Raw genomic sequence first — 144,179 nt, 5'->3', positions numbered from 1 at the left:
TCTCAGGAAAACCCCCTACTACTCCCTACCTTCCCTCTACTTCTGATGGGACCTCGAGGGGAAGCCCATTCCCTCGTCCTGGAAGGACAACTGGCGCTAGTGGCCTGGACGATTTCAGGGGATCCTGGTCAGTCCACGGCCTATCACAATCAACTAAAGACCTCCTATGGGACTCATGGGCTCCCGGCACCAGGAAATGCTATATTTCCGCCTGGTCGACCTGGAGTGATTGGTGTGTGGAAAGGGATTCCGATCCCTTTACTGCCCCTGTCTCACTGATCCTTAACTACCTATCTCATCTGTTCTCGCTGGGACGATTATATCGATCTCTCAATGTGATCAGATCTGCCATATCGGCGGCACACGTTCCGGTACAAGGCAGACCAGTAGGTCAAGATCCACTGGTTTGTCGGCTACTGAGGGGTGCCAAATTAACGAGACCCCCAGCACCCAAGTATTCACGCCTCTGGCAGGTGGATGTGGTGCTGAAATTCCTTAGGGAATGGCCGGACAACCCCTATCTGTCGCTGAAACAACTCTCAGCCAAACTGGCCCTCTGGTTATGCCTCGTCTCATTTCGACGGGTGGCAGACGTTAGAGCGTTCGATGTGGACGGTTTCTCTCTCACACCGGAAGGAGTTACCTTTTCCATATCGAGACGAACTAAGTCAGATTCATCTTCAGTGTCATACCCGTATTTTGGGTCAGACCCCAAACTATGTGTTGTCAGGACACTAATGAGGTATACAGAAATCACAGCTCCCCTTCGAACTAATTCGACGGGTCAACTCCTGATTTTTTACACAAGGCCTCACGGACCGGTGTCTACGACAACACTGGCTAGATGGGTCCGCTGGCTATTATCGTTAGCGGGCGTTGAACCTCGCTTCGGAGCGCACTCGGTCAGAGGGGCGGCAGCCTCCCAAGCCTTAACGGCAGGCGCCTCCCTAACCGACATTATGTGCTGCGCGGATTGGACGCGAGAGAATACATTTAGGACGTTTTACTTTCGGCAAACATCTCATGCTTCCTTCACATTAGTCAATTTGAAGCTTTAAAAATGCAACTATGAAGCCTCCTGTCATGTGGTAAAATTGAAGATTATATTAGCTTTAGTGTACTAATAATCTTAATTTTGGTAATGACAGGGGGCGAATATATCCCGCCCTATGGGATCCCTCCCATGTCTTACTCAAGTTGAACAGAATACGTCTTTTATGTTCAGGAAGACACGTACGATATATGGTTGTATGTTTAACCCCTTAAGGACCAAACTTCTGGAATAAAAGGGAATCATGACATGTCACACATGTCATGTGTCCTTAAGGGGTTAAAGGGAAACTCCAGTGCCAGAAAAACAATCCGTTTTTCTGGCACTGGAGGGTCCCTCTCCCTCCCACCCACCAATCCCCGGTTACTGAAGGGGTGAAAACCCCTTCAGTGACTTACCTGGGACAGCGGCGATGTCCCTCGCCGCTGTCTCCGCCTCCGCGACGCTCCTCCTTGTGATTACGTCGGCCGGTGGGCGAGACTAATCTCGCCCACCAGCCGAGGAGACCTTTCACCTTTTTCTTTTCTTGCAGTGTGAACATCTTCTCAACAAGACAAAGATTCACCTTCCATACCTGTACATCACGGAACTACTGGAGTTGGATATTCTATTATGTTATTGAACTGTTGGCGTTTAACCCCTTAAGACCGCAGCCAAATGTACAAGTTGTGATCCAAAAAAAATGTAAACAAACCACAGAATTTTACTATATGTCTGTTCAACAATAATTTACCTCTTTCATACTAAGTGCACCCACACTTATTATATATCATTTTGTTCAGGGGAAACAGGGCTTTCATTTAATATCAAACATTCATGTATGGAACTCCATTTTATATGAATAAAATCTAAAAAACTTGAAAAAATTATGAAATCTTGTTATTTTTCAATTTCAGCATGGCAATTTAACTGTTAATGTCAGAATACTATTCGTTTTTCCTGCAATAAAACATACATATTTGTATTCAGAAATGTCTCACGAGTAAAACAGTACCCCCCATGTATAGGTTTTATGGGGTTTTGGAAAGTTACAGGGTCAAATATACAACTTGTCCATTATTTTATTTTCTGCATAGAAATTTGACAGATTGGTTTGAGTGACCTAGGTTGCCTTTTAGACCGTATGGCAGCCCAGAAATGAAAATTACCCCCATCATGGCATACCATTTGAAAAAGTAGACATCCCAGGGTATTCAAAATGGGGTATGGCCAGTCTTTTGTAGTAGCCACTTGGGCACAAACCCTAGCCAAAGTTAGCGGTTTTTTTTGTGTTTTCTTTTTTTTACATAAAATCTGTACTTTCACTGATAATATTATTGTTAGTATATAGTTTACTGCCCTGAAACACACCTAGTTCTGCTCAGTGATGTCTCACGAGCGCCATGGTACCCCCCATGTATAGGTTTTATGGGGTTTTGGAAAGTTTCAGGGTCATATATGGCTTATCCATTTATGCTTTTTCACCTTGAAATTTGTCAGATTAGTTTGCAGTGTCCAGGCTGCCTTTGAGACCGTATGGCAGCCAAGAAATGAAAATTACCCCCATCATGGCATACCATTTGAAAAAGTAGACATCCCAGGGTATTCAAAATGGGGTATGCCCAGTCTTTTCTAGTAGCCACTTGGGCACAAACCCTAGCCAAATTTAGTGTTTGTTTGTGTTTTCTTTTTTTTACATAAAATCTGTACTTTCACTGATAATATTATTGTTAGTATATAGTTTACTGCCCTGAAACACTCCTAGTTCTGCTCAGTGAGGTCTCACGAGCGCCATGGTACCCCCCATGTATAGGTTTTATGGGGTTTTGGAAAGTTTCAGGGTCATATATACGGCTTATCCATTTATGCTTTTTCACCTTGAAATTTGTCAGATTAGTTTGCAGTGTCCAGGCTGCCTTTGAGACCGTATGGCAGCCAAGAAATGAAAATTACCCCCATCATGGCATACCATTTGAAAAAGTAGACATCCCAGGGTATTCAAAATGGGGTATGCCCAGTCTTTTCTAGTAGCCACTTGGGCACAAACCCTAGCCAAATTTAGTGTTTTTATTTTTTTTTTGCATTTTTCACATAAAATCTGTACTTTCACTGATAATATTATTGTTCGTATATAGTTTACTGCCCTGAAACACTCCTAGTTCTGCTCAGTGAGGTCTCACGAGCGCCATGGTACCCCCCATGTATAGGTTTTATGGGGTTTTGGAAAGTTTCAGGGTCATATATACGGCTTATCCATTTATGCTTTTTCACCTTGAAATTTGTCAGATTAGTTTGCAGTGTCCAGGCTGCCTTTGAGACCGTATGGCAGCCAAGAAATGAAAATTACCCCCATCATGGCATTCCATTTGAAAAAGTAGACATCCCAGGGTATTCAAAATGGGGTATGCCCAGTCTTTTCTAGTAGCCACTTGGGCACAAACCCTAGCCAAATTTAGTGTTTTTATTTTTTTTTTGCATTTTTCACATAAAATCTGTACTTTCACTGATAATATTATTGTTAGTATATAGTTTACTGCCCTGAAACACTCCTAGTTCTGCTCAGTGAGGTCTCACGAGCGCCATGGTACCCCCCATGTATAGGTTTTATGGGGTTTTGGAAAGTTTCAGGGTCATATATACGGCTTATCCATTTATGCTTTTTCACCTTGAAATTTGTCAGATTAGTTTGCAGTGTCCAGGCTGCCTTTGAGACCGTATGGCAGCCAAGAAATGAAAATTACCACCATCATGGCATTCCATTTGAAAAAGTAGACATCCCAGGGTATTCAAAATGGGGTATGCCCAGTCTTTTCTAGTAGCCACTTGGGCACAAACCCTAGCCAAATTTAGTGTTTTTTTTGTTGTTGCATTTTTCACATAAAATCTGTACTTTCACTGATAATATTATTGTTAGTATATAGTTTACTGCCCTGAAACACTCCTAGTTCTGCTCAGTGAGGTCTCACGAGCGCCATGGTACCCCCCATGTATAGGTTTTATGGGGTTTTGGAAAGTTTCAGGGTCATATATACGGCTTATCCATTTATGCTTTTTCACCTTGAAATTTGTCAGATTAGTTTGCAGTGTCCAGGCTGCCTTTGAGACCGTATGGCAGCCAAGAAATGAAAATTACCCCCATCATGGCATACCATTTGAAAAAGTAGACATCCCAGGGTATTCAAAATGGGGTATGCCCAGTCTTTTCTAGTAGCCACTTGGGCACAAACCCTAGCCAAATTTAGTGTTTGTTTGTTTGTTTTTTTTTGCATTTTTCACATAAAATCTGTACTTTCACTGATAATATTATTGTTAGTATATAGTTTACTGCCCTGAAACACTCCTAGTTCTGCTCAGTGAGGTCTCACGAGCGCCATGGTACCCCCCATGTATAGGTTTTATGGTGTTTTGGAAAGTTACACAGTCATATATACGGCTTATCCATTTAGGCTTTATTACATTGAAATTTGGCAAAGTGATTTTCTGGGCCTATATCGCATTTGAGAGAGCATGGCAGCCTGGGTAATAACATTTCCACTATTATGGCATACCATTTTCAAAAGTAGGCAACCCAGAGTATAAGAAATGGTGCATTGCAAGATGTTTGGTCTAATCACTTTATCAGAAATGAAGGGCCCACATAGGGGTTATAGCTTTATTTGTGCTTTTTCACGCACATGAACTCCATTTTCACAGGACATTTCATATTCCTGATATGAGTTATTGCAACAAAGCCTCACTATTTGTATTTAACATTGTCTCCTGAATGTAACAGTACCCCCATGTACTAGATTCTCTGTTTTGGGGGGGAAGTCATGGGGACAAAAATATTAGATGTCCTTTTCAAAGTTGGCAATTTAACAAAGTGATTTTCTGGGTCTATCTCGCCTTTGAGAGAGCATGGCAGCCTGGGTAATAACATTTCAACTATTATGGCATACCATTTTCAAAAGAAGGCAACCCAGAGTATAACAAATGGCATAATTTGAGATGTTTGGTCTAGCCATTTTAACAGAAATGCTGGGCCCATGTAGCGATTTCTACTTTGATTTTTGTCTTTTTAATCAGATAAATAGCATTTTCACTGGAAATGTCATAATACAGATATTAGTTAGTGCACTAGAGACTTGGTATTTTGATTTAACACTGTCTTCTGAATATAACGGTACCCCCACGTACTATTATTTCAGATTTTACTGATAAGTCACAGGGCGAAATATATTAGATGCCCTTTCAGCTTGTAAGTTTGCGAATATTATTTTCTGGGCCTATGTAGCTTTTCAGAGAGTATGGCAGCCTGGGTAATAACATTCCCACCGTTATGGCAAACCATTTTCAAAAGTAGGCACCCCAGAGTATAACAAATGGCATAATTTGAGATGTTAGGTCTAGCCATTTTAACAGAAATGCTGGGCCCATGTAGCGATTTCTACTTTGATTTTTGTCTTTTTAATCAGATAAATAGCATTTTCACTGGAAATGTCATAATACAGATATTAGTTAGTGCACTAGAGACTTGGTATTTTGATTTAACACTGTCTTCTGAATATAACGGTACCCCCACGTACTATTATTTCAGATTTTACTGATAAGTCACAGGGCGAAATATATTAGATGCCCTTTCAGCTTGTAAGTTTGCGAATATTATTTTCTGGGCCTATGTAGCTTTTCAGAGAGTATGGTGATGTGGGATTATTAAAAATCTTTACTGTACTTGTATTGAATTATTGTACTAACTCCATTTTAACCTTATATTGTGACAATCCTCCATTTTGTCCTCATAACCTGACTTCTTCAATCCTCCATTTTGTCCTCATAACCTGACTTCTTCAATCCTCCATTTTGTCCTCATGACTTAACTTGTTCATTTTAAAACTACCTTACGTGACTGAACTTCTCAACCCAATTAGTATAGTAGACAAAGACTGTATTTCCTGCAAAGACACAGGAGTTGCTGACTACTCCCTAAACTTGTAAGATAGTATAGTTTGAAGGCCACGAGAACACAGTAGTAATGAAATGTTCTATTCATAAGAGACCTTGCACCTGGACATGAGGCCTGATATCACTGACCGTGTAAAATGACGCTCAAGACCCCCTTATCCCCACCCGTGTCCGGAATAATCCCACCTCTGGTGGGTGGGCACGGGACTAACCTCTTAATTTTTTGAACCAATAAGTAAGACACTAACCCCGACACTTAACAATTAATCCAATTGATGATGTTTATTTGCTGATATTCTAATAATCAATGATGACGCAAAATGCCTCTTAAAAGGGCCTGCGCGCCCGCTTTTTCTTCACTTGCCAATAAACTTTCTCGAAGTTATTTTAACCTGAACCTTGTGTGTCAGACTTAATTACTTCAGCGTATATACGCAATTCAATTTTATTAATTTGGACAGGAACAGATAGACATTTAAACATTTTGGTTTACTTTTAAAAAGTACCATAACAACTTGGCGCCCAACATGGGGCACCGGGCTATGTCCGGCCGGTGAGCCGTCCTAAGGAAGACAAGGGTGGACGGAGGAATCCAGGGGGAAGGAAAGGAGATTGATCACCTCCAGGTACACGGTAGAGACTTCTGCAGAGCCACCGGTATGTTCCGGCCCCTTTGATTGACCCGTCCACGTGTCTGTGACTGCTTCCCGGGAGGACATCAAAGACAGGTAATATCTTGCCCGGTGTCTCGTTACTCACTTGTTTACCTGCATTTTAGTCTATCTGTTGCCTGGGTGTGTTTGAATTGTTTGCCTGTTTCCCCATTTTGAGATAAAGGGGGGGTGGACCTGCAGGGGATTTGCCTGGGGTTCTGTCTTGCTTGTTTTCCCCTTTTTGGGATAAAGGGGGGTGGACCTGAGGGGACTTGCCTGGGTCTTCAGTTTGTCTGTTTATCTGTTTGTATTTTACCCCTTTTGGGATAAAGGGGGGTGGACCTGTGGATGCGTTCCTGGGGGTCTTCTGTTACCTGTTTTACTCCTTTTAGGAACCACGGTGCTGTGGTTGTAGGGAAAAAGGGGGGTTGACCTGTGGATGCGTTCCTGGGGGTCTTCTTTGCCTGTTTACCTCTTTTAGGAGCCTCGTGGCTGTGGCTGTAAGGAAAAAGAGGATTGTTGGAACTGTGGATTTTGTGTAGACTCATAATTTCCTGTGATCCTTCTTGTGACACTTTGAGAGCCCAGCTAGCCTCATTGTGCACGTGGTAACCCACAGTTTCGAGTACTGGGGCTAGTGGAATTCCAAGTTTGGTAACCACTGCCCCGAGTGCTGAGGCTGGGGGGATTCCAGTTTTGGTAAACCTCAGCTTCGGCTGGGGGGATTCCAGTTTTGGTAAACCTCAGCTTAGGCTGGGGGGATTCCAGTTTTCTTTTGGTAACCACAACCCTGAGCGCTGGGGCTGGTGGAATTCCAGTTTTCTGTTTATTTGTGGTAGGGGACTTAGTCTTGTGGCAGGGGACTCTGTTTCCTGGGGGGATTCAAGTAGGCATTGCTTGTTTTCCGCACCACGTGGTAGTGAGACTTATAAGTGGGTTTTATAGGGGCACTACGGGAGTGAGGATAGAGGTGGCCACATTCTTGTGGGCTACTGTGCAGAGGGAGGCTGACGGAACTCGGACCGGTGTCAGTTGTTTTCCGTGGCCGCTGGTAGTGAGACTTACGAAAGTCGTTCTCCGAGCGGAGACACTACGGGGTTGAGGGAGGTGACTTTGGAGTAAGCACACGAGTAAAGGAAAGGGATTACTGTTGATTTCATTTGAACTGTGATGCATGCACTGTATTTCAATTGTATTGTTGTCTTGTTTGCCTAATTAGGAGTCTCATGCACTCCTGTGTCTGTCTCTAAGGATTTTCCTTGCCTTTCATCTTTTCTACACTTCCTATATTATTATACTATCCACTCCTATTTCTCTTAAAAGAGAAGTGATTGGTCACACACTTCTCACCTCGCTCCAATCCGTGTCTACCACCCCGGGTAGGCGGATTCAGTGACTAGTCTACGTTTTGGGAAGACGCACCAGAGAAAGTCCTACGGTTCTCAGGTGGCAGTCGAGCATTGTAGACGTTCTTGTTCAGTTTTCCTTCTCTCTCCCTATATCTAGGACGCTGGTATAGGGGGAAAGGGATTATGGGGCAGGATTTGAGCAAGCCCAGTAAGGGCTGGTTAGCATGTGATTTAGTTGAGGACAGAGAGGGCGAGGAGATGGTTAAAGGTGTTGAAAAGATTGCAAAAGTATGTAAAATCGCTGTACCAACAGGTGGAAGATTGCAACCAGAAAGTTGGCGTAGGTTACTGACAGAAAAGAAAGGCAAGCTTACAGATAATGATTTATTAAAGACTGCTGAAGCATGGTACAGAGTAGCGAAGGCTATTCAGCTAGAAGGTTGGGTTGAGGAAGAAATAAATCACAAAGGTGTGAAATTGTTTGTGTATCATAATAATTGTGTTACTGGGGTTTACCCTCAGCCAGCGCCCAAAAATGGCGCCCAGGGAATGTCTATCCCCAAGGTTCAGTCAGCAATAGGTGATAGCCAGCTGACTATGTTCCCCACTCCCAATCCTCCTAACGCCCATCCCATCACCTCCCCTGTCTGCCCGGTCCTGAATTCTGATGGATCTTTCTTTTCCCCTTCCCCGTCTCTAACATTCCCATCATCCTCATCCATCCCTACGCTACCTGCTGTACCTCCTCCTAACATCTCATCTGCCATTCCTTCCCTACATTCTCTCTCCGTTACTGATCCCCTCCCCTCTTCATCCGCTCAGCTAACCACCTTCTCCACCCTTGCTCCGGCTCCTCCCTCTACACCCACCTCTACCAATCCCTCTCCGTCCCCTCCCATCTCCACCCCAGTCCAATACCCCACCTCCTTCCCCTCCCCAGCCTGGCCCTACCCCTTCCCATATCCCATGGCCCTGCCCTATCCCGGGTATCCACTACCCCTTCCCCAAGCCACTCCCCAGGTTCCGGTCATGCCCAGTCCGGCACAGTCTGCCCCGGATGTGCCCACATCCAACATGGCCGCCACTTCTTCCCTTAATCCTAATGCAGTACCTTTTCCGGCCACCAATATGGCGGCCCCCAGTACAGCCCTGATGCCGGTAATTCCCGGTGACTACCTATCCCCAGGTTATGACTCGCTAGCCACCCCTGCATCTGGGACCCCCGCTCATCCTCCGGTCCTGTCACCTCACCCGGGCCCTGCACGCAAGAGAGCCCAGATCATAGAATTAGATGAGGAAGAGGAGGATAAGCTATCCCAGGACTCATTGGAGGCTGCAGGAGCCGCTGCAGGAACCTCAGCTCATCGTTCCATCGATGATCCCTTTGGACACAAGGGTCGGGGGGGAACGGACCCCTCCTAAATATGTTGCTTTTAACCCCACTCAAGCTAGTGCATTAATGAAATCGCTCCCTGACCCAGAAAAACAGCCTATGCCTTTTTACCGAGGGATAGTTCAAATTCAAAAGACTTATTCCGCCGCATGGCGTGATTTACTGAGCATTTGTGCTATTAAAGCAGGGGATGCATATTGGCCGAGCATGGCCCGTCACCTCAGTACAGATCTGCTTTCCAGTGATGTTGATTACCCCTCCGGGGTAACCTTTTGCACCCAATTAAGAGAATGGGCTAAGGACAAACTTGCAGATCAGGCTGCTGGCCTTACTGATGTTATTCAAGATAAAGGAGAATCAGTGGAAAGGTTTCATGCAAGACTGTATCAAATGTTTACAGATTTGGGATTTGATCTTACTGACAAAATTCATTCACAAATGCTGTCAGGTGCGTTTGTCCAAGGTGTTAAAGACTCTATACGCAAGGGAATCATTGCTGCACGCCCTGAATATAAGGTTGTTCCCCTGGATACCCTGCTTTTAGTTGCTAGAGGTTTGGAATCTGTTCAGACCCCAAGAAGACCCACTTCAGCTCCTCTCATGGTATCCCGCTCCACTCCAGTCCCAAGAGGTACCAGACCGGAGGAGGGGGGACATTGCTTTAATTGTGGAGCAAAGGGGCACTTTAGAAGTGACTGTCCAGAACCAAGAAAGGAGCAAAGGGAACCCAGAAAGCCACCCAAGCCTGCCCCGGCTCCCAAAGCCACCAAACAGGTTCCAATAGTTGAGGAACCCGATGACTAGGAGATTGGCAAGCCTGTGTCCGTAACCCCTGTCATGGCAGTGTCTACAGGGGATAAGGGGGGGGCCACTTGCCACAGTGACTTTACCCATTGAAGGCCACCCTACCACATTTCTAGTTGACACAGGTGCAGCCCGTAGTGTTCTGCAAGAACAAGACCTGCCAGACCCATCCTTCCTGTCCAATATTGATGTCTCTTGTGTTGGAGTGGATGGCCAGCCAAGACATAGCCCTTTAACAACTCCACTACGAGTTGGCTCTAGCCTGCTTGCTCGCTTTGTGGTATCCTCCACATGCCCAATTAACCTGCTAGGTGCTGATGTTCTCTCACGCCTGCAAGCATCCATCACCTTCACCCCAGACGGGCAGGTAGAAATGTTTACACCTCTATCTGTATCAGACACCTCAGCCCTGTGCTCCTTGCCTCTGATGCTGCATTTAGAAAAGCCCCGTGAGGAAGCAGCAGAATTAAGGTCCAATTTCCCAGAGGAATTAAAAACACAGGTGCCCGCCAAGTTATGGTCCTCAGGCCCAGAGGACATAGGTCACCTAAATGTTCCCCCTGTGGTGGTAAAGCTTATTCCAGGAGCTAAGCTACCAAGAAAGCCACAATATCCATTAAAACCAGCACAGGCTGCTGCCATTTCTATCCACATCAAGGCACTCTTGGAGAAGGGTGCCCTGGTAAAATGTAAATCTGAATGCAACACCCCATTATTCCCTGTGAAAAAGAAAACTCCAAAAGGTGAGCCAGAGAAGTACAGGATGGTTCAGGATCTCCGTGCTGTCAATGAAGCTACCGTTCTGGACACCCCTCTTGTACCAAACCCCCATACTCTGCTCTCTGGAGTCCCACCATCTGCAAAATTTTTCACAGTCATTGACCTAGCCAATGCCTTTTTCAGTGTCCCACTGGACCCCTCCTGTCAATACCTGTTTGCTTTCACTCATGAGATGCAACAGTATACCTGGACTGTCATGCCCCAGGGGGCACAAAATTCTCCAAGTCAATTTGCAAAGGCCATGGGTACCATCCTTGACCCATGGCAAGCTGAGCACCCAGAAGTTGTCTTGCTTCAGTATGTGGATGATCTACTGCTCTGTGGAGATGATATACCCACTACTGAAAGGTGTTCAATTAGTCTTCTTTCCTATTTGGCAGAACAGGGATGCAAAGCTTCACTCATCAAGCTGCAATTCTGCCAATCTTCAGTGATTTTCCTTGGACATTGCCTATCCCAAGGCACCAGACACCTTACTCGGGACCGGGTAAGAGCTGTACTAGACATTCCACCTCCAAGGACTTCAAAGTCTCTTCATGCCTTCCTAGGCCTCATTTCCTACTGCAGAGCATGGATCCCAGAAGCCTCCCTGCTTATGCAACCTCTCTATGATGCACTTAAGTCTGACCCATTCTGTCTGACCAATGAAGCTCTGGACAATTTCAATGCTCTCAAACGTGCCATTGCTTCTGCTCCTGCCTTGGGCCTACCTGACTACACCAAACCCTTCAAATTATTTGTCTCTGAAAGACAAGGCCATGCAACAGGAGTTCTCACCCAAACTAATGACTTAAGAGGCCGTCAGAGGCCTATTGGATATTTCTCATGCCAACTGGACATTGTGGCCAGAGGGACTCCTTCCTGTCTCAGGGCTGTTTTTGCTGCAAGAGAGCTCATAGAAAGAACCTCAGACCTGGTCCTTGGCCACCCTCTGGTTGTTTTGGCCCCTCATGACATTTCTGCCATCATCAACCAAGTCCAACTCAAGCACGTGTCTCCAGCCAGACACCTACGCCTGCAGTGTCATCTTCTTTTGCCTGACAACATTTCCATCCAGAGATGTCAGGTGCTTAATCCATCCACTCTTCTTCCACTCCCTGAGGGGGGTATCTATTATGGATTTATCACGGATGAAACCTACATTTACCTGCTCTGTGGATGTATCAAGAAAGTCATGCATCCACATTTGTCATTCTATGAAGATGAGACACCTCTTTGTGAAGGCCCGGATTACGCCTTCTGTACCATGTGGTACAAGCCGAACATTACTCCTGAACCTTGCTATGAAGATGAGCTTTACCACTGGACCGATGTAAAGCTCACTGCACAAGATTTCTATTGTGACTCTGAAGGCAATAGCATGGTCTTGGTCCAGCTACCTCAACAACTTAACTACCTTTACCGCCATTGGGATACCGCTATCCCACATATTCCTGTTACCAAGTTGAAGACAAGGTCATGGAATGATCTTGGGCCCATAGCGAAGCTATGGGCCACCATGGATGAAGAACAGCTACAGGAAAATGGTATTGTCAAATACCCAACAGCTGACCTTCTGGAAGCATGGCCACGCCACTTCCTAGAAAAAGAATTTCAAGATCTGGTCATAGTGAATGATTATGACCCCGAAACACCTCATGACTGTTTTGAACAGATGAAAATGGAAACAGTGCACCTACCAACTGTGCATGAGAATCCATTGCCAGATCCAGATTTCGCCCTATTTGTGGACGGTTCAAGATATGCTGATGAAGAAGGAAGATATCATACAGGATATGCCGTAACCACAACAGATGAAGTTATCAAATCATCATCCTTACCGCCAGCAATGTCCGCACAAGAAGCTGAATTACAGGCTCTGACTTCAGCATGCAAAATTTCCGAAGGAAAACGTGCCAACATCTATACAGATTCAAGATATGCTCTGGGCGTGGCACATGACTTCGGCCTAATTTGGAAGACAAGAGGATTTCTTACCACCGCCGGTACACCAGTCAAGCATAGTACTGCAATCAAGGAGCTAATGGATGCCCTCCTACTCCCTAAAGAAGTGGCCGTTTTGAAGGTAAAGGCCCATGGGAAATTGGATACAGATGAAGCAAAGGGCAACCATTTGGCTGATCAGGCTGCTAAGCTAGCAGCCAGGGATCTGCAGGAAGTGGATGAAGAAGTGTCCGGACAAGAAGAAGAAGAAGTCCCTATTTTTGCTCTGCAAACTCTTCCTACTGATTTGCGAATTTTGCGAGAACAGCAAGCTGCAGTCACTCCTGAAGAAATCCAGAAATGGAAAAAGAAAGGAGCTGTCCAAAAGGATGGAGTATACTACAACAACTTCAAATTTTGTCTTCCCAGAAATTTATATCCAGCAGTTGTCCAATGGGCCCATGGGCCTGCACACCTGTCAAAAGAATTGATGGCCGCCCTCATACAGAAGTATTATGAAGCACCTGGAATTACAACATTGATCAATAGCTTCTGCAAGGCCTGTGTCATTTGTGCAAAATGCAATCCAGGAAGACCAATCAAGGTGCCTGCAAAACACCTGGCAAAGCCCATGTACCCCTTCCAGCGAATTCAAATTGACCACATCCAAATGCCCAAGAGTGGGCCCCATGAATATGCACTAGTCATAGTGGACATGTTCTCAGGATGGCCAGAGGCCTACCCAGTGGCCAATATCACTGCAAAAACAACCGCAAAACGCCTACTTACAGAGATAGTATGTAGGTTCGGACTCCCAGAAGTCATTGAAAGTGATCAAGGCCCAGCTTTTACAGCAACAGTGACTAAAGAAATTTGGACTGCTCTGGGGGTGACTCTAGCCTTCCACACCCCTTACCACCAACAAAGTAGTGGTAAAGTAGAGCGCATGAATGGCACCTTAAAAGCCAGAATGTTAAAAATGTCACAAGAAACAAAAATGCCCTGGCCAGAAAGCCTGTCAATAGCTTTATTTAGTGTTAGGCACACACCTAGAGGGAAGCATTCACTGTCCCCATATGAGATTCTATTTGGGACAGCACCCAGACTAGGTTGTTATTATCCGCAGCAGTTACAGCTCCAATCAGATGTGTTAGTAGACTATGTAACTGAACTTGCAAATGCCTTAGACAAAATACATGCCCAAGTTTTCTCTTCAATTCCAGATCCCGATTTGGATACAGGTACCCACAACCTGCTTCCCGGAGATTGGGTTCTGGTCAAGAAGTTTGTGCGGAAAAATACCCTGGAACCAAGATTTGACGGTCCATTCCAAGTTCTCCTGATTACCGCAACCTCCGTCAAACTGGCCGGTAGGCCAAATTGGATCCACGCTTCCCACTGCAAGAAATCCCCTGCCCCGGAGGAAGCGAATACCGCACAAACATGTATCTCTGGTACACCTTCTCCCTAATTAGCCTTATAAAGGCCCAGCAAGTAGCCATTACCAAAGATATTAGTGGGTACACCTTCTGGTATAATTCATCGTGCACCCAGGTGGCTACTTATACCTTTGACTACTGTGATATTGTAGAATGCCCATTTCCCACACCACAAATCCAGAGCATCTATAGAGATATCCCTCATTCGAAAGACCCATATGTTTGTGTAGTTGACAAGCAATGGGGGCACAATTGTGACCATTGGGGGGCGGCGGGATGGAATGCCGGGCCTGCCTGGGGTTACAAACCAAAAAGTGCCGTATCTAAAGTAGATGATCATGGTAGATCCCTTCTCCAGAGAATGACTTTGAGAAAGCCTGGGGGGAGTACACCAATGAAACTAATCCTTAACATTGAGCATCCAAGCCCAACAGATGCAGACCAGTATGTGATGGGAATGTATTGGAAAAAGGGTTCCTACCGTAAATTAGGGCATTTCTACCTCAAAGATATGTGCAACTCTTCTTAGTGGCAAGGGGCCACCCATATGGTCCCTAACCCATTAAAACCTCATATCCAGACCTTTCAAGACATGATGGCCATTGCTAACCCCACCTTTGAAGATACCATGGCCGCTGAAACAGGTTTTAATGATGTAAATCTATGGTTAGAATGGATGAAATATAATGCTAATAAGCATAATAGGACTGCATGCTATGTGTGTGGCGGTGCCCGGCCTCACCTGGGTACTGTGCCTTTAATCCTGCCAGTAGATATAGAAGAATGTGTTTTAAGCCTTTTTGCCTATCACTATAATTTTAACAGGTCCATATGTATTGCATGGACAAAAGAGTATCCTCTCCTAACCCAGGATGTCAAACCCCCAGATGGTATTACCGTGTATAAAGGTAATTACACTTGTTATGCTAATTACGATGGAATAGGTAAATTCTTGGGTAACTTCTCTAAGGGGTATTGTGCTACCTACAGAAATGTCTCTATGGACTTGTTGCAGTTTCACACCAGGTCATTAGGGGATATTTACTGGTTGTGTGGGGATTTACAGCTAAGATCTAGAATGGACAAGCAGTGGTGGGGGGAGTGTACTCTGGCTAAAGCTATTATGCCTATACATATCATCTCTGACACACACCTCGTCACCCATGGGTCCAAACACACTAAGGTTAAGCGTGACGCCCCAGTGAAAGGAAGTTTTGATCCTCATGTGTATATTGATGCCATTGGAGTGCCTAGGGGGGTGCCCAATGAGTTTAAAGCAAGGGATGAAGTTGCTGCAGGATTTGAATCAATTTTTACCATAGTTACCGCAAACAAGAATTTAAATTGGATAAACTACATTTATTATAATCAACAACGTTTTGTTAATTATACCAGAGACGCCCTCCAGGGGTTGGCCGAACAGCTGCAGGCCACATCCCAAATGGCTTTCCAGAATAGAATGGCCCTAGATATGATCTTAGCCGAAAAAGGAGGGGTTTGTAAAATTTTGCCCGACACCATGACATGTTGTACCTATATCCCAGAAAACACAGGCCCTAATGGTAAAGTTACATTAGCCATAGAGAAATTAAATGACCTGTCTGAAGAATTAAAAAGGAATTCTGGGATAAAAGATCCCTGGGAAAGATGGTTTGGTTGGATGACAGGATGGCAAAAGGCTTTAATGCATATTGGTATGGCTATACTAATTTTCCTTTTTATCTTTGCTCTTCTCTTTTGTTGTGTCCTCCCATGTCTGAGAAAATCCCTCATGAAGACTGTTGACCAAGCGGCACCTACTTTCACCCATCTCGAAGTTGATGACCAAGAATTCCAAGACATCAACTCACCCTGTCTGCCGCTGCAAACTATCCCTTTTGTTGATAAAGTGCAGGAATTCTAGGAAGGGACTAGGTTAGGGACAGCATCTGTCAGTGAATGGTAGAGGCCCCGTGTGGAGAAGTGGTGGGTTAGCTGCCATGGGACACCCATGGGTGTGAAGTGTTCGAGAGCCATACTGACGGATGAGTTAGCCTATTAGGGTCAGCTCTAGGGACAGACTTGCACTTTGCATTAACACCTAGCTAGCGGCCACGGGGTTTCTGTGCCTTTGGGTTAACACGTCTTCTGATACTAACAAATAAAGTTTTATCTCTTAGAATCTAACATTTCATAGGGGGGACTGATGTGGGATTATTAAAAATCTTTACTGTACTTGTATTGAATTATTGTACTAACTCCATTTTAACCTTATATTGTGACAATCCTCCATTTTGTCCTCATAACCTGACTTCTTCAATCCTCCATTTTGTCCTCATAACCTGACTTCTTCAATCCTCCATTTTGTCCTCATGACTTAACTTGTTCATTTTAAAACTACCTTACGTGACTGAACTTCTCAACCCAATTAGTATAGTAGACAAAGACTGTATTTCCTGCAAAGACACAGGAGTTGCTGACTACTCCCTAAACTTGTAAGATAGTATAGTTTGAAGGCCACGAGAACACAGTAGTAATGAAATGTTCTATTCATAAGAGACCTTGCACCTGGACATGAGGCCTGATATCACTGACCGTGTAAAATGACGCTCAAGACCCCCTTATCCCCACCCGTGTCCGGAATAATCCCACCTCTGGTGGGTGGGCACGGGACTAACCTCTTAATTTTTTGAACCAATAAGTAAGACACTAACCCCGACACTTAACAATTAATCCAATTGATGATGTTTATTTGCTGATATTCTAATAATCAATGATAACGCAAAATGCCTCTTAAAAGGGCCTGCGCGCCCGCTTTTTCTTCACTTGCCAATAAACTTTCTCGAAGTTATTTTAACCTGAACCTTGTGTGTCAGACTTAATTACTTCAGCGTATATACGCAATTCAATTTTATTAATTTGGACAGGAACAGATAGACATTTAAACATTTTGGTTTACTTTTAAAAAGTACCATAACAACGGCAGCCTGGGTAATAACATTCCCACCGTTATGGCAAACCATTTTCAAAAGTAGGCACCCCAGAGTATAACAAATGGCATAATTTGAGATGTTAGGTCTAGCCATTTTAACAGAAATGCTGGGCCCATGTAGCGATTTCTACTTTGATTTTTGTCTTTTTAATCAGATAAATAGCATTTTCACTGGAAATGTCATAATCCTGATATTAGTTAGTGCACTAGAGACTTAGTATTTTGATTTAACACTGTATTTTGAATATAACAGTACCTACATGTACCATGTTTCCAGGTTTTTATTATATCACATGAATAGAACAGTACCCCACATACACTTTGATCTGAAGGCAGAGAGAGGCAGATAGATCTTTGATATCACATAGAGAGTCACTGTGTGAAAAGTTTGAGAAGTAAAAAAAACGAAAAAAAAAAACTATTTTTTGTAACCCTTTCAGTGCTAATCACAGCATTAACCCTGTGATCAGTTTTTTATTGGGAAGTCACATTTCAAGTACTACAAATGTAGTATTTTGAGTTGTTTGGTGTAGCCACTTTAGAATGGCTAGCGTAAACAGGGACAGGCCAAGGTCAGGGGAATCCAGAATTCAGAGTAGTCGGTAAAACAAGCCAATGGGTCGGTACAGGCAGCTAACAAAGCGTAGTCAGGACAAGCCGAGGTCAGAAATCCAGGTAAATCAAGCAAACAAACTGCCAAAGTCCCATACAGAGTGATTCAGAAATTCAGCTCTGTATGGTAGACTTTGAAACAGTCTGTTATGCAGAGGGCGGGTAGAGATGGGCAGGTTGGACAATAAAAACTGGAGTCCTTTCGGACTCCTTTCTTGTAGCAAACACGGCACTTTTTTGGGGGAGCTTTTTTACTAGGGGTGGATGGGATTCGGGAAGCCACAAAGTCTTTGGAGATCTCCTGATTCCAAAGTGGGATTGGGGGGCTGGGTAAATAACATCCGGGACAAAATGCTTAATGTGAATTCGAGGAAAGGGCAGGGCCTACCTATGACCTCTTTTGTATAGAGGACATAGGCATTGAAAATTGCAATCTGGCTCACGCAGATTGCAATTTTCTTGTACCAGGTCCTAGTTTTTCGGTTCACCATATAGGGCTGTATGCATTGGTCAGCCAAGTCTACTCCCCCCATAAACTTGCTGTAGTCTACAATGCACTTCGGCTTTTCCAGATGCTCAGTGCTACCTCTCACAGACACTGGCACTGTACTTTCATCATGCATCGTAGACAGCATGTATACATCTTTCCTATCTCTGAAGCGAAGAGCAAGCTGGCGGAGAGCTGAAGAGGAACCTCTACTGCTTCTGCCACTTGCCAGGGCTTGGGGGAAACCCCTGCGATTCTTCCTCACTGTGCCACAGGCTAGGGTTTCAAAACAATATAAATTTTTAAATAATTCTATACTGGTATAATAATTGTCAACCCATAGCCTATATCCCTTATTCAACAAGGGAAGGATTAGATCCCAAACAATCTTGCCACTTGTACCCACAGAATCAGGGCATCCTGGTGGGTCAAGATGGCTATCCTTCCCCTGGTAAATGCGAAACGCCCATGTGTAACCAGTACAGGATTCACATAATTTATAAAATTTAACTCCATATCGGGACCGCTTCGATGGAATATTTTGCTTAAATAGCAGTCGACCTTTAAATTTCATAAGGGACTCGTCAATTGAAATATCTTTATCGGGGACATAATTTTCAGAAAATTTGTCTGACAGGAGTTGAATAAAGGGCCGAATTTTATATAGCCTGTCAAACAGTGGGTCGTTTCTAGGGGGACACAGCGAGTTATCATTAAAATGAAGGAATCGCAGCAGTTGCAGGTAGCGATCCCTCAACATAACCTCAGGGAAAAGAGGTGTAGCCAGGATACGTTGCTTGCTCCAGTAGGACCTGATACTGGGCTTTTTTACAATACCCATCATTAGGGTTAAAGCCCAAAACCGCTTCATCTCTGCGACATCCGTGGGTCTCCACATATTCCTGCGACCATGATGGGACCCCGGATGTGCAGAGAGATACTGCATAGCAAACAAATTCGTTTGCTGAGCCATGAGCTCAAATATATCGTCTGACATAAAGAGCTCAAAAAAACGAATTGGCTCGCAGTCGTCCACTGTTACAGTGATGCCAGGTATAACAGTGAACGGCGGTATTTCTGGGGCCATCATATTTGGAGGCACCCAGTCTCTGCCTGGCATTGGGCTTGCTGAGCGTCCTCTTGTGAGTGGTGGTGGGGCACCATCACTTGAGGTCTCACTCAGAGGCTCAATGTCAGAGGCAGTGATAGTGTCACTGTCTTGCAGAGTGTCACTATCACTGCCTGCCAGAATGGCATACGCCTCCTCGGCTGAGTAGCGACGTGCCATTCTAGGGGGACAAATTAATTAATTTATATACTAAAGTGGGTAATTAATTATCTACCTGCCTAACACCTACTACCCGCCCTCAAAAAATAATATAAATGCACTGATCACAGTATAGGCAGCTGCAATCAGTACACTGAAAGGGTTATTTTCAGATCTATAAAAATAACCCTAAAAAAAGTCAGTCTGATCAGAGAGCCCTCTGATCACAGTGATCACTGATACAGTACTGTACAGCAGATAAACTGTACAGTTTAGTGATCACGGCAGCGGGGAAAGGGTTAAGGGAGATTTGGGTTGCTGCGACTGACACAAAGGGTAAAAAAAAATTAGAAATAATTTTTTTGACCCAAAAAAGTTTTTAAAACTGAAAGGGTTATTTTTTGATCTGTAAAAATAACCCTAAAAAAGGTCAGTCTGATCAGAGAGCCCTCTGATCACAGTGATCACTGATACAGTACTGTACAGCAGATATACTGTACAGTATAGTGATCACGGCAGCGGGGAAAGGGTAATGGAGATTTGGGTTGCAGCGACTGACACAAAGGGTAAAAAAAAATTAGAAATAATTTTTTTGACCCAAAAAAGTTTTTAAAACTGAAAGGGTTATTTTTTGATCTGTAAAAATAACCCTAAAAAAGGTCAGTCTGATCAGAGAGCCCTCTGATCACAGTGATCACTGATACAGTACTGTACAGCAGATATACTGTACAGTATAGTGATCACGGCAGCGGGGAAAGGGTAATGGAGATTTGGGTTGCTGCGACTGACACAAAGGGTAAAAAAAAATTAGAAATAATTTTTTTGACCCAAAAAAGTTTTTAAAACTGAAAGGGTTATTTTTTTATCTGTAAAAATAACCCTAAAAAAGGTCAGTCTGATCAGAGAGCCCTCTGATCACAGTGATCACTGATACAGTACTGTACAGCAGATATACTGTACAGTATAGTGATCACGGCAGCGGGGAAAGGGTAATGGAGATTTGGGTTGCTGCGACTGACACAAAGGGTCAAAAAAAATTAGAAATAATTTTTTTGACCCAAAAAAGTTTTTAAAACTGAAAGGGTTATTTTTTTATCTGTAAAAATAACCCTAAAAAAGGTCAGTCTGATCAGAGAGCCCTCTGATCACAGTGATCACTGATACAGTACTGTACAGCAGATATACTGTACAGTATAGTGATCACGGCAGCGGGGAAAGGGTAATGGAGATTTGGGTTGCTGCGACTGACACAAAGGATAAAAAAAATTAGAAATAATTTTTTTTTGATCCCAAAAAAAAATAATAAATAAATACCCTAATCAGGTTGATCACAGTAATATGCTGTGATCAGCACTGAAAGGGTTAAATAAAATATAAATTTTAAAACTTTAAAAAAAAATTTAAACTTTCTTTTTCCACAGGAGCTGCAAAAACCACGATCTCTCTGCCTCTCTCTCTCAGATCGAAGTGAGGTGAGGAGAGGGGCAGAGACAATGTGTCAGCCAGTGATCTGAGATCATTGGCTGACACATACTAACAGTGATCACAGTGACTGGCTGTCACTGTGATCACCTCCTACAGATCGCGGTAATTGGCCACAGGGGGAGTGCCTGGGAGGTACAGGCATGCCCCCCACCGCGATCTGTAGGGGGCTAATGGCTGCAGTTACATGTGTCAGCCAATAGGCTGACACATAGTAACACTGATCGCACTGACAGGCTATGGCAGCCTGTCAGTGTGATCTGATTGCAGCCTGACAGTGCAGATCGCGGTCACTGACCCCAGGGGGGCTGCCTGGGGGGCCAGGCATGTCTCCCGACCGCGATCTGCTGCAGGAGAATGCGGCAGGCTCCATCTGTCAGCCGATTTCAAATCGGCTGACACATGGTAAATACCGATCGCAGTGACAGCCTGTCACTGCGATCAGAAGCTGCAGACCGCGGTCCCCAGGCACAGGGGGGCTGCCTGGGGGGCCAGGCATGTCCCCCGACCGCGATCTGCAGCGGCCATGTGCCGCCGGCCACGTGGGGGGTAAGACCGCACAGGACGTACTATGCCGTCCTGCGGCGTTTAGAGCCGCCCAAATAAGGACGGCATAGTACGTCCTGCGGTCTTAAGGGGTTAATATGATTATGTTTTATAGTTATTTATGTATGTCATTTATGTTATTTGTTGTTTCACTTCAAAAAAAGAGGAAGTGATGTCATAGACAGGGCCTTTTATGGGCACCATAACTTTTTTCTGATTGGTTGTTATGTTTCTATGCTGCTGGAGTTTTCAGTAAAGAAAGATATACAAATATTTGCCTCCTGTCATTACTAAAATTAAGATTATTAGTACACTAAAACTAATATAATCTTCAATTGTGTATTACCAGCTTTCTGATAATTTGGTGTTAGCACACACACAGAGCATTAATGGTCACAATAATGTATAATACCAGAATACAAAACTTGTAACCAGCACAGGGCTTCTAACTGTGATAACTTAGTGAAGGCCGGGATATTTATGTCCAATTATATGATTAGTATCGGGGGCTGAAGCCTTGGCAGTGCTGCAGTGGTACAATGACTGGACAGGCCGTACACAGACGCCGGCCTAACGGTGACATAATGCGATGTCAGCTCGCTGTCACACCCAGGCCCAAGATGGCCGCCGGCTTCGTACCCACAACTGCAGAACGTTCCAGCCGTGCTGCCGCAGCGCAAAATGTAGGACTGCCCAGCCTTCCGTATAGTCCCGCCCCTCTCTGGCCTCGGCCATGCCCATACCGCAGCTTGGCATTCTGGGAGATGAAGTCTGTTTAGCGCTTCCCTTTGGAACTTTTCCGCCGCAGGACTACATTACCCGAAATGCCCTCCGCTTGGCCACACCCTCGGTCCTTGTGCGCAAGCCTAGTGCTGCTTTGCCCGGACTCCCCCGCTGCCCGGCTGCTTGTTTTTCTGAGTTGAAGAGCCGCAGTGGAAGAGATAGGAGCGGAGCCTGTCACAGCACCTATCCTCAGCCCCCTCATTGAAAACCATCCAGGTAATGGGGGCCCTGGCACACTGTGCTGGCTGTATGGAGGAATGACTGCCTCCATTGTAATACTGGACTTAGAGGTCATTCACCGCTTGTCACCCAGTGAGTGACACTCAGTCATGAAGAAAGCCTCTGAGTGGGGCCTCTGTCACCTCACATTGAGGGAGCAAGGATTGTGCTCATTATGGAGGTGGCTGTGTGCTGGTATTCGGTGCTGCAGGACCATCACTCTGGGGAGTATGAGTATCCTTGTCCTTTGTAAAGCTACCCCCCCCCAATCTCTTTGTAAAGCTAACCCCCCCCCCCCCCCAAATCTTTGTAAAGCTACCCCCCCAAATCTCTTTGTAAAGCTACCCCCCCAAATCTCTTTGTAAAGCTAACGCCCCCCAAATCTCTTTGTAAAGCTAACCCCCCCAAATCTTTGTAAAGCTAACCCCCCCAAATCTCTTTGTAAAGCTAACCCCCCCAAATCTCTTTGTAAAGCTAACCCCCCAAATCTCTTTGTAAAGCTAACCCCCCCAAATCTCTTTGTAAAGCTAACCCCCCCCAAATCTCTTTGTAAAGCTAACCCCCCCCAAATCTCTTTGTAAAGCTAACCCCCCCCAAATCTTTGTAAAGCTACCCCACAAATCTCTTTGTAAAGCTACCCCACAAATCTCTTTGTAAAGCTACCCCACCCAAATCTTTGTAAAGCTACCCCCCCAAATCTTTGTAAAGCTACCCCCCCAAATCTTTGTAAAGCTACCCCCCCAAATCTTTGTAAAGCTACCCCCCCAAATCTTTGTAAAGCTACCCCCCCAAATCTTTGTAAAGCTACCCCCCCAAATCTTTGTAAAGCTACCCCCCCAAATCTTTGTAAAGCTACCCCCCCCAAATCTTTGTAAAGCTACCCCCCCCAAATCTTTGTAAAGCTACCCCCCCAAATCTTTGTAAAGCTACCCCCCCAAATCTTTGTAAAGCTACCCCCCCAAATCTTTGTAAAGCTACCCCCCCAAATCTTTGTAAAGCTACCCCCCCAAATCTTTGTAAAGCTACCCCCCCCAAATCTTTGTAAAGCTACCCCCCCAAATCTTTGTAAAGCTACCCCCCCCAAATCTTTGTAAAGCTACCCCCCCCAAAGCTCTTTGTAAAGCTACCCCCCCAAATCTTTGTAAAGCTACCCCCCCCAAAGCTCTTTGTAAAGCTAACCCCCCCCAAATCTCTTTGTAAAGCTAACCCCCCAAATCTCTTTGTAAAGCTAACCCCCCAAATCTCTTTGTAAAGCTAACCCCCCCAAATCAATTTGTAAAGCTAACCCCCCAAATCTCTTTGTAAAGCTAACCCCCCCAAATCTCTTTGTAAAGCTAACCCCCCCAAATCTCTTTGTAAAGCTAACCCCCCCAAATCTCTTTGTAAAGCTAACCCCCCCAAATCTCTTTGTAAAGCTAACCCCCCCAAATCTCTTTGTAAAGCTAACCCCCCCAAATCTCTTTGTAAAGCTAACCCCCCCAAATCTCTTTGTAAAGCTAACCCCCCAAATCTCTTTGTAAAGCTAACCCCCCCAAATCTCTTTGTAAAGCTAACCCCCCCAAATCTCTTTGTAAAGCTAAACCCCCCCAAATCTCTTTGTAAAGCTAAACCCCCCCAAATCTCTTTGTAAAGCTAAACCCCCCCAAATCTCTTTGTAAAGCTAACCCCCCCAAATATCTTTGTAAAGCTAACCCCCCCAAATCTCTTTGTAAAGCTAACCCCCCCAAATCTCTTTGTAAAGCTAACCCCCCCAAATCTCTTTGTAAAGCTAACCCCCCCAAATATCTTTGTAAAGCTAACCCCCCCAAATATCTTTGTAAAGCTAACCCCCCAAATCTCTTTGTAAAGCTAACCCCCCAAATCTCTTTGTAAAGCTAACCCCCCAAATCTCTTTGTAAAGCTAACCCCCCAAATCTCTTTGTAAAGCTAACCCCCCAAATCTCTTTGTAAAGCTAACCCCCCAAATCTCTTTGTAAAGCTAACCCCCCAAATCTCTTTGTAAAGCTAACCCCCCAAATCTCTTTGTAAAGCTAACCCCCCAAATCTCTTTGTAAAGCTAACCCCCCAAATCTCTTTGTAAAGCTAACCCCCCAAATCTCTTTGTAAAGCTAACCCCCCAAATCTCTTTGTAAAGCTAACCCCCCAAATCTCTTTGTAAAGCTAACCCCCCAAATCTCTTTGTAAAGCTAACCCCCCAAATCTCTTTGTAAAGCTAACCCCCCAAATCTCTTTGTAAAGCTAACCCCCCAAATCTCTTTGTAAAGCTAACCCCCCAAATCTCTTTGTAAAGCTAACCCCCCAAATCTCTTTGTAAAGCTAACCCCCCAAATCTCTTTGTAAAGCTAACCCCCCAAATCTCTTTGTAAAGCTAACCCCCCAAATCTCTTTGTAAAGCTAACCCCCCAAATCTCTTTGTAAAGCTAACCCCCAAATCTCTTTGTAAAGCTAACCCCCCAAATCTCTTTGTAAAGCTAAACCCCCCAAATCTCTTTGTAAAGCTAAACCCCCCCAAATCTCTTTGTAAAGCTAACCCCCCCAAATCTCTTTGTAAAGCTACCCCCCCCAAATCTCTTTGTAAAGCTAACCCCCCCAAATCTCTTTGTAAAGCTAACCCCCCCAAATCTCTTTGTAAAGCTAACCCCCCCAAATCTCTTTGTAAAGCTAACCCCCCAAATCTCTTTGTAAAGCTAACCCCCCCAAATCTCTTTGTAAAGCTAACCCCCCCAAATCTTTGTAAAGCTAACCCCCCCAAATATCATTGTAAAGCTAACCCCCCCAAATCTCATTGTAAAGCTAACCCCCCCAAATCTCTTTGTAAAGCTAACCCCCCCAAATCTCTTTGTAAAGCTAACCCCCCCAAATCTCTTTGTAAAGCTAACCCCCCCAAATCTCTTTGTAAAGCTAACCCCCCCAAATCTCTTTGTAAAGCTAACCCCCCCAAATCTCTTTGTAAAGCTAACCCCCCCAAATCTCTTTGTAAAGCTAACCCCCCCAAATCTCTTTGTAAAGCTAACCCCCCCAAATCTCTTTGTAAAGCTAACCCCCCCAAATCTCTTTGTAAAGCTAACCCCCCCAAATCTCTTTGTAAAGCTAACCCCCCCAAATCTCTTTGTAAAGCTAACCCCCCAAATCTCTTTGTAAAGCTAACCCCCCAAATCTCTTTGTAAAGCTAACCCCCCAAATCTCTTTGTAAAGCTAACCCCCCAAATCTCTTTGTAAAGCTAACCCCCCAAATCTCTTTGTAAAGCTAACCCCCCAAATCTCTTTGTAAAGCTAAACCCCCCAAATCTCTTTGTAAAGCTAAACCCCCCCAAATCTCTTTGTAAAGCTAACCCCCCCAAATCTCTTTGTAAAGCTAACCCCCCCCAAATCTCTTTGTAAAGCTAACCCCCCCAAATCTCTTTGTAAAGCTAACCCCCCCAAATCTCTTTGTAAAGCTAACCCCCCCAAATCTCTTTGTAAAGCTAACCCCCCAAATCTCTTTGTAAAGCTAACCCCCCCAAATCTCTTTGTAAAGCTAACCCCCCCAAATCTTTGTAAAGCTAACCCCCCCAAATCTCATTGTAAAGCTAACCCCCCCAAATCTCATTGTAAAGCTAACCCCCCCAAATCTCATTGTAAAGCTAACCCCCCCAAATCTCTTTGTAAAGCTAACCCCCCCAAATCTCTTTGTAAAGCTAACCCCCCCAAATCTCTTTGTAAAGCTAACCCCCCCCAAACTCTTTGTAAAGCTACCCCCCCCAAATCTCTTTGTAAAGCTAACCCCCCCAAATCTCTTTGTAAAGCTAACCCCCCCAAATCTCTTTGTAAAGCTAACCCCCCCAAATCTCTTTGTAAAGCTAACCCCCCCAAATCTCTTTGTAAAGCTAACCCCCCCAAATCTCTTTGTAAAGCTAACCCCCCCAAATCTCTTTGTAAAGCTAACCCCCCCAAATCTCTTTGTAAAGCTAACCCCCCCAAATCTCTTTGTAAAGCTAACCCCCCCAAATCTCTTTGTAAAGCTAACCCCCCCAAATCTCTTTGTAAAGCTAACCCCCCCAAATCTCTTTGTAAAGCTAACCCCCCCAAATCTCTTTGTAAAGCTAACCCCCCCAAATCTCTTTGTAAAGCTAACCCCCCCAAATCTCTTTGTAAAGCTAACCCCCCAAATCTCTTTGTAAAGCTAACCCCCCCAAATCTCTTTGTAAAGCTAACCCCCCCAAATCTCTTTGTAAAGCTAAACCCCCCCAAATCTCTTTGTAAAGCTAAACCCCCCCAAATCTCTTTGTAAAGCTAAACCCCCCCAAATCTCTTTGTAAAGCTAACCCCCCCAAATATCTTTGTAAAGCTAACCCCCCCAAATATCTTTGTAAAGCTAACCCCCCCAAATCTCTTTGTAAAGCTAACCCCCCCAAATCTCTTTGTAAAGCTAACCCCCCCAAATCTCTTTGTAAAGCTAACCCCCCCAAATATCTTTGTAAAGCTAACCCCCCCAAATATCTTTGTAAAGCTAACCCCCCAAATCTCTTTGTAAAGCTAACCCCCCAAATCTCTTTGTAAAGCTAACCCCCCAAATCTCTTTGTAAAGCTAACCCCCCAAATCTCTTTGTAAAGCTAACCCCCCAAATCTCTTTGTAAAGCTAACCCCCCAAATCTCTTTGTAAAGCTAACCCCCCAAATCTCTTGGTAAAGCTAACCACCCAAATCTCTTTGTAAAGCTAACCCCCCAAATCTCTTTGTAAAGCTAACCCCCCAAATCTCTTGGTAAAGCTAACACCCAAATCTCTTTGTAAAGCTAACCCCCCAAATCTCTTTGTAAAGCTAACCCCCCAAATCTCTTTGTAAAGCTAACCCCCCAAATCTCTTTGTAAAGCTAACCCCCCAAATCTCTTTGTAAAGCTAACCCCCCAAATCTCTTTGTAAAGCTAACCCCCCAAATCTCTTTGTAAAGCTAACCCCCCAAATCTCTTTGTAAAGCTAACCCCCCAAATCTCTTTGTAAAGCTAACCCCCCAAATCTCTTTGTAAAGCTAACCCCCCAAATCTCTTTGTAAAGCTAAACCCCCCCAAATCTCTTTGTAAAGCTAAACCCCCCCAAATCTCTTTGTAAAGCTAACCCCCCAAATCTCTTTGTAAAGCTACCCCCCCCCAAATCTCTTTGTAAAGCTAACCCCCCCAAATCTCTTTGTAAAGCTAACCCCCCCAAATCTCTTTGTAAAGCTAACCCCCCCAAATCTCTTTGTAAAGCTAACCCCCCAAATCTCTTTGTAAAGCTAACCCCCCAAATCTCTTTGTAAAGCTAACCCCCCCAAATCTTTGTAAAGCTAACCCCCCCAAATCTCTTTGTAAAGCTAACCCCCCCAAATCTCTTTGTAAAGCTAACCCCCCCAAATCTCTTTGTAAAGCTAACCCCCCCAAATCTCTTTGTAAAGCTAACCCCCCCAAATCTCTTTGTAAAGCTAACCCCCCCAAATCTCTTTGTAAAGCTAACCCCCCCAAATCTCTTTGTAAAGCTAACCCCCCCAAATCTCTTTGTAAAGCTAACCCCCCAAATCTCTTTGTAAAGCTAACCCCCCCAAATCTCTTTGTAAAGCTAACCCCCCCAAATCTCTTTGTAAAGCTAACCCCCCCAAATCTCTTTGTAAAGCTAACCCCCCCAAATCTCTTTGTAAAGCTAACCCCCCCAAATCTCTTTGTAAAGCTAACCCCCCAAATCTCTTTGTAAAGCTAACCCCCCAAATCTCTTTGTAAAGCTAACCCCCCAAATCTCTTTGTAAAGCTAACCCCCCAAATCTCTTTGTAAAGCTAACCCCCCAAATCTCTTTGTAAAGCTAACCCCCCAAATCTCTTTGTAAAGCTAAACCCCCCAAATCTCTTTGTAAAGCTAAACCCCCCCAAATCTCTTTGTAAAGCTAACCCCCCCAAATCTCTTTGTAAAGCTAACCCCCCCAAATCTCTTTGTAAAGCTAACCCCCCCAAATCTCTTTGTAAAGCTAACCCCCCCAAATCTCTTTGTAAAGCTAACCCCCCCAAATCTCTTTGTAAAGCTAACCCCCCAAATCTCTTTGTAAAGCTAACCCCCCCAAATCTCTTTGTAAAGCTAACCCCCCCCAAATCTTTGTAAAGCTAACCCCCCCAAATCTCATTGTAAAGCTAACCCCCCCAAATCTCATTGTAAAGCTAACCCCCCCAAATCTCATTGTAAAGCTAACCCCCCCAAATCTCTTTGTAAAGCTAACCCCCCCAAATCTCTTTGTAAAGCTAACCCCCCCAAATCTCTTTGTAAAGCTAACCCCCCCAAATCTCTTTGTAAAGCTAACCCCCCCAAATCTCTTTGTAAAGCTAACCCCCCCAAATCTCTTTGTAAAGCTAACCCCCCCAAATCTCTTTGTAAAGCTAACCCCCCCAAATCTCTTTGTAAAGCTAACCCCCCCAAATCTCTTTGTAAAGCTAACCCCCCCAAATCTCTTTGTAAAGCTAACCCCCCCAAATCTCTTTGTAAAGCTAACCCCCCCAAATCTCTTTGTAAAGCTAACCCCCCCAAATCTCTTTGTAAAGCTAACCCCCCAAATCTCTTTGTAAAGCTAACCCCCCAAATCTCTTTGTAAAGCTAACCCCCCCAAATCTTTGTAAAGCTAACCCCCCCAAATATCATTGTAAAGCTAACCCCCCCAAATCTCATTGTAAAGCTAACCCCCCCAAATCTCTTTGTAAAGCTAACCCCCCCAAATCTCTTTGTAAAGCTAACCCCCCCAAATCTCTTTGTAAAGCTAACCCCCCCAAATCTCTTTGTAAAGCTAACCCCCCCAAATCTCTTTGTAAAGCTAACCCCCCCAAATCTCTTTGTAAAGCTAACCCCCCCAAATCTCTTTGTAAAGCTAACCCCCCCAAATCTCTTTGTAAAGCTAACCCCCCCAAATCTCTTTGTAAAGCTAACCCCCCCAAATCTCTTTGTAAAGCTAACCCCCCCAAATCTCTTTGTAAAGCTAACCCCCCCAAATCTCTTTGTAAAGCTAACCCCCCCAAATCTCTTTGTAAAGCTAACCCCCCCAAATCTCTTTGTAAAGCTAACCCCCCCAAATCTCTTTGTAAAGCTAACCCCCCCAAATCTCTTTGTAAAGCTAACCCCCCCAAATCTCTTTGTAAAGCTAACCCCCCCAAATCTCTTTGTAAAGCTAACCCCCCCAAATCTCTTTGTAAAGCTAACCCCCCCAAATCTCTTTGTAAAGCTAACCCCCCCAAATCTCTTTGTAAAGCTAACCCCCCCAAATCTCTTTGTAAAGCTAACCCCCCCAAATCTCTTTGTAAAGCTAACCCCCCCAAATCTCTTTGTAAAGCTAACCCCCCCAAATCTCTTTGTAAAGCTAACCCCCCCAAATCTCTTTGTAAAGCTAACCCCCCCAAATCTCTTTGTAAAGCTAACCCCCCCAAATCTCTTTGTAAAGCTAACCCCCCCAAATCTCTTTGTAAAGCTAACCCCCCCAAATCTCTTTGTAAAGCTAACCCCCCCAAATCTCATTGTAAAGCTAACCCCCCCAAATCTCTTTGTAAAGCTAACCCCCCCAAATCTCTTTGTAAAGCTAACCCCCCCAAATCTCTTTGTAAAGCTAACCCCCCCAAATCTCTTTGTAAAGCTAACCCCCCCAAATCTCTTTGTAAAGCTAACCCCCCCAAATCTCTTTGTAAAGCTAACCCCCCCAAATCTCTTTGTAAAGCTAACCCCCCCAAATCTCTTTGTAAAGCTAACCCCCCCAAATCTCTTTGTAAAGCTAACCCCCCCAAATCTCTTTGTAAAGCTAACCCCCCCCCCCCCCCCCAAATCTCTTTGTAGGGAAGATCCTTCAAATATTTGTAGGGCAGAGACCCCCTAATCTTTCTTGAGCAGACTGCCCCTCTCAATCTGCATGAAGAGCAGACCCCCACATCTCTTAGTACAGTAGACCCCCCTTAACTTTGTCTCTATATAGACTGTTATTCTCCCCCCCCCCCCGAACCAGACAGGACCCCCCCCCCCGAAATCTCTTTGTACATCAGACCCCCCCCGAAATCTCTTTGTACATCAGACCCCCCCCGAAATCTCTTTGTAGATCAGACCCCCCCGAAATCTCTTTGTAGATCAGACCCCCCCCGAAATCTCTTTGTAGATCAGACCCCCCCAAATCTCTTTGTAGATCAGACCCCCCCCAAATCTCTTTGTAGATCAGACCCCCCCCAAATCTCTTTGTAGATCAGACCCCCCCAAATCTCTTTGTAGATCAGACCCCCCCCAATCTCTTTGTAGATCAGACCCTACCCCCAAATCTCTTTGTAGATCAGACCCCCCCCAAATCTCTTTGTAGATCAGACCCCCCCCCCAAATCTCTTTGTAGATCAGACCCCCCCCCCAAATCTCTTTGTAGATCAGACCCCCCCCCAAATCTCTTTGTAGATCAGACCCCCCCAAATCTCTTTGTAGATCAGACCCCCCCAAATCTCTTTGTAGATCAGACCCCCCCCAAATCTCTTTGTAGATCAGACCCCCCCAAATCTCTTTGTAGATCAGACCCTCTTTGTAGATCAGACCCCCCCAAATCTCTTTGTAGATCAGACCCCCCAAATCTTTGTAGATCAGACCCCCCAAATCTTTGTAGATCAGACCCCCCAAATCTTTGTAGATCAGACCCCCCAAATCTTTGTAGATCAGACCCCCCAAATCTTTGTAGATCAGACCCCCCCAAATCTCTATGTAGATCAGACCCCCCCAAATCTCTATGTAGATCAGACCCCCCCAAATCTCTATGTAGATCAGACCCCCCCAAATCTCTATGTAGTTCAGACCCCCCCCAATCTCTATGTAGTTCAGACCCCCCCAATCTCTATGTAGTTCAGACCCCCCCAATCTCTATGTAGATCAGACCCCCCCAATCTCTTTGTAGATCAGACCCCCCCCAATCTCTTTGTAGATCAGACCCCCCCCAAATCTCTTTGTAGATCAGACCCCCCCAAATCTCTGTAGATCAGACCCCCCCAAATCTCTGTAGATCAGACCCCCCCAAATCTTTGTAGATCAGACCCCCCAAATCTTTGTAGATCAGACCCCCCAAATCTTTGTAGATCAGACCCCCCAAATCTTTGTAGATCAGACCCCCCAAATCTTTGTAGATCAGACCCCCCAAATCTTTGTAGATCAGACCCCCCAAATCTTTGTAGATCAGACCCCCCAAATCTTTGTAGATCAGACCCCCCAAATCTTTGTAGATCAGACCCCCCAAATCTTTGTAGATCAGACCCCCCAAATCTTTGTAGATCAGACCCCCCCAAATCTCTATGTAGATCAGACCCCCCCAAATCTCTATGTAGATCAGACCCCCCCAAATCTCTTTGTAGTTCAGACCCCCCCCCAAATCTCTTTGTAGATCAGACCCCCCCCAATCTCTTTGTAGATCAGACCCCCCCCAAAAAAATCTCTTTGTAGATCAGACCCCCCCCAAAATCTCTTTGTAGATCAGACCCCCCCCAAAAAAATCTCTTTGTAGATCAGACCCCCCCCCAAAATCTCTTTGTAGATCAGACCCCCCCCAAAATCTCTTTGTAGATCAGACACCCCCCAAATCTCTTTGTAGATCAGACCCCCCCCAAATCTCTTTGTAGATCAGACCCCCCCCAAATCTCTTTGTAGATCAGACCCCCCCCCCAAATCTCTTTGTAGATCAGACTCCCCCCAATCTTTGTAGATCAGACTCCGAGCAAAGCCCCCTAATCTCTTCCCCAATCTATTTGCAGAGCAGAGACCGCCAAACTCTTTCTTGAGCAGACCCCCTGCCCAATCTGCATGAAGAGCAGACCCCCATCTCTTAGTATAGCAGACCCTCCTAACTTTGTCTCTATATAGACTGTTCTTCTCCCCTCCTGATCCAGACAGGAGCTACAATACCTGGCAAGGACTCTGGGGGAATTCATTCCATAGATAGTGCTTTATGACAGTCTTGAATAAAAACACTCCTGGGCTTGTGATTCAGCCTTATACATTTATTGCGAATAGAACTCCCATCACCTGCAGCCCTACTGGCTGAGAATAGTACAGAAAGTAGCTACTAAAAGGTTGGAGGGCCTCTCCTGCCTGCCCCGGTTATAAATGGAGATTCCTGTCTGGGCATGTCTCAGCCACTGACTGAATTTACCATATACAATGGGGTTAGGTTGTTTGCAAGCTGCCTGCTAGGGATAAAGACCTGAAACCTTTAGGTACAGTCCTACTGGTGTCACCTGTCAGATGCAGGTGTGATGTATTTGATTTACTGTTATTTTTGCTGGTACACTTTGTTTGTTGAAGTTCCAATTGCTTAGCAGCAGAGGGAGCTCTGTGTTTTGAAGATTGCAGATCTTTTAGTGATTGAGGGTGGTACTTTTTGTCTTAAGACTTTTACAGTACATATGTGAGGGTTGTTGGCAAAACCTGATTCATTTTACATCTCATTTTGAGGATAAAAATGCAAAATTCCTATTTTTGTTTTTTAAATCGTATATTAAGTTTTTCAAAGAAAACATACATTGCCAGGTCATGAAGAAGTTATATAAATGTTTGTGTTTTCCATTCACTGTACTATTTAATCAATCAAACATGTAGATAAATATAGAATTTGCCATAACACAAATCATAATTAGGTGTTACTTAGAGCAATTCCATTACTACAATCGGGTTAAATCAAACTGGTAAGTAAATATAAAGGTTTCTATGACAAAAGTCATATTTATGTGTGTCATTGTACTATGTATCAAGCTGTGCTTGTAAACGCCTAGAAGTATAGGGGCTTATCCCTACTTGAGGCCCATAATTAGTAGTTTGATCTAGTATTCTAGTGAATAGCAAATATCTAGTTTAACAAAGCTGTGGTGGTTGCAGCCTTCTTGTCTGAAGACCTTAGGGAGTTGTACGGGTTTATTCCCTGGCAGTGCCGGCAACAGTTCTAGAGTACCTGTTTAGGTTTCCAGCCCCCCTCAGATTGGAGATAAAAATGTTAGTGTTTAATATTCTTGTATTATCTAGTGGTATATGTCTATGCAAATTCTTTAATTAGCTAATCCAAACAGTAATTCAACTTGGCTATGTAATCAATATAGCTCCCCTCATGCAGAGAACTGTGGGCTAGGTTTAAAAATTGGACATGGGGCAGCTGTCTGGAAGTCTAGCCTGTTTTTTTTTTTTTTTTTGTTATAGTTCAATTATTAAAATGTGATACGCTCTAAGTGCTTTAAAATTACATTCAAACTTTATTTATTTATTTTTTGAAAAATATTGATCGGAATTTCATCTATTGGTATTCCCTCATTTGAGGCTGTGTTACTCAACCAAAGTGCGTTCTGTGTGTGCCTGATCTTCTGCTTGCTGTTCGACATCTAGTTGACGGTGATGTCATTGTTCTGCATCAAACATAACACAGATGAGGAACTGATTTAATCCTCCCTTTCCTGTGACAAAATCTTTGCGCAACTAGGTCAACTAGCATTTTAATCAATGCAGTAACGCAGAACATGTTCTGTTCTAATCATTGATGTTAAAATGACTGCAATTGTTTAGGTACAGTTGACAAATGGACTTGGCCAACCTGCGATTATTTTTGTAATTCCTTTCCAATGTTCGTTTTGCTGTGTGCAGCAGTTATTTGCAGATTTAATTAAATGTAAAACATTTTCATTGACAATTGGAAATACATTCTGTGCATGTGTTTTGTAAGTTTCTACGTATATGTAATTGTGATATTGCAAAATAGTAAACTGTGCTAAAGTTTTTTTTTTTTGTATAACCTAGATATCCTCTTTCTGCTGGTTTTTCATGAGCTTTTTTATTTTTTTTATTTATAACTGTAGACCTTTGTGAGAAAACAGCATCACTTGAGGTGCTCAATGGTAAGAGAAGATGAAAGACTTAGATTTAGGAGTGGAATATGTTATACCCAGCCTTGGGTACAGAAATGTTCGGGAGCCAAGCAATCAAGATGAGAAAACTGAAGACTTCAAATACCAAAAATCTCAGGTAAGTGCCCTTTTAAATGCTTTATTTGTTTTCAATCAACATCGGTGTAGGTCAAAAACATACAAAATACCAGTAGTTACATGAGTTTATACGACCATATTAATATGGTATTAATATAAGAAATGCATGGTGGATGAGATTTTAGAAAATAAAGTTGTAAACTAAAAAAAAAGGCTAACGTTCCTATCCCTCAAGGGGCATAAGATGATTTCACTGAGTAATGATGGGAATCTAGGAGTACTATCCCCCCGAAAGGGATTCTCCTCCCATCCAGAGCTTTACATTTTAACAGTGAGTGCATTATTAGGTGCAGTAATGCATCGTCCTGTAGGCCGGTATACTACATGTGGTTCACAAAATGCAAAAGCGAAAAAGGAAAAATGAAAAATGGACTGAACTAAACAGACTAAAATGACAAAAGAAACACAAGAAAAAACTGCCCTGCATGGCACATAAACAACTGGTTTTCAGGGGTGGTCCTCGGGAGGACATGAAAGTCGAGGCTCAGGGTCATGTACTTTCAGGTTGTTCTTGTTGCAGGCGTTTGGCGCTGAGTTGTGCAGGGAATAAACTCCAATACGGTGGAATGGTCTAAATGTGTAAGGCCTGAATCATCCACTCTTGAGGGTTACACCAACCCAAGTTGCTGTAGTATAAAGTCTAGCTCTAGGATAGTCTTCACCCGGTATGAAGTACCCAGGTGTGTGACGAGAAGTCATTTTGGGATCCCCTGTTTGTATTTTCCTTTGACAAAGAATTTGTAGTAGCAGCTGCAGGGCCCTACGTTATGCAACAGTGCTTCTGGTAAGATCTAGGAAGAATGATAGAGAGGAGCCCTCAAACATAAAGCAAGTGTGCCTCTGAACTGCTGCCATTAGAAGGGTCTTGTCCTGGAGGGACTGAAAAAAGTTGATCAGGTCTGGTTGTGCTGCCGGTGGTGCTGTAGCCTGTCTCAGCAAATGGAACATGCCATCTAGTTTCACAGCTTTAGCTTGTTTTGGTGACGCGACATGTGGAGCAGGCATTGAAAAAAGTGAGGTAGGTCGGGTAGGCCAATGGAATCCAGTATACCATCAATTTTCAGATGATATAGCGCCTTCTCTGATTTTCTGTGGCATTGATCCTGTCAGAAATTTCCAGTTGTCTGAATCACTGCAATTTTGTTACTGGAGTCTTGAGTGCTCAATGAGGCCTCCAGCATGGTGAGCCGAGAGATGGCGTCTTTAATAAAGACCATGTTGGCCGCGACATTCGTCTGTACTTCCGCCAGCATACACTTTAGTTGGGCCTCCTTGACAGTTTCCCCAGTGGGAGGTGGCTTGGAACTGGGCACAGTCGGCAGTATTGCCGGTGTCCCTTGCTTGGGTTGTAAAAGATGTCTTCTGAGGTGCAGGAGTATTCATCTTTTCCCATTGCCATTTTGCCCTAATCGGACTTCTAAGAGTCTTGCAGAAGTTCACCAATATCACGGTTGGTCGGGCCCTTGTCGGCTCTGTTTTTTTATTTTTCCTTCCCATGTCATCTCCTTACATCTAGGGAATGGTTGTCTAGTTGGGTGAGTGCCCTTTTTTCCACCGTAAAACAGATATTTTCATGCGGCAAGGCACAGAGCTCAAAAAGCATGTCTACTCTGCCCCAAATTAGAACACATCATTGTGTTCTCAACCACAATTTAAACTGCTTTACAACTTGGCAGTCTTAAAATGTAGTTTGCCCCCTCTGCTTAAAAGTATATTTCAGTTTAGCAACCCTGACTGTAAGAAATGTAGTGTGATACTATCTTTCCAAATGTGATTAAATATATTGAAAATAGACCCATTTAACCCCTTAAGGACACATGACGTGTGTGACACGTCATGATTCCATTTTATTCCAGAAGTTTGGTCCTTAAGGGGTTAAATGAGGTTTATACTGTCTCAGACTACACAGTGTTGTGTGCATCATGTGATTTAAAAAAAAAATATATATATATATATATTTTTTTTTTTTTTTTTTTACTCGCTAGTGACTGCAAAACCACCTAAAACATTTGTTGTATCTTGTATATTTTTTTTACTTTACTAGCAATATTTAGCTAAACTCTGCTCATTTCCCCTGTGGATGTTTGGCACGTGATAAAAGCACAATTGAAGTATAACTCTCATTTAACACTGTGCTTTAACCCCTTAAGGACAGAGCTTCAGAAGCTTGTCTTTCACTTAATGACACAAGCATTTTTTGCTGTTTGCGTTCAACTGCAATTTGCATTTTACTAATTTATTGCACCGACGCATATTATATACCGTTTTTTAAAGGACAGAAAGGGCTTTAATTTGATGTAACATATATTTACATAAATGCTTATTTATTATTAAAAAATACAGAAAAATGCAAAAAAAATGTAAAATCTTGATTTATTTATTTTAACAGTTTTTGCAATAATAATGTGTGCACAATTAGTGCAGGTTAAGGAAAGTAATTAAAAATAAATTAATTTAGTTGTTCTGATTTACAGAATATATAATGTGTCTGGGATTTTCAGTTTTTTTTGGTAGTTACAGGTCACAAAGCACAAGGAGTAAAATAAACTTTTAATATGGAGCGATTTTAGAATTTGGTATGTTTGTCTTGTAAGCTTAATAGCCATAAAAGAAAACAAAATTGCCACACAAAAGTATATATTTATATAAAGTAGACACCACAGGCTATTTACCTAAGGTTGTTTTGACACTTTCTACGTAGCCATTTTACCGACAACCTCTGCTAAATATTGGAGTAAAATTGTGTTTTGGGGGGGTTTTCGCACACAAACTTATAACAAAGAACTTCTCATGTGTATTTTGTAAAGTTGGTGTGTGCTATTCCTGTACAAAGTTTTATTATGTGTTCAGTTACTTCTGCTGAGTACAACGGTACCCCCATTGTATGTCTTTGGCACTATTTCGTGAAGCTACAGTGCCATATAGGAGACCTGTCCTTTTCAGTATTCACAGTAGAATTTTGAGAGACGGATTTAATGAGCCTATGCTTCCATTTGGGGTATTATAGTAGTTTGACTGTTCAAAAAAAACCCACAAAGGCCTACCATTTGTAAAAGTAGACACTCCAGGGTATCTCATAAGGTGCATATTGTGCCTTAACATGCCCCCATTCTTTTACCATTACATGCCAAAGTATGTGGTAAAAAAATAATTTTGTGCATTTTTTACATACGGATTGCATTTTTGCTGGGCATTTTGTATATTTCATATGTGCCACTAAGTTCAAAACCTCCAAATTATGCTCAGCTAAGTCTTCTGAGTAAAAAGACATCCCCAATGAATGTCTTTGGCACTATTTTGTGGAGCTACAGTGCCATATTGGAGACCAAGCCATATTAGTTTTTACAGAACTTTGGATTTTGACGCTGGGCCTATGTGCAATTTCCAAGCATCTTCGCAGGTTTTAAATTCAATCTACCCCACAAAGGCCTACCATTTCTTAAAGTAGACACCCCAGGGTATTTCAAAAGGCATATTTTGAACCTTGGCGTGGGATCATTTTTCCGCTAGCTTGTACCAGGTGTAGTGGTAATAAGCGTTTTTTCTGCGTTTTTGACACACAAAGTGAGTTTGCACAGTATATTTTGCAAACCTTATGTGTACCACCACTCTATAATACTTTATATGTTGCTCAGCTATGTCGGCTGAGTACAAAAATACCCCCGTATGTACATTTGCCAGGTATATGTGGACATCGGAGGGGCACATTTGGGACACAGCCATTCCATTTTTTTTTTTCAAACTTTACATTTTTTACGCTGTGCCCATGTCCCATTTTAGAGTATTTTACCAGGCTATATAATCCAAATACCCCATAGAGCCATACCATTTCTTAAAGAAGACATCCCAGGGTATTTCAAAAGGCATATTTTGAACCTTAGCGTGGGATCATTTTTCCGCTAGCTTGTACCAGGTGTAGTGGTAATGAGCGTTATTAAATGTATTTTTTAACTTTTTAAAACTTTTTTTACTTTTTAAAACAATTTTTTAAACTTTTCTTATGCTTATTAATTTTTTTAAAGTTTCTTAAACTTTCGTAACACTTTGTTTTACAGATTTAACATTTTTCTAAGCTTTTTTTTTTTACCGTTAACCCCTAACTAGCAGTAAGCAGCACTAACAGTAAATTCCCCATTTTCCCATAACTCCCCCCCCCCCCCCCCCCAACCCCAGCTAGCAAAATATTTAATTATACAATATTTAAATTATTTAATTAAATAAATTTAACCCCTGAGGGTTAAAAAATAAATAAAAGTTAATCGTCAGGGGTTAAAAAAAATTAGATCACAGTATAATACTGTGATCTGTATTTTGATCACTGTAGGCAGTGATCGACTGGCAGGGAAGGGGTTAATTTTTATTTGGACTGGGTAAAGGGTTTATTTTTTTTAATTTTTTACTTAAACGTTATTAAAACTTTTTCTTAAACTTTTTAACTTTTTAAAGCTTATATTAAAACTTTTTTTAACGTTAACCCCTAGTTAGCCTAACACTAAATCCCCCAATTCCCCACTAACTTCCACCCTCCCCAGCTAGCTAAATTTATAATTTTAAAATATTTAAATTAATTAATAAAATACATTTAACCCCTGAGAGTTAAAAAATAAATAAAAAATTAACCCTCAGGGGTTAAAAAAAAAATCAGATCATATTAAAATGTAATCCCTGCCAATTGATCACTGTAGTCAGTGATCAATTGGCAGGGAAGGGGTTAATTTTTTATTAAAATGGGTAAAGGGGGGTGGGATTTTAAATTTACTTTATTTTTTTTTACAATAGGGGGCAGGATCAGCACTGATCCGTCTCCCTGCACTTCACAGTGAACCCGGAAGTGCAGGGAGGCGGAAGGTAAGTATACAGAGCAGATAAAATAGAAAGGTGAACAGCGCTAAAGATCAGAAATTGTACATACGTTTAGTAGAAATACTGGCCAGCAGAGTAACTTAAAAAAAAAGGAGAAACAAAGATACAAATAATGGTACAGTATGTGTGAACGATATAATTCCACAAGAACAAATGTGTTATATTCACACTCACACTTTGAGGAGCTATATCAGCTCGGTGTTAAGAGCTTGGACGGAATAATCCCCGTCTATGGATTTCTTGAGGTTCCAGATCGTTGGTGAGTTTATAGGTGTAAGTATTCGTTATATGAAAAACAAGAGTAAAATACGCCACATGGTCTAGTACGTAAATATAAAATATTGTAGTAAGAGTAGATGATCCTACTTACATATACTAGAGCAACGACCTGCTCTAGTTTGGAGAATTTCAGGTGGAATAATCCCCACCTCGGGATATAGTGGACCCAGGTATTAGCAGCAAAGCAGTATTAAATAGGAAGGAGGACAAAAAAAATGACTGGATAGTTTAAAAATTATATATACTTTAATACAATAAGTAAAAAGTGAATAATACACTATAAAACCAGTCCTGTATAAAAGTCCAAAATTCTGAATTCACTTTTGAGAAAGCTTCGGCGAAACGCGTCAAGTGAGGAAGAATTTTGGACTTTTATACAGGACTGGTTTTATAGTGTATTATTCACTTTTTACTTATTGTATTAAAGTATATATAATTTTTAAACTATCCAGTAATTTTTTTTTTTCCTCCTTCCTATTTAATACTGCTTTGCTGCTATACCTGGGTCCACTATATCCCGAGGTGGGGATTATTCCACCTGAAATTCTCCAAACTAGAGCAGGTCGTTGCTCTAGTATATGTAAGTAGGATCATCTACTCTTACTACAATATTTTATATTTACGTACTAGACCATGTGGCGTATTTTACTCTTGTTTTTCATATAACGAATACTTACACCTATAAACTCACCAACGATCTGGAACCTCAAGAAATCCATAGACGGGGATTATTCCGTCCAAGCTCTTAACACCGAGCTGATATAGCTCCTCAAAGTGTGAGTGTGAATATAACACCTTTGTTCTTGTGGAATTATATCGTTCACACATACTGTACCATTATTTGTATCTTTGTTTCTCCTTTTTTTTTAAGTTACTCCGCTGGCCAGTATTTCTACTAAACGTATGTACAATTTCTGATCTTAAACGCTGTTCACCTTTCTATTTTATCTGTCCATTTATCACAAGGTAGAGGGAACACCTTGTTGGTGAACTGCTGCTCACCCTTGAGAAGAGAGCGCTTATTACCCTTTTGCAAGTATACAGAGCACATGTGCTCACTCTGACATGCTGTCAGAGCGGGTACATGTGCTGGGGCAGCCGGATTCGGTGCTCCCAGTCTGCCTCTAATACAGAGGCAGACCGGGAGCACCATTAACCCCACGATCGCCGCGATTGCGGCGATCTGGGGTTAATTTTACCGCGTGATTGACGAGGTCCGTCACCCTTCGTTAAGGGTATCCCCTGGATGACGGACCTCGTCCGTCACCCGTCCTGAAGGGGTTAAACCATGTAAAAGTTTCTCTGCCGGTAAGTAATAAACCTTAACTCACTCTTGTTCTGGAGAAAGTGTGAGAAAATTAATCGATCTAAGGCTCACTCAAAGCATGTGGATAGCTTACATGCATTTTAAAGCCTAAATTAAAGGGACACTATAGTCAACTGCAGCTTATTGTGTTTGTTCTGGTGAGTAGAATTATTCCCTTCAGGCTTTTTTTTTCTTTCTGTAAATGCAGTGTTTACATTACAGCCTAGTGATAACTTCACTGGCCACTCCTCAGATGGCTGCTAGAGGTGCTTCATTGGGAAGTGCTGCACAGTGAGCTGCACTGCCATTCAATATCTCCACCCTCTGCATGCAGACACTGAACTTTCCTCATAGAGATTCAGTTAATCTCTATGAGGAGATGCTGATTGGCCAGGGCTGTGTTTGACTTGTGCTGGCTCTGCCCCCGATCTGCCTAGCTGACAGTCTCATCGAATCCTATGGGGCAGCATTGTGATTGGCTCAGACCATCACTTCTGATAATGTCAGCAGACGGGGACAGAGCCAGCAGCTGCAGACTTAGAGATGCCAGGGCGGCTAGAGTGTGGTTTTAACACTATAGGGTCAGGAATACATGTTTGTGTTCCTGACCCTATAGTGTTCTTTTAACATATTGGGCAAAATATACATGGTCCTAGTTGTTCAAGTATTCAGTATTTGCTTCAAACGTGGATTGACTGTTAAAAGCAGGAAGAATACCATAATATGATTTAATTAAAAAAAAGCCATGTCCTGTAAAGATATTATTTGTTTTCAATAAATCACTGGAACTACTTGTGCCTCTACTAAGCACTACACTAGTGTTTTTCATTATGTTTATTAAGGATATCGCGCAGATCTCCCTCCTTTCCTCTCATGACCTGATACTCTCTATCTTGTGTTAGTCGCTGTTTTTTTTTTTTGTCAATCTTTCTTTTATTGAGGCAATAAAGGTACAATACAGAAGAAAAAGGAGTGTTAGAGGTTAAGCACATGACATATACATCTGCAATGGTACATCAACTCCAGTGTACGACAGCCTCATTTTTTTTTTTTTAAAAGTAAAACAGTAAAAGTAAATCAATAGCAAGATTGGTAAGCTCCACAAACTCAGGTACATTATCCCATCTCGGCTAAGCATTAATACGTTGTCTAAGCAGGTGCGACAACAGTGGATATGTTAAGTTTGCGAACTAAACAGTTAATGAAAAGCAAGATACAAGTCAAGTGTTATAGGTCACACGTGAGTAAGGCAGGCAATATACATTGATCTAAACATAAATATCACTGCATGCGAGATGCACAAAAACTGGTTAACTAGCGGTACACGTATGTTACATAAGGGGAGCAAATTAGGAAAAACAATTAGGCCTACATGCCTGACTAAACCCACTGAACAATTGATGCAAGTTAAGCAGGTGGCAGAGCGGTTAATGTGAACACACGGAAGTAAGACGTAGCCATTGATATATAACTCGCTGCACGTGTATGTGAAAATTCTAGACGCTATATACTAGGCACAGGTTCTTACACAGCTAGTGAAACTATGCAGGCAATCGTCCGTCTACATGCCCTGCCATTCAATAATGCTGGGTGTCATTTGAAAGACTGCTATACGTTAAGAGAAAGTAAATGATAATAAAATAAAGAGCTTGTCCATTCGTCTACCGATTAAGCAATAAGGATTCAACATTACGCTTCGTCTAGTCGCTTTATCAATATGCATGCTATAGCTAATTACAAAACCAACAGGTGACTTAGGAGTGAGGTTACAAACGGAAGTCCAGCAAAGGGAGGTCGTGTAGCTGAACAGGTTATGTCCCAACAGTCCTTAACCAGGGGTGGTGGTGGTAGTGAGACAGTCTGTTAGCGGGGTTAGTTCAGCCTATCCCGCTGCTGGGTAGAGCTGTCGTGCGTGTCTGAGGGGTGGGAAAGACGCCCTTGGCAACTGGTAAATTCCACAGGGGTACGACTTGGTGCAGACTGGTGGCAGCTGTCTGCCAGCCCCAGGCCCCTGTGAAGGCCTTCACCTGTATTCCACCGACTCGGTTGCTCGGAGAGGCCGGGTCGTCCCTTCTTCGGGCGCCATGTGGGGCTCGGATGTTCTGCCGCCGCCAGCGGCGGGTAAGCCTCCGGCGGTGTGGTCGGTGCCTTGGAGTCTGACTCCATGTGGTCTTCGGCCTGGGAAGGCATTGTGGGCGGCCCTCAGTACCGCGTCCCCGTCGTTGTGGGTAGAGCTCTGGACCGTGAGGCGCATCTTTGAGCCTGGTCAGGACTCCGCTGCTTGTGTGAGGTGGTTTTGTATGTGTTAGGTGTACACTCTGCCCGGTGGTAGCTTTGGGGGTGTGCAGCCGCACGTATCCCTGTGTCGTAGTGATGGCGGGTGAGTGCTGGTTCGAGTTGCGCTGGCTCGTATGAGACCGGTCCAATGAGTGCCCCACTAGAGTAGCTTGTGTGTTTATCCCAGTTTTGTGTGACTTTAGGTGGAAGCTTGCATGCGATAAACCTAGTGCTCCGTCCCTCTTTAAGGCTCGCCGGTACCTATATAGCCGAACAGCATCTCTGGAGGCTAGAGGTATGCGCCTGTAGTGACTGCGCCTTGCCGCCGGTCGGATCCACGAGGCCACCAATGCTTCAGCCTTGTAGTATGGTATGCCTCTGCTGTGTAGTATGTCCCCAAGCCGTGTGCAGAGCCAGTCAAGGTGTTCTCGCTGAGGAGTGGGTAGCTTGGGTTGGGCTACCCCCCGCTGGGGCCCGCGTGGGGCGGCCATCTTAAGAGAGCCTTGAGATTCTGGTGCCTCTGCGTACCGTGGGGCTCGCTTGTCTGCTTTCCGCCTAGACATGGTGGTCCAGCAGGGACCGGGATATCCCCCACCGGTCCATAGGGGGGGGGGTAGGTTGCGGTGATGTTGCTTGTGGGCTCCGTCGCCGAGGAGAGCGGCCGTCTCCCCCCGGCTCCAGCCCCAGTAGGCCGCAGCTGCATCCCCGCGCTCCCGGCATCGGCAGGCCTCGGGATAGTATCCACCTGATCGGCGGTGCATCCCCGGCATGGGTGGTGCACCTGTAAGGGTCGTTGTGCCATATCTTTGCCGTTTTTCTCCGCTTTTGCGGCCCGTCTAGCAGGAGCTCGCGGCAGATGCGTCCGCTCGGCTTGGCGTCCAGGCCCCGCCCCCTAGTCGCTGTTTTTAATCTGTTTTTTTTTTTTTTTTTTTTCTGGATGCTAACTAATATCTCAAAACTAAACTATTGGTGATCCTATTTTTGCCTTCAATTCAAATATGTGAAATCTCTGTAGTCAATAATACAATCTCACCCACTGCCAAAGCCCTCTAACTCATTGTTAAGTTTGATCCTGCCATTTCTTTCTGCCATGTTCAGTAATTACAAATACAAAAAGAGAAGTCCTGCGCTTAAGCAGCAAGGACTACAACACACATCAGCCCCAATATATAGTAAAAACCAAAGAAAAGAAAATGTTACTTGCGCTTTCTCCTTAATCCCTATGTATATTTAGACAAATGGAGGTCATTTAGTTGCTCCAATGGCCATTGGAGGGATGCCCGCCTGCCAACGTCAAGGCAGACCCCCCTAAGCGGGTCCTAACACTGACCCTTCAGCCTGCTTCCTTGAGCTTCTGGCAAAGATATCTCTAATGAGACAGAAAGGGGTATTTTTTATATACACCCCTTTACTTATTAACCCTTAATAGGCTTTTCTTTGGTTTTTACTATATATTGGGGCTGATGTGTGTTGTAGTCCTTGCTGCTTAAGCGCAGGACTTCTCTTTTTGTATTTGTATTTACTTTGTATCACACAGCCTGGTTACAATGCTGCTACCCATCCCATGTGTTCCCTATTAAGGGTTAATAAGTAAAGGGGTGTATATAAAAAATATCCCTTTCTGTCTCATTAGAGATATCTTTGCCAGAAGCTCAAGGAAGCAGGCTGAAGGGTCAGTGTTAGGACCCGCTTAGGGGGGTCTGCCTTGACGTTGGCAGGCGGGCATCCCTCCAATGGCCATTGGAGCAACTAAATGACCTCCATGTTCAGTAATTGACTAAATCCTGCCACTTTCACTTAAAGAATATCTTCAGGATGAATCCTCTGTTTAAACCAGAAACAACCAAAAGGCTAATCCACTCTCTAGTATTATCCTAACTGGATTACTGCATTTCAATCCTATTAGGACTCTCCCTCCTCCAGTCAGTCATGAACACCTTTGCTACGTTAATTTACATAACTCATCATCTGCTTCTCTACTCTGCCAAAATATTTGTCAGCATTGCAGAATCTTCTAGCACTGTATTTAAAAAGAAAGAAGCCCTCTTATTTGATGTGGCACACACACAGTGCTTCTCACATGCCATTTGTACATCTCCATTTTTTAACTTTATATTTATTTTTTTTGCTGTGAAATAGTTGTATAGTGTATGTCTTAAACAAAAATATTATAGTTTCCAAACTTCAAGTCATTTGCTAGTTTGAAAATCTCTTTCTTCACATCTACTCTATGCTTTTGCGGGTATCCCTTTAGGCTTGTAACTTTATTCTACTGTCAAACAATAGGATTTTGTTTCTGCCAATGCAGTTTTTTGTTGTTGTTTTTTTCCATTCTAATGATCATGCTGCAGGGTTCAGAACATTAGAGAATGCTTGCATGCAGGCCACACCTGGGTGTATCACGCTATCTTTAGCACGAGAACAAAGCATTGTCGGTGCTTTGTTTAGTGCTGGCTTAAAGGACGTTTCTATGTTTCAAGTTTGCCTTGGGTATATTTACAATACGGTACTTACCTCATAGCTTTCTCACATTTCTCATTTCAATAGTTCCTCTTTTGTTTGTTCTCTCCTTTTTGGCTATGCTGGATGATTCGAATAGATTACTGCAACAGAACTTAACATTTTAATGAGATTAATAATTTTAAGCAAAGTACCTAAATGTGAGGATCAAGTCGGGTCTTGTATGTGCATTATCTTGCTTTCAAAATCAAACAGATTTTAAGAAAGCTCAGCAGTGCAGGAATATTCTCATCCAGCGTGTCCATATGTGTTTTACCTCTATGTCTTGCTACTGTTTCTCAGTAGCTCTCAGAATAAGTTGATAAACTGTTGAAGAATGGTTTAACAACCTGTTTACCCTCCCCCCCTAGGCACCCACAGCTGCACTACCTGCTTATGAATTCTCCTGCTAGCAGAATCTGGTTAACTGGCTAGGGTCATGCTTGGCTAAGGGAAACCTTTTGGCTTCTTCTGCACGAGGCCAGGGCTCATGCGCCGAAAATCACATGCTGCTCTAGGAGCACCATTTGATTTAAGAACTGAGTTTAACTCTGCTCTCAATATGAAGAGCATCTAGCGGAAGACAGTTGCTACATGGAAACAGGACTGATCTGGGTTCTATTAGTGGTTTTTTTTTTTTTATTCTTTATTTTTGCAGTGCATGTATAATTGACATAAACAGTTGTCTGCATCAAATATTGGTATCCTTCAATATTTAGTAACTACGGTTCTTGTGGTTTTAGGTAGTTTGTCTGCACCATTTTGTGTGTGTTATCAGAGAGTAGTCTATCAAGGTCAGTCGGGGTGTAGCTTACGAGAGTTGTATATTCGTGTGGGTGAGTGGTGATCCGAGGGACCTGGCTTGGAGTGCTGGTATGCGGGCTGTAAAGTAGCAGGACATATGGGGTAGTTCCGCACAGTAATGCATGTGTAGGGTCGGTCAGGCGTTCATAGTGAGATAGGGGTGCTCTATCATGAGTGTATGTCAGGCTTCTCATTTCTATTCTATGGTATTGTGGCGTTGTCTCATGGCCCCTTTCACTACTGAGTGATGTGCCCCTTACATTGGGGGGGGGGTTATTTCTCACCTGGGTCGGTAGAGGTGTGTATCGTCCCGATCGGTCAGTCGTGGTCTGCGGTCAGTGGTGGTCTGCGGTCAGTGTTATGCTGTATCTGGTAGTGTGCTCTCAGTGTGTGTGCGCATAATCATAACGGCAGGAGTATCGGCAGGAGTTCAGTTCAGGGGTTGGGCAATCAAGTCCCATGTGTATTTAGGCCTCTGGGCACGAAGGGTTCGATGTTGACTGGGTCCCAGCTGCTACTGGAGGTTCCGGCAGATGCTCCTGTGTCCGAGTGTGGTAGTCCCAGAGCTGTTAGGAACGTCTGTGAGTCTGCTATCGAGTGGAGTGTGTGTGTGTAGCTCCATTATGTGTCGCCACTAGGGATCCCATTGTTCCCCATCTGTAGGGTATCCCCAAGGACCGAAGGTGAGCTGTGACGGGTCCCATGGATCTGCGCCACTGCAGGGTCATTTTGGAGAGGTCTTGAAAAAAAGTTCAGGTGTGTGCCTTCGAACTGCAGGGGTGTTTTGCCTCGTAGAGCTGACATAATATGAGCTTTGTCAGAAAGGGAGGTGCAGCGTATAATATCTCTCGTTGTGTTGGGAGAGGGGTTCGCTGCATTGATGAGGCGGTATATGCCTGCTAAGGTGATTTTCTTAGCCACCGCGGGTGGCAGCATGGACACCAGCAGCCTCCGGGTGTAATGAGGTAGTTCTTCTGCCGTTGTGTCGGCCGGTACGCCCCGTATCTTTATGTTGTTGCAGCGTTGTTGGTCCTCTAGAGTGGTCACCCTCTGGGAGATATGGAGCTGTTGAGTGTGGAGTCGGTCCACCGAGCTGCCCAGGGAGATCACTGTGGATTGGGTTGATTTGAGGTCGTCCTCCGCTGCTATTATGCGAGTGGTGTTAGCTTGGATCTCTTTCCTGAACAGTGCCCGGTCCACCTCCATCATCTTGTGTAAGTCCCAAAGGAGCATATTTAGGTTGCCCTTGGTGGTCGGGGCTGAGCTGTCGGTTAGTTGTAGGCTCATGGGTTGCTCAGATGGTGGAGGGGGTGAGGTGTCCCTGTTTGTGCTCATGGTCGCGGGTGCTGGTATTGGTGTTTCTTCGGTCTCTCTACGCAGTGTTTTTGGTGCGGCCGGTCGTTGGAGCATGACCCCAATATCCCTTTCGGGTTTTTGCGTGCGGTGCCCCATTGTCTGAGCGTGTGGCGTCTTTGGGTAGGAGTCTGGCTTACTCGTGTCGTATGCCTCCAATAAGCCTTCGATGAGCTTATTCAGGCCTCGTGTCTGTGGAGCGTGGTAGGCCCCAGTTTTGCGTTTGTGTTTTATGTGCCTCGGTGTGAATGAGAACGGCATCGATCGGCACGGTACTGCGATCTATTACCGAGTTGATCGGGGTGGTTTTCTATATTTCTGTGAAATTTAGGAGATTGAGGAGGAGTGTGCAGAAATGGCGTCTGCTTGTTTCCAGCGTTGGTCCCGCCCCTCCTATTAGTGATTCTTTAAGGTAGGCACTTATCATCAGATGTCTTGTCCAGGGATGTTACCACTGTTCTAACCAGCCAAACTTTAATAAATGCCAACTATTTTGGCAATATATATCAAGATGCATATGGAGAAATTTGGAACAATTTTATATGAACAAGAAGCAACATTCCATTTAATTTACTGTGGGTTTTGGCACAAAGTTCATTGTTTTATGTGGGCAAATGTCAATTAAATGGCACAGTTCAGAAATATCACATAGTATCTGAGAGCTAGGAATTACACTCATAAGATAATCTAATTGAATTTTTGTTATACTTCTCTATACTCTCACACACTCCTAGTTAGTCATATTCACTCCTAACTAATCACCAGATTTACATTTTTTTTTTAATGTATTATGAATTGGAATAACTAGTTTTTTTATTTATTTATTTTCTTAGCAATAATAAGGTGGATGTTACCATAAACTTTACTTATTAATGTTCTACACAAAAACAAGACTCTCACAATTTTTTTCAAATTTTTTTTAATTCTTTTTTTTTGGGGGGGGGGGGGGGGGGGGGGACTCGGGTCATGGTTTCAGCGTAAAAGTGAATGTTACAAAAGAATGCAACATATACATATCATTAGACCTGAACAATGTTGTGTGACATACATGTGGAGTTTCTGATAATAGCCATGGGCCATGAGCTGAGGGAATTTTATTTTGGGTAGTGGGAGTCTGTGTTAATACGCAAGTCTGAGGGTCTAGAGGCATGGTCATGTAGCCGGAGTTGCTAAGGGCTGTTGGGTTGATGGATAAACTGACATAATGATTAAGATATGGTCCCGTTGTCATGCTAGAGTGGCTAGGGAGCTATTCCTGGTGCGTGGGCTCGTAAGCTACATGCTCCCGCTATAAAAGTATACCCCATTACCCTGTGGGGGTGGAGGGTGGACTTGTGGATATGCACAGTGGTTAAAAAAAAAAAGAGTCCCGGTCACTGAAAACGGCATGTCCGTGTAGCCCTGGGGCTGTTGAGAGGTAAGCATTAGGTGGTTTTGAGCCCCGGGGTATCTCAGGGGCCGTTCATTGTTGTTTTATGTGCCAACTCCCGCCCGTTGGGCGGAGGGTCATTCGTTACTGACCGTGTCTCCGGGTGGGTTGGTCCTGCAATTGTTAGGGTGTCCTGTGACAGCCCCAGGGTTGTCAGGAGATCCCTGGCCCCTTGTAGGTCGTGGACCTTGTATGAAGTGTCGTCGTGATGAATCAAGAGCGCCCATGGTCGCCTCCATTTTGTAGGTAATTTTATGTAGGCGGAGGAGGGCCGTGAAGGGTTTCAAGGGCCGGCGCCAGGCCAGGGTCGGCCCTGATAGATCTGCGTAGAATGAGAGCTTGTCTGCTTTCAAACACGTATGGTGTCTGTGTCCTGGACCGCTGCTCTGTCTCCGTGGCTCAGGAAGCGCACTAGGAGGTTTTTCGGTGCCGTAGCTGGGGCTTTAGTTGGACATGGGAGGCGAAACATCCCCCCAGAGTCGCCTCTTTGGTGGGTAACAGAGCGGCCAGCAGGTGCCTTATGAAGTGCGGTATCTCTGCTTCCGGGATCTCCTCTCCAACGCCCCTGATTTTGAGGTTCAGACTTTTCTCCTTTGATATTCAAGGTCTGCATATCGCTGGTCTGTTGTGTAGGACAGCTGTTGCAGGTCTTGCACAGCTTTGTGTAGCCGCGCTGTATCCTGCGTGTTTCGGTGGGAGTCTGCTTCCAGTGTGGTTAGGTGGCCTGTCAGGCCTTGCAGGTCTCCACGTATCTGGGCCATGTCTGCCTAGCTATTCCTTCATCACCGCTGTGGTCAGAGGAGAGTTGTCTGCTTGAGGGTTTGTTTGGGTGGGAGCTGTCAAGACGGGTGAGCGGTGTAGTTAAGCCCCCGCTTGTGAAGTTGTCTGACATTTCGGAGTAATCATCGGCGTAGTCGGCCATGTTTGAGCCTGTTGCAGGCCTGCCGCCATAAGTCACCAATATTTCTGCTCAGCCGGGGTTTATCGGGATTGGCCTTTAGTTTTCTGTCCTCTCTCCTCACCAGGGCCGGACTGGAAACTAAAAGCAGCCCTGGAAAAAAATTCTATACCAGCCCAATAATGCGTCGCGCCAGCATAGTGTGCTGATATAGAGGGTGAAAAAATAACTTGAAATTGAAAACTCTTACTCCAACGAAAGAACGCATATAGGACTTCAAAATAAACAAAAGAGTGCCTTTATTTTAAGTAGACGTACATTTGCATGTAATCAATGTTTCAGTACACCTACTTTGGCCTATTAACCCCTTAACGCCGTTACGGCGTTCCATGCCGTCGCGCTTTAAATGGGCTTTAAAGCCGTTGCGGCGGCATGGAACGCCGTAACGGTTTAAGCCCCCAGGAGCCAGCAACTACTCACCTCCGCCGCGATCCTCTTCTGGGGGGCTGCCTGAGAGCCCAGGCAGCCCCCCTCCGGCAAATGAGGCCCCCGGGGGCCATGTGATCGCTCTCAAAGAGCGATCACATGGCCCCCTATAGCTGGCTATGGATATGCCAGCAGGGGGACTGTTTGAAATATCAGACAGTCCCCCTGCTGGTAGGAGGTGTAAAAAAAATAAAATAAACATGTTTAAAAATAAATTAAATATATTTTAATATATATATAATATGTATATATATTATATATATAATATATATACATATTATATATATGTAACGTCATGCAACGTGTATTTTAATATTAATATAAGTATATAAATTAATATTAAAATACACTTAGAATGACGTTACATATATATAATATGTATATATATTATATATAATAGATGTACATATATATATTATATATAAATACGTATAATTAAAATAATAAATAAATAAAATAATAAAATAAATAAATAAAATATTGAAACAAAATTTAATATAAATTATATATACTTATGTAATTTCATTCTAACTGTATTTTGTTATTAATATATATATATCGGTAACAAAATACACTTAGAATGACATTCTATATATATCTATCGTTGTATAAAATACAAATAACCGCAAATATATATATAGATAAATACATATAATTACAGAAAAGATTACATTAGTATACACGTATAATTTAAATACCTATAAATGCATATATATTAAAATTCTACGTGTATATTTAAATAATCTTTTAACGTAATTATGTGATTTGATTAATTAAAATTTGATTGACATGCCTGACAACACAGGGAGAAAGTGCAGAGAATTTAATTCGCAAGCACTATATTTGACCCTGTAACTCTCCAAGACACCATAAAACCTGTACATAGGGGGTACTGTTTTACTCGGGAGACTTCACTGAACTCAAATATTAGTGTTTCAAACTGGTAAATTGTATTACAACAATGATATTTTAAGTAAAAGTGAAGTTTTTTGCATTTTTTACAAGCGAACGGCACTTTTATGGTCTATATTATTGTTGTAATATGTTTTACGGTTTTAAAACACTAATATTTGTGTTTAGTGAAGTCTCCCGAGAATAACAGTACCCCCCATGTACAGGTTTTATGGTGTTTTGGAAAGTTAGAGAGTCACATATAAGGCTTGCATTTCATTTTTTTCACATTGAAATTTGCCAGATTGGTTATGTTGCCTTTGAGAGCGTATGGTAGCCCAGGAATGAGAATTACCCCCATGATGGCATACCATTTGCAAAAGTAGACAACCCGAGGTATTGCAAGCGGGGTATGTCCAGTCTTTCTTAGTAGCCACTTAGTCACAAACACTGGCCAAATATTAGTTTTTTGCTTTTTTCACACAAAAACAAATATGAACGCTAATTTTGGCCAGTGTTTGTGACTAAGTGGCTACTAAAAAAGACTAAACATACCCCACTTTCAATACCTTGGCTTGTCTAATTTTTCAAATGGTATGCCATTATGGGGGTAATTCTCTTTCCTGGGCTACCACACTGTCTCAAAGGTAACATTACTAATCTGGCAAATTTCAATTTGAAAATGGAACGTTCTATATTTGACCCTGTAACTTTCCAAAACACCATAAAACCTGTTAATGGGGGGTACTGTTGTACTCGTGAGACATCGCTGATTACAAATATGCACATTTTTTTGCAGTAAAACCTAACAGTATTATGACATTCACAGCTAAAATGGCAGACGGAAATACAAATTAAAAAAAAAATCTTATTTTCTCACCTTTTTTTTTTATTTTATTCATAATAAATTATGTTCCATATATGAATAGTTAATGATAGATTAAAGCCCTGTTTCTCCTGAACAAAATGATATATAATAAGTGTGGGTGCATATAATTTGAAAGAGGGGAACTACGGTTGAACAGACATATAGCGCAAATTCCAGTTTTTGTTTACATTTTGTTTTGATCAGAACGTGCACTATTGACTCCGTCCTGAAGGGGTTAAGGACATTTTAGTAATGATACTGAAATGCTGAATGTCTGCAATTGCACAACTAAACAAAAATTAAGTTAGCTTGTTTATTTTGAAGTTCTATGGGTGCGCTCTAAACTTTAAATATGTTATGGTGCATGAGTATGCAACTAGCAACAAGACTGGGCCAATACGTGTTCATTACATATATATATATATTAATGACATTTATGTGTGTATTATGCATATATAAATGTATATTACTATATGTGTAAATATTATAGGCATAATTATATGTTACTAATACACACATCAATATATATATATATATATATATATATGTGTGTGTGTATTACTATCAGGATCACATCAATTTACGTCTATTACTTTTACCTCGTTTAGTGTATCTTGTCTCCAATTGTCTCCTTTTTTTCACTTACAGCGACCCTTGTGCATCTTTTACTTCATCCCAGTCCCTGTGTGTTTCTTTTTACCCTTCTCCAGCCTCTGTATTTCTCTTTCCCTAGCCCCTTTTGCGTTGTTCTTAGCCCCAGCCAACAAACCTTCTGTGTCTCTTTCTCCCCTCTCCTCCCTGTCTCTCTTCCCCCTCTCCTCCCTGAGTCTCTCTTCACCATCTCCTCCCTGTGTCTCTCTCTTACCCCTCTCTCTTTGTACCCCCATCCCCTGTGTCTCTCTATTACCCCTCTGTCTCTTTGTCCCCCTTCCCTGGTGTCTCTCTATTACCCCTCTGTCTCTTTGTCCCCCTTCCCTGGTGTCTCTCTATTACCCCTCTGTCTCTTTGCCCCCCCCCTTCCCTGGTGTCTCTTTAATACCCCATCTCTTTGCCCCCCATCCCCTGTCTCTCAATTACCCCTCAGTCTCTTTGTCCCCCCCCCTTCCCTGGTGTCTCTCTATTACCCCTCTGTCTCTTTGTCCCCCCTTCCCTGGTGTCTCTCTATTACCCCTCTCTTTGCCCCCCCCCCCATTCCCTGTCTCTCTATTACCCCTCAGTCTCTGTGTCCCCCTTCCCCAGTGTTTCTATTACCCCTCTATTTATCCCCCCTTACCCTCTATTTGTCCCCCCTTACCCTCTATTTGTCCCCCCTTACCCTCTATTTGTCCCCCCTTACCCTCTATTTGTCCCCCCTTCCCCTCTTTTTGTCCCCCCTTCCCCTCTATTTGTCCCCCCTTCCCCTCTATTTGTCCCCCCTTCCCCTCTTTTTGTCCCCTTCCCCTATTTTTCTCTGTACCTGCTGCAACAGGAGGACTGAGGGAGGGGGCGGAGCTAACTACCATGCTCCCTCCCGGTTCCCATAATTCCCAGCATCTACACATCATAGAGTAATCCCTACTCTATGATGTGTAGATGCTAGGAATCATGGGAACCGCGAGGGAGCTTGGTAGTTAGCTCCGCCCCCTCCCTCAGTCCTCCTGTGCTGACAGCTGTACTGCTGTCAGTATCAGTGAGTGTGCCGCCGGATCGCTTAGGCGGCCGCCCGGCACACTCACTGATACTGACAGCAGCATAGCTGTCAGCAGAGGAGATGGGGCCGCCGGCCGCAAGGTGAGTAATCACCTCATAGTGTGCCGCCGGACCGGCCACCCGGCGGCACCGACATGCGGCCGGCGGCCGCGATATTATTAAAATACAGGGAGCAGGGCTCCATCTCCAGCCCCCCAGGTGCCGCGGCCCACCGGGAAATTTCCCGGTATCCCGGTGGGCCAGTCCGGCCCTGCTCCTCACACCTAGTTAGTGGTGCTGGTTGGTGCACTTTGTAAGAGTTTTGTGCTGTGTTTAGAGGGTCTAATGTGGTGGCTTGGTCCAGAGCTTCCGTTACATGCGGCTATACAGGTCCGTGGCTTGGCTCCGCCCCCCCACTCTCACATTTGAAGAACTTCTCTTTAAATCTCCCCAACTAATTAATTTTCTTGCTGTTTCACTTCTCCATGTCTTGTGCTACAGATAATTTAGTTTGAGTGGGTAAGCAGACCCCATTGTGCAACCCCGTCTGAAGCAAGCCTACACTAGTCATATGTTTTGAGGTTGCTCAGTTGCATAATTAAAAATAATAATCTTCACTGTACTCAGTGTTAGAATGAATTTGTGTATGTATCCATCATTTTCAATGCTATATTGTTATAAGGACTCACAAATTCAAGATCTACCCTACTGTGAGACAATGTGAAAAGGCATATTTTGTGTGTGTGTGTGTGTGTGTGCGAGTGCGCGCAAAAGTCCATTTGTGTCTATAGTGGAGATTTGCATGTTTGGAAGGTCAGTTTGTGTACATGAATGCCAATATTTTGTAGACGGACAGAGTATGTGACTTAAGGGGTCTATTTCCAATCCTGTTCCCTACCTGTGTGACTATCATCACTTCCCTTAAATATGATTAAATCCTCTCATTTTCTTATCACTACCAGTAGGTAGGGGGTCACTGTATAGTACTGCACTAGCCACTTGGAATTTGTGTTTGGACCAGTATTGTAAAAAGCTTAACTTACACGTTGGCTCTGTGCAATTGGGACAATGGCAACATTTCAACCTTTGTGCCCTGGAGCACAACTGACACAGGCTCAGATCTATAATCACTATGATTAATTTTTGGTATTGGGTTTTTCTAGTAATCCTGAGTAAGTCTTTTATCTAGTGATCACCTGTAAGCACAATTCTTCAAAATATTTTAATAAATCACAGTCTGGGCATTTGTGTCCTTCAAATCCATTATTTGTCTCTTCTGTGCTTAACCTGAAAACCAAAGCATGATGGTTTTATTTATTTATTTTTATTAGCGGAAGTGTTCGCAAGTGGATGTTTGAATTACAAGTATTTTTGCTGGCAAAGTGATATGTTGGACAACTTGGAGGTTTGTACCTACAAAGCCCTTCAGTAATGCGATGAATATATATTGGGAAGGGAAAAGAGTAGCGGAAAAAGAAATCTCCCTAATGTCCTATGTATTGGTGCTCCTGCAAAGCGATCAACTGACAACTGTCTTTATTGGATCCTAGCTAATAGCAAGATATCACCAAATGAGAGTCTCCCGTAGTGGGCAGACACAGAAATTCCCATAAATACACTTGGGCAGTAAAAATGAAAAGGGGAGGGGGTTATAGATACAATATTGCAATCAAATTGCGCAAGTAAATTAACCCCTTAGTGTGAGTAATGTCCAGAGGGAGGTATAGATTAGAGGACTGCAAAAAAAAGCTCCTTTAATATCTTTAAAAAAAGAAAAGCTATGCGCTAGTCCCTAGTATCCTCCAAACACCTTCGAGGGTGTTCTAATCTGTGACTCAATCTACATAAAACAGATACTGCCTAGTGTGCCATCGCATTCACTGTGGGAACGGCACTGTATAAAGTGAAGAAAAAATAATTATTAACCTATAAGGGTCTAAATACCCATAGTGAGAAAGTGTCCCTAGAGTGATCAAACAAGTGCTGAAAAGAAAGTGACGAGCTAAAGCCCGACGCGCGTTTTGGTGTATAACAACACCTTCGTCTGGGGCTAAGAAATGTGTCGCAAAAAAGCCGGGACTTTTAAACCCCCCGGTGGCCAATCAGGTATAGGGTCCCCCCCGCATCATAAGATCACATGTCCGGGATATCCAAGCGTCATTGATGACGTATCGCCCCATGTGACTTGGCAGTGGGCGGGGCGAAAGGGGCAGGACTCTTAGGCAGATGTCATTGAATTGATAGGTTAGTTTTCAATGCCCTTACGTCAATGAAGACGCGTCAATGAAGACGCGATGTTTCCCTTAAAAGGCAAATAGATCTCTTGGACCTGGGTAGATTACACCACCTTGAGTCTTGCACTGGAACTTAAACTAGAATATACATTACACTTGTTCAGGAAGCGGCTGCCATGCAGGAAGCAGTTCCGATGGCGGAGAGCATACACGGCCTGCATTGTTCTTCATTTCAATCCTCAGGTGCCATCTTATTGCCTGTGCAAATTCTTAAAGGATCACGAAAGGGTCAGGAACACAAACATGTATTCCTGACCCTATAGTGTAAAAACAACCATCTAGCCCCCCTGGGCCCTTTATGCCTCCATAAATATAGCAAAATCTTACTGTATTCAAGCCTGAAGCTGTAACTCTGCATGCGGTTTGCCTCAGAAAAACAAGCAGTCTGCTGACATCATCAGAAGTGGTGGCCTGATTCAATCACAGTGCTTCTCCATAGAATTGGCTGAGACTGACAAAGAGGCAGATCAGGGGCAGAGCCAGCATGATTCAAACACAGCCCTGGCCAATCCGCATCTCCTCACATAGATGAAGTGAATCAATTAATCTCTATAAGGAAAGTTCAGTGTCTGCATGCAGAGGGAGGAGATACTGAATGTTTGGATGCATTTTAGGCAGCCATGACCCAGGAAGGATCTCTAACAGCTATCTGAGGAGTGGCCAGTGAAGTTATCACTAGGCTGTAATTCTCTGAAAAGACCGTGTTTACAGCAAAAAGCCTGAAGGTAATGATTCTATTCACCAGAACAAATTCAATAAGTTGTAGTTGTTCTGGTGACTGTAGGGTCCCTTTAAACTTAGACGGCTATTTAAACAACTGCTGGTCTATCTGACTGCAGAGTGCATGTCCGTATAGTCCACCTCTAGTCACTCCATCAGTGGCCCATGCTGAGAGAGTATTTAAGGTGAGAAATTTTTTTTCTTTTGTTTTATTATTTCCTAAAAGACTCTGTTTCTTAAAGGTAATTTATTGCTCTTACTGTTTTTCACATATGTTGAATTCACTATGTCTAGAAAAACTAAAGCATGCACTGTATCTAAGGATATTGCCCCAGTGAGCTAATTTAATGCTCATTGGGGTAATGTAAAAATTGCTGGCATTGTGGCCCCTACATCTGCTTCCTAGTAGGGCTGTGTCCTGCATGGAAGGTGTCCTCGAACCAATGACCAATTGTGATGGAGTAGGGTAGTAGGCAGAACTTAGAGCTTGGTGTTAGTTGAGTAGAAGATTGTGTGTGTGTGTGTGTGTGTTTTTTTTTTCGTGGTCCTAACAGGAAAAAGCTAAAGATGTGAGTAGAAACTGAAGATCTTCATTAAGCATTTAATGGATAGGGACTCTGGTAAGGTGGGCAATCGTTGCTAAAATGTTTGACCTATTACCAGGGAACCGGGCCAGGCGACTCATGGCATCATAACGAGAACACAGACTGTATGATGCTTGGAATAATCTTTTAATGCTAAGGAGAAAATAATTTATGGTAAATAAAACTTGGTTTTATTTCCGTTTGTTTTTAAAGCATAAATGCTTGCATCAATGTTATGTAAGATGTTGTCTGTGTTATGTAGTAAATGGTATTTATGCATTTATGTAACTTCCTTTGTCATTTCTATAATGCCTGCTAGAAATACCATCTAGTCAGTTAATTAGTCCTGAAGACTGAGCAACCCTCCAGAAATCACCCCCCTCCCTGTCCTTGGGAGTATCGCACAGCTGCGTGGGCCTTGTTCTGGCACTGCATTAGAAGGGTAATGTGCGTGCACTGATTATAAATGATGGTTTGTTTGCAGGATATTGTTGTTATTGGCAGATTGGTTGATTTTTGTCACAGTTTATTCGCTGGTATTTCCTGCTAGATTAAAGACAGCCTGCTATATTTGTGAACGAGTCTCATTAGTATTATTTGTGGCAGGTGTGCATTGGTACCTACCCCCTTTACAAATAGTTAAACCTTTTTAGAAACTGTCCTTTATATTTATAGCTGTGGTTTTCTTGTTCTTCTATTTGCGCGACATCGCTAATGGAAGTGGAAAGTGAGCTAGACTAAAGCGTGCCTGCTTCCTGGCTGCTCATAGGTAGAACTTAATGAGCTGTACTAAAGATCATTGAGAAATCTGTCAATGGAAAGCAACATACAGCCTATGATAGGTCAATCCTCCAGCACAGACTGAAATTTTTAAAGAAAAAAAAATTGGTATGGCTTGTAACAGCTCAACACACTAGATTTCTTCTCCCCACTCCAGAATACATGAAAAACAAAATACATGCATGTGTATTTTTGAGGGGTACCTACTAAACATTATTAATTTAAGTGGAGTGTTACTAATTTTTTTTTTAAACCCTATTTAACTCTGAATCTGATAATCTGGGCCTTTCACTGGCAAAAGCTTACTTACAAGTACGGTGTTTCTAAGGAGGAGAAGAGAGGGAGGCAGTGCAAATGGGTGCCCAGGTTGACACAATTTTATAATTCAAGCGTACACACTTGTGCCAGGGTTTAACACCGTAAAATTACAGGGTGCTCAGGGACACCCAGCCCCCATAAATTGACCGAGATTATGTTGTTTCGGAGGCCAAGTGTTCCTTTAACACGATATGCATTTCCCCTCCAACGTTTCCCGGGAAGTTTTTTTCAATTCCAGTTCACTTGTAAGTAAGTAACATTCTTTGTTGAGAAAATTTGTGGAGTTCATCATAACTCCAGTAAATATACAGGTTGCAAGGCAGGATGACTTTTATTCTTCCCCATCTTAAATGGACACTTAAGTCACCCAGACTACTTCATGTCAGTGAAGTTTTCTGCTTGCTGTGGCTTTGTCCATTGTAAAACAATGCAGCTTTTTACTGACTGCCACAAGAAGCGATTACGCTACACGGGCATAGTAAAATTCAGTCACGTGATGCAAAAGCCCATAGGAAAGCATTGAATGCCATGATTTATTATGTCAAAGCATAGAAGAGCTTGGCACTTGTCGAATACGCATCACGTCTTCAGTGCTCATCCATGAGGAACATTTAATTGGACCATCGTGGGAGGAGACCATGTGTCCTTAATGATGTTCCAGAAAGCGATGATATGACTGTGGCACTGTAGTGTTGGGAATACAATTTTGTATTCCTAACAATATAGTGTTTGTGTGTGGTTTGTAGAATCTCAATAAAATTATGCATTCTTGGGAACAAACTGTTGGAAATGTGTTTTTTTTTTTTTTCTTTTTAATTAATTTATTTTCACATCCATATACGCTCAGATGTTTCCCATTTCTTTGGTCAACCTGGAAATTTAGTTGACTGAACATGGTTTGGAAAGGCAAACATCTATACGTCTATATAAAGGTCTTACAGCTGTAAATGTATTTCAGGGTAAAAACCAAGCCATGAGGTCAAAAGAACTACCTGCAGAGTTCAGACACAGGATTGTGTCATGGCTACAAAAAAATAATCTGCTACATTGATAGTTTTTAAAATCCCAGTGACTTCCTTAATTCGTAAATGGAAGAAGTCTAGGCTAACCAGGAGGGATAGGCAACCTTCGGCACTCAAGATATTGTGGACTACAATGCTCTTAGAACCATAATGCTGGCAAAGTATCAAGGGAGATATAGTCTACAATATCTATAGTGCCAATTGTTGCTTACCCCTGTCCTAGAACTGGCCAAACTAAGAATAATTTAGGTGCTTGACTACTGAGACTGTGAGAAACAACATCTTCTGGTCTGATGAAACAATGATTGAACTGTTTCGCCGATTCAATTCAATGCGTCTTCTGAAGGTGGGGGTAGCGTCATACTTTGGAGGTGTTTTTCAGTGGCAGGGACTGGGAGACTTGTCAGGGTTAAGAGAAACCTGAACACAACAAAATGTAAAGATATTCTTAAAGGGTTACTTTTAACCCCTTAAGTCCGGCGGACGTATATTTACGTCCTTTTAAAAGCGGCTCTAAACGCCGCAGGACGTAAATATACGCCCGCCGTTTTTTTTTTTACTTACCCGGTTGCCGGTGGTCCCACGCCGGCGATCGCGGTTGGGGGGACTCCCAGGGAGCCCCCCCGAGGCAGATCTGCCTCCTCCGGTCCCTCCCGGTCATGTGAGAGTGAGGTCCTTGCGAGGACCTCACAATCACATGGCCGGTATAGCTGGCTCAGGCATTGCCAGCAGGGGGACCAACTGTAATGACAGTTGGTCCCCCTGCTGGCTGAAAATAAAATAAAATTAAGTTAAAAGTGTAAAAAAAAAAAAAAAAAAAATATATATATATATATATATATATATATATATATATATATATATATATATATATATATATATATATATATATATATATATATATTTAGATCATATATATAATATATATATATATATATATATATATATTTAGATCATATATATAATATATATATATATATATATATGATCTAAGTATATATATATATATACACATACACCGTCTAGGTGTATTTTAATATTAATATATATATATAATTATATATATATATTAATATCAAATTACACGTAGACTGATACTGATTAAATATATATATAATTATTGTTATATATATATATATTTATAAATAATATAAAAAAAATATGTAAATACGTAAAAAAATTAAATAAAAAAAATAATTAAAAATAAAATATAAAAAAATATATAGATGTGTTTTATTTCGTTCTAACTGTATTGTGATATTAATATATATATATTTATATCAAAATACACGTAGAACGAAATAATATATATATCTATATACATAAATATATACGTATATATCACTATATATATATATTTATTTATTTATTTATTATTGCCATTTATATAGCGCCAACAGATTCCGTAGCGTATATACCTATATATAAATAAAAATATTTAAAAAAAAAAAAAATATATATATATATATATATATATACGTATATATACACATATGTATATATATATATATATATATATATATATATATATACATATATTAATTCTACACATATATTTATGTAATAATTTTACATAATTAGGTATCCTAATTTATTACAATTAGCGGGACCTGCCTGACAACCCATGCCGAAAGTATAAGGAATTTAATTTGCTAGCACTATATTTAACCCTATAACTTTCCAAGACACCATAAAACCTGTACATGGGGGGTACTGTTTTACTCGGGAGACTTCGCTGAACACAAATATTAGTGTTTCAAAACAGTAAAATGTATTACAACGATGATATCGCCAGTAAAAGTGACGTTTTTTGCATTTTTCACGCACAAACAGCACTTACACGGACGATATTACTGCTGCAATACTTTTTACTGTTTTGAAACACAAATATTTGTGTTCAGCGAAGTCTCCCGAGTACAACAGTACCCCTCATGTACAGGTTTTATGGTGTTTTCAAAAATTACAGCGTCAAATATAAGGCTTGTGTTTCATTTTTTTCACATTAAAATTCGCCAGATTGCTTACGTTGCCTTTATGACCCTATGGTAGCCCAATAATGAAGATTACCCCTATGATGACATACTATTTGCAATAGTAGACAACCCAAGGTATTGCAAATGGGGTATGTCCAGTCTTTTTTAGTAGCCACTTAGTCACAAACACTGGCCAAAATTGGCGTTTTTTGAATTTTTCACACACAAACAAATACTAACGCTAACTTTGGCCAGTGTTTGTGACCAAATGGGTGTAAATTTATTTCCTGGGCTACTATACAGTCTCAAAGGCAACGTAACCAATCTGACAAATTTCAATTTCAAATGTAACACGCTATATTTGACCCTGTAACTTCCCAAAACACCATAAAACCTGTACATAGGGGGTACTGTTTTACACGTGAGACTTTGCTGAATACAAATATGTGTATTTTATTGCAGTAAAAGCAAACCGTATTATGACATTGACAGTTAAAATGTCATGTAGAACTAAAAAAATAAAAAAAAAATCTTATTTTCTCCCATGTTTTTCATATTAAATTATGTTTCATAGCTAAATATTTGATATTAAATGAAAGCCCTGTTTCCCCTGAATAAAATTATATATAATAAGGGGGGGTGCATTTAATATGAAAGAGGTGAATTACGGTTTGACAGACATATAGCGCAAATGCCAGGTTTTGTTTACATTTTGTTTTGTTCACAACTTGTACATTTGGCTGCGGTGTTAAGGGGTTAAGAGGCTCACCTTGAAGCCAACGCCAGGCAAAGCTCACAGTGTTTTCTGCCAGGCAAAGCTCAGTGTTTTCTTCCCCGATCTCTCCGTCACGGGCTGTGCGCGGTCCAAGGGAGTTTTTTTATTTTTTTTTAAAGTATGTATGTGTATGTGTATATATATATATATGTGTGTGTGTATATATATATGTATATGTGTGTGTGTGTGTGTGTATATATATATCTATATATCAAATTAAAACAAACTAATGTTCAATAAAGGAAGCTCACACAGAGGGGAGGGGGGCAGGAGGGTGATTGCACCTGCAAGGGGAATATTTTTACGTCTCTTGCCAACATGCAGTACACGCTGACAACAGACTTAATATATGCAAAGGATTGAACAGACTTCTGGGCTGCCAATGCTAAGTGCTGAGGGTGCAACTGGCCCCCAGATCACAGGTGCAAATATGTCAGTATATACAGTATTTAAAGTTGAAAAACCACACATACATACATACATACTACTACCGCCATGACAACTATAAATCAATTATATGGTCATGGTGGTTGAAGTAACCCTTTAATGAAAACCTTCACATGAGCATTTAGGATCTCTGACTTTGCCAAGAGTTCTTGTGAGCCAGGGGCTGGGGTGCTCCACAGCTAGTGTATGAGGGGTGAAGGGTGCTCAGGTCTCTCTCTAAGGGCTGATCCAACCCTCAGACTTGTAAATGGGTATGTGAGAACCTGTTGTCAGAGATAATGACACACTAAAGGGAAGAGCAAACTGCCACAAGTGGACTTCAAATGCCAGTTGAATAAAGGTAATTAGATGTTTGAAATATAAACATTTGAATAATTACAGGCCAGGCTATTACTACTATTGATTGATTTTAGATAGTGAGTAATCCGATTTCTATAAGGACATATCTGACAACAGTAACTTATAGTATTTTTTTTACAATGCTAGCATGAGGCTCCATCATTAAAATGTATTTATTTTTTTAAAATGTGTCTGAATGGTTTATGAATACAATGTAACATCACTATTTTTAAATGTATGAACTAACTTGCATTGTTACACTTGGGTTAAACTGGCTAAGACCTTTAGCTGTACATCTAAAATTTGTAACTGATTGGCCTATTGGCTGCCTGCCAAGATTTTTTTAAATCCAATACAAGACCTTGGACAACAGCTTTCTCATTGGCTCCTTGCTTCTTCTTAAACCAGTCCTGACATGAGAAACTGTTTTCTCTTTTTTTTTTATTTATTTAATTTTTTTTATTTTTATATATATATATATATATTTTTTTTATTTGCAATGGGTCTGCAGAGCTTGCAGAAGCTATGATAGATCTGCAATTGTCTGCTGAAAACCTACCCTGCTATGCTCAGAGACCATTTAGTTTGTTTGCAGACTATGACGCAGTAGTTTAACTTATATTTTCCCATAGTGCAAAATTAGCAGTGTCTGTAATTCACATCTTGTTTTATCAGGTGTGTGTATGTATTACACTACAGAATACTCTATATATGTTCTAATTAAAAATAATAATCTGCACTTTTTCTTTCTTTAGTGTTCCTTGTTCTGATTTAGCACTGCAGCTGAAAGGCATTACAGCTTGGTAACTGAAGTGCTGATACTTAAAATGAATAACTAAGGCTTTAAGTTTAAGGAGAAGTCTGAAGGCAACTAAAACATGAAAATTACGGGTTATCAAAGATGTCACACTTTTTTAAAGTCAACAGATGGAACTGCACTCAATTCCCTGTTAAATCTGAAGCTGGGTGCAACCAAACCAGGTCTTAGTACCAAAAAAACAAATGCTTAATATAAAAGATGTAGAAAGGTCCAGGCACTCCAGAATTCAACAAAATGCAATTTATTAACCCATAGCCAAATCACAATGTTTCGACCTACATGGTCTTTATCAAGCTTGATAAAGACCATGTAGGTCGAAACATTGTGATTTTTAAGCATTAGCCCCCTTTACTGTTAAAGGGTTACGCTAACCTTCCTTTTTTTTTTTTATCCGCAATCCCCATTACTGGCCTGTTCTCCGTCCCCCCCTTCAGCACCTGGCGAAGCTCCTTTTGCTGGTTTCCATGCCTCTTCTGACATCACAGCTCCCTTGAGCTGTCCAATCAAATTATAAGCATTTGATTCAACAGTTAAACTGGCTCAGAGTGCATGCCCGCGCACGCTCTGAGCTGATAAGGGGCGGAAGTGTGGAACAGGGGAGGGGGTTAAAAAAAATATATTTTTTAAAAAATTGGTCTATTATGAAGGAGATAGGGAGGCATTCAGTGATGGAGGAAGGTGAGATGAATGTTCCTCCTTGTAAGGGCTACCTGTAGAGATAGAAGCTCTGTATGTCTGTTGCCAGCATGCTCTGCACCCTGATGACAAATGTATTTACATTTTTATTTATTTTTGGCAGAATTGACATTGGGCAGCCCGAAACTGAATATTTGGATTATCAAGCAGACACTCTGCACATGCATTCTAAAAGCAAAAGTGGTCATGGTGGTTGGAGTAACCATTTAACCCCTTAAGGACAGAGCTTCAGAAGCTTGACTTACGCTTAATGACACAAGCAATTTTTGCATTTTCTTGCTGTTTGCGTTCAACTGCAATTTGCATCTCTCTCATTTATTGCACCGACACATATTATATACTGTTTTTTAAAGGACAGAAAGGGCTTTAATTTGATATAACATATATATATATAAATGCTTACTTATTATAAAAAAAATACAGAAAAATGCAAAAAAAATGAAAAATATTGTTTTTTTTTACAGTTTTTGCAATCATAATGTGTGCATAATTAGTGCAGGTTAAGGAAAGTAATTAAAAATAAATTCATTTATTTGTTCTGATTTACAGAATATATAATGTGTCTGGGATTTTAAGTTTTTTTTGGTAGTTACAGGTCACAAAGCACAAGGAGTAAAATAAAATTTTAATGTGGAGCGATTTTAGAATTTGGTATGTTTGTCTTGTAAGCCTAATAGCCATAAAATAAAACAAAATTGCCACACAAAAGTATATATTTATATAAAGTAGACATCACAGGCTATTTACCTAAGGTTGTTTTGACACTTTCTACGTAGCCATTTTACCGCCAACCTCTGCTAAATATTGGAGTAAAATTGTGTTTTTGGGGGGTTTTCGCACACAAACGTATAACAAAGAACTTCTCATGTGTATTTTGTAAAGTTGGTGTGTGCTATTCCTGTACAAAGTTTTATTATGTGTTCAGTTACTTCTGCTGAGTACAACGGTACCCCCATTGTATGTCTTTGGCACTATTTTGTGAAGCTACAGTGCCATATAGGAGACCTGTCCTTTTCAGTATTCACAGTAGAATTTTGAGAGACGGATTTAATGAGCCTATGCTTCCATTTGGGGTATTATAACAGTTTGACTGTTCAAAAACCCCAACAAAGGCCTACCATTTGTAAAAGTAGACACTCCAGGGTATCTCATAAGGTGCATATTGTGCCTTAACATGCCCCCATTTTTTTACCATTACATGCCAAAGTATGTGGTAAAAAATAATTTTGTGCATTTTTTACATACGGATTGCATTTTTGCTGGGCATTTTGTATATTTCATATGTGCCACTAAGTTCAAACCCCCCAAATTATGCTCAGCTAAGTCTTCTGAGTAAAAGGACACCCCCATTGTATGTCTATGGCACTATTTCGTGAAGCTACAGTGCCATACAGGAGACCTGTCCTTTTCAGTATTCACAGTAGAATTTTGAGAGACGGATTTAATGAGCCTATGCTTCCATTTGGGGTATTATAACAGTTTGACTGTTCAAAAACCCCCACAAAGGCCTACCATTTGTAAAAGTAGACACTCCAGGGTATCTCATAAGGTGCATATTGTGCCTTAACATGCCCCCATTTTTTTACCATTACATGCCAAAGTATGTGGTAAAAAAATATTTTGTGCATTTTTTACATACGGATTGCATTTTTGCTGGGCATTTTGTATATTTCATATGTGCCACTAAGTTCAAACCCCCCAAATTATGCTCAGCTAAGTCTTCTGAGTAAAAAGACATCCCCAATGAATGTCTTTGGCACTATTTTGTGAAGCTACAGTGGCATATTGGAGACCAAGCCATATCAGTTTTTACAGAACTTTGAATTTTGACGCTGGGCCTATGTGCAATTTCCAAGCATCTTCGTAAGTTTTAAATTCAAACTACCCCACAAAGGCCTACCATTTCTTAAAGTAGACACCCCAGGGTATTTCAAAAGGCATATTTTGAACCTTAGCGTGGGATAATTTTTCCGCTAGCTTGTACCAGGTGTAGTGGTAATAAGCGTTTTTTCTGCCTTTTTGACACACAAAGTGAGTTTGCACAGTATATTTTGCAAACCTTATGTGTACCACCACTCTATAATACTTTATATGTTGCTCAGCTATGTCGGCTGAGTACAAAAATACCCCCGTATGTACCTTTGCCAGGTATATGTGGACATCGGAGGGGCACATTTGGGACACAGCCATTCAATTTTTTTTCAAACTTTAAATTTTTACGCTGTGCCCATGTCCCATTTTAGAGTATTTTACCAGGCTATATAATCCAAATACCCCATAAAGCCATACCATTTCTTAAAGAAGACATCCCAGGGTATTTCAAAAGGCATATTTTGAAAATTAGTGTGGGATAATTTTTCCGCTAGCTTGTACCAGGTGTAGTGGTAATAAGCGTTTTTTCTGCCTTTTTGACACACAAAGTGAGTTTGCACAGTATATTTTGCAAACCTTATGTGTACCACCACTCTATAATACTTTATATGTTGCTCAGCTATGTCGGCTGAGTACAAAAATACCCCCGTATGTACCTTTGCCAGGTATATGTGGACATCGGAGGGGCACATTTGGGTCACAGTCATTCCATTTTTTTTCAAACTTTAAATTTTTACGCTGTGCCCATGTCCCATTTTAGAGTATTTTACCAGGCTATATAATCCAAATACCCCATAAAGCCATACCATTTCTTAAAGAAGACATCCCAGGGTATTTCAAAAGGCATATTTTGAAAATTAGTGTGGGATCATTTTTCCGCTAGCTTGTACCAGGTGTAGTGGTAATAAGCGTTTTTTCTGCCTTTTTGACACACAAAGTGAGTTTGCACAGTATATTTTGCAAACCTTATGTGTACCACCACTCTATAATACTTTATATGTTGCTCAGCTATGTCGGCTGAGTACAAAAATACCCCCGTATGTACCTTTGCCAGGTATATGTGGACATCGGAGGGGCACATTTGGGACACAGCCATTCCATTTTTTTTCAAACTTTAAATTTTTACGCTGTGCCCATGTCCCATTTTAGAGTATTTTACCAGGCTATATAATCCAAATACCCCATAAAGCCATACCATTTCTTAAAGAAGACATCCCAGGGTATTTCAAAAGGCATATTTTGAACCTTAGCGTGGGATCATTTTTCCGCTAGCTTGTACCAGGTGTAGTGGTAATGAGCGTTATTAAATTAATTTTGTAACTTTTTAAAACTTTTTTTACTTTTTAAAACTATTTTTTAAACTTTTGTTTTGCTTATTCATTTTTTTAAAGTTTCCTAAACTTTCGTAAAACTTTTTTTTTACAGATTTAACATTTTTCTAAGCTTTTTCTTTTACCGTTAACCCCTAACTAGCAGTAAGCAGCACTAACAGTAAATTCCCCATTTTCCCATAACTCCCACCCACCCCAGCTAGCAAAATATTTAATTATACAATATTTAAATTAGTTAATTAAATTAATTTAACCCCTGAGGGTTAAAAAATAAATAAAAGTTAATCGTCAGGGGTTAAAAAAAAATTAGATCACAGTATAATACTGTGATCTGTATTTTGATCACTGTAGGCAGTGATAGACTGGCAGGTAAGGGGTTAATTTTTATTTGGACTGGGTAAAGGGTTTATTTTTTTTTTATTTTTTACTTAAACGTTATTAAAACTTTTTTTTTTACTTAATTTTGTAACTTTTTAAAGCTTATTTTAAAACTTTTTTTAACGTTAACCCCTAGTTAGCCTAACACTAAATCCCCCAATTCCCCACTAACTTCCACCCTCCCCAGCTAGCTAAATTTATCATTTTAAAATATTTAAATTAATTAATAAAATAAATTTAACCCCTGAGGGTTAAAAAAAAAAAGAATTAACCCTCAGGGGTTAAAAAAAAAATCAGATCATATTAAAATGTAATCCCTGCCAATTGATCACTGTAGTCAGTGATCAATTGGCAGGGAAGGGGTTAATTTTTTATTAATATGGGTAAAGGGGGGTGGGATTTTAATTTAACTTTTTTTTTTAACACCAGGGGGCAGGATCATCACTGATCCGGCTCCCTGCACTTCACAGTGAACCCGGAAGTGCAGGGAGGCGGAGGTGAGTATACAGAGCACATGTGCCCGCTCTGACATGCTGTCAGAGCGGGCACATGAGCTGGGACAGCCCGATCCGGTGCTCCCGGTCTGCCTCTAATGCAGAGGCAGACCGGAGCACCATTAACCCCACGATCGCCGCGATTGCGGCGATCTGGGGTTAATTTTACCGCGTGACGGACGAGGTCCGTCACCCGTCGTTAAGGGCATCCCCAGGATGACGGACCTCGTCCGTCACCCGTCGTGAAGGGGTTAATTATGTACCCTTTTGCCTTTGTTTTTATTTACTATCTTTTCTTCTGGGCCCATTTTGATCTTCTCTGTCCATTATGTCTGCAGTTTGCCCATTCTTTAGAGGATTCATTTTACTGATGGATTGTGGGTAAATTTGATAACTGAAACATAACTTTGCTTACGCTTCACCCATCACCAAATGTTATCAGCTCGACTGCTATATATAAGGAAATGTAATCCTTACTTTTCTTTGTGTATTCTGTGAAAACTAGAGCACTGAGGAGGAAAAAAATGGATTCAGATATTGTGATATTTTTAAAAGCAGATTCGTTTTTTTGCTGACAGAGCCACTCAAACCAAGAAAATAATTCTTGCTCAATTTTGCAATGTTATATTCAGTCTATTATTGATGTGTTGAAAGTAGAATATATATTTTTTTTTAATTCTTTATTTTTGTTGCGCAAAGGTGAACAAACAGTTATGTCATGCCACGACAGCAGTTGACACAAGCAGCTTAGTACATGGTTGACATATGAAATGGTTTTCAGATAAAACTTGCACAATTTTTTTAAAAGGTGTAGTGTGAAACAAGGGAAAACATCGCACAGTTATACAATATGTAGTTAGTTGAGTAACTTAGTGGCAGTCGCTGCTGTTCAGTATGCACTGAACACAATATAATAATAAATCTTTAGCTAAGTTGGCGATTAGAGAAGCTCATTACTGTATGTCAAACTAAGGTTTGTAAAGTAGAATATTTTTTAAAGGTGTTTAATTTCAGAGTTGGGTTGTTTCTTGTATTTGGCACTGTGACTCTAAACTTGTGATCCTACACTTGTGATCTATAACTGCAAACATCACTGCAGCTGTGAGAATGCCATTTCAGCAACTGATGTCAAAGGGAACATTTTTACTTCCTCTTTTATTGTTCACAGCCACACAACCCGTTCATGCTGTTCATACATTGTGCATGTTCCTACCTCTGCTCATTTTATTTCTGAGAGCGCCGAAACTGTGGCTGCGCATATATGTGGTCAGTAGCTCAGGGAAATGCTGCCACCAGCCTGATTTCAAAACTGGGGCTTTCTGTAAACAGACAGCCTTGTTATAGCTGCTGTCATCTTATTGAACAGCTCCATTAATCTGTTTTTGATGAATGGAACTGCGACTAAACTGCATTTTCCCTGCGTACAGTGGCAGTACGTGAGGGACTTTCAAGTTCATGAATGTAAAACATTACTTATCCCACCACCATTATTCTCTAAATTTCTGCAAAATTTGAAGCCGACAAGTTCTAACATGCCCCCCAAATGGGACGGACAAGTTTTAAGCCTCCTTGCTCCTGGAGCTGTGACTTGCGGAGGCTTTAGAGGGCTCGGCGCACTCCTATTAAGAGAATGGTGTGCTTTGGCTGTCCCAGGATGAAGACATTCATGATAAATGCTCTGCATCTGTGTAAATCAATGGAGATCCTGCAAAATTATACTTAAAGATATAAGGCTGGGAAATTACTATCTGTGTGGAATGACAGATGAGTCCTTGAATTTGGCTGCAAAGAACATGTGCCTCTCTTCTGTCACAGTAGAGTTGTCTGTTTGAATTCCTGGTCTGCATATACTGCCTCTAAATCAGCATAATGTACAAGTGATATTAGAAAAATTAGAATATCGTGCAAAAGTTCTCTCATTTCAGTAATGCAACGTAAAGGAAGAAACTAATATACGAGATGGACGCATTACATTCAATGCAAGATAGTTCAAGCTGTCATAAGTGCGATGATTATGGCTTACACCTTACGAAAACCCTAAATCCACAATCTCCGTAAATTAGAATATTACATGCAATCAATAAAACAAGGCGTGTACATAGAACAATATCGGACCTCTGAAAAGTATTAGCATGCATATGGACTCTGTACTTTGTTTGGGCCCCTTTTGCAGCAATTACTGCCTCAATGCGGCGTGGCATGTACGCAATTAGCCTGTGGCACTGCTGAGATGTTATGGAAGACCAGGATGCTTCAATAGCAACCTTCATCTCTTCTGCATTATTCGGTCTCATGTCTCTCATTTTTCTCTTGGCAATGTCCCATAGATTCCCTATGGGGTTCAGGTCAGGCGAGTTTGCTGGCCAATCAAGCACAGTAATCCTACGGTCATTGAACTAGGCTTTGGTGCTTTTGACAGTGTGAACAGGTGCCGAAGTCAGCATCCCAATAAAGCTAGTCTGCGGAAGGAAGCAAGAAGTGCTCCAAAACTCCTGTTACGTGGCTGCGTTGACACTGGACTTAATGAAGCACAGTGGACCAACACCAGCAGATGACATGGCTCCCCAAATCAACACAGACTGGAAACTTCACACTGGACTTCAAGCATCTTGTAGTGTGTGCCTCTCCAGACTCTGGGTCCTTGGTTTCCAAATGAGATGCAAAAGTTGCTCTTATCAGAAAAAAGGACTTTGGACCACTGAGCAACAGACCAGGTCTGTTTTTCTTTAGCCCAGGTAAGACGCTTCTGACGTTCTGTTGTTCAGGAGCGGCTTGACAAGAGGAATACGACATCTGAAGCCCATGTCCAGGATCCGTCTGTGTGTGGTGGCTCTTGATGCACTGACTCCAGCCTCAGTCCACTCCTTGTGAAAGTACCCAACACTTTTGAATGGCCTTTCCCTGACAATCCTCTCCAGGCTGCGGTCATCCCTGCTGCCTCTGCTTGTTCTTCCACACTTTTCCCTTCCACATAACTTTCTATTAATATGATTTGATACAGCAATTTGGGAACATCCAACTTCCTTCGCAATTACCTTTTGAGGCTTTCCCTCCTTATGGAGGGTATCAATGATGGTTTTCTGCACAACTGTCAGGCCAGCAGTCTTCCCCAAGATTGTGATTCCTACTGAACCAGACTGAGAGACCATTTAAAGGCTCAGAAACCCTTTGCAGGTGTTATGGCTTACTTAGCTGATTAGAGTGGGACACTGTGAGCCTAGAATATTACATCTTTTCACAATATTCTAATTTACTGAGATTGTGGATTTAGGGTTTTCATGAGCTGAAAGCCATAATCATCGCACTTATGACAAATCACTGCTTGAACTATCTTGCTTTGCATGTAATGCGTCTATCTCATATATTAGTTTCCCCTTTTATGTTGCATTACTGAAATAAATTAAATTTTGCATGATATTCTAATTTTTCGAGTATCCACTTGTATTTTCTTTTAAAATATTTTTTGGGGGGAGGGATCAGCACTGGGTGATCTGATCAAATAAATTTCAGACCCTAAAAAAGCCGTTTCTCAGGAAGGCGGTTTGAGATGGATCAACCGTTTCCAGCCTTACTATCAAAGGAGATACATTTACAAAGAGGATGAGTCTGCTTTTTTTTTTTTTTTTTTTTTTAAAGGTTTACAAACAAGAAAAAAAAGGTGTTTCATCCAGATTTGAAAAAGAGTACAAATAAGTGGAAGACTAAAGTATTTTGCAGAAAAATAAAAAAACAACAAAAAATTTTTGATTTTAAATACCATTCTGCAGAGATACAAAATCAGATTTACCACAAAGTCATCCGTTCTTCTATTCTTCGTATGTATGACAAAAGATAGGAAATGCTCTGCTTTCTGAACCTTTCAAGTAATTTTAGAAAGGGGTTATGGAAAAAGTTCCAAATGCACAAAAATTCCAAAGTATTTTTTTCAAGAATAATTCTTGTCGAGAAACCAGACAAGTCATTCAGGCCTATTCTAGATTTCAAAAATCTCACAATGGAAATTCTCAGGTCAGTAACCCACATTTTACAAGCATAAAATTTATGTAAACTTTCGATCTGAGGGGTGCGTAGTTCCACATACCCATTTCTCAAACATCCAAAAGTTTTTAAAAGAAATGGCAGAAACATTTTACATATTTAGTTTGTGGCTCACCCTTTCCGTTTTACATCTGCCCCAAGAATTGGCATGAATATTCTGGATCGAGTTGCGGCACGATATATATGTGTGTATATGTTTCTATTCCTCTGGAAATAGACTCTCAAAGATTATGCATCCTCACAAGAGTCTGAGAATCAGCAAAGATCATTACCAGCATTCAGAGAAATCCTCCTTGTTCAATCGGGCACGCAATGTGTCTGTTAGGGTTACCCACATCCACCATTCCAGCAGTGAAATTGGTAAAGGCTCACTTCAGGTCTCTGCAACGAAAAATGTTAATTTATTATAACAGAAATCCAGATGATCTGGACACAGAACTCTGCATTTCAGAAAACATATTAGAAAACCTAGGCTGGTGGGGGGGGGAAAAAAAATCCATATTCATTCATCACAAGCTGTGTTGCTCAAACACACTAGGTAAGCATTACTACACCTCTGGCACATGATGGAGTGCTCACATGAATTATTTTATGGCTCAAGGAAGTCTGTCATCAAAAGATCTCCTCAATGCTTCCAACTTCAAGGAAATGATCACTGTCTTGAAAACCCTATTATATTTCAAGGGATATATATATATATATATATATATATATATATATATCTCAAGCTGTGCACATTTAATCAGACAACCTTACCACTGTGATTTATTTAAATAAGGAGTAACAGGAAGCCAATCTCTAGCAGAAAGAGAAAGGTATCTATCAGCTGTATCAACCATCCACATCCAGGTCTCTTAAATCAATTAACAGACAAACCAGTCTCTTAGTCCTCACATTTTCAATGCTCTAGTCGAGAGATTTGGAACTCTAGAGATTTCATGGCAGAAAGCTTAATCAAAAGATTCCAAAGTTTGCTTCTTTACAAACAAAACAATCTGGACATCCTAGACGGATTCTTGGTGAGAGGGAAATTTCAGATGACATATTTTTCCACCTGTGGCTGTAATTCCAAAGGGCCTTCAAAAATACACGTGGACTGGCGATCATTCCATTTTGGTCAAATTACAGTGGTTTCTCTCACCTACGCCATCTGGCAATGGCAGTCATGGAAACTTCCGATGTCAGAACACATGTTGGAAAACAAGGGTATAACAATTGACTCACTGAACACTTTCAAGCTAAGGGCATTGAAACTGAAAATCTACCATAAGAATCTACTTTTTGGAATACATTTCTTGCATGGTGTCCTCAAAGAAACCTTAATTCTATCAATCCTCCTGTTCCAGTAGTCTTATAATTTCTTCAAGAAAAAAGTTTCAAATTAGATGTGTCCTACTGCAAGGCTTCTAGGCACCAGAATTCAAGTTTTTCCACCAAGACAAAGTTGTTTTGATTCCCAGATCATCCTTTTTGTCCAAGTGTTTTAAATACAGCCAACTTTATCAAGCCATTATATTACCAGCTTTCTGTCAGAATCCTACCTCACTCAGTCTCGTTTTCATTGTTTGGATGTTGAACGAGCATTGTCTATATAGTTAATAATACCTCAGGATTGGCCTAAATCGGATCATATTTTCATTAATTACCAAGGTCGTTTTCAAGTTTCCAAGTCTTCTATTGCTAGCTTATACTGTTAATGGTTCTATTCTCCCATCCAAGGTGAACGCTCATTCTTTCAGAGACCATCTGGTCCTTCTTTCATACTTTCATCAAACACTACAGTCTAGACATCTCTGCCTCAGCGGAAGCCTCTTTTAAGCGTATCTGTAGGTAGTGTCTTGGTAACTCCCTCAGGTACTGCCACTGTATGCTGGGAAAAAAACACTTTGCTTACCATAAATTCTTTTTTCCTCATTATTGAAAAACGTTTAAGCTCCTTAACGGCTACAAGTCATCCCCGGTGAAAATAGTCAAACAATTAAACAACTTACCCTGGAGTTCTATTCTCCGTACTATTCTCCGAGTCACCTTCTCCGTTAAGATACTGAAGTTCTTTGCCCTGAGCTAGACTGTCAGTGCATGCTTGACTCATTGGGTGAGAGAAATCCGCTGATTACCACTCATTGGCTTAAAGAAATCAGCTGACTCCCAGCCAAGAAGCTGGCCCTGCATATTGACAGGGAGCACAGTGCAAAAGCATCTTGCTTTCAGTGAAGGAGAACTGGCATTCTTACAGATGCCAGGTAAATTTGTGCACTGTTGTGTTATGGTGCTTGGAGTGTTCCTTTCAAATGAGCAGACATAATTGTCTTTATTTAATTTTTTGCCCCTTCCTATTGCATTCATAGCACAAAACAAAAACCCATTCATCACTTGACTGGCAGAGAATTATAGGACTTTTAATCCAACAACTGAGGTCAAAGCTGACCATATATGATCTAATCTTTTTTTTTTGTCTGTCTTAACAAATGTAAACCACAAAATGTATTGCAACATATATGTATGTTCAACTAGCTGGGATTTTAGTTTTTAAATGCTGAAAATATGAATAGATTTGTATGTGCAATTGAAGCGTTGTACTAATGGTTATTTAGTCATGGGAAAATGCCGTCATCAGCACTTAGCTGTTACTACAAACATTAGCCATCTTCAACCATCTCACATTCACAGTGAATTACCTCATTTTATATGTGACAATATTCTCTTCTGTATATTCATTCTGATGGGCATTACAAATCCATATTAAGCAGGTGTTAAGTATTCATTATATATTTATGTTGCGTGTTCTACCAGGAAGTATACATTGAAATTTGTCTCCTGTTGGCATGTTACCTTAGTAAGTGAAGTTTTGAAAATTAAGATGGCGGACTACCTACTTTTTGTTAAAATTAAATCTGAGACATGCATGTTATTTTTCTTGAATGTTAAAAAAGGCAAAGTCTATTTGAAATAAAACCTTTTTATTGGTCTAGTAGATTTGATTTTCAGAAATTGAAAAGTTCTTGCCACTTGGGTACAGACATCCGGTTGTGGACGTCCTTCGTCTACTTTCACGGCTGGTAATGTCCAAGCCACTTTGACAATGGCCACACAGTGCCCTTGTGCCAGTTCCTAAATGATGGGCAGAGTATTTAAAAGATATTAGAAAATGAAGGTTGTAAGGATTACAACCTTGATTTTCATAGTCTGCTCATCACTGACTAGCACATTATAGAGTGCCTTTGTAAGGACACATTTTCTCTAGAAACTCCCTCACAACCACTAGAGACTTGTTTTCAGACTGATGAAAGCATTCCTGTTTGTTTTAATTTTTTTTCCTTCAAATGCCGATATTTTACATTATCCAAGAATGTGGATAACATCTGTGCACCCAAACCACTCCATTAAGATTGTCCTTTTAAGTCTGATATAATTTCAGGAATCCAAATGTAAACGGAGTACATTTCTGAGAAAGTAGAATAATTGTGTTTGTGGTTTTTATTTTCTTCTCAGTCTTAGCAGTGAGTTACAATTTCTAATAGAATTTCTTGTCTTTTTATTTTCAAGTATGTGGATTGCCAGGATGCTTTGGAGGCTGCTGCCCGAGCAGAAGGTCTTCCTTTGGATATTTCTGTGCACTCCCATTTGAAGATGCTGGACGAGGGCCACCATAAAGGCAAATACCATATTGGGCTCAACCTCCTTAAACCCATTCGTTTTACTTCCAAGTGAGTTATTAACTTTACAAATGAATCAGGTTTATTCCCACTGTATACAGTCTTTCAGTTATTATTTTTACATTCAAACAAATGTGCAGTGGTTTTCATTCCTCAGCAAGTTCTTAAAGGGATACTATAGTCACCAGAACAACTGCAGCTCAATGTTTTCTAGTAAAAATGTATCAAGGTACAATCTGAACAATTTTTTGTATACGAGTATATTGAAATTATTATAAAAAGATGAAAATATGAAATATATATAATGTACTTGATAAAAATAAAAGTGTTTTTTTTTTTTTTTAAGTTCTTAGTATAATCATTATATGCAGGCATTTTCATGCAAACACTGCCTTTTCAAAGAAAACGCAGTATTTACATTGCCCCTAGAGACACCTTCAAGTGGCCATTCCTCAGATGGCCACTTGAGGTGCTTCCTGGCTCAGTGCTACACAGTAGGCAGCAGTGCCATTCAGCTTCTCCACACTCTGCATTGGGACGCTGAATTTTTCTCATAGAGATGCATTTTTGTGTTCCTGACCCTATAGTGTTCCTTTAATTTCATTAGAGAAATGGTGCAGCTTTTTGGAATGAAATATATATCTTTGTACTGTTTTCAGAGTTTCTCTATAATCACATAGTGAAGGTTTCAATATGTAAGTTTTAGTACGTGTGAAGCAACATGCATTAAAATGTCACTAACCAAAAAGTGAAGCAAAGTTCTAGACAAATAATCACGTTGACTTTATTATATTGGTTCACATGCCATCTACTCAATTTTTACAGTTATGCATCTCCTTTTGTATTTGTAATATAGTTTTATAGAATTCACTTAAATGTGTCACTTTCCACATCCTTTAAACCAATATTTATCATGGGTTTTTCACTAAACTGGGAATTGTGGCAAATTGTATGCTAAAATACCCAAAGTGGAAATATTCTCCGGCTATTTTTCCAGCGCCGCTATTTTTGCTTACAATTTGAAGTTCCATTGTCTTCTCTGCACTAATCTGGATTTAGTGAATAACCCATCATTTTTTCTAACGGAGTACAGCAAATAACTGATTTTGCCTTGTCTCCTTCTTTGCTCATTCATAACCTTTTACAAAAATGTTCTGCTAATATTTTCTTTCAGCTTCCTTTTTTTTTCCCCCTGAAAATGAACTGGTACTGATACAAAGGTTTTTGGTAACTTTTGTACTTCCTCTTGCATATATCTAGCTTGTGAAACTGTTCTGTAAACTTTTTAACCTTACCTGGCTGTTTTGTGTGATGATCTGTATCCTTTTTCATATTTTGTAGAAACCAGCACCCAGTAGACAATGCTGGACTTTTCTCGTTCATGACTTTCTCCTGGCTCACGCCGCTGGCCCGTTTAGCATATAAAAAAGGAGAGCTGTATTTAGAAGATATCTGGCAGCTGTCAAAGCATGAGTCTTCTGATGTCAACAGCAGACGGTATGTTATGGAATGATTCAGCATTATAACTATATATACAAGACCATGTTCCTTCCAATTCTGCTCCTAATTCAAAAGCAGAGTTAAACCACAGATGTAAGTTTTCTTGGAAATTCAGTTAGTGTTGTTTTCTTTTCCTTTTTTTTTCTGCAAAGTTGCTTTTGTGTTCTTGGGTTATCAGTTGCTGATTGCATCTAATGTTACAATAAGTATTTAAAAAATTCTCCAGGAATATGTGTATTGAACCACATCTAAGTGGCAGCATGCTAAAGGGAAGCTCAAAGAACCATAACATTTGCAGGTTATTGTCGAGGTTATGGTGCTATGAGTCAATAGGTGTCTTCAAGGTTTTTGTCAGACATTTTTGGAACAGTGTGACAAAAACATGGGCACTCCTATATTATCCACACAATCCATCTGACCTTATACAGCAGTGATACTCTAAGAGTGCTGGGCTAACCAAAGGGAACTAAAAAGGGTACAAAAACCATGGGCAAGCCAGCCATAGATTGTATGAACTGTAACCACTACAAGAAGCTATTCAGGACTTAAGTGAGACACTATACTTGAAAAAATAACTTTAGCTTAATGAAGCAGTTTTTGTGTATAGATCATGCCTCTGAAGTTTTACAGCTCAATTCAGTTTCATTTAGGAGTTAGATCACTTTTGTTTCTATTTATGCAGCCCTAACCACACCTTCCAATGGCTGTGATTGACACAATGGTTTAATTCTTAATCAGATGTAACTTACTTTTAAATAATTTATCTCTTGCTCTGTCAGTTAAACATTAATTATGTAAAGGAGACTCCTGCATGCAAGCTATTAAAAGAGTAGGAGGTAAAAAATTCTAAATTAACCCCTGAAGGACACATGACATGTGTGACACGTCATGATTCCATTTTATTCCAGAAGTTTGGTCCTTAAGGGGTTAAACAGAATTTGCAATAAAGTAAGTGTAAACATTAGATAACTCTTTTCAGGAAGTGTTTTGGAAGACTGTGTAGGTCACAAGCTAGAAGGTGTGACTAGGGCTGTATAAATATGTGATTGAAGTCCTAAATGGCAGTGGATTGTGCAGTGAGACTGCAGGGGCATGTTCTATACATCAAAACTGCTTCCTTAAGCAAAAGTTGTTTTGGTGACTATAGGGTCCCTTTTATTAAGGCTAGAATAGCCAAACTGAAAGCATAGCTGACTGCTAAATTGGAAACATTTTTCTATTTTGTCCTTACATTTGAAATTCACTTAGAATTTTCACTTTAGTGAATATCGCAGATTAATTACACCTTTAATTCCTGACTTTTTCCAAAATCAATTTTTATTGTGAATGCAAAATACATGGCATACATAGAAGCATCAATCATAGACCATGATACAATTGTAATAACATTAGTGATAATACAGTTGTATCAGCTCTGCGGAATCTGTTGGCGCTTTATAAATAGCAGTAATAAATAAATAAAATAAATCTAACATTCACTTTTTCCATAAGAAAAAACATGAAAACTAAATAAATAAAAAAAATGTAACTCAAATGTCCAGTCCTATTATAGTGTTAGGAAGTCACAGTCTGTGTGGTCACTACAGTGTCTCAAGGAATGTCCAGGTGGCCGATCACTAGGTGTAAGAAAAGGAAGGCACATCCCATCTGAATGATTAGATATAGAGCAAATTAGTAGAAAAGGATATAATGTTGGGGTGCGAACAAATTCCACTGTGAATTGAGGTAGAGAAGATTGTACTTCCCCAGGGTACCTGGTTGTTAATCTGGGGCTACACCTCTTGTGTAATGCTACCTGTTAGGCTTTAGTATACCCCGTGGCAGTCACATGAAGCCAGTCGAGCCATTGGCACTTGATACAGTACCTAAGAAGTATAATAGTAACATAACTTGTGGCTACTAATCTTGTGGCAATGAAGGGGATGTCTATGGGTTCCAACAGTCCCAGAAATCTGAGTAGATGTAGGGCAGACAACCCATGGACGGATGGAAAGATGCAGTAATTGCATGAAATCAAACTAAGTTTAAGGAACTGGATGACCGGACAAGGCAAAGCTTTAGAAACTTAAACAAAATTAAATGCTGGCATATTGTTTATTAAGACTGTATATACTTTTATTTGTCCTTTGTTTAGCATCGGGGGTTCATTTAATACCCTGTATATATCTATATACAACAAGCACTCCCCTATTTCTGTTGGTCAATCCCTTAGTGCCGCTGCTGAGAGGGGCACTTACAAACTGGCACTGAAGGCATCATAATCAGCCCTCTCAGGCTTTGCTGCATAGCTCAGTAGACGCTCTACTTTAGTTACAAATAACACTGACACACTAGGATATGCTCGCATTAATATCAGCCATTCAACACATAACCGTGTTGAATCTTGATTCTGCTCATTCACACTTATGTGTTACTCCTATGTTCAGTGTTTACACATCACGGACTAGGTAGTAGGATACCGGCACTCGTGGTGTTAACCGGGTCTCGGTCATCCTATTAGCATAACCCTATCCCATTCCGGCACGTCAATTAGGGGAGTGGCTTGCTCAACGCTGGCCAGTTTTGGCGCGGACGCATTGCACACGCCCATAGATTGGATCCAGTGTGAAGGGGTACTTAAGGAGCCCCCGAAGCTCACATAATTTTTGGTTAGCCTCCGAAGAAGGCGCATACAGTAGCGCCGAAACACGTGTCAGGCAGGCAGGGAGGATACTTGATGACACTGTTCCTTTGAAAGATTAGCTAGAAAGCCCAGAAATCTGAATTAGTCCTGTGTACTGAGCTAGATCAACTAGAGGCAGGGGGGAAGTGGTGAAGGGCTGTTTGCTGGGTTTTCTCTCATCAAAGTTTGTGCTCTCTCCACGCCAGATCTATTTTCCTGGCCCCCTGAGGCTGTGCTCTAGTAGCTATATCGTTCTTCAGATACATTGTATCCTTTCAGGACAGTGTTTCATTATTGACCTCGTTTTTGTTATCCCTTTTTTTGCTACAGTTCCCTCCGAAGTTTGCTATTTTTAGCTACCTCTTTCACCCCATTTGATTCTGGTTTTGGTTATAGCCAGTGGGTGCTAGCTGGAGGGTGCTCTACATCCTTGAGGGATTGCATTGGGGCAGTAGTGTACTAGAGAGACATCATACATGCTGGGGGGAATATCAAGTATCCTTCAGGTGATTATTTTAGGATACTTTACCCCATCCAGCACGTTCTCTCGATTATATCCTCCCATCTTTTCATTTTTTATTATTATTTTTTTGTTTTTTGCAATCCTATTGTAGGTAATCTTTTATACAGTAATCATTAAAGGTTATGTTTTATCCTCTGTATATATGCACGGATATTTACTAGGGGGCGCCCTATTTTCTCTGACCCATTAGGTCTGCTTTTCTATTCTATACATTTGTGTAAAGCTGGCATGTTCTCATTGGCCAGGTATCCCCTCACCTCAGTTCAAAAGTTCTGAATGAGCATACACTCCCACAGACAGTGATACAAGTCGATTTTAGTGTGTGTGCATTTGAAACAGGTTGCGGAGTCCTTCCTAGCCATGAGGTGAAGTCTGTGGGGGGATTCCTGATTTTTTTCATTTACAAGAGAGTCCTTGACCTTCCTAAAGCACATTTGACAAGTAATTTTATTGATGAAACATAATCCGTACTTATTTTCCATCACTGTGTAAAGGTCATGTCCCATTTATATAGAATATATAAAAAAAATATATATTTTTTTAATGCAGGTTGGAGAAGTTGTGGCTGGAGGAGTTAGCAGAGCGGGGTGCGGAAGAGTCATCTCTGCGCCGTGTTGTGTGGATGTTCTGTCGCACTAGGCTCATTATTTCCATCATGTGCCTAATGCTCACACAGTTGGCTGGCTTCATTGGTCCAGTAAGTAGTTTCCACCCTGTTTCACGTGCCCAGAGGTAATCTTGTCTCCAGGATTAGTGTTTTATGTCATCTTGTTCTCCTTGCAAGGAGTGGCTGAGCTTTACATCTGTAAAGTTAGGATGTTCATCATCTGGTTTTCTCTCATCCTATATTTTATTTTCTCTGTTTGCATTTGAAAAGTTGCTGTTTAATTTTACAAAAGGTCTGATTGTTCACTAAAAGAGTCATGTGTCCAAGTGTAATGTAGATAAAAGCTAAAGACAAAACAAACCTCCTTAGTATTTTTGGTTATGCATGGCCTTGCTGTACTGTTCATTTTTATTTTTTACCTTCATATTGTCTTTTGGGATTTTTGCCAGTCTAAATACTTTCAAAAACTTGCTACAGAGATTTATAATTTTAAAACTGGTGGAAAAACTAGGATGTATGAAAACATTAATCCAAAAAGCTTTGCCGAAATCCATACAGCCATAGGAGACATCCGCAGGCAGTCTGGTCTTTGTACATGGAAACAGGTCAGGACAGACAGATAAGCTCCTTGTACAAGTAAGTCACAGAAGAAATTACATTTATATACACAGTTCACTGAAGTTGTCTGCTATCCTTGCTTTTCTACATACAGCTTGTGTGTACCTGCTGCCTTCTGCAGGGTTCTTTTACTTAGACTGCAGGTCTAGTTACAGTTCTGGACTTGGTGAGCATCTTAGGTGAGCGCTATTAGGTTACAGGTTAGGTGATATATTAACTGATTGGGCGGAGCCAATAAGGGTTATTGTAAGTTAGGGTCTATATTCGCTTTACTCCATTGTTCACTTTGTATACTACCTATATGATCTTATTTTAATTTAGAAAGTAATTACATTTACTAAATCATGTTTTCTGCAAATTTATCTTGAGGTGTAGAAACTTTTTACAGCTTGTAGTAATTTTCAGTGTTTGCTGTGTAAAGATGGAGGTGCATTGAGTGGGTAAGTACAGATGGGATATGATTTTGAGTAATCTACAAGCGTTTATTTCCAGCTTTTATTTTTATTGCATATTTTATGTTGCTTTTTTTTTTTCTTCCAGCAGCTTTTGTAAATTTCTGACATGTTTAAGGGGTTAAGGGTTCACCTTCTTTATTGTGTATATATATTTTTATGTTTATTTTCATTTTAATCTAGTGGTCCTTACCTAATTAAAATATAATAAACTCAGGGCTTTAACAAAGCAAACTTCATTAAGAAGAGCTTCTGTCATTGTTACACTACATGGGCGGTGGGCTCTCACGGACATTAATGTCACAGATGACCTTGCAGGCATTTCAAAATTAGATCTTTATAATGGTTTAATAGTGTGTTTTTGTTTTTACATTAATTTTGGTAATCTCTTGAAATATTTATAGCTTTTCCTTAATTTGTGTTTAACCACTTGGCTTTTGTTATCTACTACACATAACTAGGGTGATGTGGCTATAAGATGGATCCTGGTGAAATGTTCTGAGCTGCGCTCCAAATGACTGGAATCTGGTGAAATCTATAGTAATCTAATATCTGTAAGTTTCTAAGTTCTGCTGAACTTTAGAGCACCATAGGTTTAATATTGAACTTGGCAGGGTGACTGTCAAGTCCATAAAAGCTAGGAGCAAGTCACAGGTTTTATCTTTGATTTCTTTATTTGTCTCACTCTTTCTCAAGTGACCCTAGTCCAATTCAGAGGTGTCGGTAAATAGACCCTTAAGTGCTGTACATGCTTTGTCACCATTCATAGACCGCTTTTGTTTTGATCTATCCTATTAATGCAAATTATTATATAGGCTGCCTTGACTGCATTTCTGTTCTGTGAATGGTTTACAAACCTAAATAATTGTTCATCACCTATTAACTAGGTTAGTTGTAAGACGGAAGAACCTTCGACCCATATTTTACATTTTAGGGAAGTAATTGTCATGTTATCATTTCTTATTTCTTACATGTTAAGACACAACCAAAAAAAAATGTCTTTCCCTTTAAGACTAGTAATCTTTTAAATGTTTGGTTCTTGGTTCTATAATAAGACTTGTCTCTAAAGTATAGGTTGTGATGTTCACCAGACTTTAAGTCTCCAAACCAGGCAGTCTCCAAAATGCTCACATTTTGTTCTGAGGACAGATTTAATAGCAGCCCCATTGTACTAAAATTAAAGAAGTACATTGTTTGGAGACTTTGTCCTATAGTGTCATTAAACTTAAAATAGTTCAGATTTTTCTTTGACAAAACATTAACCGATACAAAGTGACAATTGTGAGAAAGCTGTAAACTGTTGGTTATCATGCCCAAATTATTTAACCTTGTGTGAGCTCCCTGCCCAGTCATCAGTGCAGTTACTCTCAAGCTCTTTTTAATGTTCTAGCAGAAGTTTTTCCCTTTTTTTAAAACATTTTTTTTAATTTCCTTTAGTTGTCAGTCTCAACTATAATAATTGTACAAATTGAGGTATACAAACCTATAAGTATACGCTAAAAGATTGTTACTTGCCCTTGATTTTGCCCATAAGTAGGTGGCAGAACAAAATGTCAATGGTAAAAAAAAAAAACACACGTTTGCAGAATGCTGCTTGTTGATCCAGCCTCTCCCATTCAAGTGAGACGCTGGACTTTGGGTGGGAGATGGGTCATGACACAAAATTAACCTGTGTAGTGGAACCAATGACAGAAGCTATTCTTCAGAATTTTCAGGGTGGCAGTTCTGCGGGCAGATTGAGCCAGTCAAGCTGGGCAGAAACCCTCGCAATGCAAGACCAAGGTAAGGTCATATTTATTCCATGGGAATGCTTACAACCATGAGGATTTTGTTTAGGTAACATTTATTAGTGGTGGACATATTTTCACCATTTCTCCTAACAGTGCAATATCCTGTATTTATAATTTGCTTCCCATTTTTCATTTTTAGTTTTCAATTTGGCAGAAAAGCTGAAAACCTAAAATGTGAAAGCCACAATATTCTTCTTGATGGTACCGATGGGGAATTGTTTATACACTGAGAATCTCAGCATCTCCCTATAGTCACAGGAGGTGCAGACTTTTCTCTAGTGTTGGATTGAAATGTTTTTCTAAGATTTATTTTTCTGTTTTATTTTTAATTTATTTTTTGTCTAGGTTTTTTTTCCCTTGGGTGTTTTGTTCTCTGTATCATTGTTCCCTTTCTGTGTATTTTTTGTTTTTGTTTGAATTTTTTTTTTTTTTTTTTTTTTAAATCCTTTTAAGCTAGAATCCCTGTTTCAGATTTTTACCTTTCATAACAGGCAACTTATTATGTTTAAAGTCGTCTCGGAGTCCTGCATTCCCTCACAAATAGTAATTGAAAAGACAAGCCTATCAGAGCTAACAAAAAAAGTGATTGATTGGGGATTCTTAAGGACATGGACTCCATGAACTCTGCTTATGTTTCTTTGAAAACAGGCTGGATGATAGATAAACCCAGCTTAATTCTCTCATCGCTTCTGGTTGTGGTGTACAATTCCCCAAGCTGCTCTTAACCTATGCTGGCAGTGTGTCAAGGCATGGCTCATTTCTACAGACTGTGTGGAAGGACATAGAAGAGACTAAGAGATTGTGCCCATTTGTTATAGTCCCATCCTCTTAAGGCCAAACTCGTTAGTCCAATATCGTCGCAAAAAATCAGTTTTGTTTTATATTTTTTGTTCCTTCTTGATGATTCACTGAACCCCCAACAAGCAAGTTCCAATTGAAGAAACTAAGATTACCATTTCTAGGAATACTGCTTTTGAAGATTTTTCTTACAAAGAGGTTTTTCGCAGCATCGTTCTAGTGATTCCTTGATATGTGTATAATATGCCTCAACTGTTTTATTTCTTAATTGTATATCATTAGAAATCTGTTTTGTTTTTTTTGGATGTTTGAATATTTATTTGGTGGTATGCTTCCCACAAACCCCCTGAATAAAATGGTTTATTATTTCCTAAGTTTATAGTTATTTTATACCTAATAGTTTTAACTGCTGGCATCTCCATGCTTTAGTTTTGAATATGCAAGTGTAAATAAATTGATTTATTTAGAGAGAAAGAAAGAGGGAAGAGATTTCACTTTGGAGTCGTTGGTTGGAATGTGCACAAGTGAGTCCTTTTGGTAGATTTCGAAGAAAACAAAGGTTTTCTGGGTAAGATGACTTAAGAGAGCATACGCAATGTTGACACATTGTTTTGAAAATTTCTATTTTTTTTTTTTTATTTTTTTTTCCATAATAATCTGCTGATATTTATTTTCAGGAATTTATTGCCAAATGTCCTCTTCCCCGTACAACTGTAGGTACAATTGTTCATTTTTATCAATGCGCACGTTGCAAAGAATATGCCTTAAATACTTGCTTTTATTTTAAGATAATCTTTTTTTTTTTATGTTTTGTTTTTTGTTTTGTTTTAATTTAAGTATTTTTTTTTATTATTTTTGTAATGTTCTCTTAAATGAACCGTCAAATTTATGTTAAGTTAGAAGGCTCCCTGCCCATAAATAATCTTAATTCTTCTACTCTTGTAATGAAGGTGTTTGTGTAATACATCACTACAGCTGGTTAATTCTGAGCCTGATTATTCTCGAAGCAGACTAACATGTATACTTCCATGTCATTTTTTCACCAACTAATGACCCAACTAATTACTCTAATTTTTAAGTATTTAATTCATAAATAATGAAAGTCAGGAAGAGCAAGCATATGTTTACAATCCTGTTGAAAGAAAAAAGTATTTTGCAAAGTTACACTTTCACCTCCTTTCAGTTTTGCTTTTCAAAATACAGTATGTTCCAAAATCAAATGGGTGGTTTCTAACTTACCATAAAGTTTGTTAAAAGTGTTGAGTGATAGTGTTTGGGAAACCTCACGCCCCTTTACCTTTCTCCTTATAGGCGTTTGTAGTGAAAAGCCTTTTGGAATACACACAACAAAGTTATACAAATCCATCATACAGCATACTCCTAGTTTTTGGGCTTCTGATGACAGAGATTGTCCGATCCTGGTCCTTGGCACTTACCTGGGCTTTGAATTACCGGACGGGTGCTAGAGTGAGAGGGGCAATACTAACCATGGCCTTCAAGAAAATCCTAAAGCTGAAGAATATAAAAGAGAAATCCATGGGAGAGGTGGGCAATAGCTTTATTTATTTTTATATATCTTGTGACAACTGTCATCAAATTTTCATATATATTTATATATATATATATATATATTTTTTTTATGTTTATTATATTAAACTTAATGATATACAGTTGCAAGAAAAAGTATGTGAACCCTTTGGAATGATATGGATTTCTGCACAAATTGGTCATAAAATGTGATCTGATCATCATCTAAGTCACAACAATAGACAATCACAGTCTGCTTAAACTAATAACACACAAAGAATGAAATGTTGCCATGTTTTTATTGAACACACCATGTAAACATTCACAGTGCAGGTGGAAAAAGTATGTGAAGCCTTGGATTTAATAACTGGTTGAACCTCCTTTGGCAGCAATAACTTCAACCAAACGTTTCCTGTAGTTGCAGATCAGACGTGCACAACGGTCAGGAGTAATTCTTGACCATTCCTCTTTACAGAACTGTTTCAGTTCAGCAATATTCTTGGGATGTCTGGTGTGAATCGCTTTCTTGAGGTCATGCCACAGCATCTCTATCGGGTTGAGGTCAGGACTCTGACTGGGCCACTTCAGAAGGCGTATTTTCTTCTGTTTAAGCCATTCTGTTGTTGATTTACTCTATGCTTTGGGTCATTGTCCTGTTGCAACACCCATCTTCTGTTGAGCTTCAGTTCTGCAAAATGTCTTGATAAACTTGGGAATTCATTTTTCCTTCGGTGATAGCAATCCGTCCAGGCCCTGACGCAGCAAAGCAGCCCCAAACCATGATGCCCCCACCACCATACTTCACAGTTGGGATGAGGTTTTGATGTTGGTGTGCTGTGCCTCTTTTTCGCCACACATAGTGTTGTGTGTTTCTTCCAAACAACTCAACTTTGGTTTCATCTGTCCACAGAATATTTTGCCAGTACTGCTGTGGAACATCCAGGTGCTCTTGTGCAAACTGTAAACGTGCAGCAATGTTTTGTTTGGACAGCAGTGGCTTGCTCTGTGGTATCCTCCTATGAAATCCATTCTTGTTTAGTGTTTTACATATTGTAGATTCGCTAACAGGGATGTTAGCATTTGCCAGTGACTTTTGTAAGTCTTTAGCTGACACTCTAGGATTCTTCTTCACCTCATTGAGCAGTTTGCGCTGTGCTCTTGCAGTCCTCTTTACAGGACGGCCACTCCTAGGGAGAGTAGCAGCAGTGCTGAACTTTCTCCATTTATAGACAATTTGTCTTACCGTGGACTGATGAACAGCAAGGCCTTTGGAGATACTTTTATAACCCTTTCCAGCTTTATGCAAGTCAACAATTCTTAATCGTAGGTCTTCTGAGAGCTCTTTTGTGCGAGGCATTATTCACATCAGGCAATGCTTCTTGTGAAAAGAAACCCAGAACTGGTGTGTGTTTTTTATAGGGCAGTGCAGCTGTAACCAACACCTCCAATCTCATCTCATTGATTGGACTCCAGTTGGCTGACATCTCACTCCAATTAGCTCTTGGCAATGTCATTAGTCTGTGAATGTTTACATGGTGTGTTCAATAAAAACATGGCAACATTTCATTCTTTGTGTGTTATTAGTTTAAGCATACTGTGATGTTCTATTGTTGTGACTTAGATGATGATCAGATCACATTTTATGACCAATTTGTGCAGAAATCCATATCATTCCAAAGGGTTCACATACGTTTCCTTGCAACTGTGTATGTGTGTATGTATGTGTGTATATAATATATATATATATATATAATTTTATTTTTTTGAGCTTCCAATTATAGTGTTCGTTAAATAAAGGTACTATATGCCTCTACAGCCTTTTATAAACTGTAAATAATAATGCAGTTCATGAATGAGAGTAGATATGTTTTCCACAGGGAAAATGAGACCTGCATTGAGTCAGTGGCCCCAAGAGAATATCATAAATAGTACAATGTTTTTTCAGACTTCCTTGTCCTTTTTTTCCAGCTGATAAATGTTTGCTCCACTGATGGGCAGCGAATGTTTGAGGCTGCAGCAGTTGGCAGCTTGCTGGCGGGAGGACCCATTGTTGCAATTCTAGGAATGATTTATACTGTCTTCATATTGGGTCCAACTGGCTTTCTGGGCTCTTCAATTTTCATACTCTTCTACCCAGCTATGGTAAGTGACCTTATTTTGCTGTACATAATGTCCAGTTCACTTACTGATACTATGCATTATATGTGTTTCTTGGGGTGCAAAAATATATTTGCACGGTATGACGAAAAAACGATCTCTTAATTACAATTTTCATGGTCACCATGCAACAAATTGAACAAAAAAGCTATTAATGTTGGCTTAAATGGCTTTCTCACTTGTTATATAAGACTTCCCTGCAATGCTTTTGCACTCTGAGAACACCCTCTTGTTACAGGCAACATCTGTGTTGGTGAAAGATAAATGTTGATTGTACATTTAAAGGACCACTCTAGGCACCCAGACCACTTCAGCTTAATGAGGTGGTCTGGGTGCCAGGTCCTTCTAGGGTTAACCCATTTTCTCATAAACATAGCAGTTTCAGAGAAACTGCTATGTTTATGAATGGGTTAAGCCTTCCCCCTATGTCCTCTAGTGGCTGTCTCATTGACAGCCGCTAGAGGCGCTTGCGTGCTTCTCACTGTGATTTTCACAGTGAGAGCACGCAAGCGTCCATAGGAAAGCATTATGAATGCTTTCCTATGTGACCGGCTGAATGCGCGCGCAGCTCTTGCCGCGCGTGCGCATTCAGCTGACGGGGAGGAGAAGAGGAGGATCGGAGGAGGAGAGCAGGAGGAGATCTCTCCGCCCAGCGCTGGAAAAAGGTAAGATTTAACCCCTTTCCCCTTTCCAGAGCCGGGCGGGAGGGGGTCCCTGAGGGTGGGGGCACCCTTAGGTCACTCTAGTGCCAGGAAAACGAGTATGTTTTCATGGCACTAGAGTGGTCCTTTAAGATCTAAAGCAAGGATAGCTGGTAGGCAATTCTTTAGGTTGGCAAGGTATCATGGGACATCTAGTTTCACAACAATTTAAAAGCTGCTGATCAAAAACCCAATATTTCAAATAAAGAATGTTATCAATATTTCCCATTTCAAACCTCCTGAAATTGCCAGTTCCAGTTAACAAAGCAATGTTTTAGTTTAGTTTAGCAACCTTGAAACAATGCTAACGGTGTGTAAATATATTTCAACCATTTCCATTCTTTCAGATGTTTGTATCCAGACTTACTGCTTATTTCAGACGCAAATGTGTATCAGTCACAGATGAACGGGTACAAAAGATGAATGAAGTCCTAAATTACATCAAATTTATTAAAATGTATGCCTGGGTAAAGGCCTTCTCTCAAAACGTGCAGAGTAAGTGTTGTCTTATCATTTGGTGGGGGGGGGGGGAGGACATTATGTAGAGACATAAACAGAAGCCTACTGGGAAGTCTCCAGCCTCCATTCTTGTGCTGGTTTTACCCATTTTTGACTTCTATTTGATAGTATATTTCATTGTAGACAAACAAAGTAGGTGGTGTTTGCAATGCGGGAACGGAACTGCATTCCAAAAAAATACTGAGTGCTGCAAACTGGGTGTGAATGGAGTTCAAAATCTTACAAGGGAAAAAAAAGCAAAATTTTTAAAATTTATTTTGTTATACAGGTTTTTGTAATTCTATTCCACCATGTTTTTGAAAGTGCTTTCAAAATCCAGTGTTCTTGTAAATATTTGAAATCTTTGATATGCTCTGTTAGAAAAGAACTGCCACTTTTCTGTTTTTCGTGATTTATAGTATTTGTCCTGGTTAATACTGTACATGTAAATGATTTTTGTTAGAATGCAAGCAAAAGTTTATTTAAAAATCTCCTTGTCAGTTTAATTAGGTAATGGGTGCTGCAGGTTTGCTCATCTCTAACGTGCTCATTGTTCTGGGAGTTTGTTCTGGATGTTTGGAGGTTGCAGAATTTGGGTAGGAAGTTGGTAAAGGCCAGATTAATTTGTATAGCATGACTTATATGCAAACAATAGGGGATGATCTCCTAAACCAATAACAAACAAAAAAAAACATAGCGTATAACTGTGTATTTGAATAAACCATTTACAAATGGCCACTCACACATTCACTGAGGTTAAAGTGCCTTAAGTGTAAATTCCCTCCAAGGATTCAATCTTCACTCTGTATTCAAATAACCATGGGTTGGCTGGAGTATATGTACTCAAGAGAAAAAAAAAATAGGGGGCGTGGCTTGGAAGCCGAAGAAGATGGTGGCGTAAACCCTGAGCTCCCCGCAAGGCTCCCAGCAAAACCTCGCCAGTAGCACCTAATTGCCCCGAAAATGGGCAAATCACACAAGGTACCGCACTCCTCCAAGCCCGCTGACACCCCGAGGGGTACCTCGAATTCCTCCTTGCGGCGATTCCTGACGGCCCAAGCGGAGGGGGAAGCACAGGCCTCAAATGACTCGACGGCCTCGAGAGGGGCCCTCTCACCACCCTCCCTACATGGAGAGGAAGCGCTAGCCGGGACGCCTGTACCGTTCCCCTCAGACCCGAATCCGGAATGGATCAGCATCCTCCGCAGCCTGCCCACCAAGGCAGACCTGGCGGAGGAGAACAACAGCCTCCGTGCCTCCATCACCGAAGAACTGCAGGCCATGCGGGAGGAATTCTGCGGCCTACACCACAGGGTCTCCCAGCTCGAGGTGGACTGCGACCACATACAAGCGGCGCAGTCTGCCAACACAGGGACCCTCCAACTTACCACCCAGCGGCTACAGCAGATGGCACACCACCTAGAGCACCGAGATAACAGGGGGAGGAGGCAGATCATCAGGATCCGGGGGATCCCAGAGGAAGCGGACGAAACCGCCCCAATACAGACCACCCTAGAGGGCATCTTTAACAGAATACTGGGTCGCACCCCGCAAACGCCAATCGACATGGTGAGAGCACACCGGGCGCTCAGACCGAAAGGCCCTCCGGGGAGTTTGCCCAGAGATGCTATATGCTGCCTTACGGACTATCACTTAAAGGAAGAAATATTACGCAAAGCCGGGGGGACGGACAGGGTACTACTGGGCAGCACCGAGGTTCAACTATACCCGGACCTCTCTCCCACCACACTTGCCTACCGCAGGGCGTTACGCCCATTCACCAGACAATTACGAGCTAATAAGATCAAGTACCGCTGGTGTTTCCCGACTGGATTACAGGTTCACACACCACGTGGCCCATATATGGTGAAGGACATGGCGGACCTGGACGCCCTGGGGAGGGAACTACAGATCACACCGGCCCCGCTACAATGGCCGGACCCCCTGGCCCTCTATACCCCCGCCCAGGGCCCTAGATCACATATAGCAGATAACCAGATCCCGAAGATCACCCGCCAACAGGCGACCGGCCCACGAGGCCTCTGAGAGGAGGCGGAAGCAGCCGACAATACAGCCAGGACCTGACTCGATACGACCTCTTCCTCTGGGGACACACTCTAACCTTGTCGAACCCAAGTCACCACCACTACCGGATCACTAGGCCACTACCCCCCCCCCCCCCGTAGAGGCCTAGTGATGACCTACTCAGGAGCGGGCTGGGGGCGCGAGGGCCAGCCTCGCTCAGACATCAGGCACCCAAACGCGGACGAGACCGGACCCAATTACAACACTAGGAGTATGGGGGGGTTAACCGGGTAGGGTCCCGGGTAGGGAATCAGGGTAAACGGACAGGAACACAGGAGTAGGAGGAGGTAAGGGAGCCAGGCCACCAACTGCTCAGGAGCAAGGCGGTAGGGCGGGAGGACGGGAGGGCGGGAGGGAAGGGAAACACGCACACAAGTATACCGCACGGGAAAGGTAGAGGAACCGATCCACAGGCACAGGGGGGGCGGGGGGTGTGGACCCGGAGGGAGCGGGGTTAGAGGGAATGGAAACCAACTGGCTGGTCGCTATCCGAATGAACACAATTGTAAATTTGATGTGAGATACCAGGGCACGGCAACCAAGCTAAAGGGGGCTTAGTACTTTCACAGATGACTATGCCTAACGTTGTTATTGTTAATGTTATTGCTTTGATTTTCATATTTCTGTTTATTATAATGTTGCACTATATAAGGTACCGGTACCACATAGGTACGACACATGTCCACTGGCGAGGACAAGTAACACCCACACCATCACACAGAGCCCAGAGGGGGACACCACGGGTCTTTGATAGAGACACAAGGTAACACCTGGGAGGGAGTCGCGCTGCGACCAATCCGGACGATACCATATACACGCAGATACGAACAGAGGCCTCGGCCTTCCATCTACTCCCACAAGGGACAGGCGCCAATTACAAGTGGTCGACATAGAACACCCAAGGGCGGAAGAGGGCCCTCACGACCACCGAGACGCAAACACCCTAACGCCGAATAGCCGGCGGACACCTTACACTACACACTCACACACACACCTGACACAACCTATACCCAACTTCCCTTTCGACCCGGGGCACGGGGCCGTTAGGACACCGCTCAAAATGTCACTGACCCCAGCCAATCTCACGCTGGTTACTATAAATGCTAGGGGCCTGAACAAACCCGAAAAGAGAGCAGCAGCCCTGAAAGATTTCCAAGCCGCTAGGGCATCCATAATATTCATCCAAGAGACGCACTTCAAAGAAGGGGCCAGACCAAAGCTACATAACCACCACTATCCCACAGGCCTTCAGCCTACAGCGACTATCACGGGGGTAAGGCCAGGGGGACGGCAATCCTGATACATAAGGGAATCCCATTCCAAGAACAGGGCCTACAGACAGACAGTGAGGGCAGATATATACTCCTGAAAGGAACGATAGCGGGGCAGGTATACACTTTCGCCAATATCTATGCCTCCAATCAGAGACATCACTGGTTCCTCGCCGGAATACTACGTAGGATACAAGGGTTCGCAGAGGGTACACTATTAGGTGGGGACCTTAACCTGGCCCTTGACCCAAAATGGGACACATCCACGGGCACCTCCCACGTACCAACACAACACCTGACCACGCTCAAACACCTCATATCCAAACACAAATTAGTGGACAGTCGGAGAGCCCACCACCCCGACGAGAGGGATTATACGTTCTTCTCCCACCCCCATAATTCATACACCAGAGTAGATTACTTTTTCATGACTCATTATCGCCTCCCCCTCGCCCTACAAGTGGAACACGGCACGGCCACATGGTCGGATCATGCCCCCGTTACACTCACAATAGCGTCCCCACTCTATAGACGTAGGGTAGCTAAGTGGAGGCTTAATGAACACTTACTCTCCGTACCGGAGGTAAAAACGGAAATCGACACAATCCTCCGAGAATATTTTGCCACAAACACACCATCCCAAAAATCCCCGACGATCATGTGGGAGGCGCACAAGAGTGTGATCAGGGGCCACTTCATTCAAAAACGCGCCAAACTGAAGAAACAAAGGGAAGCGGCCATAACTGACACCCTGACAAAAATACGGGAGATAGACAATCTGAACAAAACCCATCAGACACCCGACCTCCAAAACCAACTACTCTCACTACGCAGGGACCTGACCAAATTACTACAGACGAAATACCACCGAGATGCGTTGCGACATAAAGCCTTTTTCGCTCTGCATGGCATCAAGAGCGGCAGGCTACTGGCGCGAATGTTAGCCAAACGCAGACAGCAGACGTACATAGACCGCATAAGGGACAATAGGAACACTCTACACAGACTGCCTCGAAAGATACAGGAGGCAATTCGAGCATATTATGCTAATCTCTACGCAACCTCAGACCACATACACAGCACGCGGACGCACGCCTAACCGACTCAATCAGTGAATATCTCACACTCCACCCGACGCTGACCCTAGACAGGGACACGGCAGAACTCCTGGACAGGGAAATAACACCAGAAGAACTAACGCAAGCAGTGAAACAGACAAAGGCGGGCAGAAGCCCGGACCCGGACGGCCTGCCACTGTGCTATTATAAGACGTATGCGGACGTATTATACACCCCACTCATAGCAACGTTTAACGCCATAAAAGAGGGCCATCCACTCCCTAAACAATCCCTGACGGCACACATCACCATTCTTCCTAAGGAAGGAAAAGACAGGGATCACTGTGGAAGTTACCGCCCTATATCGTTAATAAATAGCGATCTTAAACTTCTGACCAAAATTTTAGCGAATAGGCTACAGCCGCACGTACCCACCCTGGTGCACCCAGACCAGGTGGGATTTGTGATGGGGCGAGAAGCACGTGAAAATACCATGCGTACCCTCGCATTAATGCATAGTGGTAAACGCACTGCCGGAGGCCTTCTCCTGCTGTCCACGGACGCGGAGAAGGCCTTCGATAGGGTGGGATGGAAATATCTATTCCAGACCCTAACCCACATGGGCCTGGGCTCGGGCATCAGGGGGTGGATAGAGGCCTTGTATACACAACCCTCCGCACATGTAGTCGTCAATGGTGCCCTATCGGAACCATTCGACATACTAAATGGCACACGTCAGGGATGCCCCCTGTCCCCGATCCTCTTAGTCCTAGCCCTGGAACCGCTGCTAGTGGCCGTTAGAAACAACCCAGACATAACGGGGATGACCCACCATAAAGTCGCGGCTTATGCCGACGACCTCCTGTTCTACATGACTAACCCCGAAATATCCCTCCCAAACATATTGAAAACTTTTCAGGACTATGGGCGGCTCTCCAATTTGAAAATAAATCTAACCAAATCGTTCATACTAAACATAAGTATCCCAGAACGCAGGGCTGAACCTCTGAGACAACATTACACGATTCAATGGGCGACACAGAAGCTCAAATACCTGGGAATCTGGTTAACAAGGAGGGAAGGGGACCTATTTAAGGAAAACTTTACCACTATACTAGCGAGAATGCGCACGGAGATGCAGGAATGGGCGCACCCCCACATTTCGTGCTTGGGTAGGATACAGGTAGTGAAGATGAACTTCCTACCGCGCCTTCTCTACCTGTTTCAAACTATCCCAATACAGATCCCACGCTCATATTTCGCAACGCTACGTACGGCCCTGATTCAATATGTTTGGAACGGGAAAAAAACCAGGGTCGGCCACGCCTTGCTGACGCAGCCGAAAGACTGGGGGGGGCCTGGCAATGCCAGATTTCACCCTGTATTATAGGGCATGCCACTTCCAGCGGATAGTGGAATGGACTAAATCGGGTACGCACGAGCTGTGGAAACAGGTGGAGGAACACGAAGCGGGAGCCCCGGTCGCGGGGCTGCCGCCCGGGGCACCAACGGGGAATGCCACACAATCCCCTTACACAAAAGCGACTCTACAGGAATGGAACCGCACAAAAGGGAAACATGGCCTAACCACTTACCCTAGCCCCCTACTACCACTCACGCATAACCTTGACTTCCCACCGGGAACAGACCCGAAGGCATTCAAAGACCTAATCCGAGACCCGTTGCCCAGACTTACACACACACTCGCACCGGGAGGCCCTAAGACGATAGATGACCTACGGGGGCAATCTGAGCACACCCTCATGACACACTTTAAATACAGACAAATTAGGAGTTACATAGCCTCCCTCCCACAGGGCCCAATACTGACAAGGGCGAATACCACATTCGAGAATATCTGCCTAGACCCTGGCCCGCTGGCACATGGAATCTCCATCTTATATAACATACTACTCACACTCACACCAACTGAACAACCGAGATTTATGGGGAAGTGGGAAATGGCACTAGGCCACTCACTGGACAAAGGAGAATGGGAGAAAATCTGCTATTTTACACATCACTGCTCCAGCTTTAGCAAGACCCAAGAAACGGCTTATAAATTACTGACACGATGGTACTACACTCCTACAGCACTACATGAGCGAATCCCGACACACTCTCCCCACTGCTGGCGATGCGAGGAGGAACAAGGTACACTTCTACACATATGGTGGGACTGCCATAAGATAACCCCTTACTGGAAAGCAATACACAAAATAATCTGCCAATACACAGACGATCCGCCACCATTCAACCCGGCAGCTATGCTGCTACATCACACCCAGACCCCTAGGTCCGCATATAAGAAATCACTCACTATCCGCATACTGAATATAGCCAAGGCATTAATACCCCAATACTGGAAGCAGACAGTCGCCCCTCCACTAAAAACTTGGTTCACACAAATGGAGGAACTACGTTCCCTGGAGGAACTTCACAACTCAGCAAATGACACCTTCCAAAATTACCTCAACACATGGACACATTGGATACTAAAGACTAATACACCAGACTTTAATGACATGCTCTTAACCTTACCCTGACTGTAGTTTGCGGACACACCGCGAGTACAGACTCAGGGAGATAGCGAATATCTAACGTACTGGCACCACCCCTCAACCCCAGTGTGCACTTACTAGGACTCCCACCTACTGCCTACACCAGGTATAAGGAACATAAGAACGTTTCAGCCCCACAGGCACCACCAGCGATGGGGACGCTTCCAAGTCATCATCTAGACAGACACAAAGAAACCCCCTGAAGGGGACAGAATACCCACACAGGGCGCCGATTAGACCCCCAATGTAGCGTGGAGTTGGAGACAACCCTTATGTCCACGAGACAAAAGACACAAACGTAGAAAACACACAAAACCATTGGAGAAGCGGAGCGGTGGATACCGGGGCCCCGACTGCCTTGGGACCTGCCACACCCCACACTTACACAAGGCTAATACAACACAAATACGCCCACACACAGACACAAAGTGAAGGACATGGGAAACGGTAGACACTGCAGACCTATGAACCCACAAGTACGAGAAAACGATACGTAATGTACAGTTGCTACATGAACCAAGCACCTGACATTTATATGTACTTATAAACTGAGTTTAATGGTTAGTTATATTGACAGACAATTGCAAAACTGTACTCAATAAGGGACCTGTGAGTCCTCAAAACACAGGGGCGCATGTGCCCATGAAACAATGTGATTCTATGCAGCTGATGACATTGATACCACAAGTTATAACAGGGACCTGCGAGTCCCGATGTATCCTCTTTTGCTCGTTGAAAATATATGAAAATAACCAATAAAAATCATATTTACAAAAAAAGAGAGAAAAAATAAAATTGTAGTGTACAAATCAAGTATATAATAAAAAATCTATTTAATCACTTACATCAAGGTTAAAAACAATGGGTGTAGTATCTGAGTCACCACCAGGGGTCCTATGCGTTTCTTCCTTGTATAGGACTTTGGTAGTGTGCAATAACAAATCCAAATGAATAATAATAAAACCCCCTTCCCGCCCCAAGTCTATATACTTCCCCTAATGTCCACAAAATCCAATAATCCTTTTCAGGTGTTCTGGTTTCGTCCGAGAAACCTCAGTGAATGTGTGAGTGGCCATTTGTGAATACAACACTTGTGGTTTATTCATATACACAGTTATACGCTATGTTTTTTTGTTTGTTATTGATTCAGCAGATCATCCCCTATTTTTTTGCATATATTCTGTGGAAGACAGGAGGAAGTCGTTAGGGGTACCTTTGGAAGCTTCACCTTGTACAGGGAAGTTTCTGTCTGCTAACACCGCACTTTGCACTTTGCACTAATTGCACTTTTTGGTTTGTGTACACGCAGGTTGTTTTTCCTGCACTTTTTATACCATGACTTGTCTGCTTTTGCAGAGGACATTGCAATGTCAGTACAGTTGTATTAAAATATATAATAAAGCTGTGTATTTAAAAAAAGAAAAATAGCAGTGTTTACTTAAAATGTAATACTGTAACCCATTTTTATCTATAAACAAACCTACCTTCAAAACATAATTGAATGTTATGCATAACTAGCAAAGGCAACAGTGTAGTTTTATATATGTCTTTCTGGATTTCTTTGAAAAGAAAAAAAGGGGGAAAATAAAAATTCTATATAGAAATATATATATATATATATATATATATATATATATATATATATATATTTATATATATATATATATATATATATTTATATATATATATTTATATATATATATATATTTATTTAATTCTTTATTTTTGCAGTGCGTATATTAGTCACAGGCATACATATGGTACCCCAACAGCATTCCATATGCAGGTTTCAAGACATTAGTTACAGTGGGGGGTAGATAGACAATGCACTTTTTTTATTTTTTGTACATATCACGTAAAGATAGCAAGCTAATAGGAGTCGCTTTGTGGCACAACATGCGAGGTTAGAATTGCGAGTAGTTATATACTAAACAGGCTTAACAGTATAAGTCTAGAGTATCTGTTAGAACTAATGGCAAAGCTAGTGTGGAAACACATAGTAGGGTAGACTTTCTGAACTGCCCCGGCAGGCGTTCTAAATGTGATTTTGCATATAATCAACCAGTGCACAATTTAGCTTATAACAATAAAGGAAAGAGTGCGAAGATAAGGCCCGTTAGTAGAGACATGTTCAGACATATTCAGCTTACGGTCTAAAATGCCAATATAAGTCAATGCACGCTGTAGAAATAAATGCTTAACTGAGAGAAACAAAAACATAAACTTGGCATATAGGGCGTATAGGGCATATAAGCCATTGGGTTTCCGCTTGTCTACATAATAATAATAATGAAATTGAATGCAATCTGTGTATCACGCTGGTAAGATAGAGAACTGGCTGATACCCTGGTTGCATTGGGTTGCTTGTGGCGTTCAGCCTATGCCGCATAGAGTCCATGTAAAGCGTTGTCGCCCGGTACCAGTCTCTGTGTCCCCCTCCTGCTCTTTCCGTGTGCAGTGTATAGGCAGAATGGGATGTGATCTCCGTGTGCCGTTGGGCTTACGCACCCATGCGGCTTAAGGGGACTGTCTCTGGCTTGTGCCGTACTCGCTGGGGAAGTCTGGAGCTCTGCGGTCAAGGTGGGTAGAGATGTCCGCGCTGGTGGTCTGGTCGGTAATGCATTGCCCGCCGCTGTGGCTTCTTGTGCCTTCTCCTGTTGATGGTCGTGTTGGGGGCGGGGGGGGGGTTTCTTACCGCTTCTTTTTACAGGATGGCCCCCGGAAGCTGCTGGGCTTCCCGCCGGCTTATATGGTGGCTATCTGGATTGTTCGCCCTCAGGAGATCAGTGTGGTATCTCTGCAAGACTAGCTTCCAACTTGGCCCAGAAGCTTGCAAAGATCGCGTCCAAGTGCTCCAGCACATGTTCGGCGGCCCCTCCTCGTGCCTCCATGGGCTGATGCAGGCATGTTTTGTTGGGGCTTATGCATGGTCGCCATTTTAGGTGATACGGCCTCGTGCAGGCTTTGTGGAGCGGTAATCGCTTAGGGTTGGTATAGGCGCCAGCCAGTGGATACCGGGATGACCCCCGCCGGTGAGGGGAAAGGGATAGTTTTATTCCCGGGTCCCCTTGATTTGTCCAAGGTGCCTGGGGAGCGGACGTCTCCCCAAGCTCAGGCTTGTGCAGGCCGCAAGTCGCTAGCAGTACGTCTTGCAGTCTGGTTGTGGGGCAACCCGGGTATAAATCTCGCTCCAGCACCCTATATTCTCGGTCTCCTTCTCTCTAATCGTTATATTTATCAGGTTTTAATACCTAATAGGTTACACATCACTTTAGCTAACACTATCACAATCACCATGACTGGCTTTCTCTCTAATAGACAAGATTTTAATACCTGGTGTAGAGATGCAGAGAAGGTTTTCTCTAATGAGACACTAACCACAGAACAATCCCCTCTGGACATCAATCAGTCATTTAACCTTATGACTAAACTATACAAACAACAAATTCGGACATGCTGGGAGGTCTCATCATTAGAAAACTATATAAAAAAAGAGATGATCCCAAGGGGCCTAAGAGTTAGGAACATACCAACAGCATACACTGATAACCCTGACTTCATGAAGGAATGGGAATTAGCGGCAGGGTGCTGCTCAAAAAAATTTATGGAGATCATCTGTTCCTTTGAAAAAAACAAACTAGAAAGTACTAATCAGAAACTGGGGGAAGAAATTGAGAGGCTTAAACAGTTTAAGGATGAAGCCACTTTTCCCAGTCTAGAGAATAAACTGAAATTCAATTTGGACAGATACCAAGAATCCGTTAAGTTCAGAAAGCATCAGAAGTTCATTAGGGACTCTCGAGATTACCAAACAGGTAACATTTACACATTCCCGAACCGACGCTATAGACAGAACTCTGAAAACAATCTCACTTCTGAATATGACTCATCCGACACTGACTCCAACCCAGCCCCCTTGAACTCACAAACATTGGGAGCGACATCTAGCGATGCTAGCAATCCACGAAGTATTCTAAAAAAGGGGGTGGATTTTTTAGAAATAGGACATCAGGAGGAATACCCGAATTACCGGACTCGCTACCAATCGAGAAACCGGGAGGGGAGAGACGGGAGACGGGGGAGAGAGGAAGAAGGAGACGTTACTAATGAATACACCCACCTCTGCCCCCACCAGCACCACAAACCTCCAGGTGGTCAATCTCTCAGCCTTTAGACTTGAGACATTCCACCATAAGGTACTGGAAAAGGGCCTCTCATTTGTCCCAACCCCCACTTTCGATAGATTCATCTGGGCCAAAGACCTACACCTGTTCGTGAGAAAATTGGCACTGCACAAATTTCACGAACTCAACAAAGAGAAAAGGGCTAGATCCCTTGGTCTCTCGGTTGGAGATGTAGAATGCCTGAACAACCTTGTGGCCCTTCTGGATGATAATGACATCAGACTGTCCCCTAGATATACAGAACTAAAACCTAGGAGCCGTTTCACCCCCAACTTCTCAGCTTTCAGGAATATTGATCTTTTCCTTGAAGCTATGAAACATGAGATTGACAACATTGAAACAACTAACTTCTCCTCCCTTCCCAATGAAAACCTATCCCGTCTAGAACAGAAGGCTTTAAAATCCCTTAGAGACAACGACACTATTGTCATTAAGCAGGCAGACAAGGGGGGGAACGTGGTCCTGATGGATAAACCTGACTATGAGAAAATGGTACTCACGGTCCTTAACGATAGGGACACTTACACGGTCCTCCACTCTGACCCGACTAATGCTTTTCTTAAGAGCTATAAAGAGATTCTGGATGGGGGGCGCAGTGAAGGTTTGCTGTCTAACGAGGAATATAGTTTTATCCTCAACCCTTGCCCAAAGACAGCAACCTTCTACTGCCTCCCCAAAATCCATAAATCTCTCCAGAGCCCACCCGGCCGCCCCATAGTTTCGGGGATTGACAACCTTACACAAAACGGGAGCCTCTACATTGACCATATTCTCAGGCCATTTGTAGAGGGTCTCCCGTCCTATATCAGGGATACGAAGCAGGCCTTACACCTTCTCGCTGACTTACAGATCTTACCTACGTCCAAACTCTGTAGCCTCGACGTTGAGGCACTGTATTCATCTATCCCACACCAAAGAGGTTTGGAACATAGCAGACATTTCTTAAACAAAAGGGGCACGGAACACCAGGCACACACAGATTTCACTATTAATCTCCTTGAATTCATCCTAAAACATAACTTTTTCTTGTTCAATAAGAAGTTCTACCACCAGGTGAGAGGTACGGCGATGGGCACGGCTTGTGCCCCATCTCATGCCAACCTCCACCTGGGTTGGTGGGAGGAACAGATCAGGACCAACAGCACATTATCACCTTTCATGTCCAAAATTTCATCATGGTACAGGTACATTGATGATGTCCTGATGATCTGGCAAGGTGACTTGGATGAATTCAATCAATTTGTGGCACTCCTCAACACCAACGAGGACAACCTCAGATTCACTTCGGAATTTGGGGGCCCCTCCCTGAATTTTCTAGACCTGTCAATCTCGATCTGTGGGGACGGCTCCGTTAAAACAACCCTTTTCCGGAAACCATCCGCATCTAATTCCCTCCTCAAATGGGATAGCCACCACCCGAGGTCCCTAAAACAGGGCATTCCAACAGGCCAGTACCTCAGACTCCGACGGAACTGCTCAGACATAGGGGACTTCCAATTTAAAGCTAAAGCCCTACGGCAACAATTCAGGGAAAAGGGCTACCCCAACAAGTGCCTAAAAAGAGCCTATAAAAGAGCCCTTCTGACAGACAGGGCAGAACTTCTGTCAGACTCGCCCAATGCTAACCGAAACACAAACAAAATCATTAGGATGATTGGCACATTTGACACTGGATGGAACGACATAAACGAGTCCCTTCAAAAATTTTGGCCCATCCTTTTGAAGGATCCTCACTTGAAAGAAGTACTAAGTCCACGGGTCACCATTACTGCCAGACGGGGCAAAAATCTTCGGGACATGCTATCCCCCAGTCACTATACTGATAAACAGAACTCTCAGTTGTCATGGCTGGGGCGACAGATCCCAGTGGGCACCTTCCAATGTGGAAGATGTGTAGCGTGCAAATTTATCCTAAGGGAGTCTAAGAAGGTTTGGGACAGCGAGAAAAAGCAATCTTTCCAGATTGCACATTGCTTCAATTGCAACACAGCAGGGGTGGTATATCTCCTCCTGTGTAGTTGCAAGCTGATGTACGTGGGTAAGACTTTTAGGCCCTTCAAGGAACGCATTAAAGAGCATGCGCGATGCACCAAGAACCGGGTAGAGACTCCGATCTCGAGACATCTTAAGGAGCATCATGATGGCTCATCCAAAAACATACGGTTCTGTGGTCTCGAGCTAGTGAAACGCGAGCCGAGACGAGGCGATTTTGACAAGTCTTTGCGCCAAAGAGAGTGCAGGTGGATCTATAAGCTTAATACCCTGCATCCAAAAGGCTTGAACGAAGGCTTCTCTTTCGCCCCCTACATTTGAAATATATTACCACCGGGCAGTCCCCAATCATGAGACATGTCCAACATTTATTATTCTTTTTACACACTAGACCCCTTTTTCACCTAAATGGCTAGTGCCCTTTGTCTGTTTAGAAGGTTCACACCTATGTACTCTTCTTTTTCCCCCTCCTCCTTTTTGATTTATTCTTTATCTCTTGTCTTTTACTACTCTTCATGGCCACTCTATTCGGTGTATTTTGCACAAAATGTGATGATATAAGGTATTTATGGATTTATGGATAGTATATCTGCCTAAATTTAAACCTACCAACTCATCTACTACCCCACTGGGAACTGAACGAATCTCGTGCCCACCGTCCTTTAAACCCATATAGGGTGGACTATATACGCTCCTTTCCCCTTGACTGACAGAAAGCACTACCAGCCATCTGAGTACATCCCCACATATCCGATACATTCGGGGGACTATACAGGATATGGCTGTTAAGCAGCCTATGTCACTATTTCCAAATGCTACTTCCGATGACTGTCAGCATCTGGTGGAATAGTAACCTATGGCCACCTTCTGAAATAATAACAGTCAAGAGGATATATGGGAACTATACATCTATCTGGGACTCTATTAGTTAAAATACACATCTAATTAGGTTTCACAGACTCATAAGCACTATGTGACCCCCCCCCCCCCCCCCCTTCTTGAGATGTTTGTAGCCCTTTTTCATCTCTACAGTATATGATGGGGACCAGATAGGATTATGCTGGTGTGAGGGGCGGGTTTATGCGAGAGACTGACAATCCACTGTCAGCCCGCCCCCCACGTGGGACAGTTTACATCGACTCCTCCCCTCGTTCCCCTATTGGCCTGCAGTCCATTCCCGGAAGCCGGGAACATGACGCAGTACCGTGGGCGGGGCCTACGCCGACGATTGGCGGGCGGGTCCCCACGAGGCGGGCTTCGTCAACTTTCAAATACGGACAGGTAGGCAGACCTTCTCAGCTCTTGACAAAGGCGTTGTTACGCCGAAACGCGCGTCGAGCATTTTAGAATGCCGATGCATTCTTTCTAAAATTATTATTTTTTTTTTTTTTGTTTTGCCTTGTTTTGTTTTTTAGTTTTGGTTGTTCGTTTATTTATTTTCGTTTTGATGCTCGCTTAGGGTTCGTTTGGGCAGTGTGGGGGTTAAACGATAGGGATAGCCTTGAGGCTGCCTCGAAGCAGCAGGTAGTGTACTTTTTTACCCTGTGTTTATGGGAGACAGTTAGTAAGTGCAGGGCTTTGCAGGTTGCGGATTGGGCATTGTTTGGAGACTTTCCCTTTTGGCAATAAGCTATATTTACATGCATATCTCTTTATGCTCAGTTTTGCACCTCTCCTATATTAACCCTCTGCATAGGTCTATCTTTTAGCCTGCACTGGTAACTACTGTACTCCCTTTAGGGGTACCATCACTACCAAGGCTTACTTTACATTTATATTTATACCTCTATCGTGAATACCCCCCTGCCCTTTTACCCGATTTCTGGCAGTACTTATTGGCTGAGACCAGATCTCGGGAAGGTTCAGTTCCTAAGCCTGACACTACACTTGCAATCAATATACTCTTTAGTGACCCGTTTTCTGGTCCTCAGCACTTTGCAACTGTGTTGGCTCTAGTGAGCATCTCAGAATGCCGATGCATTCCCACTAATATTTTTCTTTTACTATTTGATGCTCTTTTGAGGATTTGATTGGGCAGTGTGGGGGTTAAACGATAGAGATAGCCTTTAGGCTGCCTTGAAGCAGCAGGTAGTGTAACTTCTTTACCCTGTGTCTATGGGAGACAGTTAGTAAGTGCAGGGCTTTTCAGGCTGCGGATTGGGCATTGTTTGGAAGCCTTCCCTTTTGGTAATAAGCTACATTTACATGCATACCCTCTTATGCTCAGGTTGGCACTTCTCCTATACTAACCCTCTGCATAGGTCTACCTCTTAGCCTGCACTGGTAACTACTGTACTCCCTTCAGGGGTACCATCACTACCTAGGCTTACTCTATATTTATATTTATACCTCTATCTTGAATACCCCCCTGCCCTTCTACCAGATTTCTGGCAGTACTTACTGGCTGAGACCAGATCTCTGGTAGGTTTATTTCCTAAGCCTGACACTACATTTGCAATTATTAAAAAATAATTTTTTTTAGTGACCTGTTTCTCGGTCCTCAGCACTTTGCAATTGTGTTGGCCCTAGTGAGCATTTCAGAATGCCGATGCATTCCCACTAATATTTTTCCTTTAATATTATTATTTTGTTTTTTCTCCGGGAAAACTCCACCCTCCTGGCAATAAATAGAGCCAGTTTTATACCTCACTATTATGAATATAAGTTGTCTTATTAAAGGTTGAATACCCACGTCTTCTTCCATAACAAACATAAAAAGGTTTTTGTTTTAAAAGTCACGCTTTCCTTTTTCCCCACAAATACCATTACCAAAGGGGCACAGATCATCGAATGAGCAATCTCCCACCTTCACATAGCTTTATGTGTGGTGGTCATTTTGCCCATTCTCTCATTTATCCTGTTCTTGCCTCTGGGGTTAAGCCCCCTGTACCCCTTGTAACCACGTCAGAGCTGGGGCAGCTGGTTCCCTCCAGCACCCTATATTCTCTGTCTCCTTCTCTCTAATCGTTATAAATCTCGCTTTGTTTGGGCCTGCTGCAGGAGCTCTTGCAGAGCACGTCTGGCTGCCTTAGCTGTCAGGCTCCGCCCCCCCCCCCCATAGAAATATTTTGATCAGCTTTGAAGGTTTACTCTTGTCTTGCAATTATGTAAAATATGTAAAATAAATGTGTGCATAAACCTTTTGTAACTTAAAGTAGATATGATAAAAAGCTATAAACAAAATTTGGTTAATACCCTGTTCTGGGCATTTGTAACAAATCCAGTTGCATTTTCTGAAATGTAAATTCACAGAATACTAGCACAACACAAACCATGATTAGGTCTGTATAAGGCCATAATGCTTTAATGCCTCTCAGCAGTAGGATACAGGTTGAGCATTATAGGCAGTTATACAGCGCAGAATGTGTGGAACATGATTGTTGATAGTTCCTTTTTTCCACTATGTGAAACAGAGTGAAAATTAAGCCCTTATTTCAAGTTGGGGATGAACGATGTTCTAAATGAATTTTCCTCATTACTGCAGTATAAAAATGATTTATCTATTTTTTTTTTTTTATTCTAGAAATTCGAGAGACCGAAAGGAAGATTCTAGAGCGAGCAGGATATTTCCAGAGTATTACAGTGGGAATAGCTCCCATTGTGGTGGTTATTGCCAGTGTGGTGACCTTTTCTGTGCACATGATGCTTGGATATGATCTTACTGCAGCCCAGGTAAGGAAGAATTGTACACAAGTATTGCTGAGTGACGAAAAATAAATTAATGTACTCATTACTTATATAGAATAAGAAAACAAAATTTACTAATGGCCCCTTAAAGTGTAAGGAAGACATTAATAGACTTTGTATATCTTATTTATACTTGGGTGGACTGTTCATTCATACATACATTATATGTATTCAAATTGGGCTTCCTAAGTTAGTCGTGGCAGTATTGGTTCTTGATGACTAGAAGCAGCAAAAAAAAAAAAAAAACAAGACATAGGTTACACTCTGTAATAATGATGGTGTTGATTTATTAAGGCACAAAACAGCACCCCAGAGGCTAATCCTGCATGATTAAGACTCTGTGAAGCCAAAACTTTGCTTGTTTTATAATAAATAAAATAAATTGACACCATCATTATAGTAGAGTGTAGCCTGTGTCTTTAGTTTTTTTCTGTTGCTGGCACAGATCAGCGGTGTCTGTTTACATAGAGCACATCTGTGGTTGATGGCCAGCTCATTGGGCGGAACCTAGAGATTGTTTTTGATCTAATGAAAAGAAGCACTCCGTTAACCCGTGGGCCATAATATTCCAAAATTGTTTTCCCAGTGCATATTTAATGTTTTTTAAATGATCCTAGCAATGTTTAAGTTCCATGTTCTTTTCCATTTTGGTTAAAAATGGGAACCAAGGTGACTACAGGTTTTATTTTCTTGTCTTACATTGTAAAAATTCTTAACTGTGAATTTTGACCAGAGTGCTGTTTAAGTAATTCCTCCTATTGTGGTTTATTGGTAAAGTACTTTTCTATTTCTTAAAGGCATTCACAGTTGTCACAGTCTTCAATTCCATGACGTTTGCCCTTAAAGTGACTCCTTTTTCCGTGAAGTCTCTGTCAGAGGCTTCAGTATCCATGGAGCGTTTCAAGGTAAGCAGTGGTGGTGTGACCTGATCACAATGTGAGTTTGCATGTTGGTCGATGTGGTACCTACCCTGGGAATGTTGGCTTTTATTTCTGGGCCAAATGTTTTTTTTTTTTCTTTTTTTTTCATTTTTCTTAATTTTAGGATTATTTTTGGGCAGTATTGCATGGCTTCTTTCATTAGCAATCACTGGGTTTCATGTTATGCAGAATATTGTTTTTCCTAACAAGATTGTTTGTATGGGGCTGCACATGACTGGCTGCCTAATCCAGAGCTACCCATTTAAGATACAATGTAGGTTGGATACTTTCACTTCAGTTGTGTCTCTATGATTTCATGTTTTTGTGCTTAACCAGTCTTTAGGTTTATGTACCTAGCATTATGTCATGCCACTAAAAATAACAGTGGAGCAGGCAGAGGGACGTGGGCTGCTGTGAAGGTAACGTAGGCCCAAAAGAGCATACCAACTCTTAAATAAATCGTTAACAGCAAGTTGTATGTATTTTTTTCAGGTCTAGCTAATGAAACCGGTGCTTCAAGCGGCACAGATTGGTCTCTGGTTGTCACCTGTAATAGTTGTTAGTGCTCTGAGTTGGATGGTTCAAGTTTCTTAAAGCTACTAACATATTGTTATTTCACTTGATGTAGATGATGCTACTGGTTATTTTACTAATATGATTCTGTTACCTCTGTTTTTGTAGAGGGAAAACAATTCCAATTTGTAATAAGAGTTGTAACTGGTTTTATTTATCTTGAGGATTCATGTGACTGGACCATTTTCAGCTACTTCTCGAATTTAGTTTTTGGTTTTTCTTTTTTCTCCAAGGTCTGAGTTGTGCTGTAACTACTTGTAAAACTATTAACCCCTGTGTATCATGGGATGAGCTCTTATACGTCTTAGAGCTGTACATTTGAGTTCTGCCAAGAGTAGATTTAATGGCATTTTTAATGAGGGTAGCTCAGCATTTTTATACCAGTAAATAGAACACCCTGTGTGCTAAGAGGTATGTTTGAGATAACTGGGTGTTTGATACTTCATTATCTGCTGGTGCTACTGGTGGTCCACATTGGGAGGGGGTGGTGTTTGTAATATTGATAATGTTCCAGGTCCTCCGCTATCTCGAGGTTAGTTGACTCTAATGAGCTACCTTTTGCTCCGCAGCAGCTTCCTTCCACTATATAGCCTGATGTTTTTGCTTCCTGCGTGCCCTAGACCTGACCTGCTGTCTCATCTTTGCACCTCTCTCACAACCTCCTATCAGAGTTTATTTCTAATGGAAGAGGTTCACATGGTAAAGAAAAAGCCATCCAGCCCAAACATCATCATAGAGCTGAAAAATGCCACATTGGCATGGGATTCTTCCCATGCCAGCACCCAGTGCTCACCGAAGGCTACCCCCAAAATGAAAAAAGAGAAGAAGGGGGCTAAAGGAAAGAAAGAGAAGGACAATTTGCAGAACGAGGGGCCACAGGCTGTTCTGGCAGAACAGAAAGGACATCTTCTGGTGGATAATGATGAGCAACCCAGCCCTGATGAAGAATGTAAAGACCTTCAGCTATCAAATGTGAGGCTGCAAAGGACTCTTTACAACATTGAATTGGACATAGAGAAGGTGAGCGTTTTGGGGGAATTTTATATGCTGGCCAATCTTGCATGCGTGAGAGGGAGAATACAATAAGCAATTACTATACTTGGAAGATTCCAAGTGCTATGCAATTTATTAATACTGGTTTAAATAAAATGGGGACCTTTTTTCTCTCACATATATTCTATATATGAGATACATTTTAGAAAGGGAGTACAACTTCTTTGGGATTTATTTGAAACTGTCTGTTTTCTAGGGTAAACTGATTGGAATATGTGGCAGTGTAGGAAGTGGAAAAACGTCTCTTGTCGCCGCCATTCTCGGGCAGGTATGTTTTTAGCATATTTAATGTGTTTGTTAAATTTATACCATATGTGTTACTTGGGAAATAAATTTGAGCTTGCGGAGTTTGAAATTCTTATTTCGCCATCTTGTCTATTTTGATTCTGTGAACCTATGATCCAGTTTAGTCAACACTTCTCTTCTATTAACACTGTATGTAAAAATCGAAGTTAGGGCTTTTAACATATCAATGTTTATGATCTGATAAGTCGGTGAGCTATAGATCAGCTGGTAAAACTTTCAACTGTAGTACTTTTTCATGCTTTATTCTTGGCAGAGCGCATTCTGACTTTTATCCTTTAAACGTTAAAGGAGCACTATAGTAACCAGAACAACTACAGCTCATTGTATAGTATAGCCAATCCCTGCAGACATTTTCATGCAAACAGTGTTTACATTAAAGCCTAGGGACACTTCCAGTGACTAGTCCTCGGATGGCCGCCGGGTCAGTGCTGCACTGTGCAGCACTGTTGTTCAACGTCTCCACGTTATCCCTGGAGACGCTGAACTTTACTCATAGAGATGTATTGATTCAATGCATCTTTATGAGAAAATGCGAATTGGCCTGGCTGACCGCCCTCGCCCCGCCTCCTTGGCGATCTCATCCAATATTAACCCTTTCTAACTCATGTAGCGTGAGGTAGTATCATTCAAAAAATAAAATGTAAAAAATAAATACATATTACCTACTGTGAACCTTCCCTTTTGTCCATCAGGCTTCTCGTTGACTAGCTTTGTCAATGCATGCGTGCAACTGACCAACTATATACTTCACAATGAATTTTATTACAGTTCATAGAGAAATGAATGAGAGGCATGAATGATCAGCAAGTTGAGTGTTGTTCTGCTCAGTTCGCGGATTGTGCCTGCCTCCATACACAAACTCAGCAGATTGATGTATTTGCAGGCATGCTCTCGTCAAGCACTCTGCAATTAGTATAGGCTTAAACTATAGTTCAAACCAATAGAGTTAGGAAATCCTCTGTGGGTGTCTGAGCGCTAGGAGTCCACTTACTTTGAAAATCAACACTTTCTTTTAAAATCGCAGATAAATCCAAAGGCCACTACTCCATACTAATTCTTCTTGATCTCTGCTGCCTTTGACACCGTTGATCATGCTTTACTTCTTCAAACTCTTCAATAATTCGGTCTCTGTGACTCTGTCCTCTTGTGGTTTTCTTCCTATCTCTCCCAAAGCTCATTCAGTGTCTCCTTTTCTAATGATACCTCCTCCCTTTGTCCTGTCTCGGTTGGAGTCCCCCCAAGGCTCTGTCCTTGGTCCCCTTCTATTCTCTCTTTATACTGCCTCTCTTGGCAAACTTATTAAAGCATTTGGATTCCAATACCACGTGTACGCTGATGACACCCAGATATATCTTCTCCCTGGTCCTCTCCCCTGCTGTCCTGCAACATGTCACTGCTTGCCTTTCTTCCATCTCTGACTGGATATCCTCCTGCTTTTTGAAACTCAGTCTTTCTAAAGCTGAGCTCCTTGTCTTTCCTCCTCCTAATACTGATCCTTCTCTTTCGCTCTCCCTTCAAGTTAGTGGTATCCACATCAGTCCGTCCTTGTAAGCGCCATGTCTTGGCGTCATACTTTATTCTGGCCTCACCTTTGAGCCTCACATCCGGTAGGTTACCAAATCATGTAGATTCCAGCTTAAAAACATGGCCTGTATCCGCCCCTTTCTTACACAAGATGCTACCAAGGAGCTTGTCCATGCTCTTGTAATTTCCCGCATGGATTATTGTAACACCCTCCTAATTGGTCTTCCCAAAAACCGTATTGTCCCGCTACAGTCTGTAATCAATGCTGCCACCAGAATGATTTTTCCTCTCTAGTCGGTCCTCTCACACCTCGCCTCTCTGTCAGTCCTTACATTGGCTTCCTGCATCCTATAGGAGTCAATTCAAAGTGCTAACCAATACCTATAAATTGACCAATTCTAGCCCCTCTTATATCTCTTCACTGATCTATAGGTATGCCCCTTCTCGGTCTCTCCGCTCTGCCCATGACCTTCTCCTGTCCGCTACTCGCACCTGTACGGCCAACTCACGCTTGCAAAGCTTCTCGCGGGCGGCTCCCTTCCTATGGAACAGCCTGCCTACCGCCATCAGACTCTCCCCTAGTCTTCAATTGTTTAAAAAGTGCCTTAAAACTAATCTCTTTAGGAAAGCTTATGGCCTTCCAGAGTAACCTCTACCTTACATACCTGTTTCTTGCTCTGTCCTAAAGGGCAGCACTCTACTCTCTCCTTCAGCTCTGCTTCACTCCCACCTTATTTGATTGTTATTTCCTGTCCTAAAGTGTTTTACACCCACTTACTATAAACTGTAAGCTCATTTGAGCAGGGTCATAGTTACATAGTTACATAGTTAGATAGCTGAAAAGAGACTTGCGTCCATCAAGTTCAGCCTTCCTCACACCTGTTTTTTGCTGTTGATCCAAAAGAGAAAAAAAAAAGAAAAAAAAAAAAAAAAAAACCCCAGTTTGAAGCACAATTTTGCAACAAGCTAGGACAAAAAATTCCTTATTGACCCCAGAATGGCAGAATGGGTCCTCTTCAACCTATCGTTCCTGTAGGTTTTCTTGTAATTGTCCTATTTATAGTCAAATCCCCCCTCTAATAATATTCTAAAGTTCTACGGAATCTGTTGGCGCTATATAAATGGCAATAATAATATAAATATATTGCACAGGGTCAGGCAATTTGACCCTAAAGCATGTTAAATCAAAGGGTAGTGTTGCACATAGGTAAAGTAAGAGTCACTGCTGTCACTCTGGAGCGCAGTGGAAGGGATCTGCAGTCCCTGAAAACAAAGTCAAAGCTAGTAATCCGTAGGTTTCACAGTGTGGTGCAATAAAGGGAAGGTTTATTTGGATCAGAGAACAGATTTATATGATCCAAGTAAACCTTACTTTTGTTGATCTATACCAGGATGTCCATAGATTACAAATTTTGACCATAATGCACTTCAACAAGCTTAATGTACTTTAGGGGGACTGGAGTCTTCCTTAAATGCTTTTGTTTATCTCTCTTATCTGGAAATCTCTGTGTGTGAATGGATGGTAATTCTTTGTCTGTTGCAGATGACCCTTCTGGAGGGTAGCGTTGCTGTCAATGGCACATTTGCATACGTTGCTCAGCAGGCATGGATACTGAATGCCTCTTTCCGGGATAATATCCTATTTGGAAAGGATTTTGAAGAGGAAAGGTAAATGAGCAGACATAAATTTTGTGTTTTCTATTTATTTATTTATTTATTTGCATTTTACATAGTGTAAGGCATTTAAATTGCAGTGCATAAAAGATTGCCCTTTGTCACGTCAGAAAGGAAGATAAAGGGAAAATAGCTTACCTTCAGGGGCTAATGAAAATACAATAACAAACTGTTTTAATGTACACTTGTAAAATATAGTATGAAAAAAATATAAAATATTAAAATTGTAAATAGGGGGGTGGGTGGAGGAGTCTGTCCTCCCAAATTCTAGAAAAGACAATATAACTTAGGTCGGGAAAAAAAAATACTTTTTCACATGTGAGGAAATAAGTGCCTCTGCATTTTTGTCTTTGTTTTTTTCTTTAAGTTCTTATCAAATAGTTAAATAAAAACTTTTTTTTTTTTTTTTTTTTTGCATATAAGAGTAAAAGACAGTTCACATAAAATACAAAGCTAGGTAAACATTTTTTAAATAAATCTGCTGAATATGTATGCAATAAATGCACATACGGTTTAAAAATGTCTAAGGGTTATTTGCTTATAAGGTTATCTTCTCTGTGAACATTATCACTAAGCTCATTTTATGTATATGGCAAAAGACCCGATCTAAAACAAAAAGTTTGCAATTTCTAATTTGGCACAAAGTAGAGAATCTCAAAAGCTAGAATTATTTATATGTGTAGAATATAGAGTTTGCATTTGTGTGTGATAAATGTACACAAATAATTCTGTGCACAGGTCTTCCACGTATGCCTAGGGTTGTTATAAGACACTGTTTATTCCCCCTTTCTGTGATATGTTTTTCTTGTTTTAGGTATAATAATGTGTTAAGTGTTTGCTGTTTGAGACCAGACTTGGCCATACTACCCAACAGTGACTTAACAGAGGTCAGTATCATAACAAACCCTTAATAGAAATGGTAGCTGATGATTTAAAACCTCAAAATATATTTTGTGTGTGTTTTTAAAGTAATGAACATGTTCTCTCTTAACAAGAGTAAACCGTATCTGTCTGTAAACATGATTATGTACTTTTTGTAGATTGGAGAACGTGGAGCAAATCTAAGTGGAGGTCAGAGACAGAGGATCAGCCTTGCAAGGGCTCTGTACAGCGATCGCAGCATTTACATACTTGATGATCCTCTCAGTGCATTAGATGCCCATGTAGGCAATCACATCTTCAACAGCGCCATCAGAAAACACCTCAAGTCAAAAACCATCTTGTTTATCACCCACCAGCTTCAGGTAATTGAAAAAGAATTTAGTTCATAGAATAATACCATCTATCTATCTATCTAATCTATCTTGCCCTTTCTAATACTTTTCCCCACTAGTATCTTGTAGACTGTGATGAAGTGATCTATATGAAAGAAGGTTGCATCACAGAAAGGGGAACACATGAGGACCTCATCAAACTCAATGGAGAATATGCTGCAGTGTTTAATAATCTACAGCTGGGAGAGGCCCCTCACATTGAGGTAAGGTTCTAGTTTGCTACACTGTTTGTTTGTGGGCAAATCATGTAATTATTTGTATTTAAAGTATAGTATGCAAACAAATTCACTTCTTTAACCCCTTAAGGACACATGACATGTGTGACATGTCATGATTCCCTTTTATTCCATAAGTTTGGTCCTTAAGGGGTTAAGCAAAAGTGTGTTTGTATGAAGAAAAAAAAAACTTAAGGGTTTATCCCTGGCCTGCAATTACATTCTGCATGGACCAGGAAATGACTGCGATAAGACTTAAGTTGTGTATAGCTGTGCATCCACGTCAGAGAAAATATACATAGATATTTATTTACAGATATCACTCACCTTATGAAGAAATATTTGATTTTATAGCAAGGACCAGTGGGATTAATTTATTGAAATCCGCAAATGTTTTTACTCTCATGCTGCAATTCACAATTCAGGTTGCAGACCCATTGCACATATAATAGCCTCTCATAAAAAATAAAAAAAAATATAGTAGTTTTGATGCTTAGCAATGGTCTCATGACATGTCTGAAGAGCACTTGTTTTCCTTGAAACAGATAAGCTTAAAAAAGAATGTGAGCAGTTCATTGAAAAAGCCACTGGAGAAAGGAATTAAGGCTGGATCTGTGAAGAAGGAAAAGGCTGTGAAAAAGGAAGAAGGTGTGACACATGCTGTAGATTTGATCATGAGGACAGTAGAATTGCATGGCATTAAGTGCATTCATGCACTTATCTGGGAGGTTTTCAACACACCTAGACACAATCTATTCTGATATAAACACTTAATTGTATAGATCACCCAGGTGCAGAAATATATAGCAAGTAAAAAAGGAATTTACCCCTCTTTTCTGTATGGTATAATCAAAAGGATTCCTCTCCAACCTTGTACACAATTAGGAAAAAAAAGTAAAATATACCTAAAAATACACAATGGAGAAAACTCATAGGGTAGTAACGTCCATAAAATTGACCCACACAATTTAAAGATTGCACTCACAAAATAACTGAGAATTTAGGCTCATCACAAGACTGAAACCACCAGATTTCAGTATAATAATCAGCAGTTGGAGCAAATCACGTGGAGAGAAAATGAAAAAACACAGTGCAATATGACTTAAAATATGTAATATACTTTAATGGTTACACTTACAGAATAAAAGTGCAAAAAATGTCCATCAATCAATTTCCTTGGTCCCCTGTCCAGATGGCAGAAACACAGGAGTCTGGAGTAATCAGGAACCAGGAACAAAATCAAATAAAAACCAGCAGTATGCACAATCAAATAACCAATAAAAAATGACCGCTAGCTCAACTCCTTTCGTCCAGTTAAACTGGACTTCCTCAGGAGTAAAAATAAAGTGCTTTCATGTGCAAGGATAAAGTGTTATATGCAATCTATTCTGAGTAATTTATGTTGCTTGTGGGCATGCTGTGCCTTGCTAAGTAATGTAGCACTCTTGTATTAGTTTGTCTTCGGCATTAAGTCACCAGGATGTAGACAACCGCTTGGGAAGCACAATTTGTTTTTTCTCAATATTTTAATTATTTACTGACCAGACTAAGCATTTATCTTCGTCAGTATAGCAGTAAAAGTGATTATGAGCATTTATTGCTATCACTCACCTGCATAGAATGTTTTGTGAAGGTACATGAGGTAACCAATGTAGAAAGTCTGAGAGAAAGTAAAAGAATGTTAATGTACCTGTGAGATGATTCTCATGAGATGTGTCCTTCACACAGGTCAACTCATGCAGCTGGAGGAGAAAAGCAAAGGATCAGTGCCTTGGTCAGTTTATGGCGATTACATCCAAGCAGCTGGAGGTCCTTTCGCCTTCCTCTTCATAATGACACTATTTGTGCTTAATGTGGGAAGTACTGCATTTAGCAATTGGTGGCTCAGCTACTGGATCAAACAGGGCAGTGGGGTAAGTTGTTCAAAAGTTTATCATCCCTTATTCTCCTGTTTTTGTGCCCATAGACCTATGTATGTTAAGAATCCTTGGGAGAAGGGGTTGGCCTGGTTTGTAGCCCCAATTAGGTTCTTTTCCATCTAGTGGATTCACCTTTCCCAATGTTTGTCTATGTAAATGTATTGATTTAGAGATAAGATTTTCTATTTTTTAGAATGTGTGTTCACTTCATTTCCCACAGAACACGTCCGTGCTGCTGAACAACGAGACTGTAATTAGCATCAGTATGAAGGACAATCCAAACATGCTGTACTACACTGGCATTTATACTCTCTCTATGTTTGTAATGCTCATCCTTAAGGCTGTGCGTGGAGTTGTTTTTGTTAAGGTAATAAACACAGTGCTTTGTAGAGTTTTGTTAATTTCCTTCTTTAATTTCTGTTCTTAATCCAAGTTATACCTGGTAGCCCAATATGTAATTTTTCTTAATAATTTCTAGGGAACACTACGAGCCTCTTCAAAGCTTCATGATGAACTATACCGCCGCATTTTAAAGAGCCCTATGAAATTTTTTGACACAACTCCAACTGGACGTATTCTAAATAGGTTTTCTAAGGACATGGATGAGGGTGAGTGTCCTGTTATTTTCAATTTTATTATACTATGTTGTCTTGAAACATGACACACACCCGCTGATCTGCCATGCAGCTTTAGTTTAGAGCTTGAAAAAAGTAATTTTATTAAAGGAACATGGCCCCACCTTTATGGCTGAGATCATCAATCTTGACAATCTCAGCCAATCCAATGCTTTTCCATTTGAAATTAAGTTGAAGTAGTTTTGGTGAATATAGCGTCTTTTTAATGTAGCAGTATATGTGAGTTTTTGTTTTTTTCCTAGAATGAGTCTTCTAAGTTAGTTTTTTTCTTTTTCACTAACTTTTTAATGTAATTTATTTTGTCAATACAGAAATAATTTGAGGGGACATTAACTAGATCTTCAATTTGTAATGTTTAAAATATCTGCAGAAGTAGCAAGAGTAGTGCTCTCAATGAATATACAAAATTAGAAAGGTTAGGCTAGTAATTATATCTGGTGTCAGTCACTCAGACTGCCACCAAACAGCCTTCCTAGTTGTGGTCCTGCAGTGATTGCAGGACCGAAGTTTGGCATTTCCACACTCTGCATGAAGATTCTGAATGATCTCCATAGACATACTGCATCATTCAGCATTTCCTATGGGGAAGCATTAGATTGGCTAAGATCATTCGTATTGATTAGGGATGCACCAAAATTTTGGCAGCCGAAATTTTCGTCCAAAAATGGGCCTATCCCATTTCGGTCGAAAATGGATAAAATCTGCTGAAGATTACACCCATGTCATGCTCCTGGGGTGGGTAATCAGGAGCGCGCGGTGTGTTGGTGATCGGGAGCGCACGCTGGGCGGACCATTGAGGCGAGCTGGCTGATAACGGCAGGCAGTACGGAGCATGCTGGGGCAGTGAGTGGTGACAGCAAGACACACGGTGCGGGTTGTGAGCACACTGAACCGAGCCATGCAGAGAGCCAAGCACACCGGCCGCCATGTCATTCTGCAGCCCACTTTCATCTGGAGAGGCGGAGGGCGATATCAGAGCTGCTCTATGGCAACCATGTAACGGTAGCGCGCATCAGGGTCTGCTTTACCGGGACATGTGGGTCAGTGTGCATAAGTGCCAACACTCTCGTCTTTACCAGGACAGTTCCGTACTTTGGGGTACTGTTGCAGCAAATCTAGGTACTGGGGGTTTTTCCCACATTATAAAATCTGTAGGCAGATTTCAAAATAGAGGAGAGGACTGGGCAATAGGAGCATGCATGGAGCTTATTAGCTGTGTTATATGCCTGGTTTGTTGGAGTGGGCAGGCTGTCAGTCAGCCTGGCCACACTCTTTAAGAGCAGACTAGCCCCCCTTCTGGCAGGCAGACCAGCCCGCTTTTGGCCTTCAGCAATCTCTCTGCCTACCGGCATCCTAAGAAACGTTGGTAAGTAGAGTATAGTGACATTATAACATTATATGGGCAATGTGTGTATAGTGATATTATATCATTATATGGGCAATGTGTGTATAGTGATATTATATCATTATATGGGCAATGTGTGTATAGTGATATATCATTATGGGCAGTGTGGGTATAGTGACAAAATGTTTTACTTTTTTAATGTGGTGTATATTATTTATGACTGGCAACCTCCGCAGTATAATATGCAATATGAAAAGATCCCTTATTTATTTTATTGGCTTGTAGTTTTTCATATTAGATTCATTAAACTCATTCAAAAGTCTAATATTAAAGGGACACTATAGTCACCTGAACAACTTTAGCTTAATGAAGCAGTTTTGGTGTATAGAACATGCCCCTGCAGCCTCACTGCTCAATCCTCTGCCATTTAGGAGTTAAATCCCTTTGTTTATGAACCCTAGTCACACCTCCCTGCATGTGACTTGCACAGCCTTCCATAAGCCCTATTTAGGCTTTCTTTATTGCAAGTTCTGTTTAATTAAGATTTTCTTACCCCCTGCTATGTTAATAGCTTGCTAGACCCTGCAAGAGCCTCCTGTATGTGATTAAAGTTCAATTTAGAGATTGAGATACAATTATTTAAGGTAAATTACATCTGTTTGAAAGTGAAACCAGTTTTTTTTTTTCATGCAGGCTCTGTCAATCATAGCCAGGGGGAGGTGTGGCTAGGGCTGCATAAACAGAAACAAAGTGATTTAACTCCTAAATGACAGTAAATTGAGCAGTGAAATTGCAGGGGAATGATCTATACACTAAAACTGCTTTATTTAGCTAAAGTAATTTAGGTGACTATAGTGTTCCTTTAATAAAATTATAGAAAAAACTATTTTAAAATCAAAAGCTTATTTGTAATTTAAGATGGAATACCTGCATTTCTTTTAATTTATTTTTAAACTTTAGTGGCTATCAAAATACCTGCATAATAGTGATGGATGGTATTTATTATTCTTATTCTCCAGTTGATGTCCGATTGCCCTTTCAAGCAGAAATGTTTGTGCAGAATGTCATTCTTGTATTCTTCTGTCTGGGAGTTATTGCTGGTGTCTTCCCGTGGTTCCTGGTGGCTGTCGCACCTTTGGTCGTTCTCTTCACCATACTGCATGTTGTATCCAGGTGAGCTTAGATTAAACCGGAAATGGAGTTTGATGAAAAAGAACATATCTTACATGGTTCTAGTGGAGTCTAAACGCTCCTTGCTTGCCACAACCTATTAATAAACTGTAACATTTGTTCAGGTCCAGCTTTAACTTCGTATTCAAAGAGCTTAAATAGCCTTTATGTAAATCTTGCATTTTAAGTTGCTCAATTCATTTGTTGTCCGAATACATGTGGACTACATCTGTTTATATCTACTGGCTTTGTCTATTTGACCATGCTGCAGTGATCAGGGCAAGAAAATATTATGACCTTTAACCCCTTAAGGACCGGACTGTTTTTGCGATGTTGTACATTTGCGACCAGGCATCTTTTTACACTTTTGTGGTGTTTGTGTTTAGCTGTAATTTTCCGCTCTCTCATTTACTGTTCCCATACAAATTATATATTGTTTTTTTCAGGACAAAAGGGGCTTTCTTTACATACCATTATTTATATAATCTCATGTAATTTAATTTAAAAAAAAATGAAAAAATATGATGAAAAATTGAAAAAAATACATGTTTTTTGACTTTTATGTGAAAAATCTTTTACTCATCTACAAAAGCGAATGAAAAAAAACTGCTAAATAGATTAAAAATTTTGTCCTGAGGTTTTTTTTTTTAAAGTAGACAACCCAGGGTATTCAATATGGGGTATGTCCAGACTTTTTTAGTAGCCACTTGGTCACAAACACTGGCCAAAGTTAGCGTTCATATTTGTTTGTGTGTGAAAAAAGTAAAAAACTAAATTGAACGCTAATTTTGGCCAGTGTTTGTGACTAAGTGGCTACTAAAAAAGACTGGACATACCCCATTTGCAATACCTTGGGTTGTCAACTATTGCAAATGGTATGCCATCATGGGGGTAATTCTCATTCCTGGGCTACCATACGCTCTCAAAGGCAACGTAACCAACCTGGCCATTTTCGATGTAAAAATATTTGACCCATATATTTGACCCTGTAACTTTCAAAAACGCTATAAAACCTGTACATGGGGGGTACTGTTATACTCAGGAGACTTTGCTGAACACAAATATTAGTGTTTCAAAACTGGAAAATGTATCACAACAATTATATCATCAGTAAAAGTGCTGTTTGTGTGTGAAAAATGCAAAGAAAGTCACTTTCACTGACAATATCATCGCTGTGATGTTTTTTACTGTTTTGAATCACTAATATTTGTGTTCAGCAAAGTCTCCCGAGTAAAACAGTACCCCCCATGTACAGGTTTTAGGGTGTCGTAGAACGTTACAGGGTAAAATACAGTGATAGCAAATTCAATTCTCTGGACTTTCGGCCTGGGTTGGCAGGCAGGTCCCTTAAATTGCAATCAATAAAATAACTTAATTATGTAAAAATATTACATAAATACGCACGTAGAATTGAAATATATATGCATATTTATATATTTGAAGTCTACGTGTATATTTATATAATTATTTATGTCATGTTGTATATGGACATATGAATAGTTCGTATTCTTTTTATTTATTTATATATACATGGATATATATACAATTTCATTCTAAGTGTATTTTGATATAAATATATATTAATATCAAAATACAGTTAGAATAAAATTTCGTATAGATATATAATTTTTTTACATTTTTATTATTTTTAAATGTTTAATATAATTTAAATTGCTTATTATTTGTATTTTATAATAATATATATAGTTATTATATATATATATATATATATATACGTGTGTAATTTAATTATAAGTGTATTTTTATATTAATATATGTACATATTAATATAAAAATACACTTAGTATGACATATTATATATATATATATATATATATATATATGATATATAGACATATATTGTATATGTATAATATATGTCTATATATCATTTATTTATATATATATATATATATATATATATATATATACACATATATAATTATTTTTTTATTAACTTTAACTTTATTTTTTTAATGATTTTACACTAGCAGGGAGACTGCCTGTCAGCACAGGCAGTCCCCCTGCAGGCAGACACATGGACACCTATTGTGACCATGTGGTCGTCCTGTTGGGCGATCACATGGCCCCAGGGGTCCTAATCTGCCATGGGGAGACTGTCTGGGCTGCAGGCAGTCTCCCCACAACGGGAGCACCGCCGATCGCTGCCGGGGGAACGACGGCGATCGGGTAAGTAAATCTTAAAGTTAGGACGGTTCAGGACCGTCAGCGGTCGGCACTGGAAAAATGCCGATGACGGTCCTGAACCGTCCTCCGTCCTTAAATAATTTGGAGTAAGGAAAAAAAAAAAACACTAACTCTTAAATTTTTTTTAATTTGTATTTTATTTATATATAAAGTAAGAGTAAGTCTTGTTTCTCTAGACATTTGCCTCCTAATACAGTTACTTTTTTATTTTTTTACATTTCAATGAATTGTTCCCCATGACTAACCGCTATAGGCAAAGTCTTCATGATTGCAAATAAAAACGTGCCTTCAAGCAGTATAAGCGGACCATTTTACGTAGATATATCAGAACTGATTTTTATATCCTTTCTGCCTCTCTACCAATCAGAGTTTTCATCCGTGAGCTGAAGCGATTGGATAACATTACACAGTCCCCTTTCCTGTCACATATAACATCCAGTATACAAGGACTGTCTACAATCCATGCATATGGCAAAGGGCAAGACTTTCTGCATAGGTCAGTAACTGCCAGTTACAAGCATCCCAAAGCATGCTAAAAGTACTTTATTTACGCATGAGGGAGGCATTTTTTTTTATCTGTTTCCTTTGGTGTTTATAGGTACCAGGAATTGTTGGATAATAACCAGGCCCCGTTTTATCTCTTTAACTGTGCCATGCGCTGGTTGGCCCTACGCCTGGATGTCATCAGTGTGTCACTGATTACTACTACTGGTCTCATGATCATCTTGATGCATGGTAAAATCTCTCCAGCATATGCTGGTCTTGCCATGTCTTATGCTGTGCAGGTGAGTACAAAATCAGAACTTTGATTGCATGCATAAATGGAAATCATCACTCCAAGTGATCAAATACAGCAATCAATAGAGATGGAACAAGAAAGCAAATTCAGCTAATCCATAAATTTAGTTCTGTGTAAATTACGCCATTGCATAAAAAGTTCAAAATAACATACCGTATATACTCGAGTATAAGCCGACCCGAATATAAGCCGAGGCCCCTAATTTTACCCCCAAAAACTGGGAAAACTTATTGACTCAAGTATAAGACTAGGGTGGAAAATGCAGCAGCTACTGGTAAATTTCTAAATAAAATTAGATCCTAAAAAAATTATATTAATTGAATATTTATTTACAGTGTGTGTATATAATGAATGCAGTGTGTGCGTATGAGTGCAGTGTGTGCGTATGAGTGCAGTGTGTGCGCGTATGAGTGCAGTGTGTGCGCGTATGAGTGCAGTGTGTGTGCGTATATATTAATTGAATATTTATTTCCAGTGTGTGTGTATGAGTGCAGTGCGTGTATGTATGAGCGCAGTGTGTGTGTATATGAATTGAGTGTGTGTGTTTGTGTATGTGTTGGTGGGGTGGGCATTTTGATATATTATTATTTTATTAATTATTATTTTATTTTTTAATATTATATTTTTCTATTATTAATATTTATTATTTAACTGAATTATTATTAATTTTTATTTTTTTTCGTCCCCCCCTCCCTGCTTGATACATAGCAGGGAGGGGAGCTCCTTCCCTGGTGGTCCAGTGTCATTGGTAGTTCAGTGGGGGGGGGGAGAGGGGTGCTGGCAGAGCTGTACTTACCTTTCCTGTCAGCTCCCTCCTCCTCCGCGCGGTCTGTGCAGCTACCTCTGTCAGCTCCCAGTGTAAGTCTCGCGAGAGAGGTGCTGAACGGACGGCGCGGAGGAGGAGAGAGCTGACAGGAGCTGCAGGACAGGTAAGTACAGCTCTGCCAGCCCCCCTCTCCCCCGGTCTGTATTATGGCAATGCAAATTGCCATAATACAGACTCTGACTCGAGTATAAGCCGAGTTGGGTTTTTTCAGCACAAAAAATGTGCTGAAAAACTCGGCTTATACTCGAGTATATACGGTAACTTTGTTAAACGATTAGCTGGTGATATCTCCACAATCCACTGCATTTGGTTTGCTTCTAAAGGAGTTCCGGGTTTCCCTCACAGAAAAGTACTTGTAATTTTATAGTGGGGGTTTATCATATTCACTGGCAGATTTTGGCCGCGCCACAAGAAAATTTATATTGGTACTAAATAGTAGTATTCCCTTCATAATTCTGGTGAGGCACATATGAGCATTATATTTACCTGTGCACCTTGTCTTAATAATGGCCAGGGTGGGTTTAATTTAAATAAAGTAGAATTAATTAATTTAAACGATTAGTCATTACATTGCTGCATTGCAAATCATGAGTTTTAAACGTAAAGACTTATTCGTGCTAGTTATAATTGTTAATTGTTAATATTTGCAGATTAAGATTTAATGTTTGGAATAATACATTTTCAGTTTTGTTATATACCATATATAATTAATATTGTCAATGTTGGAATTCAAAGTGTAAATTTAGTGATCTCTCCTATTTAAATATTTGTTATTCCCTACAGTTTGGATAAGTTTTCTTTTCATTTGTGACTGTCGTGTTAGTCATCATGTGCCATGCTTCCCATTGGGAGTTAACTTTGAAGGAGTGCTGTTTCATAGATGGATAAACATGTATGCCTGCTGGCAACATTGTTTGTTTTCTTAGTGAGTGATTGTTTACTAAGCAACTAGAATCCCAGGAGTGATGCTGTTTTATATTCACTGTGCATTTTTGTGTTTTATGATATACATGCAAGTAGGAAAGACGCTCTTCTTAAAGTGACCGTTTTGATAATGACATGCTTTGTAAGATCTAAATTGTTAGCTGGTATAATGTTCCTAACACTAAAAAAATGCCAGAATTCTGATTTCATGTTAAGTCTTTTGCTCATTGATTGCTCAGAAATTGGACATGAACATAGACTGTTTTCAAAGATTGTGTGCGGCCTAGGTTCAAGCAGACAGTCAGTCTCCTCGCTTTGCTCCTCAGTTTACATTGTAGTCTCCTGTGCTGCCTGTTGTCCCAGCCAGTGAATATAATCCAAAGTTTGAAACCACTACTGCATTTGCAATATAGACAGCAAGCAATGGTGCCATGGATGCCCATAGGACCCTTGGTTTGTGTAATTTGAAAATTATTTGGCACACAGCCAGGGGTTGGTGTCAGGAACATACAGCCACCACAACCAGTATAGCAGCATAGTGTTCAGGGTCCCTTTAAGTATAAGTATGACTTGAATGAAAATGAAAATTTTGAGATTTTCTTTTCAGTGTACACTTTGTAACAAATTATCATTTATTGGAAATTAAAAATTCAAAGGTTCGCCACATGAGGATGTATGCCAACAGTTCTGATTGATTTTCTGATGAAGCATGAGTGTTGTGTGAATGCTCTGTTTAATGGCACTTATTTCTTTTCAGCTTACCGGATTGTTCCAGTTCACAGTCAGACTTGCCTCTGAAACAGAAGCTCGTTTCACCTCTGTAGAACGTATCAGCCATTACATTAAGGTATTACATGCAGTTTTGATTGACCACTTTGACTTGAAAGTAAACCTGTCATGCTAGATCCACTTTTCTATATTTAATTGCATTATGCCTTATATGTGATATGTCCTAGCTATAAATTATATATTGCTTAACTTGTGGTTTTTGTGAAGCAGAAGTTGACCTGCATTCTTTCAGTAACTAGTCTTGTCACAAGACATTTGTGGATATGTGTGCATGTGATAAACAATAATGTGCCAGAGGCTACACAGAAATTGGCCACTAAAGAATTGGTGGCTCTCCTAGCATTAAAAACTGCCAAATGAGCTACTTGAGAAAGATATTGTTATAAAGCTTATATTTATTGCGGGGGTAGTCAACCCTACAAAGTGTATAATATAGGCTCATCCGCCGACAATTTTTTTTGAGTTTGCTGCCTCCCAATAAACTTATACGTCACGTGTATTCAGCAGCAACTAGTTTAAGTTGAATATATTTTAGTAAAGAGTATATATGGTGTGTATAGTTTTCAAAGAGTTTCCTTTAAAAAATTACAGGGTGCATAAAAAAATCCTCAATTATTCTATGGCACATAAAACTACACGGAATAGCAGAAGTGGTATGTCAGGAAATGCAGTTTCACTTCCACTGACTGTAGTTTTTAATGGTGCTTTAAAGATGATCTTGAAAACTTACCTTTTACATCTTCTATGTTTTTTATTTCCTCTCCGCTCTCTGGGATCCACCTTGTTTCCAACTAATATAGAAACGTGTAGATTCTCCATTAAACTTTCCAAATATATGTATTACAGCTTATGAAACACCACTTGCAATTGCAGTAGTTATGCTGCTTGTGCAAATGCACCAGCAAAGCTCTATACTGTATACCTGGTTCATTATCTGTTATTTAACATGCGTGAGAGGTGTCTGTTTCTTTGATGCAGGTAGAAGTGTGCTGTTTAAGGCACCTAGTGGGGGAAAAAAAAATATTTTTGAATAAGTGAAATGCAAAGCTTGTTTTACAGAAATGTGAGAAAGCTTTATGTACTAAAATATTAACACAGACTCACAAGGCTTCTGTGAGCATTTTGAATTCATGTAACTCTGACAGATTCTGATATTGTAAATGGCTCCTTAGAGCCAGGTTGCTTACTTTCAAGCCATATGTTTTATTTTTTAAAACATCTGAACTGAACCCAATAAACCACTGAATAATTTTGCTTACGTTTATTAATGCTTGCCATTTAGGGTTAGTTTGAGGGGTCATCATTGTATTCGATGTTTTAAAACAGTACAATGTATGGAAAATCAGGATGGTATGTGCTGTATTTGGTTTATGTGGCTTGCAGTAGAATCTGCTGACTGCCTTTGAATGACCCTTTTCTCTGCATGTAAGCACTAACCTGACAATGTACTGCTGGGGTTAGAGACATTGCTGACAGCAGTGAGTGCAGTTGTTGACATTCAAACTTAATTTTCCCTAAAGCAGTAAGGGCAGCTAATAGGATGTTTTCATAATTGCATATGGTAAATCGCATTGGATGTGTGTAGTCACTATAAGCAGTTATGATTGGATTTGTATGTATTTAAGCAATATATTTTTTTTCTGTTTGTTATTTTTAAGATGACCCTTGCACTCTGAAGAATTTCTATAAGTATTAAAGACATTAGGAGCACTATACAGATTATTCCTGGCCAGGCCATGGACATTCAAAATTAATGTATTAATCAAAATGTTACCCCTTTTTCTCTGACGCTGATTTATTTGTAGCTAGGGTTATGGAAATGGGCTTTTTAGTTAAAATGCTTGATGTCCATAGTAGCATTTTTCATTATTTCTATTTATGTTAGACCTTGAACAGTGAATGCTTATCCTAGAACATTCAGATATTTTTACCTACAGTGAGCAGCACAATTGATTTACTGCGGATTAATTACATTTGTAAAGAGTGTCTTATTTGTCTTCTTTCTTTTGCTAAGAAAGGTATATTAATATAAAATTGTGAAAATAGCATTGCAATCTACACAGTTGATGAAAGTATTAAGACAATAACAAGAATATTGGTATAGGCCACAATAAATATCTGTTCCATTGTAAGAATACAGACTTCTTGTTCCAGTTCTGAGCGATTATTTCCATTGTTCTTCACATAACACAGCTCAGAAAAAAATAAATTATAAAATCATAAAGGCATTTTTTGAACGTCCTATTGTTGTCATAAGAATTTAAGCAGCGTTTATCTTGGACATGTTGTATTATCCACAGTTTGTTGAGAATTGTCAATTTTTTTGCCCTTGGAAAAACTCTGAGAAGTGATCATTAAACTCTAGAAGTAGAACTGGAGAAGAGATTACCGGTAGTAAAATTGAATTGTTCGTTTTAATATTCCAGACTGTTGCACTAGAGGCCCCTGCACGGATAAAGAACAAAGCTCCACCAGCAGACTGGCCTCAGGCGGGGGAGATCGCCTTTGAAAGTGCTGAAATGAGATACAGAGAGAACCTGCCCCTGGTTTTGAAGAAGGTGTCATTCACTATCAAACCTAAAGAAAAGATTGGAATTGTGGGAAGGACAGGATCAGGTATAGTATAGAATAGATTAATATGCACATAAAAGTGGTAAGGATTACAAATGGATATTAAATAGTCTGAGTTCCACCTTCCTTACTAAGATCTACACAAACACATATTCTAGAAGGGAGAACACAAATATTGTTTGTCATTAAGGGGACTAATAGCTCTGCTAAGGCATGTGTGTAAGATCACTCATTGTAACCTCAGATAAGAAAGTAGGTCATGTAGCACTTTACCAATGCAATGTGAAGTAGCTGATTATCAAATAATAATGGGAAGGAACGAATAAGAAGCGTACAACACTTAATGAAAACATCTCACTATTAATTAACTAGCATATGCATGAATTTGTAACTTTGCTGTTTGTGGCAGAAGACTCATGGAGCAGTCCCCCTTCTGGTTTAGCCAACTCCCTACTATAGAAGCTTGGCTGTTCCGTCCACCGATATTTCTTCGCCAGATCAGGGGCACCTCCAGCACCAGGCCTGTGCAAGAGCCGGCATCTGTATCCCACAGACCTGGTTACTGCAACAGTCCAAGTCTATTCCCTGCAGGGGGTGGATGGAGGATCAAGGTGACTTTAACCGAATGTCGCGTGCAATCTTCCAAACTTGTGGTCGATGTGGGGCAGGTAAGCCCCTTGTGGCTCTCAGCCTGTGAAGGCTTGCTGTACGTCTTGCCGGTGTTGCAGCTGGAATATAGCCTTGAGTGGGTCCCTTCACCGTCAGTTGCTTGGGTCTCCCTTCTCCCTTGCGCTCGAATAATTCGGCGGCTAGTACGCCACGCCTCAACTTGAGCCAGAAGCGCTGAAAGATGGCATCCAGCCTCTGCATGCAATCTGCCATGTGTTCGCTGGAGATATCTTTGGACTCTCTGCGAGGGAGAAGCATCTGCCATCTTGCAGCCTCTTGGGTTCCTGTTCAGCAACCTTGCCGGCAGACTCTGAGTGGACCGAGTGTAGCAGACTCTGAGTGGACCGGGATGACCCTCACCGGTCTGGACAATTCCTGGGTTGAAGCAGGGAGGACCGGCCGCTTCCCCCTCAGCCCCGTCCTGGTAGGCTGCATCAGAGATCCCAGGTTCACAGTGTAAGAAAATTCTCCAGTATGTCATCGGTTAGCTGGCCTGGGGTCCCCTGATCATAAGTGCTCAAGATTATTAGTGTGGTAGCCCCAATATTGGGTATAATACCCTAAATTCTGGCAAAAAGTCAGGAGCTCAGGCTTTCCACATCTGGTCAGCTCAAGGATCAGGCTCCGCCTCCTCTACAGCCAATTTTTAAAGATAAATAGGTGGGCTCAGGGTTCAAACTCATAATGAAAATAAATATTAAAAATAAAATGAAAAGTATATTATTGTAGAAGTAATAGCTTCCCTTTAACACAATCCAACATCATTGTTATTATGTTGTAATTTATAATAATTCTCTCCTCTTTAAACAGTTAAAGAAATAGACCTCATCATTATTATTATTTGTAATCCGTTTTGTATCATTAACTCTGTGTTCATCTAATGAGTCCTTGGCACTCCAAACTTCTGTGTCTATTTTTTTTTTTCTTTTCATTTTTTATTTATTTATTTAATTTTATTTTTAAGGTAAGCTGCTAGATAATTCATTAGTGATGGTAATTGGTAAAATCATTAATCAAAAATTAATCGGCAAAATCATATTTTTATATTTTAACAAGCTATATATTTTTTTTTTTTACTGCAGGAAAAACATCTCTAGGAATGGCATTGTTCCGCTTAGTGGAACTCTCTGGCGGATGCATAAAGATTGATGGTGTAAAAATTAGTGATATTGGGCTGGCAGACCTTAGGAGCAAACTTTCCATCATTCCTCAAGAGCCAGTCCTGTTCAGTGGCACTGTCCGGTAAGCATCAATCTTTTATCCTGGCATCATCTTTTACCCATTTTGTTTTTCCCCCTCACAAATGTGGTATAAACCCCACTTTGCTTTATTGCCACCTGTGTCCTTTGAAAACAAATGTGATCAAATAACATTGATCTTCAATAATACATGAGCTTATTTCTATTTTATACGATTTCTTTCCCACTGTACCAGCAAAGCACTACTGATCATTTGTGTTATGTTCTAAAGAGGCAGTTATCTTTAACCCCTTAAGGACACATGATATGTGTGACATGTCATGATTCCCTTTTATTGCAGAAGTTTGGTCCTTAAGGGGTTAAGCCTCTTTGGTCACAATTCTATCTTATCTGACCAAGTCTATGTGGGTACTTGACATCTAGTACAATCACAAATCAAGAGCAAGTGAATGACATTGAAAAATGCACTCTGATATCGATTGAGACCTTCAGATTGTGCATGGTCTTAACAGATGGTGTTTTGTAGCAAAGAGGACTAAATGTGTCTGCACTCACAGAGCATGGTTATGCCCGGAAATGCCCTAAAAAGAGCTATTAACTTACATATAATCTTTATAGAATACAGGACAAGGCTATATTAGATCTAACATTTTTCTTTTTCCAGCAATAATAAAAAGAAAGTGAGTGTTTTCATCTATGTAGACCTATAATGCTAAAGATAAAGCTAAGCATTTTGTCACTGCCCATCACCCTATCTATCAGCAATGGATCTTAGATTCTGTTTGCACTTTGGCATAGCCATTTTTTTTATTACATTCTGCACTGTCCTGCACTTACTTGCTCTGTTCTAATGACTATATATTGTTTGACCTGTAGATCCAATCTAGATCCTTTCAACCAGTTCAGTGAAGAGCAGATCTGGGATTCACTGGAGAGGACACACATGAAGGAATGTGTAAGTGTCATTGTTTATCTTGTTGCATATTGTCAGGTATATATGTGAATTGTATATATTGCCTGTAGTTTAAGGAACAAAAGTTGTTATTGCCATAATGGGAGATTCCCTTAAACGTAGCAAAAACGGTTTTACACTTCAAGGTGAAAAGGCCATAACCACTCTAACATAAAGTGGGTCTTATCCTCTTAATAATATCAGACAGGAGTTGTTACCAGTTTAGGGTTCAGTTGCATATTTTCCCCACAATATGACTGATTAAATTTAATAATTTTCTTTAAATTAATTAAATCTTGTAATTTCTATTCTTTGCAAAGCTCATTGGATAAGCCTGCTGTATGTGTAATTGTAAACACCAATGTCAAGAAGAAGGAAACCACAATAACATAATTAACTATTGGAGATTAGTCACCCACCACTTTTTTCAGTTCTGTATCCTATTCACATTCAGTGGCTGATTGGAAAATACCTTTAATGCTTGCTGTCAATCAGTTCAGTGTTTGAATTTATGCATGTGTAGTTGGTGGGGGGTCTAATAGCTAGTTTCAGGAAATATCTGCTTGTGTTTCAAGAGTGATTGTGTGCAGAGAAACTACATTAGTTACATTGTAGATAGATGCAGTATGTGAATACTCAAAGTAAAAAGTACAGTTACTTCTATGCTCTAAAAGAAAACAAAGTACTATATGCAATGCCTAAACCTACTATCGACAAAATGACTAAACGTTCTGCCCCCACCTTATTTTGTGCTGTGCTGTGACTCCTGCCTCATGTCTTACTTTTTCTTGTTAGGTTTCACAGCTACCTCTGAAACTAGAAACAGAAGTCATGGAAAATGGTGAAAACTTTTCATTAGGAGAACGTCAGCTACTTTGTATTGCTAGAGTTCTGCTGCGCCGGTGTAAGGTGAGCAACTTGCCTTGGGAAAGAGGCCGTCAAGCTGTCATCCACCCATTAACATAGCACCCATACAAGATTAGGTGGTATGATTAGTATAACTTGGTTAATCTTAGGTTAAGCTGTGAAGTGCTAGGAATCAATTGTATGTCTAGATACCTGGTACTTGTTGGTGGGAAAAATTCTATACATTTTTGGATATTTTATTTATTATTTTTGGAGACGGAATTGTTTTTGCTAAAAAGGATTTGCTGAATATTTGTGGTAAATCTTTACTAGACCCCAGCAGTCCCCCTGCAGCAGCCCGGCCACCCCAGCCCTCCAGGGCCATGTGATCACCGCCGCTGCCAGCAGGGGGGCTGCCTGAACGGTCAAGCAGTCCCCCAGGCTGCTAAAAAGTTAAAATAAATATTATACATATATTATAACAATTATAGCATTTTGTAATATATTATACATATAATGACAACCCAAGCAGACCGTCCAGAGAATTTAATTGGCAAGCCCTATATTTAACCCCGTAACTTTCACAAACACTGTAAAACCTTTACATGGGGGGGTGTTATACTCGGGAGACTTTGCTGAACACAAATGAGTGTTTAAAACGGTAAAACTTATCACGACGATGGAATCACCAGTAAAAGTACAGTTCTTGTGTTTAAAAATAAATAAATGCTAAAAACGTATCTTATATTTGACCGTGTAACCTTCCAAATCACTATAAAACCTGTACTTGAGGGGTACTGTTCTGTTGTACTTGTGAGACATCACTCTACACAAATATGAGCGTTTTAGAGCAGTAAAATGTATATTCCTGATATTATCCTCAGGAAATGGCAGTTTGTGTGAAAAATGCAAAAAAACTAATATAAATGCTAATTTTGGCCAGGGTTTGTGACTAAGTGGCTACTAAAAAAGACTGGACATACCCCATTTTGAATACTGTGGGTTGTCTACTTTTACAAATGGTATGCCACGATGGGGTTAATTTTCATTCCTGGGCTGCTATACGGTCTCAAACGCAACATAGGCCCAGCAAACCAATCTGGCAAATTCAATGTGCAAACATGGAAAAGGGGAAAGCCCTACATTTGACCCCTGTAAGTTTGCAAAAACCCATAAAACCTGTACATTAGCGGCACTGTTGTTGAGATGTTGCTGAACACATATTGGGGTGTTCTTTGTCAGTAACACATTACAGGAACTGTGAATCCATGCCTACAGTACAATGTGAGAGAAAAGTAACACAAAACAATGACTACCCAAAGGTTTGACAAAGACTGGTGGTAGAATTAGTGCATGGAATGCGTACCCTCTAAATAAGGTTTTTTTTTAGCCCCCAGAGAACTCAACACACCTATACATGGGTGGTATCATTGTACTCAGGAGATGTTGCTGAAGACATATTGGGGTGTTTTTTGGCAGTAACCCTTAAAGTTCTTAGTACATGTATTCTTAAATTACGGTGTGTCAAAAAAAATCACCAATTATTTTTTTTTTGGCATAGATTGGTGGTAAAATGGTTGCATGAAAATGGTCAAAATACCCCAAATTTATTACCTTAGGTTGCCTTCTTTAAAAAAATTAAACAAACACACACACACTCACTCACTCACTCACGGATTCCTGACCGATATCTTTGGAAATAGCAAATTGCTACTTGTACTTATTGCCCTATAACTTGCAAAGAACATGTCTACATTGGGTATTTCTAAACTCAGGACAAAATTTAGAAACTATTTATCATGTATGTTTTTTGGCGGCTGTAGATGTGTAACAGATTTTGGGGGTCAAAGTTAGAAAAAGGTTTTATTTTTACATTTTCTTCATGTTTTATAATTTTTATTTATCGTAAATTATATGATATGATGAAAATAATGGTATCTTTAGAAAGACCATTTAATGGCGAGAAATACGGTATATAATATGTGTGGGTACAGTAAATGAGTAAGAGGAAAATTACAGCTAAACACAAACACCGCTGAAACTTAAAAACAGCCCTGGTCCTTAACGGTAAGAAAATTGAAAAGCGTTCTATTCACGAACAGGTTAAGTGGTATGTGCTAGTTGCATATAGGGTACTCTGTTTTAAAGTAAGAACACAATTAGAAATATTAATGCTAACAACCTAGCATTTAAGTATACAACTATTTGTATTTATTTTTTTAAAAAGAAACAATAGGCAGATTATCAAAAATAGCATAAATCACTGCTGAAGCTTAAGTGTGCATACAAAGTCAGAATCTACATTTTTGCTTATACTAGTGAAACTGCATGTCAGAGAAAATTACTGAGAATACATCAACCTTTTTTAAAAGTGGACAAGAACTATAATATGTTTAAACCAGAGTCCCAGAGCAATGCAGCATTATGTTGGTGCCCTTCAGATTGTGTCTGAACTCATCAAGTATAAGTGTGTGATTCTGTGCCATATGGTACATGTAGAGCTCATCACCGCTACAATACTAGATTTCTTGGAATCATGCAAAATAATTGAACATATACGAGTAATCTATTTGTAGCTAGCATATTAGACCACCTGATTGGGTTATACTGTATGCCCAGATCTTTACACCTAAAAAGTCTGAGGTATCTGCTGATAGCCAGCCTACCTGGAAAGGAAGAGGGTTGAGGCCTTTGGGGTATTACTCCTTTGGTCCGCTGTCTGGAAGAATGGAGATGCATCAAAGGCGTCTCAAGCTTGAGCAGTGGACTCTTCGTGCGTAGTTCCTTGCTAGGCTGTGTTGTTGTTGGTTTAGCCTCCTGGCTAGATTGAACATACGCAACAGGGTTCAACACAAGTGTCCGTGCCAGCTGGACTTTACTTTGTTACTAAATTGTCTGTGGTTTCTGGCCCTTTTTAAAAATTGTTTATTTCAGTGTTTCTTTGAGCTAGGTGTAAGAATCAAAATTCAGTTGTGGAAGGCTGTTTTACATTATACTCATTAGGGGACTAAGAGTAGCTGGGTGAGCATTATGGTCTACCGGTTATTAGGTTTACCATCATTTAACTGGATATGTTTGGAACTGAGCAGGTACTCCTTGCTAGATATTTCTGTGTGATTAGTTATGCTACCTTTGTCCTTCCTGTTTCAGATTCTGATCCTGGATGAAGCCACAGCTGCTATGGATAGTGAGACTGACCTCCTAATACAGGAAACCATAAGAGAGGCCTTTAAAGACTGTACAATGATTACTATTGCCCACAGACTCCACACTGTACTAGGCTCTGATCGTATTATGGTGCTTACACAGGGACAGGTGAGTGGTATATTGTGGATTGTATAATTTGTTTTTACATGATCTCTACAAGAGAGATGTGGGTAGCATATTTCAAACACAGTGGTAACAAAGTGGATTTATTTCCCTTTACAATGCAATGCCAACACGATCAGTTCTCTGTTTTCAATAATTCATGCATACTTTGGCTTCTACAGGCTGTTTGTAAATCTAGAGTTTTCTAGTTCCACCTAGGATAAACAGGACAGTATGTTAAAGTCTGTAGTTTATTAGAAATTGAGAAATCATTGACATATGTAACACAACCTTTTGGTATTTTTTTTCCAATGTTTATTTTTCCAAGTTTTGATTGATTATTTTTCTGTGCTACTGTTTCATTAGCAGAGCAGTTAGAAGCATAAAATGAATATGTAGCGCCTCCTGCTGTAAATCAGCATCTATGACATCTACTTGTTACCACAATTTAGGTCTACTTTTCAGTTTAGGTATATGAATGGAATAATGTAGGCATTAGAATGGCTTCTTATCATTGAAGTGGTTATAGTGTCTGGAGTCTCCTGCCACTGTCCTTTCATTCAGCATTACACCATTTTTGATGCTGTTTGGGTTTTTAAGTTTTGGTTTACTTTACATTTCAACCCACACTAACATGCACTGTTCTTCTCTACAGGTGATGGAATATGACACACCCTCTGCATTATTATCTAACGAGAACACCAGGTTTTACTCCATGTTTGCTGCAGTGGAAAACAAAGTTACTGTGAAGGGCTAAATACTAGCGTCCCAGTTTTTCCCCACCCTGTGGGGCTGTGCGCTGCTTCTCATTCCCTGCCTGTGGCAGGCACACTTCCTACTATCTCTCATTATTTTCTTTACTGACAATATGGTATATTTTGCCTTTTTTCTTTTTTTCCCATTTTCATATTTTGTTTTTAGTAAAACTTATTTTTTTCTTTTTTTTTTCTTTTTAGCACAATCCAATTTCAGGACTGATTTAGGTATTTTTTTTAACTGTTTGAGAGACTATTCATGTTCTATTGTATTTATTCCTATTACTAAAGGTAAAAAATATATGCGTTTTCGTTACGAAATGCACTGAAAAAAAAATTAAATAAATACAATGGTTCAGGCAACCATAGTTCTGTATGTAGCTGGCTTAGAATGAAGCTTTCTACATGCAACTGTATATAGCCTATATTTACTGTGAAGATGTAAGCTGGTTTATTTTATATTAAAATGAGCACTGGGTTAACTATGAAGAAAGTGTCTTGATTTTTACAAACATTATTCAGCTAAAATGTGAAGTATTAATTGGGATCTTCATAGGAAATACTAAATTAATCCTGACTTCATTTTTTATTTTTTTTAAACACACCATGTGTATAAAATTACATTTAACTTTTAACTGCTACATGTGAGTTTAACTCTTTACACACACTATCATCTTACTGAAAAGGTGTGCAAATCAGAAATTTTCCACGAAACTGTTTTTGCCATTTTAAGTGCATATACAGAAATGGGTACAATATGACCAACGCAACTTTTGTGCTCACTTGCAAACTGCATTAATAAATTATTACTTAATTAATGGAAGCTGATGCTTAAAGTGAAAATATTGATGAGAGAGACTCAAATCACAACTTAATATCTTGTACTGTGGCACCATCTCCATTTCTAATGGTTCTACATATTTATGGCTGCTGGCAGCTTGCATTCACTTAACCCCTTAAGGACACATGACATGTGTGACATGTCATGATTCCCTTTTATTCCAGAAGTTTGGTCCTTAAGGGGTTAAAAGGCTTACGTTTATCATTTTGTTTCAGTGATGAAACTGCTTGCTTCTATAGTGTCTTGCATTACATATTAGTAAGCATGCACATGCATTGTCATACTCTTTGCACGATATTACTTGTTCTCTAATACTTATACTTATAAGCAAGTGAATGTGGACAGAGATTGGGTGGAATAGTCCAGCCAGTTGCTGAATGATCTTGAAGGACCAAAGACAGTATATACATACAAGATTTTTTGTTTATTTAATATGTATTTGTAACACATGCAACTGTTAAAACTACAGTTTTATTTTACGAGAGGGTAACATCTGCTTTTCATCCCTCTGATCGCGAATATCCACACCTGTCAACTTGAGAATATATATACTAGTACCCCAGGACCTACTTAATAACTAGCACAAGTTACAGTGGCTCTATCACCAACATTTTCTCCTATTTCCTCTTTTCTGTCAGAATGTTTTTCAGTTCTGATCTATTTCTCTTTAAAACATAAAAGTAATGGTTACCATCTCTTATGTTTTTTTTGTTTTTGTTTTTTTTTCATATTCTTAACAAATCTTGAATAAGGATGGACAAATGAAGTGGAACGTGCCTTAAGTTCACCCTTTGTCAAGATTGTTAAGCATAGGGAAAATACACAAGATAAAGTATTGCTTACTTTGTCTTATGTATAAAGAGCAATAGATCAGAAAAAACAGATTCCGAAAGAGAAAATAATAGGAGAAAGGCAAGTTTGAGGTGACAGAGCCACTTTAAATACACAATTCTTGGCTAAATACTGGAAAAAAATGTAATAAAACTAGCTTTTCAGTGACCCTATATATGGATCGACTACAAAACTAAATCACCAGAGCATAGTTTGTATGTTTAAACAAATGAGAGAAAAGTTATGGTGGGTTTAATAAAGGATTTACACGATCAACCACAGGGAAATTTTATCAGTGTGTACCTGGTCCGTCCTTTCTTAATGGTAGCTAATGTTTACGTTTTCAATTTTTATTTTATGAGCTTAGATCCAATGCATTCTAAACCTGAAAAAAATACAGGTGCTGCTGTTCCCTGCATGGAAAAAATTAAATAATTTAAGAAATGAGTGTATATATGTGTGTGTGTATATATATTGATATATATATGTGTGTGTGTGTGTGTGTGTGTGTGTGTGTGTGTGTGTGTGTGTGTGTATATGTATATATATATATATACACATATATATATCAATATATATACACACACACATATATACACTCATTTCTTAAATTATGTAATTTTTTCCATGCAGGGAACAGCAGCACCTGTATTTTTTTATATATATATATATATAGAAAAGTAATGAAGGGAGCACACTAGGTCTTAAGAAAAATGCAAAATTATTTACTGTATTCCAAAGAATACATCGCTGTGGTATACAAACAAATCAACGTTTCGACCCTGCTGGGTCTTTATCAAGATCACAGTGCAAAATGAAAATTACTTACAATTTATACATAATCGTGTGTTAAGCTTACCATTCAGATGATCGGACAGCCTGTAGACTGAGAAACCCGGAAGTGAGAACCACCACGTGACATCGTGCGTGTGACGTATTGCGTATAGCGTGAATAGCGTAGTTGCTAAGTAACTACGTCCAAGGAGTAAAAACGTAATGTGTGTTGCGTAAATAGCGTAGTTACTAAGTGACTACGTCCAAGGAGTAAAACCAAACGCCCGATAGAGGCAAAACGAAAACAAAGAGGCTACACCAGCCTACCAACGTATATACACAGGAAGACTAAGCCCATCTCCCCACAGTCTGCATGTGTACATCTATGTACATGCTGAATATAAGTGCAGTGAAACACAGGTGCATAGAAACATCAAAGTGACAAACTGTAAAGTGTGCAAACTGTGTACATACAGTATCATATACAGATAAGGAACGGGCTAGGTCATGGATCAAGAGTAGGTAACAGGGTCACATTGTGGTATCCATCCATACAAAGTATCTAGGCATTGTAATATATACCACTACAGGGTATATGAGTTTAACCTTTAATTACTGTACCGTGGTATAGGCATTTGCGCTGGGGGCATGGAATTATAGTGTGACTAGACTTACTCTATTCGTATAGATATGTGCAATTGTATCCCACATATAGATTTATTCTGGGACAATCTAAACCTATTTTCACTTAATCTGTTATTACTACCCTCTATATTAGGGACTGTTTATTACTTCATATTTAAATCTATTCTGTGTATATAACACATCCAAAAAACAAATTGTAATAGCTGTTTTTTTGTTGTAGAATAGACTGTGTGGGTATGTGCATTCTAAAGTAGTAGATTATATTATAGTATAGAGATAGGGAATTACAGCTGGGTTATCAAGTCTAACAAAAAGTGTACTATGGAGCTGCAGGAATGATTTTCAAAATACTAGATATCCTATATGGGCATAATTACGATTACAGCTATAGGAATCCTACTTCAAAGAAACATGGACAATACAAGATGTTCATTAAGTCCATTTGGGGTCACTGTGTTGAGGTGATGAATCCAATGGGCCTCGCGTTGTAGGAGCAACTTGGATCTGTCGCCTCCTCTCGGTTGTGCCGGAACATGGTCGATTGCAATGAACCGTAATGAAGGTAAATGATGGTTACTGGCCAAAAAGTGTTTCGCAACAGGTTTTTCGGTCCGTTGGTCTCTGAACGCCGTCATTATCCCGGACCGGTGTCCCCTAATCCGGTCTCTCAGTCATATCGGTTTTACCGACGTACGAGAGTCCACAGGGGCACGTGATCATATATATGACGTGTGTGGTCATACACGTAATGTAGTGTTTAATTGCCATTCTTTTGCCACTATGGGGATGGGCGAATGTTGATCCTGTCTGCATATGGCTGCAGGTAACACATCCGCTACATTTAAAGCAACCTTTTTTGTGGATAAGAGGTGGTTTGGCATAGCAGTGCCGAGGATCATTCCGAACCAATAGGTCCCTTAGGTTGCGGCCCCGTCGGTAGCTAATCATAGGGCTCTGTTTGAATTTTTTAGGGAGGTTTGGGTCCGATTGGAATATATTCCAGTTTTTATATATGGATTTTTTAAGTGACGAAGTTGCCGTGTTGTATGTCAGAGGCAGAAAGAGCTTATCCTTTATATTGGACTTGGTGGTTTTTGTCCGTTTATATTTACTTTGAGCTTTATCCAGTGCGGTGTCCAGCGTCCTGGGATGGAATCCCCTTGCTAAGAAGCGGTCACAGACTTCTTGTAGTTGCTCTTCGCATTTACTTGAGTTACTATTAAACCTTAGCACTCGTAGGAACTGTGATATGGGTAGAGAGTCCTTAATGTGTTGAGGATGGAAGCTGGTAGCCGATAATAATGTGTTACGGTCGGTCACCTTTCTGTATAAGGTGAACCCCAGCCGATTCTCTTCCTTAAATATTGAAACATCTAGGAATTCAATGTTGGTATTGTGCCAGCTCAGTGTAAGTGTTACCGGAATTGGTAAGGTATTGATTTTTTCCACCATCTCCTCAAGTGTGGTGATGGTCCCTTTCCAGATTATGAAGATATCATCCACATCTCAGGTATTTAATTATCTGGTGTTGGTATTCAGGGAGGATGTGCGTGTTCTCAAACCAATACATAAACCCATTGGCATATGCCGGTGCCATGGCCGCCCCCATGGCAGTGCCGGAGGTCTGCAAATAGAAATGCTCTTCAAATTTGAAGTAATTGCAAGTTAGAGCAATATCAAGCCATTCGATTAGATATGGAATCGGAGGACCTGGGTATGTCACATCTTGCTGTAAAATTTCACTGATGGCTTTGATGCCTTCCTTTTTTGGTATTATGGTGTAAAGACTTTTTACATCCATAGTAGCTAGGATGGTTTCTGTATCAGGTAGCTGTATATTTTCTATCTGGGTGATAAAATGCTGGGTATCAAGTAAGCACGTAGATAGTTTTCTTATGCTGCTGTTAATATGGAAGTCGATGAATTGGGCGATGGGCTCTAATAACCCTTCTTTCGCCGACACAATGGGCCGGCCAGGTGGATGCTCGGCATCCTTGTGGATTTTTGGTAGGGTGTACATCACCGGGTGTTTAGGATGTTTTACATATATAAATTCGGCAGTATGTTCATCCAAATAGCGATGTGCCAATCCTTCCTCAATTAATGCTGTAATCCTCTTCTGGAACTTCAAAACTGGATCAAATGTGAGTTTTAGATATGTTGACTCCTCTTGTAGTTGTTGTAGAATTTCCTTCCTGTAGTCCTCATAAGATTGGACTACCACCAATATATATATATATATATATATATATATATATATATATTATACACATTTCTTAAATTATGTAATTTTTTTTTTTTTTTAAACAATAATATATATACTTAACTATATATCCAGTGAGGGCCAGGGACTGCTCAAAAATGGTTTAACACTGAAAGGTGAAAGGAGGGACTGTGCCAGTGGTCTCCGGGCATTAGAATCAATTCAATGAGATGAAAGAATTATAGTGTCTACAGCAGTGGTAGTCAACCTTTTTTTACCTACCGCCCACTAATGCATCTTTTTGGTTGAAAAAATGTCCTTACCGCCCACCAGTTTTCGCGCAAATGCTGAATATTTTTTAGAAAGGAGGGTGTTTTACAAAAAATAAATGTACGTACATTTATCTTTTTATTTCTACTTAATGCAGGTTTATAAGGTTTTTAACTTTATAAAGTTTAATGAGTAAACAATAAAGTACATTGAAATTACCTTTACTAGTGATTAATGAGATCCTTGAGGTTGATGCTGCGAGACTAAATATTTGATATCTGGTTCGATTTTCGTAAGGAACAAACGAAGGTCTCTTTCAGTGATATTCAGACGACTTCTCTGTTTGCGCATAATATGATTTCTCATTTGTGCGTCAGCTCATCTCCTTTCCCTCCTCAATTCCCCTCCCCACTTTTTTTTTCCTTTTTTCTATTTTTTAACCTTCCTTGTAGCAATGCCCAGTAGGAAGGCTGAGCTAGGCAGCCCACTTACTATATAGTCCACTATAACAGACAGACACACATACAAGACACAAGACACACGTACAAAACACAAGACACACATATAAGACACATACATACACACACACGACACATACATACACACACGACACATACAGACACATACAGACACACACGACACATACATACACACACGACACATACACATACAGACACACACGACACAACACATACAGACACACACACACACACACACGGACGACACATACAGGAACACAGACAGACACACATACCAACAGACAGTCACACATATATACACACACACACAAGACACACATATACACACACACACACACAAGACATACATACAAAGACACACACACACGCATATTTAAGTCACCCTCCTGTTTCCTACCTTTTAGATTCAGGAGGGTGACTTTCCCTGGGGTCCAGTGGTGGCTCAGGTGGATGGGAGTCAGAGTTCCCACTCTGACTCCCTGGTCTTCTCCCGCACGGCTCTGTGTTAGCTGGGAGGAGTGACATGCAGTCACTTCCTCCCAGCTCTGCGATGTCATCACAGGGGGCCCGGTCGCGCTGTTAAAGCGCCCAGCGCTGACCGGGCCCCCTCACAATCCACATCCATCGGGTGGCCCTGACAGCATGGGCCACCCGATGGACCCCTCCATATGCGGCCCCGGCGGTTTGCCGCGCGGGCCGGGGCCGCAAATTGTCACAGCGGTACCCAGTCGCAGGGGTACCGCCGGCTCGCACCCGCCCGTCCGCCAGGTCGTCAAAATCTGGAAATCCCTACCGCCCACCTGAAATCCTAAAACGCCCACTAGTGGGCGGTAGGGACCAGGTTGACGACCCATGGTCTACAGTGTTCCTCAAATAACTTACATAGATGTCAAACTGCTGTATGGAGATTTTTGTAATTCTTCTGCCATCTCTCCTAGTCTTCTTACCTCAGAGACTACCAGTATTATAAAATACCACCAGTATTATAAAATATATATATTTTTTTAAAACAATAATATATATATATATATATATATATATATTATTGTTTTTAAAAAAATATATAGTATTTTGAGCAGTCCCTGGCCCTCACTGGATATATAGTTAAGTAGGGTGTGGAACTGCACTCTGTCCCAAGTAGTATGTAGCTGGGTGCAACTAGGACAGCCCCAGTACCAGAGACCAAATACTAAGTAACAAATAGAAGAGAGGTCCAGGCACTCCAAGGTACAAACCAGGCAATTTTATTGAACCCACTCCATCACAACATTTCGACTTACACGGTCTTTGTCAAGCTTGACAAATACTGTGTAGGTCGAATCGTTGTGATTGAGTGGGTTCAATAAAATTGCCTGGTTTGTACCTTGGAGTGCCTGGATCTCTCTTCTATTTGATACTGGATATATAGTTAAGGCAGCGATTAAACACTTCCTTCTATTATTATTATTATTGGTATTTATATAGCCAACTAATATCATGAAAGGGAGGGACATTTACAATAAATGAGACAATTACACAAGAACAATAGGTAGATGAGTGACTTGCTCAAATAGCTTACAGTCTAGATTTATGAAATATGGCCCTGCTTAGATCTGTAAAATGAATAGAATTCTCCTACAGGAGTATACCAAGTGTGACATATTACCCTGGCAAGATCCAGGTAAGTTGTCAAACTATACTATAACTGTTTTAATTGCATAATGTGGGACAGTGCCAGGGCACTCCTGGAACCATAAGCACTAGAGCAGGCCCGTATTATACCTTAAAGGGGCTAGGGGTAGACATAAATTAGTAGGAGTGGAGAAAAGGATATGTAGTTACTGGTCAGAACCCTGCTCCTCTTGTATTTATGTCCCTCATCTTCCCTTCCCAGTCCTTTCCCCCACACCACCCCTTCCTTGCCTTATTATTCCCTCCAAATAACATGCCCCACATACCAGTGTAGTCTGCGCCAATACTGTTCTAGTCAGATGGTGCTTGGAGGACTCCCCTCTGCTTGATTCTCTCACCACCTCAATGCGAGGATTCCCCTACTGGCTGGCTGCCTTACACACTGGGCTAGGTGAAGAGAGTAGCTGGTTTCTCTCCCATCCTAACTCCAGAGGCATCTCTCCCCTTATTATCCTGCAGGTAACACACCAGCTATTCCTCCTTGTCTTACC

At 41.1% G+C, this 144,179-nt stretch overlaps 1 protein-coding gene across 1 annotated transcript; it reads left to right on the top strand.

Annotated features, from left to right (window-relative positions):
* Positions 1 to 22,561: 22,561 nt before the first annotated feature.
* ABCC5 (ATP binding cassette subfamily C member 5) lies at positions 22,562 to 136,456 on the top strand. Its single transcript, XM_063442870.1, has 30 exons — positions 22,562 to 22,676; positions 34,505 to 34,670; positions 76,739 to 76,899; positions 78,190 to 78,345; positions 82,083 to 82,230; positions 87,110 to 87,343; positions 89,294 to 89,467; positions 90,531 to 90,678; positions 107,356 to 107,504; positions 108,317 to 108,424; positions 109,682 to 110,032; positions 110,262 to 110,333; positions 113,439 to 113,563; positions 114,384 to 114,456; positions 114,610 to 114,813; positions 114,903 to 115,046; positions 115,604 to 115,706; positions 116,787 to 116,971; positions 117,198 to 117,344; positions 117,456 to 117,585; positions 119,977 to 120,130; positions 122,703 to 122,831; positions 122,934 to 123,120; positions 125,642 to 125,731; positions 128,100 to 128,289; positions 129,996 to 130,155; positions 130,989 to 131,067; positions 131,860 to 131,973; positions 135,061 to 135,225; positions 135,875 to 136,456. The coding sequence occupies exons 2-30, from the start codon at positions 34,554 to 34,556 to the stop codon at positions 135,974 to 135,976; spliced, it is 4,299 nt and encodes a 1,432-aa protein (XP_063298940.1). The 5' UTR covers positions 22,562 to 22,676; positions 34,505 to 34,553; the 3' UTR covers positions 135,977 to 136,456.
* Positions 136,457 to 144,179: the final 7,723 nt, after the last annotated feature.

This window comes from Pelobates fuscus, chromosome 2, assembly GCF_036172605.1.
Source record: "Pelobates fuscus isolate aPelFus1 chromosome 2, aPelFus1.pri, whole genome shotgun sequence".
Lineage (NCBI taxonomy): Eukaryota > Metazoa > Chordata > Amphibia > Anura > Pelobatidae > Pelobates > Pelobates fuscus.
The sequence above is the reverse complement of the archived record's forward strand: the minus strand, read 5'-3'. Positions and strand labels throughout refer to the sequence as shown.

What these genes read in the sequence shown, in the direction of transcription:
- ABCC5 (XM_063442870.1), top strand. Translation starts at nt 34,554, where the DNA reads ATGAAAGACTTAGATTTAGGAGTGGAATATGTTATACCCAGCCTTGGG. An exon ending in AAGAGAAATCCATGGGAGAG is followed by an intron (nt 87,344 to 89,293) that starts GTGGGCAATAGC and finishes CTTTTTTTCCAG; the next exon opens with CTGATAAATGTTTGCTCCAC. An exon ending in CTGTTCAGTGGCACTGTCCG is followed by an intron (nt 130,156 to 130,988) that starts GTAAGCATCAAT and finishes TTTGACCTGTAG; the next exon opens with ATCCAATCTAGATCCTTTCA.